Source organism: Meles meles, chromosome 6 (genome assembly GCF_922984935.1).
Source record: "Meles meles chromosome 6, mMelMel3.1 paternal haplotype, whole genome shotgun sequence".
Lineage (NCBI taxonomy): Eukaryota > Metazoa > Chordata > Mammalia > Carnivora > Mustelidae > Meles > Meles meles.
Genome location: NC_060071.1, coordinates 143,600,943 through 143,745,121, shown reverse-complemented (window position 1 = coordinate 143,745,121; position 144,179 = coordinate 143,600,943). Strand labels below are relative to the sequence as shown.

Below are 144,179 nucleotides of genomic sequence, written 5' to 3'. Positions count from 1 at the left end.
CCACTTTGGTCAGGCAAAGAGGAGCCTCACAAGAGGAGTCTACAGGGCAGATAAATGGATCAGGGGGGTCCCATGCTGTGGTGGCTGCTGGTGGACCTGCCTGGGCTGTTCTCTTTAATGCAAGTCGAAGAGTAGATATGGAGAAGATCGCCCCAGGGCCTGAGCAGGTAGCTAGTACTGGGGAGGCGCTTATCCACCCAGCACACATCTTCGGAGCCTTTGGTCTGTTCAGTGCCCAGTGCTCCTGTTTGGGGCACAGAGATTTAAAAAAAAAAAAATAGCCAGCCCCCTGCTAGGCACATTGTCACAATAGAAAGTGACAAGAAATTTAAGTACACATTTTTAGGAAGCATAGGACAGAATGATCAGCTCTTCCTGAATGCAGGGAGAGCTTTCTGGGGACATTCAGGCTGGGTTTTGAAGGATGAATCAGCATGACTGGAGCATGACGGCCTCATGCCAGGCGGGGGTTCAAGAGAACATTTCTGTGCACTATGTACAACATGTGAGTGACCTACTGTGAGCAACACATTCCCCCTTAATTCTGAGAGAGAGGGAGAGAGAACTGTCTTGGCAACTGCAATCATAGGAAAGGCAGCTTTCTCTGTCTCACATTTCTTTATGGTTAGACTACTCTAGCAGCCGCTGCCCAGCTGTCTCCCTGTCTTGACACCCTGCTTCTCTGCCTTTCCACCAGGCTAGAAATTCCTGAGAGCTGGGTCCGAAGTCACCAGCAATGATAGAGATGTAATGGAACCTAGGGCTGGTGATGGGTCAGTACCATGGACAGAGACATGGGGGACCCCACTCCAGCTCTTTCCTTGGCCCCTTGGGCTTCTGTGAATTGTCTTCCTTATCTGTGTCCACAGGATATTCAGATCCACTTTCCCCGTTTATGACATTTTGCATACAGTTAACAAACCAGGGTCTGAATTTTGCTGGAATTCATTTGAATTTACAGGTGTGCCATTGGAGACTTTCCTGGTGCCATTTTAGATCAAAACTGGCAGAAGCTTCACAGACGAAAGTTTCTCTAGCATCCTCGTGGGTGTGGGAGTGGAAGGTGGAGCCCACCAGCACTCTGAGCCTGGGGCCAGCAGGGGAGGAGAGGAAAGGGGCAGGTGTCTAATTGAAGGCAAGGATCTTGGGGCTCCCCTGGGCCTCCGTCCCAGGGTGACACAGCATATAATCTCCCCATTATAGGACGGAAGCCCAAGGGGCCTTTCTCCATCATCGCTGACTCTTTTCTGCCCCTGAGGAGCCGTTTCTCCCAAGACTGACTCTCAAGCCATGGCTGACATGGCTGCAGAGAAAGTCCTGAAGGAGGGCCACAAGCAAGCTGATTCCACGGAAGAATCCAAGTCCACTAGTGACAACTCAAAGTCAGCCTGAGGAAGGGAGATGAGCCGACACCCTGAAACACACAATCGATCTTGTCTGAGCCGGATACCTGGTTAGGTGTAGCCAACAGGAAACGGTGGAGTTCTGCACTGAAGCCAAGATTTCGCTGGGAGCCCTGGATTCCTGCTAATGAGCAGGGCCCCCTTCAAGAATCATCAGGCCGGGGGCGCCTGGGTGGCTCAGTGGTTTAGGCCTCTGCCTTCGGCTCAGGTCATGATCCCAGGGTCCTGGGATCGAGTCCCGCATCGGGCTCTCTGCTTGGCAGGGAGCCTGCTTCCTCCTCTCTCTCTCTCTGCCTGCCTCTCTGCCTACTTGTGATCTCTCTCTGTCAAAAAAATAAAATAAAATCTTTAAAAAAAAAAAAAATCTTTAAGAATCATCAGGCCGGAAGAGACAGCAAGAAAAGCCAGTCTGAGGCTGAGGGAATCCCTAAAATTCTACTGCTGTCAGGATGGAGCTCAAGGGATTGGGGGTCCAAAGTGGCTCAGCTGAGCCTTCCCAGGCACAGAGGCTAAGACCTCATGAAGCCACCACTGGCTGAAGAGTCGGAGGCCCTGGTGCTCATTCTATGGGTGCCACTTTCCTGGTAACCCATTGTCACCCCGTAAGACGCTCTGAGAACTTAATGCATTGGGCTCATGAGACCTGCCTTCCTTGCAGGGTGGTTAAACAGAATGTGAAACCTTACTGACCCTACACCCACACTTCCCTATCTCCTTGTGCCTGGTGAGAAAAAGGAGCCCATCATCCCCTCAAGACACTCCCTACATGACCACTTGTCTTCAATTTGGACACCGGAATAGCTTCCAGGAAATAGTATCTTAGTTATAACACCTGCTATGTGCCAGGCACTGCCCTAAACACTGAGGCTGTAGTGCCAGGACTCCCAGACAGTCATTCATCAAATGCTTACAATTTATCCCAAATATCTGATGACGCATCCACCTTACCCAGTAGACAGTGGCTTCTCGGTGTTCCAGCCCCACAGCATAGCATGACTAACACACCTTAGATGTTCCATCTTAGCTAAATGAAGACAATTAAATCTAGTTTGAAAGCACTCTAAAGTGGGGCACCTAGGTGGCTCAGTGGGCTTCAGTTCAGGTCATGACCTCATGGGTCATGGGACTGAGCCCTTCGTTGGGCTCCACTCTCAGCAGAGAGTCTTCTGGAGACTGTCCCTCCAGTCCTCTCCCACTGTATGCTCCCTCTCTCTCTCTTTCTCTCTCTAAAATGAATAAATAATTTTTTTAAAAAAAGGAAATGTTCTACGGCGCCTGGGTGGCTCAGTCGTTAAGTGTCTGCCTTCAGTTCAGGTCATGATCCCAGGGTCCTTGGATCGAGTCCCACATGGACATGCTTGTGATCTCTGTCAAATAAATAAATAAAATCTTAAAAAAAAAAAGTACTCTAAAGCACTATAAGAATGTAAGTCGTTATTAACAGAAATAACACAAAATGTCCTAGCCATTCAGCCAGAGGTGAAAACGAGAAAAAAACAACAGAACGGAAAGATGGGGGACTCCCGTATGTTTCGGTTAATGGAGTGAGAGGCATCCTGACAACAATGAAAAGTCTCATACAAGACTTTGAAGGGCTATGGGACTGGGGGGAGGAAGAGATTCTTTTTAGCTGGGTTAGTAGTGGAGGGGGTATTCCAGCTTGGAGATGGGGTGATGGACTGAGCCAGGTTAGTCAGTGGAGGGGGCATTTCAGCTCAGAGATGGGGTGATGGGCTGAGTGGTGGCAAAGGGAGCGTCAGGGGAACAGGGCTTGAGCTGCCCCGCTGGTCTTGGATCCACAACATGAGATCACACTGGTTCTTCTTAGCGAGCAGGCTCCCAGACCCCTCCAGAATCAGGACCCAGAGGGAGCAGGCTCGTGAATGTCTGGCCAATTCCCGCTCAGGTTTCGGCTGCAGAAGCAGACCTCTGGCGGGTTCGTAAAGAGAAGGGAGGGCAGGGGGGCAAAGACAGACCACGGCAGTCCTTGAATACTGGACTATATAGTCTGAAGGCATGAGGGAGCCACAGAAGGCTTTAGAGTGAAGGCAGCGTGCCACTGCGATGAATGCGGAGGAAGGCTGGGAAGGGGAACTGGAAACGGAAAGTCCTCCTGAGGACCTGCGGCGATAATCCAGGCACAAAGTTGTGACAGAACAGGCGGCAGTGATGCAAAGAAGGGAATTGAGAAGCAAGGAGTGGGGGCGCCTGGGTGGCTCAGTGGGTTAAGCCTCTGCCTTCGGCTCAGGTCACGATCCCAGGGTCCTGGGATCGAGCCCCGCATCGGGCTCTCTGCTCCGCGGGGAGCCTGCTTCCTCCTCTCTCTCTGCCTGCCTCTCTGCCTATTTGTGATTTCTCTCTGTCAAATAAATAAAATATTAAAAAAAAAAAAAGGAAGAAGCATGGAGTAGAGTCGACAGCACTTGGCCACCGATTGGATGAGGGGGAAATGAGAGGAGGTCTAAGGTGGCTTACTCCAGATGCCTTTCGTGCTTTTAATACAAAATAGAAAAAGAAACACACAAGATCTTATATTCCCTAATACTTATCTGATTTGAAGAAATAGCCCCCTATCTCTCAGCTCCTGAGACATGGCCTGAGACAATATTAATAATGATGTATTTTATAGTGTATGAACTCTGCCCTCTGTGGTGCGGGCATCAAGAAGTCAATATGAGTAAATTGACAAGCTTGTCAATGAATGAAATTAATTTTCTTTTTCTGTTGCATCACTGAACATAATTTCAGAATGTCATGTCCATTACCATGACCATGTGACTGAGCGACGGGCAAGTTAAAATGTGGCAAGAAATGGCGCTCTGGTAGTGTCTAATGCCCGGGGGCACACGTCTCCCAGCTGAAACAAGCATGTGTTCCGGTGGGCACACGGTCCCCCAGTATCTTCTCTCAGAGCGTGGCACATTTGCAGCTGGGAGGCCACTGCCGTTTGAGTGTGAGAAAATGGGTTTTAACACATTGTCCAGTTTAACATAAACCCAAGTGTTCTCTAAGCGGAACAGACGGTCAGGCCAACGAAGAGGTCATCGTGGATCAGAAAGTCCAGGCTCCTTGCTCAAAAACACTGGAAGAGAGAGTTTTATAGGAGATGCCACTCAGCCAGGCCAAGACTAGCTCCCAAGGCTTCCAATTCGCAATCCAGCCATAATGGTGGGCCCCGCAGGGGCAGAGGAGATGGGAGGAGGTCCTCAGAGCAGCAGCAGACACCATGCTGAGGGTGTCACCATTGTTCCGTGGAACAGCGGTCAAGAACTTGCAGGAAAGAGGCCGCTTCATTCATCCAGTCACCGGACAACTCATCACTGAGCACCGACCATGCCGAGCGCTGGTGTGAGCCTTGTGGATGCCGCAGAGAAGCAAGCGCACACGGCCTTGCCCTCACAGGGAGAAGCCACAGTACGCAGTGAGCAAATGAACAAGGACAGTAGCATTAGGTCATAAATCGGGTGATGGGGAGAGGACAGCTGGGGAGGGCGGCCTGGTGTGAATGAGGGGCCTCTCTCCAAGGAGGGGCTCCCAGTTTGGGGTCCCTCGAGCCATTCTTTCCAAATCAACAGAGAAGGAAGGACAGCCACCATTTTCAGGCTGCTTCTTGGGTTCCCTTTGCTGAAAGCTTGTTTAGAACTCACACATCTCCCCCACACACACACACAAAAGAAAAGAAGAAGAAGAAGAAGAAAGAACTCACACATCCCAACAGGGCAGGTCCTGCTACCCCAACTGTGCTCGGAGAAGACCTGTGACAGTCCAGGTGGGTCCAGGGCCCACAGCCAGCCAACCGGGTCCCAGAGCCTCTGTCCTGGCCCTGCCTCGCTCAACCAGCTTTGCTGATGAGTCCCCGTCCCTTTGGGGTGTGCTTTCCTCCTGGCCCTCAGCCTTCCAGAACACAGGCTTCCTGAAACAGAGCTCCCAAGCCTGCGTGGAGCCTCGGAATCAGTGGGGGGCGGGTGGGGTGCCTCAGCACCTGCAAAACCACCGCCACGGCCTCCTGATGTGAAGACCGAGGCTGGCAGGGACAAGTCTCGAGTGAACCCGTGGCCCTTACTGGGCCTCACTCCCTTCACCTCTGAGATGGGAATCCTGGGCCCTTGGGACAATGGAATGGATGGGAAAGTGTATCAAAGTGGCAGCTTTCCGTGAACCTTGTCACAGCATGTCCTCTCGGGGTGTGCATGAGCGGATTCACCTGTGTGCACTGAGTGCCAATAGGACACCAGCCACTAAAAGCATCCATGTCCCTGTTCTGAAGATGCGCATGTGGGGACCCAGAATGGCTAACAGACTTGCCTGGGCTACCGTCAAAGGTCAAAGCTCTACCTCCCCCAGGAGAAATACCCCCTTCCCTGGCCAAGGCAAGAACCCCCCGATGCCACCTCTGCCATAGACGGTGGGGGGAGTCAGCCTCCCCCAGGTGGTTCCGCGGGGCGCTGGGGCAGAACAAAAGCAGGAGCCCACATGCAAAATGCTTAGATGATGTGGCTTAGTCCACAACTGGGGTCCCACGACTTCCCACACTGCACCAAAAGGCACCCCGAGCTGGGGCACACCCAACGGACTTTTTCTCTTCCTCGTTGAGGGAAGAAATTGCCTCGTGAAAGCCGGTGGCTTTTTTGATTTTCTCTAAATCATTGGAAGGGGTTTTCTGCCTTCTGGTTGACACCGTGGATGACTAAGATGGATTTCCAGAGAAAATATTCGTGTTGTTTGTGACCGTGTTTGTGCAACAGGGAGCAGGCAGCTGGATAATGGAGCCCCTTTGGGAGAGGGGCTGAGAACCGTGTTTTTTGCACCTTGGTCCTTTTGGGCCATGCCACTAATTGGAACTTACTGTCCCATTAATGAGTTCTCTCTCCAGAGATTCATCTGGCCATTTTGACTCTCGAGTCCCTGCCTAATGGACTATTGAACGACAGAAAACCCGCACGGCTTTGTCTCAGAAGCTCTCCATTAAATACACAGCAGTCCCCAATTAACCCCAGGCTTAAAAAACAGAGTGGCAAAGCAACTCTCAGGCCAGCTCGGAAGGCTAAATTGGTATGATGTAATCGCTCTCCCTCCCTGGAAAAGGCCAGTGTGGCCACCATCTGAGCAGTGGACACCAGGTCCCTCAGCGGCCAAGAATCAATTTCCAGCCTCAAGATGCCACCTGTCCCTTCCAAGTCACTCGGGGCACTGTTGGTGACCCTGGAGGCCGAGGCTTACAGGACCGTGTCTTCAAACAGTCTGCTGGCTGGCTGGAAAGTGGGTCCATGGTAAGAGTGGGGCCAAGCCGAAAAGGAATCCCTAGGGATGCCCACGGGCAGTTGCAAAGAAATAAGCCCCTCCCAGTGGGGCTGGGATAAGGGTTACTTCTCCAAAACATCCCGGTTTCATCATGAGTGCAGTGCAACAGTTCCTGAGACCTCTCAGTCTAGCGTAACACACATCTGACGGCAGCCTTCCCTGCTCACAGTCCTTCGGTGGCTCCCTACTGCCCTTGGCATAACTCAAGCTCCTCTGGCAGTAATAGAGACCTCAGACTGCACGTCCGTTCTCAGCACCCCCACGTGCGTCCTCAGACTTGATCTGTCTGAGGTCGTGGTCCTCAAATCCCTTCCCCTTTCACAGACTCGACCACACCCTCTCTCATATCCTTCTGCTCCTTCCTCCCCAGTCCTGAAGTCTCACCCGCTTAAGGAAAGCTTCCCCCATTGAGCCCTCTGCTCCCCAAGTGCAGCCAGGCCAGGGTCTAAGTCCCCTTCGCTCTGTCCCCACAATAGCTCATATCGGCACCATGTCCGCTGCAGAGACCTGACCTCATTTGTTGTGGCGTCTCTCTAGTGGGAACAGAGTTTCTCCATCTTGACTCTACTGACATTTTGGGCTGCATGTTCATTTGTTTTGAGTGTGCTTCCCGGGCATTATGACAAGGAAAATGTCCCCGAGGGACAGAATGGCTCCTGAGCTAGCACTTCTGGGCTAGACTGTCAGCGTCTTGAGGGTGCTTTGAGCAAGGGCAGAAAACTATGGGGCCAGAGACATGAGGGTGAGATCCTCGCTGCCCTCCTTGCCAGCTGAGTGTGCCCCCCAAGGAAGGTGCTTCTCCTCCTGAGCCTCAGTTTCTTCACCTGTGAAATGGGACAATGGCACATAGCTCGCATAGCGGTTTGCTATGGTGGTTGATGTTGGCAACCAATACATATTGTTCTCCCATTTGACCGGACATCATATAAATATATAGAAGATTTAGGGTTAGAGTCAGGCTTCCCGACTAGCTCTGAGCCCTGCCATATACCGGGTTCTAGGCCATGCGTGCCCTCCCATTCAGCTCCCACCAGGATTATTGTCATTATTCTACAGATACAGCAACCGAGTGCTTAGTGTCAGCCGACCCACTCAGGATCAGTTACCTATTAGAGTTCAGGCTGGAAGGCTGTCTTCTGTCTCCAGGATTGTCAGGGGCCCTTTCCTCTCCGGAACCTGGTAGATGCTGTCCTCTCCACCTGCCGAGCTCCCATCCCACCCTGTCTTGTGGCCCCTATGTGTCCTGAGGCTTCAGTTTCATGTCAATTATGCTAGGATTTTGTGCCCACGGCATCTGCATTTCTTATTATGACACCATCGCACACCCCCACTAGGCTGTAGGCTCCAAGGAGGCTCAGTGAGTGCCTGAGTTCCAACCACTTTATCCAGTGCCTACCACAGCATTGGCACTTTCTATGTGATGAATGAAGGCATGAAGGAGTGATAAGTAAAAAATAGTTAAGAAAGGTAAGCTCATGGGACTGAACACCTAGGAACACGGCGGCCAGGAGACCAGGGAGAGCCTCTTAGCTCTTGAATGGTCTTTCTCCTTGCAGGTGTCTCCAGCTTCTTCCGTGAACATTGCTTCTTTATGATGAACCCAACACGCCACATAAAATGGGGACCATCATATACAGGTGACATCAGAGCCTGCATTTCTTAGACCTGTGGCTCAGGCCCCCTGACATATAGTCAAAGAGAGGTCAGTTCCATTGGCAAAGCCTCCCATAGCCTGTGAGGTCCGTCGATATGGGGGAGCTTCATCTGAATGCCTGGTGCCTCTTACCTCATCCAGTTCCTCCACGACCCCTGCGGATGCCTAGCACCCAGCCTGGACTTTTACTGTTCTGGCTTACCCCAAACACCACCAGGCACTTTCATACATCTGTGCTCTCCTACCTATGTTTGAAGTTTCCACCTAGATGCGGCTTCCTGGTAATGCCACCCTACCCTTCCACTCTGACTGGGCTCCCACAATGCCTTGCGCTTCCCTGACATCAACCTCCTTCATCTACAACACTCCAGATAACACCAACCGCACTCAGTTCTCAGCCCTTTCCTGCAGTGCCCCTAGCGCTCTGCTCGGCACAGGTGCTCACTAGACATTTGATGCCCGAGTAAACGCAATTTGCACAGGTGCATGCATTTGGGCTGTGGTGCTCTGTGCCACTGGACACTGAATTTCTGTATGTCCCTTGCTTGGTTCCATGATCACCAAACAGCCCTCTGATGATGTCTCTGCCTCTCCTGTGAAGTCTTCCTATGAGAAAGAACACCTTGGTGAGAACCCAAGAATTCTGACCCTCATCACTGTTTATAATACTTACTGTAAACTAGCAAATTGGATTCTGGCTTCATAAAACCAGAACCAAGTACAGAGGGACCCCCTTGCATGGCATTGTCTCCTTGTTTGCCTGCTATGACCCTCCCTCCCAGGACAAACACGGACGTCGTTCTCCCTTTGTCTCCTCCCATTCCCAAGAAGGGCAGGCAAGGTGGGAAGGGGAGAACATCTGCACCAACCTTCCATCTCGTTCTCATCTCTTTGCAAAAGGAAAGCAGTGTTCTAAAATAGTGTACAAAAGAATCTCTTCCCACAGGAAAGAAAATACAATCATCTCTTTCGGGGGGAAAAAAAAACGGTTCCTTAAAAACCCAACCATAGGGGGCACCTGGGTGGCTCAGTGGGTTAAGCCTCTGCCTTTCACTCGGGTCATGACCCCAGGGTCCTGGGATCGAGCCCCGCATCGGGCTCTCTGCTCAGCAGAGAGCCTGCTTCCCCCTCTCTCTCTATCTGCCTCTCTGCCTGCTTGTGATCCCTCTCTCTCTGTCAAATAAATAAAATCTTAAAAAAAAAAAAAACCCAACCATACCCTGCATATGTTCTGTTTAAATGCATTTTATTAAGTTTTATACCACTTAATGATGGCTTAAAGAAGCACTGCACAAACAATAGTATTTTAGTGTAAGAGGGTTGGAATATTTCTAATTCAAGCCAGTAAAACCTCGCTCCTCTGTGGTTTATAAGACTCGAGTACGTTGATGTGGTGGCACTCAATTAATGTCAGGCCGTATGGATTTCAATCTGGCTTGAAATATATTTAAACAAATGAAGTAGATACAAATGTTGGCTCTTTGGCCAGCCAGAGCTAAAAAATCCATTTTCTATCTCATTTATAATAAGAACTAATTTGAATGTAATTTATCTAAAGCACAATGTTTCCTAATTTTTACATGCAACCATTACTTATAGTTTAAGTAATAGTTATATCCATGGATCTTAGTGCACTTAATTGAAAATGCATGTTATTAAAACGCAGGACTTAATCCTTCAAAAATAAAAGCATTATCCTAAGGAATAATGGAATACTCAGACTCAGAGCAAGAGAGAAGAGGGGGCAAAAAGCTTTAAAAAAAAAACCCTCCCCTTTAAATACAGCACTTCTCTCTCTTTACGTGGTATTAGAATTATGTCAGAGTGAAATTAGCCACTCTCGACCCGTTATTTCAATTCAGATTACTACTGCCTCTCATCCGAGTGTCAGACTTGGCATCGGAGTCAAATCCGTCTGCTGAGGAGTGACATGTCAAGGGTGACAGTGACAAATTGTCACTAAGTGAGGAATAACACATGACAGGGCATGTGTCCGTAATGAGGCATATGCATGCCAGTAAGCCTCGGGACGCGCGAGGCTGAGGGCGGAATGCTGCGAGCACTCCTGATGCTGTGAGTTCTCATTAGGGCTCCTTGGATGGGGTTTTCCATCATTAAAATAAATAAATAATAAATAAGCTTAAAATAAAATAAGGCCTTCCTTTGTGACCTCTTCTTCCCCATTCACGATTTGTTTGTTTCTTTTTTAACTTCACTGAGATCAAGGAAACCCGCACTCCAGAATAAAATGATTCTGCCTCTGTGTGTTTGTACAAATATTTCTATGAGCACTTTGAGAGACGGTCCAATTTACCAAGAGGAGGCCATCACACAGACATTTCACAAGAGCACCAAAAGAGCAGATTTCATATTGGTCTCCAGAGCAAATGACTGTATTTTTACCCCAAGCAAAATGCAAACAGTTAGAGAGAGAGAGTGGGTACGAGGTATCATTATGAAAAATTAACTCAAGAGGCCACAAAAATAGGAAACATTAAGAAAGGGAGAGAGAATCCCTTATTGCTCTGTTTTGTTGTCTTTAATTTCACATACAGGATCTCCAGAATTGTTTGTCCAGATGAAGAGTGATGTTTTTATACCCCAAGTCAAGTGGATACATAAAGACATGCTATTGGATTTTATTGGATAGTTGGATAGATGGGGGAATGTGGATGGATAGGGTTAGGGGGGAATGGATGGATGAGGGGATGCGGGGTTGGATGGGGGGGTGGGAAGAAGGATGGATGGATAGGAGTTGAATGAATGGATAGGGGATGGATGTGTTGGGGGGTGGATGGATGGATGGATGGATGGATGGATGGATGGATGGGAGATGGATAAATGGGGGATGGATGAGGCATGGATGGGGATGGATGGATGAGGGGATGAAGGAGTGGACGGGGAGGTGGGTGCGGAGATGGATATATGGGGGATGGATGGATAGATGGATGGATGGATGGCTAGGGAATGGATAGGTGGGGAGTGGGGGGATGGGAGATGGATGGGTGGGGGAATGGATGGATGGATGGATGGATGGATGGATGGATGGATGGGGGATGGATGGATGTGTGATAGATGGGTGGGAGAATGGATGTATGGGTGGGGGATGGATGGATGGGGGATGGATGGGTGGGGATGGATGGATGGATGGGTGGAGGATAGGAATGTGGGGGGGTATGGATGGATGGATGGATGGATGGATGGATGGATGGATGGATAGAGAGAGGGATGGGTGAATGGATGGAGAGAGGGATGGGTGGGGAGATGGACAGATGGGGGATAGGTAGTTGGGTCAGGGGATGGATGGGGAGATAGACGGATGGGAGATGGATGGGTAGGGGATAGATGGATGGATGGAGGATGGATAGGGGATGGATGGGTGGATGGGGGATGGATGGAAAGTAGATGGATGGAGGATGGAGAGGTGGAAGATAGATGGATGGGTGGGGGAATGGATGGGTGAGGGATGGCTGGATGGAGGTGGATGGATAGCGGGATGTTGGGGGATAGATGGGTGGGCACAGAAGTAAGATAAGAAATGATGAGTCCACAGGTATGGCTGGGGCAGCTCAAATCCCTTGTAAGAGCTTGGAAGGTCCAAGGTGGTCAATAACTATTGGAAGGTTTCAAGCTGAGAGTGAGTGTGGTCAGGTCTGCACAGTAGCATCCGTGTGTGCAATCAATGGGGACAGATGAGAGTGGAGGCAGGCGACCAGGGAGGAGGCTGCTGCAGTCTTCCAGGCATGAAACAGTTAAGTAAGGCCAAGACAAGGTGCTGCAAATGATCCAGAGCAGGAACAAGTAGAAGGGACGTTAGAAAAAATAAGCAAAGAACTTGGTTAACTGTTATATTTATTAAACAGAGAGACCCTGGACGATTCCCAGGTGTCTGGTGGAATGGTGGCACCGAGGCAGCAGCACAGAGAAGAAGCAGGTGTGAGAAGGCAGTGATCAAGTGACCATTTGGCAGACGCTGAAACGTTAGCAAGGAGCCCAGGTGGGGAGCCCTCAGCACATTGGTGGGAATTGAAGCTGCAAGAGAGGAAGGAAACTGTAATCAAAGACTATATTCCAACAAAACTGGAGAGGACCCCAGGGGCAGGGTTCGCACATTCCTAGAGGACACATTTTCTACACGCAGATCTCTATTGGTAAGTGCGATTACACGTTAAGTACTAGTTTGTAATAAAAATATCATGAACCGGTTCTTTTATTTTTTTTCTTTGACCTCATTTTTAGTGGCTGTTTCAACTCATGTCATAAATTACTGACTATATTCTCTATTGTGGGCATTTAGGCTATTTCTGGATTTTCATGATCATATATGCCCTCCTGCGATGTTTGACTCTACTACAACTGATCTGGCAAGAGCCCAAGCTCCACTGTGATCAAAGAGAGGGAGAAGAAGAGGACAGGGATGCCCAACACCTAGCTCTGTCAGTAAGGCTGGGGACAAGAGGTCATTCAGGGACCATACTCCACCTGGGGTGACAGGGAGATGCAGATACCCAGAGCGGCTCTAAGAATTCCCGTCTGCACCCGCAACTCCACGGGTTCCAGGGAGCCCCTCCAGGGAACTTCTTGTAAACCATTTATTTAAAAGTCACTTATTAAATTCGATGTCACAAATACCTGTATATTGATCCTTGCTGTGACTGAGACAGGCCAAAGCAAACCACCTCAATGCCTAGTGACTGATTTTGCTCATGAAAACATCACCATCCTTGCTGTAGGTCTGCGGGAGACTCTGCTCCATAGGGTCCCTCAGGGGCCCAGGCTGACAGAGGCTCCACCCTCGTGTCATTTCACCATCTGGAACATTCGGCCTTTTCAGCCGCCATGATGGAGGGAAAGAGATTAGGGAATCTCACGTGGGCTTTCCAGGGCTCCTGCTCCCAGTCGTGCACGTGGCTCTACTCACAGCCCCTGGGACAGGACGGTCACATGACCACAGCCGGCTGCACGGGGAGCTGGGGCGGGGGTGGGGGAAACTCCCCGGATAGTCAGGTGAGCTTCCCTGGCCCTGCCACAGCTCACCCTGTAATGACAAAATAAAGTCACTCTTCTGCTCGCTGCCCGCTGTATCATGACAACAGACGAGAAACAACCGAAATGTTGCAACAGGAACAGATGAAGTCAACTGCCAGACTCACCAAGAGATTCTGTTTTAATCTGGAGGAAAGAGAGCGCACCAGCACGTCCACGTGAGGTCATCACAAAACAGAGGACGGAGAGAGGAAGGCCTGGAGCAGAAGGCGCAGGGCACGGCGCCAGGAAGGAGGGCGCACAGACAGCTGACTGCGTATTCACCACGTGTTCCTGACTCGGGAAGCTGGGGTCCCTGCTGGTCTGTAAGAGAGGCTGTGCGGCTGACAAGCAGGAGGGGGGCGGGGGGAGGGCCAACGCCACTGCCGCCCTTCACCTCTTGAATGTGGGCCCACCGGAAACACGTGACCTGTTCCAGAAAACACCTCTCAGTTATTTTGTAAAAACCTTCATTAGCGGGGCGCCTGGGTGGCTCAGTGGGTTAAAGCCTCTGCCTTCGGCTCAGGTCATGGTCCCAGGGATCAAGCCCCGCATCGGGCTCTCTGCTCAGTGGGGAGCCTGCTTCCTCCTCTCTCTCTGCCTGCCTCTCTGCCTACTTGTGATCTCTGTCTATCAAATAAATGAATAAAATCTTTAAAAAAAAAAAAAAACTTCATTAAAATAGACATTGGGCCGGCCCATACTCACTCAGGAACTTGTACACGCATGCGCGCGCACACACACACACACACACACACACACACACACACGCCACAAGCACCCCCCAGCATTTCTGACAAACTCTCAGCTGCTGTGTCATGCCTCTTTGGGGCCCACGGAAAGCCACCATGTCACAGCTGTGGCTGCCAGTAGCATCGAGGAGGTCACTTTCCTCCAGGCAGACTTTTTCCCCTGGTGGTCACTGCTCATAGTGCCCTCTGGTCTCGGGGATGGTCTCCTGTCTTGATTCCATCTGACACAGCTAATTCCACATTTTCGCCTCTTTCAAGGTGGCAGGAAAGCCCCAGGCGAAACAGAGATAACTGAAGATCTGCTATGAGCTGGTGGGACCTTGGTGCCACGGACCTTGCTGAGTGCAAGCCCTGGGGGCCGCCCGGCCCACACTGGGGGAGAGCACGCCACCCCTCGAAGTCCAGCCCCACCTCTCAGAAAGCCCAGAGAGAGCAAAGACCTCAATGGGCAGCACACCTCTCCAGCCCTCCTGTTCTCTCCAAAGGGGGCCTCTCTGCGGGATGTCTAACGGCGGGAACAGCCACTCCCACCAGGGACACAGCCCTGCCCTCTGGCCCCAGAAAGACAGGAGCCCAGAACCGCCCAACTGCTGTGCATTTGGCAGGTGCAGGCGTACAGGAGCCTTACGTGGGAGGAAGAGTGGCGAGGGGCAGGCAGAGACACGAGACAGACCAGGGCAATGCGAGGGATCCCGGGGCTCCTGCGGGAGGCTTGCCAAACTCAGCCCTGGCAGGGGTGAGACTCCAACTGAGAGGGGCTCGCAGAGGCTCTGGTCCACCTAATTAATTTCAAGTGTTTGGGGAAATCAGAGAAAATTTGCTGAAGACAAATCCCAGGCCTCCCATTGGACAACTGTTCCCTCTGCTCATTTCCCCCTCATGCCTAGTTCTCATGCAAATAGACCCCCAGCCAGCCCACCTCCTCCTGGGGTGGGGGGGGCACGCCATTTCCCCTCCCTGCCACCAGCCTGCCCCCGGAGGAGGCCTCCCCTGGCTGGCCTCAGCCATGAAAAGTACGGGGCCCCAGGCTGCCCGTTCTTCCCGCTCGGCAACAAGTGAGTTGACGTATTTCAGTCGTGTGCCCGGGTGTGGGACGGGATGTACTGGCTTGGAGCCTGAGAACCTGCAGGACACAGGGGCGCAGGGCTGTTCCTGGGCAACGGGTGCCAGTGGTAGCGGCGAGGGTGTGGGTTGTGGGCTGTGCCGGGGCCCCAGGGCAGACACTGGCTGCCTGAGGGGCAATGCTCCGGGCACTGGGGAAAGAGTAGTGGGCAGACAAAATGGTCCCTTGTCCTGGCGCTGGTGGAGGAGACACGCCTTGGCAAACAGGTAACAAGCGACATTAATCACAAGGATGCTGACAGAAGCCTGGAGTCACGGGGCGGGGTAGAGGGGGAGCTGCAGCCGAGGGTGAAGGGTTGTACAGAGGGAGTGGGCAGAGGTGAGCTCCCAGGAGGGGCAGATCCAGGGGAGGAGGGAGCCGGGGAGGAAGGTGGGGATGAAGAGGGGCGTGCTGTGCACGGGCCATAGATGAAAACGACCTGGGGCGTCCAGAAACCGAACAGCGTGCCCGGGGCACAGCGAGCATCGAGGAGGGAGGAGCCCTAGAGCTGGGAGAGCTGGGGAAGAGTCAGGGCGGAGGGCTTTAGCGCAGGCACGACCTGATCCTGGGGGCAAGCACGGGAAGAACGAGCTCACACTCCGTCGATGTTGACGTTGCCGGCTATCCAAACGCGAAAAGACAGGACAGCTTGGGAGACAGTATTTGCCCCGCGGATGACCAAAGGTGAGAATCAGAACATACATAAAGAACATCTACACATCAGTGAGGAAAAGACAGAAACGATCCAGGAAGGAAGACTTTGAACAGGCTTTCCCAGAAGAAACACCAAGAGGCCACACGCTTATAAAAAGATGTTCTGGGGCGCCTGGGTGGCTCAGTGGGTTAAGCCGCTGCCTTCAGCTCAGGTCATGATCTCGGGGTCCTGGGATCGAGTCCCGCATTGGGCTCTCTGCTGAGCAGAGCCTGCTTCCCTCTCTCTCTCTCTCTCTGCCTGCCTCTCTGCCTACTTGTGATCTCTCTCTGTCAAATAAATAAATAAAATCTTTAAAAAAAAAAAAAAAAAGATGTTCTGCTTCGCAAATCATGAGGAGATGCAAATTTGGCGCCCACGGGGCGTGGCACGTGGTGTGGGGCACGACAAGACACACAGTCCCAAAGGAGGTGTTTGTGGTTATTTAAGAATAAAATAAGAATATATATATTTTTAAAATTGACTTGTATTATTTCTTTCAGATGGTTACTAAGCCGTTAGGACACGAATATGTACAAATATGTACCAGGTCGTCTGGACCTAACACTTCATAAAGAGAACCATCGGGTTTCCCTTTTGGCAGAAGGGTTTGTGAGGGAGTCCTGAGGCATGGAGGGTGCCGGGAGTGGAGGCAGTCTGGGGACCTCAGGGTGAGAGAAGACTGGGCTGTCCTGGAACAAGTCTAAGAGGCCCCTGTGTGGTGGCCTGAATTGTGTCCCCAAAGGGATGTCTGAGTCTTAAGCCCCAAAACCCATGAGTGGGAACTTACTTAGAATTGGGGGTCTTCAGAGATGGAATTCGGTTGAGGCTGTCAACGTGAGGAGATCCTGAGTTTGGGAGTAGGGGCTAAATCCTCTACTAAATCTGTCCTCTACTAACTCTGAACTTAGGGAATTGTCTTAGCCCCTATGAGCCCTGGTGGCTTCTTCTGTAAAATGAGAATAAAATCTCGGTACTTGGCCCACGGAGTGTCCACGCCAAACAAAGGAGAGAAGCCTGTGAAGTGTGTGCGCGTGCCCTCAGCCAGCAGCGCGTCATGACTGTCCCAGGTCCCCACTGTCTGGCACATCGTGGACGTTTAACTCATGTGTGGGAGTAAGTGAGAGAATCAGAATATGTAGAAACGAACCAATCCATGAGCGTAATTTGGACAGGCTTAGGAAAAACTCCTAAGATTTCCCCTTTGGGAAGAAACCAAAGTGTCCAGCGAGTTGCAAAGACAGCCCATGTCCCCGCATGTCCCCAGCTGGGTGTCTTCCGTGGGAGAAGGCAGCTTCGCAGTTTCTCCCACTGTCGAGACTGGTAAATGTTTTATACTTATTTACAAGGCAGAGCAATTATGTATAATTATTCCATAATGCAAACACATTATGAATACTTACAGCACCATTTTCCCCCTCCTCCTAAGGAATCTGGCGGAACTGTGTGTTAAAGATATTTTGTGTAATTGAAATTTGGAACAGGTGTAGGAAGGAAAAAAAAGAGCCTTCCTGACAGAGGTGAGGGAAAGTAAGAAAGCCATTCCAGGAAGGACTGGGGAAGGGCTCTGCTGTGGGAGGTCCCTCAGATGAGAGCATCAAACTCCAGAGAAGAGGCCAGGTGCCAGCCCTCTCTCACCTCTGCTCACCTCCTTTCCCCCCATCGCACGCACAGCCTCCAACTGTCCTCCCCTGCTCACCTGTCCGTGGCCTGCCTCCGCCACAGAAGGGGAGAACTTGGGGTCTTGTGCACCAGTGAGGCACACAGTTGGCACTCAGTAAATTCCTCTTGAATAAGCAAGTGCAAACGTGAGGAAGTCAGTCCCAATGGGAAGGAATGGGAGGGAAAGGAATTAGAATTCGATGAGCACTTACTATCTGGGACAATCCCAGGACAGCACTTAGCCTTCAGGAGCTCACGGGGCTCGGAGCTTTACCCCCAAGGCCCAGATGGTGAGATCAGGCAGGGACAGAGCTGCTGGGATGACCTTCTCATTCGGGCCCCGCTCCCACCCCTCCAGGACAGACACCGTCTTCCACATCTAACACCAGCCCCTGATAAAAGGAGCATTTTGTATGGGCAGCCAGTTGATCATAAATCACCCAACAGAAGAGAGCTGCTGGGATCAAAAAGAAGCCATCAGACACAAAACTGTTTTTAAAAAGCAAAAGGGGAACCCGGGGGCCGGGAGGCTGGGGGACCCTTTATTAAGCAAGCTCATTTTTCCCGACAGCTGAATGGAAACTTGAACCACGGTCTCTCAACCTGAACTTCGACTTAGCCTAATTCCATATCAAGTGACAAGTTCGCCACCTGTCCTGGGTCTGGCCCGTGGAAGACCTCAAAGGGCAGCTCTCCCGTCACTTAGCCTTGACGTACAGATCCTATCTGTTCTTATTTAAGAAACAATAACAGCCTTTATGCCCCGTCCCCGCACAGATGGCTGGACAACCGCCTGCTCCCATGTCTGCCCCCCCATCCAGGAGGGTCGGCGGCGCCGGGGACAGCCACTTTAATGGGACGGTCGGGCTGACAAAACCACCTGCAGGCAGAGAAACCACTTTAATGGGGTAACAGACAAAACTCGCCCACCTTGGCCCTAAGTGTCAACCTGAGGACATGACGTGAATCCGGGAGTCAGACAGACTGTGGTCAGGACCCTAGTCCCTCACGTACTTGCTGTGTGACCTTGGGCAGGTCACTGAACTTTTCTGCTTGGCTGTCTACCATAAAAAGAATCCCTTTCCTGTGGAGTGACCATGACAGTTTAATTAAATGGGCAAACGTATGTAGATCACTGCAGGTCTGACACAAAACGAGCTTCTCAGACAGGAGGTGTCATTCTTAGATTACTGAGACTCTCAGCAAACGTCTCCTGAACCAACCAAGTCTCCAGCAACACGGCTGCAGATCTGGTTCCCTGTTGAACTCACTCCTTCCCAGAGCTCATCTGGAAATATCTGTGAGAGAACTTACACATCATTTGCTGTGCCCGTTTTACAGATAAGGACACTGAGTCCCCGAGAGGAGAAAAGAATTGGCCAAGGCCACCCAGGGAGGTGGTGGCCGAGCCAGGAACAGAACCCCAGATTGCCAAGTGTTTGCCCTTAGCTCCTCTTACTCCATGTGTTCTGTGTCGGTCAGTGTTGCCGTGTAACAAACACCCCAGAACGTAGCAGCCTAAAACAATGACAATCGCCTCCTTGTCTCTGTTGGTTTGCTCGGGCTGCTATAGCCCACCATAGCCTGAGAGCAGCTTAGCCAACAGAAATTGATTTCTCACAGTCCTGGAGGGTGGAAGTCCAAGATCAAGGTGTTGGCAAGGTTGGTTTTTCCCAAGTCCTCTCCTCGGCTTGCAGACGGCTGCCTTCTCTCTGTGATGGCCTTTCTCCTGGGCATCTGCATCCCTGGTGTCTCTCCGCTTCTTCCCAAGAAGCCAGCCAGATTGGGTTAGGGCCCACCCAGCCTTAGGATCTCATTTAACTTAATTTTCTCTTTAAAAGCCTTAACCCCAAAGATCACCACATTCTAAAGTATTGGGGGGAGGGGCACGTGGGTGGCTCAGTGGGTTAAGCCTCTGCCTTCGGCCCTGGTCATGATCCCGGGGTCCTGGGATCGAGCCTCACGTCGGGCTCTCTGCTTAGCAGGGAGCCTGCTTCCTCCTCTCTCTCTGCCTGCCTCTCTGCCTACTTGTGATCTCTAGCAAATAAATAAATAAAATATTTAAAAATAAAAAATAAAAAGAAATAAAGTACTGGGGGTCAGGGCTGCCACATACACATTTGGAGGAAGGGGCCAAATTCAACCCCTGACTCCATCTGCCACTGGTTCCACAGGCCGGGAATTTGGGAGTGCTCAGCTGACAGTCAGGCTAAGGGTCTCTCTTCCAGGGGCAGTCAGATGGTGGCGGCTGGACTTGGATTGGTGGGGGGCTGGAGCCTCTGGGGGCCAGCAGGGCATTTCTCTCTCTCTTCATAGTCTCAGGACTTCTCTGGGAAATCTGTCCACGTGGGTGGGTCTGGGCTGGTGCAGACATGGGGGCTGGTCCCAGGACAGCACGGAGCTCCAGCACGTGCGATCCAGCCAACATGTCAGCCACTGGGCAAGCAGGCAGAGCATCACTCCCACCACCTTCTTTGAGTCATAAGCTGTACCGGATGAAGAGGGTCCCCACAAAAGCCGGGTAGACCCAGAGCCTCAGAAGCTCACTTTATTTAGAAATAGGTTTGTTGCAGAATCAGTTAAATGAGGTCATGTGGGAGTAGGTTGGGCCCTCGGGCCAGTATGACTATATCTGTGAATGAGAAGGACAATCCGACCCAGGGACAGAGGAGACACAGTGGGAGAAGGACACGTAAACGTGGAGGCAGAGCCTGGAGCAAGGCAGCTATGCAGAAGGTCAAGGACTGGGGCAGCCACCAGAAGCTAGGGAGAGGTGAGGAAGGTTCCACCCTGAGCCACTCAGAGGAAGCACAGTCCTGCCAACCTTGAGCAGGAGAGAATTAACTTCTGTTGTTTAAAGTCCCCCAGTTCATGGTAATTTTGATGGTGGCTCTAGAAAACTAAGACATAAGCCCAGCCAGATTCAAGGGGAAGGGAATTAGACTTCATCTCTGGAATGAAGGTAGAAATGTTCTAAAAGAAGACAGAGACAGGAGAAACTGCAGTGACCACCTTTGAAAAAGGCAATCTGTCACCACCTCTGAGGTGAGAGAAGAGGGACCTGAAGTCACCGGCCTCCAGACCCTCCCAAGCTAATCCATGCCCTCTGGGGTTGACCACCTCAGCCTGGAGATCCCCTGAAGGGTTTAAGATGAGCCGGACCTATAGCAGGAATGGAGCTGGCTCAGATGGCCCGAGAAGCTGGGGAGGAGCGGCCCCTGCACCAGCCGGACACAAAGTAAGATCCCATCATCTTTGAAGCCTAAATAGGGATGCTTACGAGGCAATGCCAGGAAGCCATCGGAGCTTTAGGGAAGTGCTGTGTTTCCTGGGTTGACTGGGGCTTGAGGGCACAGTCTTTTTTTTTTTTTTTTTAAGATTTTACTTATTTATTTGTTTATGTGAGAGAAATAAAGAACAAGCAAGCATGCACACGATCGGGAGTGGGTGGGACAGAGGGAGAGGGAGCGAATCTCAAGCAGACTCCGAGCCACCTGGTGACCCGAGGGGACAGTCCTTCTGATTCTGGAGGCACTCTGACAGCTGCCCCTCCAGCTGCTCCAGGCCATCTGGCCTGAGCCTGCGGTCCTGCTCTCCCGTGGCCACACCCTTCACTGAGACCACAAAGACTTAACGTTTTGCTTTTCAAATACCAACCTCGAGTCAGAGTGTTAGGGTCGGGGTAGAGGGAGGGTGGTGGGAGACCTCTGGTTTTCCAGGACTGCTCGCTAAGATCACTCCCCAAGGGTCTTTTTTTTTTTTTTTTAAGATTTTATTTATTTATTTGACAGACAGAGATCACAAATAGGCAGAGAGGCAGGCAGAGAAAGAGAGAGGAGGAAGCAGGCTCTCTGTGGAGCAGACAGCCCGATGTGGGGCTCAATCCCAGGATCCTGGGATCATGACCTGAGCTGAAGGCAGAGGCTTTAACCCACTGATCCACCCAGGTGCCCCCACTCCCCAAGGGTCTTAATGGAAGATCCTAAAAATCCAATCACTTGGGATGCTAATGGTTGCATTAAACCAAAGCTCCACTTGAATGGCCTTGATCTCAAAGGTAAACTCCAGGAAAACTCTATTAGTTAAAGAAATCCTAGCAGCAAGCAAAAGCAAATTCACAAGTGACTCATGGATCTAAGTATAATAGAGGCTTATTGTTCACTCCTGTAAAGTCCACAGCAGGCTTCTGGCTGGCAGGTGTGATCCAGGGGGATCTTGGGGACCCAGGCTCCTTCCACACTGGGTTTATTCTGCCTTCCATGTGAGGCTTCTAATGTTTCCTTGTTCAACTGTGTCACATTTACAGAAAGGGGAATGTCTCAGATGGTGGGTATAGGTGAAGGGGCTGCTTACTTCTCATCTCCCCTACAAGGACATATGCAAATTCCATGAGGACAGAAATTTAGGAGGCATGAATCCCCAAATGTGGGATTCAGCACACTTGGTGAATTGGCTCTTGTTTTTAGAATTATTCTTCATGGTTGCAAAATGGCTGCCATAGCCCCAACCATTACATCTTCACACTGCAGAAGCCATAGCAAGAAGCCAAAAAGGAGACTCTAACAAAAGGAACCCCTCATATATACCTCTCTCTTCTTGTCAGACAGGAAAATCTTTCTCAGAAGCTTTCTTGTCCATCTCATAATCCCAAACTGGAACATAGAACTACTCCATTACATATAACACAAGGGAGTCTGGCAAAAGGCAATAACAGGGTTTTTGAGCCTCTAGCATGGAAGGTAAGCAAAGGTGAGGGAAGTGTAGAATAGGCTTTCCACATAGCCTTACTCAAAACCAGCCCTGCGGTGGGATATCCTGGAGGCTATATGATGGAGATGTCCAGGCCCACCTCAGAGGGGCGCCAGGCAAGCCCAGAAGGGACATGTGCAGCATGACGTTATAGAGAACTAGAAATGGGACCTGTGTCCCAGCCTCCCACACCACAAGATAGCACCTCTGGCTCAGCCACATGGGGAGTGGGCTGGAAGGTCCCAGGGCCAGCCCCAGAGGTCAGATTAGAGATGCTCCCCTCGCCATCAGAAGAAGCACGAGGACAGAGATGAAGCAGATGGCTGTGAATAAGAACCGTCCCTCTGGGTCAAACCCTGCATTTCTGCAGTGGCTTCTGTCTGAAATCAGCAGCACACTGACCCAGGCACAAGGCTCTGTCCACCCACCTGCCGTATCCCCGTCCTCTGGGAGCTGTTTTCCTCCTGTTTAATTTCCCCCTCTTTAGACCACTTGATAAAATACAGTACAATGTTTTCCCCTCAGAAAGGACAGCCTTTTTATCAGTATTACAAAGCACCTTCAATTTGAACTCAACTTGTAACCTCAGATGAAGACTATTTTGCTTTTAGTCACTATTATGTGGAATGTTATTCATTACTTTCTTTTTATTCCCAGGATTGTGTTTTCGATCACTGTGTATCTTTTGGAACTTTTTTTTTTTTTAACATGAATGAATTTTTCTCTACCACGGTATTACAGGAGGAGATGGCTTGCATGCTAAACTCCGGGGTGTCTGACTTCTCAGAAGGGAAAACTAGCATGGGATGGAGTTCTTTCTTTCTCCTGGGCTTGTGATCAGACCTGCCGAACCCCCGGTTCTCCTCTGCTCACATGTCTAAGGGGAACAGGTCCCTCAGGGGCCAGAGCGCAGGCTCAGTCTTTATAGTTATCCCAAGTGTTGGGTCTCGGGGTCTGTGCATTCTCAGGTTCAGGACAGACAGGATGTGGTGACCCTGAACCCTCAGCCCCCAATGAAGAGAAGGCCTGCTCAGGGGTTTGGTGACTCTGGACCTTGAGACCCATTGAAGAGAAGGCCTGCTCTGGCCAAGAGAGCAGGGGTCGCTCCAGCACCCCAGAGAGTCTGGGGGTGAGTGCAGAGAGTATATTTTCTGAGTGAGTGACCTTACGAAAGTCACTGATCTCAAGAGAGCCCCAGTGAGACTCAGCTCGATCTCTGCAGAGTCATCCCCGAGAGCTGGGTGTGGGCATCAGTCTCTCATTTCCTTGTGCTTGGCCACCTCTAAAGGGTAGGGCTTTCTCTACATGGGAGTCATGGCTGATCTTCAGAAGAAGCGGAACTGCCCAACATGGTCACTGACCTCAGGACATTACAGTTTGGGAAGGAAGAAAGTCAAGAAATGCCTCTGATCCTCTAGGCACCATCCCAATGCTGTCCCCTCCAGGAAGCCTTCCTGGTCTCCCAGCCCTGCTTTGTCCCCTGGGGGCAGGTGATGAGCAGCTTCTCTCACATTTTTCTTTATGGATCTGTAAGCCTGGGTCATGCCTGAGCTCCCCTTCCTCAGTCCCTGAAAGCCCAGAGCCTAATTTCTACTCGAAGATGCTCAGAAAATTGTGACTTGATTGAGACACCCAGGGGTGCAGACAGAGGTAATTGTGAAGTTAAGTGGCATTGGTCTCTGCAGCTGCAAGTGGGTCTCATGAGTATTCCCTCAAAACACAGCACCTGGTGGTGGGTGATGGGGAGGGCACGTTTTGCATGGAGCACTGGGTGTTGTGCAAAAAAGAATGAATACTGTTACGCTGAAAAAATTAATAAAAGGGGGAAAAAAAAAAAAAAAAAAAAAAAAAAAAAAAAAAAAAACACAGCACCTGGAAGAGCTGATTCAGAGGAAGGTGAGATGCACTGAAGGGCCAGGCCACGGCCAAGTGGTCATTCGGAAAGCTGAGTGTCATCATTTCCACACGACAGTGAGGACCTCTAATTGACCAGGCACACCACCATTTCCAAAGAGCTCCAGGGCACAGGGGGAAAACTATGTTCCTAAGTTCTGAGCCTGCAGTGGGTTAGCAGCTAGAACGTGCAAGAGGTTCCCACAGATCAAGCAGAAAAAGAGAGCAGCCCTGATAGAAAATCGGGCAAAAAGAAAGAACAGGCAACGTACAGAGGAAGAAAAGAAAAGGACCGACAAGTATGTGAAAAGATGTTGGAACATAGTAGTCATCTGAGAAGTGCTATTTAAAATAGCACATAGCACATACCGGACTGGTAAAAATTAGAACGCCGAGAACGCCAGGTGTTGGCGAAGATGGGGCTGTGGCAGATTATAAGCCCTGAAACACAAACACACCGTGTGAGGGCACCCGCCGTGGCCTTACAGTATTTTCCCGAAGCCAAGTGTCACGGTTCTCTGAGGAGCACCAGTCTTGGGTCTCTCTAAGAACAGGCAAGTGGCTGCCATTGATGACCAAATGCTTTCTTATTACTTAGGAATTTTATACTCATCGAAAGGGCTCTTTTTGATTTGTTTAGACACAGCTCTTTTTAAAAATCATTTTCTGCTCATAGGCTCACCGAAGAAAGAGAGGATTCGTGAAACAAACGGAGTGGAGTCTTTCTAGTTCTCCTTCCCACAGGGCCCAGCAATCACGCGCCAGGTTTTGGCGTTGGCAGGGCCCATCCTTTCCAAACCGCGTTGCTTTCACAGCAATAATCACGGGCGTCTCTTGAAAGAGCGCTTGGCCATCAGCTCCCGGCTTTCTCTCAGGCTAAAGTCGCCCACACAGGTGGTCCCAGCACCCCTGCTGTGACGTCCACAGCAGGCGGGCAGGGGCAACGTGTCACGGTGGCCAACAGCAGGCACAAGGGGCCAGTCAACTTCACGATGCTAGAATAAGTGAGAACATGCCTGTGAGCATCCCTCAGATGGTATTTGTGGACTGGGAGCCCATCTGGGAACTACGGGGAGAACGAGGCACAGGCACCACGGAGAGCCACGTGCCTGGAAACATCAGACAGGGCGTGCACACGCTCCTGCTTATGTAAATCAAGGCAGCATTCTTGTTACGTTGTGGGATGGTTGTCCACGTGGAGGGAAGGACAAAGGGAGTGGGGGAAAGTGGAGTAGCTCACTAAATACGTAACAATGTGAGCCAGAGTGGGAAAGCCAGCGGGGCCTCGAACACACTGAGACATCACCTGTTGAGCTCATTTTTTTTTTTAATATTTTATTTATTTGACAGAGACAAATCACAACTAGGCAGAGAGGCAGGCAGAGAGAGAGGAGGAAGCAGGCTCCCTGCGGAGCAGAGAGCCTGATGTGGGGCTTGATCCCAGGACCCTGGGATCATGACCTGAGCCGAAGGCAGAGGCTTTAACCCACTGAGCCATGCAGGCGCCCCTGTTGAGCTCATTTAGTCCTCGCAGCTCTGACCACTGCCAGGAGGCTCTGAGAAAGTGGGAAGGAGAATGGGGTCCAGAAGAGGGGGTACTCCCATTTATTTATAGTGTGCATCCGGCACTCACTCGACCTCATGACGACCTGCCAAGGCAGGCATGATTGCCCTTGCTTTGCAGATGCAAAAGCCGAGGCTCAGAGAGGGAGCTCTCTAGCTTGGGGAAACAGCTCAGGAGAACCAGGCTGAGACTCCAGAACTTAGTCTTTCCACAATTTGCCTATGTCTCCATGTGCCCCGAAAGTCTCAGGCGAAGAGAGGGAGGCAGAAGAAATTCTGAAGACTTGGAGCCCAAGGCCAAGCCAGCTCTGTACCTTGGCGAGGAGGGGGAGGGTGTGCACCTGCCAGGGAAGAGGCAAATTCCTTCTCACACCGCGAAGCTCTGGGCTGTCAGATGGCGACACTCGTCCCGGCTAGACAGGAACGGCCCCATGGGCAGGCTTCGTACCCAGACCGGCAAGAGAGTCTTTGCCACGTTCGTCCTCTGCCTGGACCTCCAGGCGAGGTTCCTAGCATCCATCCCTGAACTCTCATCCGTCCTTCCTTCCAGCCTCTTAGATCCGCATCTGTGCCCAGTCTAGGGAGAGAGATGGGGCAGAGTAACCCCTGTGGCAAAGGAGGTGTCCCGAAGGGACGCAGGCTGGGGGAACCGCAGACCTCCCTCTGGCTGGAACTTGGAGGGAGAAGCATGGAAGTGAGGCCATGGCCGGCAGGGGCTGTGTTCAAGGCTCTGATAAGGCCCCCTACCCAATCTCCCCTCCTGGCATCTCCCGCTCCACTCGCAGCCGGTGATGGGGTAAGGTTCGCACTCCCTCTGTGAAACTACGTGACAAGCAGACAGCTTCGCTGGTCCTTGGCATTTCTCTCCTTCCAACCTACTACTTGCTCCGCCCCAGCTAACTGTAACCTCCATGGGGGCGGGGGCTTTGCCTGCTTTATTCTCTCCTGCACCCCGGTACCCAGAACTGTGTTTGCATCCCGCAGACCCCGGTAAAAGCTTTGCTGGACGAATGAAATCAAGAACGTCTTCCATCCCACACCAAGGAGTGCAGGGGCTTCCTCTCTGAGGGGCTGGAGCGGCCGCTGGCGAGTCTGAGCAGGGCTGTGACGGGCTCCGGATCCACAGAGGAGCAGTGGCAGGCCGGCTGTGCAGTCCCGTGAGAGCCGCTTAACCTCGGCTCCCTCGTGCAGAAAACGGGGATGACCGTAGAACCTCCTTCGCAGGGTTCTGTGAGGATGAAAGCAGCTCATGCCTGCGGTGTTTAGAACAGTACCCGGAACAGAATATATGCTGTGTGTTAGCCCCGTACCAGTTAGTTTCCGCTGCGTAACAAAGCCACCACAATTAGGGACTTAAAGGGGCAGTCACTGGTCCAGCTGACGATTCTGTCCTTCGGCAGTTTGGGCTGACCCCCGCTACAGGGTCTTCTTCTGGTCGGGGCTGGCCTCACTCTTGTGCGTGCTGGTGGTCAGTGACCTCGCTCACGTGCCAGTTAGCTGGATGTAGCCGGGGTGACAGGGGAACCGGCACCATGTGTCCCCCTCCTCCCAGCAGGCCGGCTCAGATCTGTTTGCATTGGTGGCAGTTGCAGGGACCCCAAAAGCGAGAGTGAAAGCAATCCCCGACAAGGAAGCACGCACCAAGCTTCGGCCCGCATCCTTCTGCTCGTATCCTATTGGCCACAACTTGCCACGCTGCCAACCCCACTTCAAGTAGAGAGGTCGACTTCCCCTCTTGATGAGAGGGGAAGAATTTGTGGCCGTTTGCACAACCTACCGCGGCCCTGCAGTTTTCAGAAATGCTAAAGACATCGCACGGGAACTCAGAAAGCCTCTGGCGATGGCCAGATTTGCCGAAAGACTAGAAGCCCTCCTGCGGTGAGTAACAGAAAACCAGCCTGCCCCATCCGGTATTCCTGTTTCCAGCCCTCTCTGACAAAAACCAGTCATTTCGAGTAGGAAGTGAGCCGATGCCAGAAATTCCATCTCAAATGGTCCTTGAACTTTTGAGGATGAGGAGGGAGCCCCGGCTTCGGACGGACTTCTTCGGGAGGCGGGCAGAGCTCCCTCTGCCTGATGCAGCCTTCTGAGTGTGGCGTTCCCACCCCTCAGACTTCACAATCCTGGCGCTGAAAGCCTGGTCTCCCTGGCTGCCTTCTCAAACAATAATTTGAAATCAACGAATTCTGCTCCGACGTCCTCCTCCCCCATGATTACGGAGCTCTAGACATGGGGAAACAGACATTTCTCGACTGAGCCCTCGATCCGTGATTACCATTATTGCATAATTGGGGACATCAGAAGCAAGAGTGCCGCGAGCTGCCAGGCCCAAGCCCCCGCTCAAATGACACTCCAAGTTCAGCGGCTGGAAGACGGGGAAATGTAGCTAATTGAGACTAAAGACTGTTCTGCATAGCTTTCTAATTTTCCACGGTTAGTTCTTTTTTATTCCGCAGTGGTATCCTTTTGGTAATTGACTTTCAAATACTACTTGTTACATATCGCACTTAAATGGGACTATTTCTGGCAGGCTTGAGCTGCACGTCAGATCTCGAAGTGGATTTCATTAGGGGAACCAGCTCTGTAGATCCAGGGCACCCCCAACAGTGCCTGCCACACATCAGTGCTCAAGAAACACAAGCCCACGGGAGACACTCACACAAGTATCAGTGTAAAGCAACCACGGGGTCCCGTGCGCATGCACGCAGCAACCACGCCCATGATCACACAATTCCCACATCTTTTCTCTCATTCTACAAGACCCTGCGGGGTTAGAAGGACACGCGATAAACGAGGCAAAGGGTTCATCGAAGTTGGAGCGGTCATTCCGAAAGCATTTTATTGCATTTTATTGCACATCCGCTACAGGCACTGGAGATACAGGTGTTGAGTAAGGCCGCCCCCACGTGCCTTCAGATGTGCGCGGTCTGCGGGCGGCCATCCGGTTGACAAAAAGCAAACAAATTTTAACAATGCACTGGGAGCGTCTACAAAATGGAGATCTACACAAATGCGAAATGAGGAGGAGAGTGGACTCTGCGGGGATTGAGGAAGGGAAAGTCAAGTTGAGTCTTGAAGAACGTCTAGGAGCCAACCTGGTGGCCAGGGGCTTAAAAGCACCCGACTCAGAGCAGCAAACAGTGCCTGCTGCAGGGGAGGAAGAGATTCTCCAGGACCGTGTGCCAGGGGCATGGCAGAGTGTAGACTGACCGCAAGACCCTGGCCTTGAGTCAACATCCATCATTTCTGTGGTTGTGGGCTACCTAATCGCTTGGCAAATACATCCCCCTCTGTGCCTGCCTGGGACCTTTTAGGATGTTCCCTGGAGAAGCCACATACTGGTTTGATTGGAACTGTCACCGCTCCAACCTCATTTGGATTCTTATTTTGGAATTTCCACTGGAGCCCATTTGTAAACCATATAATGGCTTTGCTTTTATGGCCATCCATTGTTTTTGGTTCTCCAACGCTGAACTCCTCAGCGCCACTGCCCATTCCATTGCTAGATCTGCCTCCAGAGCATCTGAACCATCTCCAAATGTCAAATCTGGCCCCAAAGGCTGGGGATGGCCTCCGCACTGTGTTCAAAGAGACCCACTCTTGTAGATAAGATGTCTCTGTGTGTCACCCTCTTCACCCTTGCCTGGGGGTAGGAATCTCTGTCTGACCATCGGCTCCAGGACACGGGCTGGGCGACTCTAGTCAGGGGACCAGGAGCCCGGAGGCCAAGGACCCTGAGAACCCATGGGTAGCACCCTGTCCGCAAACCCACCATGGACCCTGAGATTTGGAATGTAGAAGGCTCCGCTGGGGCACCTGGGTGGCGTAGTTGGTTAACAGTCTGCCTTCAGATCAGGTCATGATCCCGGGGTCCTGGGATCAAGCCCTACGTCAGGCTCCCTGCTTGGTGGGGAGTCTCCTTCTCCTTCTCCTTCTCCTTCTCCCGCTGCCCCTCCCCTGCTCATGTGCTCACTCTCTCTCTCTCTCCCTCTCTTGCTCACTCTAATAAAATCTTTAAAATAAAAAAAAAGGCTCCGCTTGTTTTGAGAGACAACATACTCATTAAGATACAAACAATGTGGAATGTTTGTTTCAAAACTTCTGATGATTAATTAAAAGCCACACCTCGCAGGCAGTCAATGCTAGGAGGGTAGCAAAGCATTTTCCATTAGAAATGTCGGCAAAATCTTGTTCAGGGGAACATGACTCTGAACCCAGACTGATGATGGGAACGAAGAGCCCATTTCACAGACCAGAGTGCTAGTCACAGTGTTCTCCTTCGGGGCCCGTCCTCATGCGCAGGGCACCCCCTGCAGGCTGTGGTGGGGGTCCCCGGCCCGGATCCATCACCTCAAGGAGGACGCCGCGGTCCTACAACATCCACCTCGGCTCTCGGAATTACATGCTGTGAACTATTGAAAACAAAACCCCGGTGCTCACACAGGGCATCCGAGAGAAGGACTGGCATTTCTGGGCTGGGAATTACAGATGGAGGCGCCCTGGCGGGGTCTGTGGTTCCTGCTCCCGGAGGGCGACCAGGGTGGCTGGCTGCCCCGCTTTCCACGGGAGCTGGCGAGCGGTGTGACACCGTCACTCACCAAGAAAAGTTCACTTCCCAAAATAGCACCCGCTGCAGGTAAACGGGAGAAAGGTCAGAATGATGTAGGTGTGCATGTTATAAACCACCTCGTACATAAAAATTGCCTAATTACCGGAAGATATGGAAGAGCGTATACTGCTCTGAGCAGCCAACCCCCAGGGCTGTGCACGAGGGGGAGCACACCGCGGAGCTGTGTAGACCCGCCAGACGTCGGCGGGCTCCAGCTGCATAGCAAAGAGCAAAACCTTTAGCTCCCATCTCCACCGCATTATTACTTGTAACGCCACCTCCGTAAAAATAGCATGAAAACGTCATTTGTTTTAGAATCTTTTGTATTCCTTTCATACTTAAATCATGTGACTAATCATTGTTTTTTACTCTTTGTCTTTGCATTTCATTATGAAAATTCGGGAGGTGGAACGTTCACCCATTAGGCTTGGAAGCATACACAGTGTGTTATTTGAAGGAATTATATTTTGTTGACTTCTATTTCAGTCAGACATTGAAATAAGAGATGGGTGAACCTCACGCCCGCCTTCATGTCCTTCTGCGTTCCTTGGTATCCAGTCTCTCTGTGCCCCAAACTTTGCAAATAGGGGTTTTTATCATTCGAGGATCAAATGCCTTTGGAAGCAATACAACTACAATTCCCTTAAAATAACCGTAATTCATTTACCTCAGTAAAAATTATTTTGTTGGGTGTCCCTTATGTTCCAGACATTGTGCATTAAGGATCAAGTCAGCAGACAATTACTGCTTCAGTATTTCTGTAAGCTTTTTAGAAAAAGACAACCTATAGATATAAATATAAAAATAGCTGTTTAACAGAGAATGAACCAGCAGGATATTTAAGCCAGGTTGGTGGAATCTGGGAAGGCTTCCAGGAGGAAGCAGAACCGACTCTTAAAGGATTAATAGGAAGTAGTTAAAGGGGAAAGAGGAGAAAGGGCTTTTGGAGCAGAGGCAGTTCTGGTTGCAAAGACAGGGAGGCAGGACAGGGCAGCTCAGTGGAGGGCCTGCGCGGTGCTCCTTTACGATGCCGGCACCAACACAGACCCGGACGAGCAAGCCCTTCCTTTCGGCTTGGTTTTCCTCTACAACAAATAGGACACCTCCTCGGGTCTTCCATCTTTTTCCCTCGGTATGACCGTGAATCAGTGTCATAAGTCTCTACTTTTTTAGGAGAGAGCCAGTCGGAGAGAGAAATCCCTAAGCCAGGGTAACAGAGAATTCTGAAGAGATGGATGGGAGCGAGGGCAGTGAGGCTCTTGGACATTCCGGTGAAACGCGGATCCGCAGGCCGCAGAAAGCGCCTCTGATCGTCACAGGCAGAAATGGTAGACGTGAAGCTCACCTCTACAAAGGGCTCCATTCTGCCCTCCTGCCGCCCTGCAGGCATGCGCCTACGCACACAAAACCAGAGGCTGTCTGGGACGGCTCCCGGTCACTTATTCGGGTGTATGGAACCGGCAGCAGTGACTGAGAGGCCTGGGCGAGAAAACCCAGAAATAAAGGCAGACACTTGGTCAGAAAGGAGTGACCACAGAGCCAGAGTCGTCTGCGTCCCAGGAGTCACCAGTCACAGCCTCGAGAGACTCCTCCAGACCCACCATGTCCACTCAGGAGGGACAGGGTCTGTGGCTGTGGAGGGAGCAGACGACTTCAACCTCTTGCGGCCTTCCAGAAACGCTGCTTCTCTGCAGTCCCCCCCCCCCCCCCCCCCCCCCCCCCCCCCCGACACAACATACAATGCAATTATCCTCCGGGGCTTTTTCCATTCCCTGGAATTCTGTAACCCTGTAGGAACTTGGAGCTGTTTTCTTAACTTCTTCATTTCCCAATCTTTTTCCAAAGGGAAATATAAAACCAGAATGCTTCCAAAAAGTCAATTTGCCCAAGGGCAATTCCTGATCTGGTATACTGATTGCGCCAAGCCCCTGGTTCCCAGACTCACCCAGTCTCTCCTGAGAGTGAGTGCTAGCGAGGCAGGCTGCTCTGTGGCTCCCAGAAGCAGAGGCTCGGGTTAGTGCCAGGGGCTCAGTCTCCGGTGGCAGAACGAGATTTCGCACAAGAGTCAAGAGCACATAACAGAATCCAGCCCGGAGCCTGTGCTCAACAGATCTAGTCAGCGGACCTTTACTGAACATTCATTGGCTCACGCGTTCCCCCATCTATCGTCATCCAGTGCTTGCCAAGCACTAGCCACGTGTCCCAAAATGTTGGGGGGAACAGGGGAATCAGAAGCCAGGTATTTCTTGCCAACGAATGGTAAGAAGAGTCGGACATGACTGCTGCCCAGCCCTGGAACTCACGAGGGCCACAGGTGAGGCGCTATGGACTCCTCTTTGGAGCGCCGTGGGCAGCCCGAACCGAGTAGCAGGCTGATGTGGGAGAAGGACGGACAAAGGCACAGCCCTTCACCTGAGTGTGCGACTGCCCTGCAGGACGGTCCCAGCTTCCCTCCATGGTGCCTGAACCGCAGCGGAATGTCCCTTTTGCCCCATTGGTGTTCCTCTCTCCCCCGCAGGCAGCCAGGAGCCAATTCTGGGCCCCTCTTCCCAACTCGGGGGTCAGGGCAGCTTGATAATGAGGAATCAGCCACCGTAGAAGAACTGACACCATGGAAATTGACAAGACAGGACTCTTCCCCACCAGGAAATTGTTAGGAAACATTCACCAGCACACTGCTGCCCATGCGGCCGATCCCACGACACGCTTCAGTAAGCTTTCTGAACTCAAGACTCCTCCCCATCTCTGGGTCTGTTTCTTGGGGACCCAACTGAAGGTGCCAGTTGACCTCAGGTGGGGCCTCTCTTTAAACCAGCCCTGCCTCCACCACGGGGACTGGGGTATTTCACCTAATCTCACTGAGCCTTAGTTTCTGCATCTCAAGCTAGAGGCTTGGCCTACATGTGTACGTCCAGGCCGTGTCCCGTGGAGTGTGGGTGTGCAGGGTGTCGGTGAGGTCATGGAAAAAGTCTCTCACCCCGGCACGGTCAGAGATGTCAGCCCCTCCTCATCTGCGTGACGCAGATCATCTCAGGCTGTCACAAGGAACGAATGAGACCAGCCAACAAAAGTTTCCAAGCTGGCACCCAGCCTGACACAGTCTCTCTGCACATAAGCGGAGAGCTCCCGGACCATGCTCCCACGAAAGCAGGGTTCCTTACTCACCCGGGCCTGGTGGCTCAACAGTGTGTCCGGTGAGCACGCAGCCTGGACAGAAAGGCCAGCCAGCTACCCCACGCACCAAAGTCTCCTCGGATGCCGCCAGAAACAGAAGACAATTGAGAATTCTAGGAGCGGCTTGTAACAGGCAAGTAGTTAAATTAGACCTCGCGTTTAGAACCACTCTGTTGTGTCCCACCGTTAGGCTGCTGGCTGGTCCATCAGGAAGGTCTTGGGTTTTGGTGTCACACTCTGGCTTCGTAAAAGATTCGTTCTGCCCCCTCTACCTTCGTCCAGCTTCGGGGGAGGGCCGATCATCACCACGCATTTGCTACGGAGTTCCCTCCTTGCGGAGGGTCAGCAGGGGGATTTCCAGTAACCCAAGACGTAGACTCATGCCCTCTTGGAAGCAGTTGAAAGTCACTTGTCTTCAGCATTCTTTTTTTTTTTTTTTTTAAAGATTTTATTTATTTATTTGACAGAGAGATCACAAGTAGGCAGAGAGGCAGGCAGAGTGAGAGGAGGAAGCAGTCTCCCTGCAGAGCAGAGAGCCCGATGCGGGGCTCGATCCCAGGACCCTGAGATCATGACCTGAGCCGAAGGCAGCGGCTTAATCCACTGAGCCACCCAGGCGCCCGTCTCCAGCATTCTTTTGTGTGCTTTACCAATGCCCAAACCACGTGTACCGGGAATGAAGTCGGAGACACTGCTTCTGTGTAGCTCTTTGGCAACGTGCTTTCCTGCGCGGTCTCCGAGTATTTAAAAATTAGCGGCACTTGTGTTTCGGGTGGGGTTTAGCAAGCAGAAACACAGGACACCCAGTTACACTTGAATTTCAAATAATGAAAAACGATTTTAGGAAAAGCATACACCAGGCAGTATTTGGGACATATTTATAATACAAAATTATTTGTTTATGTGGAATTCAAATTTCGTTGGGCATCCTGTTTTACCTGGCAACCCAAATTTTAGGGAAATTTCAGAAATCAAAAAGAGTAAGAGAAATCTGTGAGCTTCAATGTAAAGCTGTGTCCACCCGTTTCCTTATTTTGTCACCAGAGATGGGCATCATCGTCGGCGGTCCCCCTGGCCCACCGGACCCCCTGTACACTGCGGCTGGCGGAGATCCGCCAGTAGGAGGAGATGGGGTATGGCAATATTCTAAACTCGAAATTGAACTTCCCAGCTCTGAATCATAAATTCTGGAGGAATCACTGAGCAGTGGGGAATAAGCAGAGGACAACGTCCCCCAAACTGCACCCATCGAACACAGCATGGGCCGTCTGGAATGTCCTCTGACCTCAGTTCCTGACCCAGGAGTAGTTAACTCCTGCCCCTACGTGCACCTTCTCCACGCCCTTCTGAGAATGGACGGGGCCTGAGTCAAGATGAGAACTTCTGTCCTTTCACAAGGCAGTTTATTTCTGGATTTGGTGCCTTCGTTTCCAAGCACAATCAGGACTATGCCACACCTGGGAAGGCGGGGCAGGGAGGGGAAGTGAGGGAGGGAGGCGGAGGGAAAGCAGAAACCCAGTGTAGTGCGGGACTTGCCCTCCGCTGCAGACGAAAAATGCCTTGATCCCTCCAGTGTTCTCAGACCAAACGGGAGGGGAAAGGCTGGGTGCAGAAGGGAGTTTGCACACCTCTGTAGACTATACGAGCCACCAACGCTTTCACAGCAGGCAGCTGCTGAAGGAAAGAGTCCCCACAGTCCATTTGTAAAGACAAAACCACAAGATCCCCTTCCAGGAGCCACATGTCAAGTCTCGTTACAGAACATTCATGACCTTTATGTCGTGCTCCGACACCAATCATTTGTTATTTTTAACTTCCTATTGGCCAACATGAGAACCTCTGTCGGTCACCAAGTATTTCCAGATCTCCTTTCCAGGGCAGCCTGGGTCCTAAAACACGGGAAAGGGCAAATCCCTGTGATTTTTAAGGCCCTGGGATTCCAGAATTGTTTGCTGCTGCAGGATGACCTCTGCCGCACTGACATAAGCAGGGCTGAAAATATTTGGGGGGCACAAGGCCAGGGTACAATGGCTGAGCATGGGTTATCAGGTCACTCACAGAGATGGTGGCCACCGGGGGCCGTAGCAGAAAGGGTGGCTCTGGACAAGGTTCGCCTCATACCCCATTGTACTAGTCCTACCTGTGACTCTGGGAGCCGCCTGACCTGAGCATCAAACTCCTGGAAAATGACAGCACCCTGTCATGGGCTCTTTAGGAAGATTACAGGGGACAATGCATGTACATAGAGCCCCGTGCCTAGACCACGGGAGACACTCAGTGAAAGTGAGCTGATGTATGTCTTCATATTTATTATTCCAAGACGGAGGGTCTAACAGTAACCACCCCCACGCACTACATGTAGCAGGCGTGACTGGAAGCGGCCAAGGGCTGCTGGTGCTGTTTGGACCGCGTCCCTCAGTCACCTCTCTGCCCGGGGCCAGCTCCATTTAACTTCCACCTCCTCAGGCCCTTGTTCTGCTTCTCTGGCGACTGAGTGAAGTCTTTTTCTTCTCTCACAGCACAGACTTTCACATGTTCGCACACGGACCTTCTCCTCCGCATCCAGTGGTCACTTCTGTTGTCTTCTCCAGAGTGAACAGTCCTGGCTTTTCCAGTGGTTCCTCATGGACCCTCTCTTGGAAGCCCCTTGATTTGTCCAGGGCCACGCAGGTCGGGGCACCAAGATGTGCTACTGCGTGCAGACTAGTGGGCCATAAAGGAGCCTCCCTGTGGCCATCCCCCTCTGCTGACCTCGCCCACGGGATGGTGATCAACCCCAACCCCCTGCCCTTCCCCCGGCATCTGTTACCGGGCCATGTCTCCTTCGTCCTGTTCTTAGGTAACGGGTATTTCCTCCCTTTAATACAAATGCCTGGTGGATTAATTTCACTTCCCGGTTTTCCTTGTCCTCCAACCACTCACTCATTCATTCAGCAAATATCAATCCCACATCAACCATGCGCCTAACATTGCACTCGGCACTGAGGCTACAATGACCAAGACGACAAGATGCTCACCGGCAGCTGCGGGAGACTCCTCAGCAATCAGCAATACTGCCCCGACTCTTTACACTCTTGGAATCGTCCAAAGTATAAACTACTAGTCCTAGTAAACTACTTCATCTGTAAATACAATAAGCAGATTTTTATGTCTTTATATAAAACAGAATTGAAATGTGGAGAGAAGGGCTGAGAATCACAGCAGGACGGGGGGGACTCTGGGTGAGCTCCGTCAGCCGGCTATGACTCCTTCTGACAGTGTAAGGCCCATCTTTCTGCACTTTTTCCAGGACATTCTCCCTTGCTAAAATAGAGCTTCCCTCTGTTTATTCCTCCTAAATGCTAGCAAAGTCAGTGTACAAGGAAGGAGGAGGGAACGAGGGACAGAAAGCAAACTTGCCTCAAAAAAGAAAAAGACAGGTTAGCATCAACAATTTGAATAACTAAATCCAAATTTGGAGACTCGCCCCTTCCAATTCTCTGACATTTTTCACTTTTTCCATTTCTCAAAAAATCACCAACACTGTTTCTGCCACCACACACTAGGACATCCTCACTGCCCACTGGGGGACAACAGGACAGTGGCGGGGATTCATCTGGAGTGTACGCCTCTCAAGTCTGTACTTCTCTTCAGCTTGGAGCATCCCTTAAGAAAAGTTCCCACCAGGAAAACTAACGAATTAACACACAAATAGTTCTGTTTGTCCTTTCATTGGAAAAGATAGTGGGTATGAAATAAGCATTTGTTAAGTAAGTGAAGTTTTTGAAGAGAGGATGAAAGGTGGTAACTGACCCAGCAGAGCAGAGGCTCCCCTGGTCAGCACAGGACCCCCATTCCCGGGAGCTGTGAGGAAAGGGGCAGGGCTGGAAACAAGGGTACTCACGGGGGACCCTGGCCTTCCCACTCAGCATGGCCTAACAGCTCCAAAAAAATTTAAAGACATCTCTCAACACGTTGAAGGCTAAAACAAATTTCTCAAAAAACAGAAAAAAATAAAATAAAACAGAGGTCTAGCAAAAGTAAGGGCTAAGAGGTTCAGAAACACAGAACAGAAATCAGGAGGGAGGAAACAAATCTATGATGCACAAGCATTTCTCGGAAGTGAGAAACAAAGTCCTCTGGTCCGAAAGGGCCAGTAGGCCGTGCCATGTGGAAATCCGAGACAGTCCACTCCTGTTCCTCTCCGGCCTGTCCTCCCAGAACAGCCGGGGTGTCTTGTAAATGGTAAAGTGGAGCCTATGGCCCTTCGCAAGGCTTCTCCCTGTAAATCGGACAGAATCCTTACTCCCTTCCACCATCCTGAACACGAGCTATGGCTTCTGCTCAACTCTGGGACTTCACTTTGCAACCCTGCTTCCTCTTTGCACACCTTCACAGCCACACTCCGCTCCCCGCTCTTCCTCAGAGGGCCTCTACGCTAGCTTGTGCCTCTGCCTGTTCTGATCTGTTCTGAACTGTTCCCCGGGGGGCTTCCTCCTCGCCCTCCAGTCCTCAGCACCAACATCACCTCTTCAGAGAGCCGCCCTGGGCCCCTAACGTAGCACCCACTATCCAACAGACATCCTCCAACACCACTTTTCTGTGTTGTAGTCTTCATTGTACTTGTCACTATCTGAAATTATTGAGTTATTTTCCCATTTCTTATCTTTACCCCCTGCTGGGTTATAAGCTCTACTCACTGCAGAAGTTCCAGGAACAGCAGCTGGGACAAATAGTCAATATTTGACAAACAACTGGGTTCCCAGTATAACAAATGACAAGAAGCCTCACCAAGGCAAGTATAACGAGAAGATCCTAAGAGTTTCAGAGAGCAAAGGGCACCAGAATGCCTTACACTTGCTCTCAGCAATCATCAAATGCTAGAGGATACTGGTCCAACACTAAAAAAATCTGAAAGGAAAGAATTTTCAACCCAGACTTCTATACCGAGCCAAACTTTCTCGCAGATGGGAAGGCAGACTAAAGATGACATTTTCAGACATGCAAGGATTAAAAAATTAAGAGCCTCCCATGCACGTTTTTAAGGAAGCTTCTGGAGGATATACTAGTGGGAAGCAAGAGAGGAAACAAAGAAAGAAGCTACAGAAATAAGGAACAGGAGACACAATACAGCCAAGGGGTAAAGAGGAGCCAGTGGTGCAGGGAAGGGAGCTCTGGGTGGAGAGCAGTGCGGGGAGCCCAGGCCTCACTGACATTCGACGGAGCAGGAAGGAAGCCTCCAATTTAAAAAAGGAAAATAAAGAAACTTGACGGATTTTCTGATATGATTGAGCATATAAAAGAAAAAGCCAGTGACAGATCTTATGATGGGTCGATGGAATAATTGTAAAGGATCGAAACTATGTAGGAAAGTTTGAAAATAACAAAAATTTAGAAAGATCCTTTTTAAGGCCAACAGAAACAAAAAGTTTTATAAAAGAAAGAGGAAATATCCCAGTACATTGAAATAAATAATACCTACCTAGTCAAAATAATATAAACACCAAGTACCAATTCATGTAAAAACACAACTGAGTTGAGAGGATGGAAGGGGGGAAAGAACGAAGAGCTCCTCTACCATAACAAGAACACAATACGAGAGTGTTAAATTTGACAGTGAGCTCTTCAATGTCACAAGATTCAAGATGAACACACAAAACTCAACTGTGTTTCTTTATACTCACCATAAACATGTGGAAACCAAAAGTAAATACACACCACCATTTACAACTGCTTCAAGGAAGGTTGGGAAAGACCCAGGTATACACTTAAAGAAATTAAGTAGAGGATCTGTATTCTAGATCTGATGAAAAAATCAAGACGTAAGTAAATGGAGAGACATATGGTGTTGACAGATCAGAAGACTCAACGTACCAGAGATAGCAATTCTCCCAAATTGGTCTATGGTTTTAATGCAATTTCTATCAAAATCTCAGCAAGTTATTTTTGAAGATACATGAGTTTATTCTGAAATTTACAGGGGTCCTGGCTGGTTCAGGCAGTTGAACATCCAATTCTTGGGTCTCGGCTCAGGTCATGATCCCATGGGTTGCGGGACTGAGACCCATAACAGGCTCCTTACTCCATGAGTGAAGAGTCTGCTTGAGGATTCTCTCCCTGTGCCCCTTCCCAACGTGCACGCAGTTGCTCTTGCTCTCTCTGATAAATAAATCTTTAATAAATAAATTTTTCACAGAAAGGCAAAAGTTCTATAATAACTAAAACAATCTTTGGAAAAAAAAGGTGGGGGGGGGGAGTGGAAGGAATCACTCTACCTTTGCTTCAGCGAAGGCAGACATACAGCTACAAGAATCCCAGCTGCAAAGGGATGGCCACACAGATCAACTGAACGGAAGATCCTGACAGAGAGGCACCTACAAATATGTCCAACTGATTTCTGACAAAAGTGCAAAAGCAATTTAATGGGAAAAGGGTGGCCTTTTCAAAAAATCGTCCTGGAACAAATGGACATCTATTGGCAAAAAAATTGAAACCTGACTTAAAAGTCAGACCTTACACAAAAATTAACAAAATGGATGACAGACGTACATTAAAAAAACACAAAACTATAAAACTTTTAGGAAAAATAGAAAATCTTTTCAATCTAGGACTGAGTTCTTAGACTTGAGGCCCATGGCACAATGCATTCAAGGCAAAAATGGATACACTGGATGTTAAGGGTGAATGTTTGTGTCCCCCCAGATTCATGTTGAACTCTGGCACACAAATCTCACAGGCCCTCTTAATTACCCCACTGAAATGTATCTCACAACACCCAGCGTGATAGTAATAGGAGGTGGGGCCTTTGGGAGGAAACGAGAGCGAGATGAAGTCAAGGGTAGAACCTTCATGAATGGGATTAGTGCCCTCGTAAGAGTTGTGAGTCAGCTTGCTTATTTCCCCTCTCTGCTCGCCACTATGGGAGGATACAAGTCAGCAGCCTACAACCCAGAACCCTCACCAGAACCTGACCATGCTGGCCTGCCGATCTCAGACTTCCAGCCTCCAGAACTATGGCAAGTACATTTGTGGTGTTTATAAGCCACTGAGGTCTATCAGATTTTTGTCACAGCAGCCTCAGGTAAGACAGTTGGGATCTCTTAACACTTCAACCTTCTGAGCAAGGGACAGGAAGAATTTTCTCCGGGGAACCTTGACCAGTCCAAGAGCAAAGACTAAGATAATCAGATGGCAGGGCACGGGGTTCCTCTTGTGTTGCTTCAAATCCTCTCATCCAGCCCAAGCTCCGGAACGGACTCTGCACAGGCTTCCAATGGCTCCTGGGGATAACCTGATAGCCCCTCTTGTTTCCTTCTCTGGAATTTGCAGGGAGCACCTGCCAGGAACAGTGGGCATTCCACATGTGCAACTGAGAATTGTGGGGCAGTTAGCACCCAAAGAAAGGCTGTGAGAAGCATTTCACTGCGTTATTTAGAAGGTCCTACCAGGTCTGAGTGCCAGCCACTCTGTGTTCACAGCCAACCTGATGATGCATCCCTGTACCTGAGCTCCCTTCCTGCCTATCCCTCACCTCTCCCAGGGACCACATTCACAATAAACCACCTGCACATAAGCCTTTCTCTTGGGATGGCTTTCTGAAGGTACCATGTTAAGAAACAGGGTTCTCCTAAAAACAACCCACGCTACAGGGAAGCCAAAAATAAATGACAGCTCCAAACCCTTCCCCATCACACAGACTCAGACTCCCAATAACCTTTTTAGCGGCTCTATATGAACAGACAACCAAGAAAACCAGACATTTGAGAAAACCATCTCAAACGAAAGACAAAGACCAAAACAAACAAACAAGACAGGGGAGTGGGAATGCAACTTGGGAGAACGAGACTAGGTAAGGACAAGAAAGCTTCCAGATCTTATAATTAGTGTCCTCAGAGACAGAAGATCCTGCATCTATGAACTAAGACCAGACATTTTAAAGAAAGTAGGATGACTAAGGAGTGCCTGGAAAAAATTTAAGAACTAGAAGAACAGATGAAAACATTGAAGAAACCTCCCAGGGAGTAGAGGAAAAAAGACAAAGCGACAGAGAGCAGGTGAGGGGGAGGGAGGGCAGGTGGAGAAGAAACAAGGGCTGAGATCAGCCCAGGATTCCCAACATCTGCCTAACAGAAATTCCAGAAAGGCAAGACAGACAGGTGCTCAACAGCAATCCTGGAACCCAGAAATCATCAGAATGATGCCTTCAACACACCAAAGGAAAATGATTTCCAATCCGTAATTCTGTGTGAGTCAAACTATCAGTCAAGAGGAAGGGGAGAACAAAGACATTTTTAGACCTGAAGATTTCAAAACAATTACCGCCCACACATCTTTTTCCTCAAGCAGCTAATGGAGGAAGTGCTCCACCAGCTACAAGTACACCCAGAAAGAGGAACACGCTGGACCAGGAAACAGGAGATCCCACACACGGGATGTGCAGAGGAAGCCCCAGGTGGGGGAGAAGGGGACCAGGAAGACTTGTGCAGACAGACGTGGTGGCTCTGTGAACCTCTGCCCACGGTCTGCGCTGGGCTCCAGAGCCAGACCCACTTCTCTCCAGTGCGAACAGGCCAAGCCGGTCACCTCTATTGACGGGTCATTAAGAGATCTTCAAAGGTAATGATGTAAAACTGAGACCAAATGATGAGACAATTATGTCCCCTAACATCACGAGTAGTTAACATTAAAATCTTGCATTTGGCCCCATACCCTGACTCAAGGCTTTATCCAATAAACCACAATACAGAAAATATAAGAACTTTTCATCTACCCCAACCCTACCTCTCTCCCTCCGTCTCAGTCTGTCTCTCTCTCACACACACACAGATATATGGACTGTGGCTTTGGAAAAGCTATCCAAGCCTGTAAGAGAGGGCAGCTGGTCCTAGGTGGAAGGAAAAGGTCTCAATTTTTCTGCCATAGATTCTTTCACAGTTTTGTTTTGGTTTTTTTTGTTGTTGTTGTTTTTTAGGAATATAGCCTTTTTATTGACTACTTTTAAGTAGAACAAACTAAATACATATTTAACAGTTTTGGTTCATTTATACAGTACATTAAATAAGTTATGCACAGAGTTAAGTAACAAAAATTCCTATCTGAGTAAAATGACAAAGCACAGAGAAACCAGACTACCGCATCCTGTGGGTGCTTTCACATTCATCATCCCCCCTTAAAACCATGCTCGGAGGCATAGTTTTCTATTTATTTACATTACTGGCTTTTTTTTTTAAAGATTTTTATTTATTTATTTGACAGAGAGAAATCACAAGTAGGCAGAGAGGCAGGCAGAGAGAAAGGGGGGAAGCAGGCTCCCCGCTGAGCAGAGAGCCCGATGCGGGGCTCGATCCCAGGCCCCTGGGATCATGACCTGAGCCGAAAGCAGAGGCTTTAACCCACTGAGCCACCCAGGCGCCCCCATTACTGGCTTTCTTTTACAGATGGAGCTTTTGTAGCTTCATCAGGAACTTGGAAAGCCATCTTTCACAGTTTTTAATGCAACAAATAAAACAGGATTATTCTCCATCCAGACCCCTTGGAGCTCCATGATCTTCAACTGAAGACTTTGCTCTCTCCCTACTGATTTCTGTATCATGGGCCACATACACGTACTACCTATTCAAAAAAATGGGAATTTCCTAATGATTAGTTTCAAATGATGTATGGGCAGGTGAGGTCTAACATACATTCCAGACATTCACTTAAAGCCCTCAAAGTTCACCCATAAATAGCAAGAGGGGTTCCTGAAAAGCCAGCAGCAGGGCTGGCCCTGCCCTCAGTCTTCCAAGCGAAAGGCCCTCTGGCCTTGACCTTTTAGAGGGTTTGTGATCTAATCTCCAGAGCCAGTTCCGTCTTTATTAAAGGCTAATTAGTCACATACACCTTTTGAACAGTGTGTTAATTTTCATTTTAACACATAATCTAACGCCGGATGAAATGGCCTCTCTTGCCCTCTTCCATCGGCTTCTGGCAGAGAACAAAAACCACCAGAGAGGCCCTCCGGCATTTCTGGCTTGTCCTTTGCTCAGACAAGTGAAGCTCTTCACCTTTGTCACTGAGGCCACACTTCCACTGAGGGCTCGTCGGCCACTCAGCCAAAGGCTGGAGAAGCAGGTCAGGACAAAAGCGGCTACGTGAGGCGGGCTACTGAGGCTTCTCACCGGGAAGCCCAAGTATGAGGAGCAGTTGGCCTTCGCTAGAATCTGCCTGCCAGGCGGCCTCCGGTGAGGACAGCTGCACCAGCCAAGCTGAAACCGGACAGCAGTCCTGAGGGCCACAGAGAGCCAAGGAGAATGGCCAGATGCTGCGAAATGGAAAGTTCTCAAACCCAGTCACTGCTTTAAAAAACTTAAAGCTAAACTACAACTCCCAATATCTTCTGAACGGCCGCTATTTGTGGAGTTGTTGGGTTTTTTTCTTAATACATGCTTTTGAAGCAGAAAAACTACCTGTTCATTTCAAACCAGGACACTGGCCGAACAGGCGGGGTGGGGATGGAGAAGCGCTTCTGGCGCACTTGGCTCAGTCAAGGTGACAGACTCAATTGCCTGCTGGTTTCTCCCCAGATCTTCGTTCCCGGGGTTCCAAGGATTCAGAGACGAAATGTCAACTGAACACGCCCCATACCAGTCTAATTCCTCTTGACAGCCTGCCTCACAAATTATACACATCTTTGAAACCAAGTATCTTTGAACACGGAACACAGACCCACCATCCCGATCTGGAAGGAGGAAGACTCCATGTAGAAACTAAAATCACCATAAACTGATCTGCAAAGGGCGGGGGTGTTAGTGTTAGAAACGGTCCTCTGAATTTAAAAATAATGACATTGGGGACTATCAATTAGGCAACGGGCGCTCGGAGCCTATGTGCTGGCTCGGCTACAGTTGTTTTTTTTTAATGTCTGGCAGAATGTTTTACAAACTAAACCCAGCAAGACTACAATTCCACCAGAAGGTGCCTCAGATGGTTTTGCTAATAATTTTGATCAGCTGAAATGGAGAAAAACACCATTTCAATTATTCACTTTCAAAAACTGTCAATTTTAAGTTGCAATACTAAATGCCCCCCTTTTCCCCCCTCTGTCGCCAGCCACTAAGCAAATAAAGCCCGACCCCAAAAGAACCCTCGCAACAAGGAACCGGGTATGCGCGGTGACATTTTTGAATATGTGAACGTAACAAATGTCGTCGACATCAATTTCTTGCCACTTGCAAGTTCAGTCCAGCTTGTGTGTAACTTTGCTCGAGGAGAATTCCTTCAGAGAAGGCGCGGGAGGCCGGCATTGCTGCAGCTGCAAAGATGGAAATGTGAACCACCATATATTGGCTTTTGCTTTAATAGCCTTTTAACCAACTTTGTTAATGGACTGAATGCAATTTAGATATGGAACTTGGCTAAAACGTAGCTTCAATTGGCTATTAAAATTTAAGAGCCAACTAAGATAGCTAATTACAAAAAAAAGCTCCAGTGATAATGCTAAGCAGAATTAGTAATAGCAAATGACAGTCTGTCTAGTCTTATTCCCATAGGGAAAGAAACTCTTAACTGAGAAGTCAACCAGACAATGTGCAGCAAACCGAATTGCATTACTGGTATTATGGCATACAAATCTGGCAGCTCCCTGGGACAAAACCGGGAGTAAAGTCTGTCAAACTTGAGTCGGAAAGCAACTGACCCTCTTTTACATCCCAGTTAGAGCAGATTCCGGGAAATTTTGTTTTATTCACACTTGATGGGTAAGTGCCGTTTCACTGAGGAAAGTTCTTGTATGGCCCCGGCAGGGACTGAGGACGGAGGATGGAAGGAAGAGGCCCTCCAAAAAGCACAGTTCGAAAGGAAAAGATCCTTCGCCTACTCAGAAGGACAGTCTCCCTGTAGATGGCTAGGTCTGAAAAAGGCAACAATAAATATGACTGCTAAAAAGTTGAGCTTAGGGGGAAAAAAAAAAAAACGTTCTACTTCTTTGCTTCATTACAGATACCCTCATTATGGCATCAGTTGAAGTGCAGACTAGCTCTCCTGTGAAGATTTATCATGTGTGGTGGCCACTTTGAATCGGAGGTACTGGAGTCTTTAACATTCCCTAGTCAAGTGTCTCCCTGCTGTGCCTGTAAATGTCAGTCCAGTTTTTTCACGGCTGTGCGCACAGATTAGAAACAGCGGGAGAGCTTGGGAGTATGACTACAATACCAGTAAGGACACTTGTCTTCGTGGCACTGCTCAAGTGATTCTTGGAATGTAGGACCCTGCTGTTTTCTAATATTTACACACAACTGGAGTCATCAAGAGCAGTAAATGCAGTCTAAAGGCAGCTTGCTTCTTTTGTTAGGGACTTTACATTCAAATAGGGATATCAACAATAACACCAAAAAAATTTTTTTAAAAAGCCACCATTTTAAAAAGTTTCATATTTCCCCCCAATTTTGCTGCTAAAAGACCAACCAGGTATTATGATGACTGTTCACTTAGCTCGACCCCTGCTTCCAAACATTTTCTATGTGCATCTCACAGTTCACTGGGAACAGCAGGGGTCTGGGATTCTTGACCTCGAATTGTGTTTCTGCAGGCTGTGCTTTCTCTGACCTCTACAGGAACAGACAGGGCCTTGAAACCATTTTCATGTAATTTCAGCCACCTTTGCTTTCTGAACACTTTGCATGGCAGAGCAGAAAGACTTATTTGGGGGCTGTAGCACCTGGAATACAGACAACTTCTTTCAAAAACCTGGTTAGGAACTTTTAAAAAAAGGGAAAAAGAAAAAAAAAATCCCACCACAACTATGTATGTATCTTAAGAAATGTCTAAATGATTCTTCTTTAAATTACAAATGGTAGGACAAATTACGTATCTTTGTCATAAGCTTTTCGATCTCTGCCAAGGATTTCTGAACTAGAAGCCTGAAGGGGCAGGGGCCGGGGGGACTAGATCACACAGCTTTGCAACTAGTGTTAAACCCATTGGGATGTGCACAATACTTCTCCAGCTCAATGGACTCATGCCTTAGCACCAACATGTTCTGTACAGCTAACAAAATAAGACAAAAGAACACAGCTTCCTTATCCCACTTTGGGGGGCGATGAGCTCTTCTTAGGGATCTTGGGCACATCTCTCTATCTAGGGAAGTGCAAGAACTCCTTCTCTCTTTCCTCTTCACTGGGCAATGGAACAGAATCAATAGCATCAACATGTACACCCAACTGTAACCTTCCCTGTGATCTACTGCCCTGGAGCGTCCCAGTGTCCAGTTAGCAGACCTTCAGTGGCCCCACTCGGATATTTAGACAGTGCTGTCCCATACTGGATTCATGAAGAAAGTTTGCGAGAGCATGTAGGGGCATCACTCCCATCTCAGAAGTATACCAAGAAGGATCAGCGTGAACTTCTGTACTAAGATTCTTGTCTCAAGTTCAGAAAGAATACTGAATGAGCAATTTTTCAGTTTTTAAACAAACTAGCCTGGGTGTTACAAAGTTTTCATGTATATGACTATGATCACTCCTCACTCACTTCTAAAAGGTACTAGCAGCAGAAAGACAACCTATAGAAAAGCAGAAACACCGTCCCCTCTCCTCCCCCTGCAAACTCTGGACTGGCCTTTAGAACTTCTTCCCATTGCCGAGTACCAGACACAGAAGTTACCTTACAGATAATCTCCAGTCACCCTTCTGACAATTCAGTCTTCTAACGAGCGTTGCACTTTACATCAAAGAGGAAAGAATTTTTCAAAGATCATTTATGGTGCCTTACTTAAATAAAACAAAATATGCTCAATGCAGAAAGATTATAGGTTAACTTGGGCCAAAATTACAAAAATTCAGGAATGCTACTCATAAATTATACAACACTATTGTCATAATAAGAGAAAACTGACCACTCTATGAATAACACACACTTAGTATAGTGGAAATGGTAAGCATTTTATTTGCAAGATCACACCCAAGGAATACAGAGTTGCCTAAACCGCCCGGTCAGCAGTACACCGCAAAGATCCCTGATCCAATGTGCGAGGCTGCGGCCTGTGTACCCAGAGCCCCTTCTCCAGTACTGAGTCTTCAGTGTGCCTTACCCTCATTACGCAAAGCTTGACGAATGAGGGGCATAGAATACCTGTGGAACTTTAAAATAAACCAAAGCTCACAAAACCTCATCTATTCAACTGTTGTAATTGTGAGAAATAAAAAGGCACGAAAGCAGGACTTAAAAGATACCATAGCCAAAGAACGAGAGTCTGATTTCTATAGTGCAGTAAGCTCATAAGTGAACTTTTTCTTTCATTCTGATTTCTGTTATGTGACCTGGGAAACAGTAAGAAGTAAAAAGTAAAATGGCATTAATTAAATCAGGGTGGTGCTGGCATAAGGACAGACAGACAGATCAATAAAATCAAACAGTGCAGAAACAGACTCTGGTAAAATAACTTAATATAGAATAAGGCAGGCATCATACACCAGGGTACAAGGGGCTGGGAAGAAGATTTATTTAGCAGTGGCACTAAAGCTACCGGTTAGCTATCTGGAAAAAATAAATCGTGATCCTCACCTCTTGGAATACATGTGCCAAAATTAATTCCATATGGATGAAAAATTTAGGAGCATTAAGACAAAAAGCCTAGAAAAAGCCATGGTAAATGTTTCTGATTTCACGATGGGGAATATTTTAAAACAGTGGTAGGAATTACAATGAAAAAGATCAAAAGATTAAAACCATAAATATTAAATTTCACAAAAATAAAAAACATTACCATCAAAAAAAAAATGAATGGGAAAAAGTCAGCAACAAACACAACCAAGGATTAAGATCATCACTACACAAATAATACAAACAAATGTACCAGGGAGAAAACAGAGCGATTAGTTTATAAATAAAAAACTGCTTAGGTTCACTAACAATTAAAAAAAAATTACCTTATCAAATGATAAAAATTAGTAATACTCAAGGATGACAAATCTAAGCTGCGCACTCTGATTTCCGGGCAAAGAGTTGGCTGGTGGATTTTTGCAAAGCAACTTGTTAATATGCATCAGTAATCTTCCATTTTCATAGTCTTTGCCCCAGTGGTTGCCTTCTGAAAATCTAAGGAAATATTCGCACATGTGGACCAAGATTCCTGCCTAGTTTAATCAAGAATATTACTTATAGGAGCTCCTGGCTGGCTCAGTTGGCGGAGCATGCAACTCTTGCTCATGGGGTCATGAGTTCAAGCCCTATGCTGGGTGTAGAGATTACCTGAATGAACTTAAAAAAAAAAAAAAAAAATTTTTTTTTAAATTATTTGTAATATCTCAATACCGAAGACAACTTAAATGTCCAAATGACCATTAGGGAGATAGTCAGGAAAGTGTCATAAAGCCACAAGATAAAATATTATAGAAACATAAGAATTATATCCATAAAGTATACTAACATGGAAAGTATTTAATTCTAGCTTTAAAAAGCAATATATGAAGTTTTATATAAAGTATAATAATTATTTTAAGATAAAAATGCATAGAAAAGCCTGGGAGAAAATGTATCAAAACATTCACAGTGGTTTCCTGTGAGTGGGAGTAATATGGCTAGTTTGTCTTTTCATACTTTTCTGTGTGTTGTAAATCTCCTACAGTGACCAGGTATTATGAACAAACTTTGGTAATCACAAGAATATAGTCAACAAAATAGCATTTTAAGGGATAATCAAGCACAGACTGCTCAACCACATATAAACACAACCACATATAAACACATAAATACATATAATTTATTTGTATTTCCACCACTAATTTACTGCTATGTAACGTGGGCCTTTATATGCACATTTAATTTAGTAATTAAAAAAAATAACTGGAGTTTTACAGCTCTGGTCTATTAGCATTTTATTTGTCTTATGAGATCACCACTGAAGACTACCTCTTTTACTTCGGGGCTCAGTTGGTTACCAATGATGTATCGGTTGCTTTCTAGAACATCTAAAGCACAGACTGCCCCATGGTGTGAAGGACAAGAGCCTGGCACAGGTGTCGATCCTCAAAAGACCAGACCATCTCAGCTCACTAACGACCGAGGAAAACGGCAGAGAAGGCAGGACTGTGTGGTGCCAGGAACACCTGTCAGAACGTGGACGCTGGGTTATGAAGGAACAGAGACTGGCAAAGTCCTCTGAAACACGGACTGGAAAGGAAACAGAAATGATGCAAGAGAAAAGTAATAAGTACAAAACTGAAAATGGCAAGGAAAAAAAAAAGCGTAACTCTGAATGACAAGGCCATTTGATCACTGGTTTCAAACAAAGGGAGCCAACGAAGCCTAGTGTAGGTAAGAAGGAGAAGAGCAGCGGAATTAGGAGATGCAGCCAATGAATCCAACTGGCTACTCTGGCTACTAGTTTTTAATTTCTGCAGCCCTGCCAACAGAGTAACATTCGCGAAGATGCCAGCACTTGTTAAAAACAATATGTGAGGAAATATTTGTTTTCTTAATATTTAACCAACAGGTTTTGCTATGTTTTTGTGTTCTAAAAAATAAAAAAGGCTAAGGCATATACACAAAAACACACCACACACATTTTATCCTATTTTAAGCATCAATGTGTTTGAAACAGAACTTGAGAGTTGAGTTAGGTGTTACAAATAAACTTGGGACCATAACACTGATGAGCACAGAAATCCAACACTCTACAGAAAACAGGAGGAGGCTCTGCCCAAAATCTAGTTCTCGCTTCTGCAAAGACACACAGCTCGAGAACTTCAGGAGGCTTTTAAAGGATGAACTTTCAAAGGAAAGTCTGCAGATCTGGTCTGCACTTTTCAGCATCTGACCACGGCAGTGACATGCGTTCCATGCATGTGGCACCTAAACACCCACACTTGGGGCCAAAGTTTTCAAGTCTCAGTGTTGGCTCAGAGCTGCTCAAACGTGGCACCACCTTGACCAATTTGGGGTATGTCGACATCCCGCCTGCACTATTACTTCCCATTTTCTTTAAATCAACACATTTTTTTAAAAACAAGAAATACCTACTTGAGGCTTGTCCTAAGCAACAGAGAAATCACTAGTTTCATGTACTACTTAGGTTCTGAATCCATGCTTAATGCTTAAATACTGAAATAAAAGAGCGTCTCTATACCATCTACAAACACGGAACATGCCATTAAGCGGTGAGATGTACGGCCCTTTAGGAAATCCAACCCAATTTCAATTTCTGCAACAAAGTACACCTTGAAATTGTTCATAAAGGTTTAAATCCCAAGCTTTTATTGTCAGGGCAACTATAAAAAGTCCAAAGCTGAAAATGTCTGATCATCAAAACTCTCGAGTACTTGGTTTACTGCACAGACATCATATGCCACAAAAAGCCGACACTTATATGAAAAATAACCTCTTGTGAATGAGCAGTGAGCTTGCTTTGTTTTACTCGCTTCACAGGACCTCCTTAAAAGAAGCCGGTCCGTAAACCCGCACTCACCCGGCCACCCGATGCTTGACCACCTGTTTTCATCTCGTGCCGCTTACATGCTTATGCGGTCCCCCTACAATCTAACTTGCAAGTACCTGTGCCTGCTCGCCCACAGACCTACTTACTACCCCGCTTTTGCCTTCTTAACCCTTTCCCTTCTTTGTTCCTCTTGCTTCATACAGCAGGTACGCAGTAAATGCTTGTGGAACTGAACAGAACCAATGCAATCCAAATCTTACGGCCACAACAAATGGTGTATTTGTATCACACAAGAAGAGACCTTTATTTTAAGGTTTGTATATCTGCTTAAAGGTGAGGAACTTGCCAAGCATTTCTAAACACGCGGGACAACGGACAGTGATTAGAAAGTAACACCATCGTGGTTTTTCTTGCAGCTCCTGCCCAGCTTCAGACACACACAGCTCAGGATAAGCTTAAAGAGTATGACCTAAAGATTTTCAATTTTATAAATTAGCCTTTAATAAACTGTACAAAGTATTTACTTAATAAAAAAAAGTTTATATTTTTCAAAGACATAGTTATTTCATGGTCAGCCCCATCCTCAAAGACTCACATGAAAATACAACAGTTAAAATAGAAAAAGAGGAGTAAGTCAAACGACAGGAAGAAAAGTCGATTTACAGCATTTGATTTACTTCTGGACTCTCTTTCTGGTTTTTGAACCTTGAAGAGAAAAAACAAAGAAATTCCAATCATTAACTTATAAAAACTAAAGAAGAGAAATATAAGCATTTCCATATATACTTATTTGTATTTAAAAATCTAATTGACTATGATGATTGGTGGAGATAAAATTCACACACAAAGGTAATGGTTAATAGCCTGAAAATCTTTGGAAATTGTGTTAATTTTTTAATATGTCAAAAAATATGCTAACATTACCTTTCAGTCTTAAGTCACAACAGAACTCTCCCAAAGGTAAAAAACACATCCAATTTACAAGGGCACTGAAATATTTCTCCCCCAAATTTTTATTTGCAATTTAAAACAGTAAGTCCGAAGGTAACCTATAGCAACAAGACAGGCATTCATTTCTGGGAAGGAAGCGATGAAGTAATGCTTATTTCTGAGAAGCAAAGAATAAAAGGTGTTGCTTTTTAAAGCCTTGTTACCTATACTCTTTAGGCAGGAGAGCGCTGGGCCATTCCAAAACATGAAGTCTTTTTCACTAGGAATTAAAGAGACCCCAACTGAGCAGCCTTCTAAAGAAACATCACACCTAATCCTGGTCTAAGTACTTTATGACAGTTTCTATCCAACTACTCCTGAGTTGGAATAAATCGGTGAGTCTTTACTGGGGGCAGAGTTCTTTATGGGAATTCCACCTCACCAAGGAGAGACTGTCCCCACCCAGCACCCCCACTCTACCTCCAAGGCAAGCACGGCAGTCGGAAGAGCATGTGTAAGCCCGATCACGGCTGCCTAGCGCTGGCAAACAAAGTGTGCCTTCCCACCGCCTCGTGCCTCCCTTGGCCAGGAAAAGAGCAACGGTACCAGGGTGAGGGGCAGCATGGTCACCCATAATCCATCAATGAATGCACTAAACAACAGATCAATACTTCTTTCCTGAAATGTACAAAACAGTCTTTGAATCTAGGACAAAATACTTACTGTACATCTAATAATACATTCTAAAGGTTTCCTGTTTACAGGCTTAGTTAGTTACTTTGTGGAAGATCAGTTTAAAAATTAGTGTTTATTTTTCCAAGTTCCAGTTTTTATTTAATTGCCATATACTTCAATTAAAGCAAACTTCAAATTTACATGGATATTTTTTTCCTGCCATTGATATGCATAGCCTATACTTTGGTTTAAACTTTTGAGCTTTTTCTTCAATTTTTGTGATAGATAAAAATATATCCCATGGGGGGCGCCTGGGTGGCTCAGTGGATTAAGCCGCTGCCTTGCCTTCGGCTCAGGTCATGATCTCAGGGTCCTGGGATCGAGCCCCGCATCGGGCTCTCTGCTCCACAGGGAGCCTGCTTCCTCCTCTCTCTCTGCCTCTCTCTCTGCCTGCTTGTGATCTCTCTCTCTCCGTCAAATAAATAAATAAAAATCTAAAAAAAAAAAAAAAAAAATATATATATCCCATGGTACATTTCTAATTTTTTATTTTAAGAATTTTGAAATTAATTTTGCACAGAAAACAAAAATGTTGTGATAGGCTAAGATGGGGTGTAACAGGGTATCACAAAATCCAGGTCAGTAATCAGGACTATAGTGCATCTTCCTTTCAATAAAATTTGGAATCTATCGTCATATTACAAAGAACACTTAACAATAGCTATCACTATGTTCAAGTAGTATTATTCTCATTAACATCCTAATTTGTCATTTACTCTTAAATACCACTGCTGCTTATCCCTTGCAATCTAGATTTAAAATTTTTCACTGCAACTAAAAACACTACCTGGAATTTATTATAGAATCAGGATTCTACAATGTGGAGTCTTTGCTGCAGGTATCAATTCAGTATTTTCTCTAATAATTCTAACTGTGGCAGAAAAAATATTTTTCCTCTTCTCGGCTCCTTAAAAAAATGTACCCATTTTCATAATATATTACTACTGGTAAAAGACTAGTGCGTAAAATTTAAAATCTGGAAAGGAAAAGTGTGAGTCTGGATACTCTTGTATAATTTTATTAATACGAAAATTTAAAACAAGTGGGAAGTGTCTTTGTAGTGTGCCCTTAAAAAGATCTCTTTTTCGACCGGATCATAGATATTCAAAAGGTAACTGTCAATTCTGCTTCGCTCAGATTTCTCAAGAATGGACCAAAATTCAAGACTGTTCAAATATAACATTAACAAGAGAAGGTTGTGGATTACTGTCCATTTTATGAACGGGAGGGACAAAGCAGCTAGCCATAAATATCATGGCTACATTAACTAATTTTTAGTACAATTCTGAAGTACTGGGACAGTTCTGAAATGCCAGAATATGCATGGTTTTTAAGGCTTATCATTTTGTGGGGGAAAAAAATTACTTGCAGCAAATAACCAAATTTTCTCAATTGGTAAAAATTATGCCTTGCATAAAAATAAAAGGATTAGAGGCCTCTGTTCTTCTTGAAAACCACCCCGTCACCCCCTCTCTTTCTTTGAGAAAACCTACACAATACACATTTTGAAAGCTTTCAGAATGTGTTCTTACACAATAGACCCCCAACTAGTCAAAATGAGTTTAGGTGTATCAAGAAAATTATACGCGTTTTTAAAATGGTCTAAATAGATATTAAAGGAAAGTTGCTCCCATTTTGCCAGGCACAGCATTCTGAAAGATCACACAGTGAGAAAAATCTCTTACCATATTGTAAACCATAAATTGTGTTTGAAAATAAAATTGTCAATGAAGAAACTGACATTTCTAAAGCTGCTGCTGTGAGAGGTGACCATTCCTGAAACACGCTATGACACAAAGTCTTAAAGCTCTAGAACACCGAAGTCACTGTATTACAGATTTCCTTAAAACAAAATTCAAACATAATAACGTGCCTCCTCCTTCAAGTTACTTTAAAATGATGAATACAAATATATATTTTCATGAACACTGGCCTTTTTTTTTTCAGAAGCAATAACATTTTACCATCTCAGGTAATATTTCTCTCATTTATGAATATTTAGACAGCAAAATACTTTAACTAGCCCTGAACTTTAGGAGAAAGGAAAAATTATAATAAGAAGAGAAATAGCATTTAAGTAAAGCAATTTGGAGTTTATATGAATAAGGGAGAATTCGACCATTCTCTATCTTCTTTTTGTTAAACTGAAACAAAAAAATCTGGATGGTTCTCCTTAAATATGCAACGGGGTCCACACTCTTCTTTTGTTATTAATAAATAAAATGAAAATACTAATATATTTTTCCCCGTAAAAACCAGCAAGGTAAGGACCTTAAATTAAAATTTTAGGTATAAAAAACATTTTTTCATAATTATAGTCCAATTTTAAAATCATTGATGTATCAAAACAAATAACTCTGATGCTCACTAAAGCAAAGTTCAGGTAACAAATGACCTTCAGGCAGTCAGAAGAAGCATGAGTCTTGTCCATGCACAGCTGTGAATTCACTCTGGTCTAAATGGGTATCAACCTTACTACCACGATGTCTCTTTGCTGAACTAAAACTGCCCCTTTTAAAATATAAGGGATTTTTTTAAAGTAAGAATATTGCTCTATCTTTACAAATGCTCCTTAATGTTGCTCCCACTCACTGTCATAGCTGCTGCTGCTAGCCTCTGGCTGAGACAGGCTCCCATGCACTGCTCCTCGGGACTCCTCACTTCTTAATAACAGAACGAACAAGAAGGGAGGCAGGGAGAACAGTAGGGCTCGGAAAATGGCTGCACGAGAGAAAAAGGAACTTCCTTCAAAACCTTTAGCCTCCAGGGTAAAGTTCTACCCTCCCTCTCTAGATACCCCCTGGATTCTCTGCGGTGAACTCGTGTAAACCTAAGGATGTTCTAGTCATACTATCCAAGAAAGACAACGCTAACAGAACTGAGTGCAGAAGATTCTCTGTGGAAGTCAAACGTTTGTCTTCCACAAACATGCGCGGGCGACACCATCAACGGAAAGGTAAAATACCTCCCTAGCCTGATTCAACAGGGCTCTTGGGCTTTAATGAAACTTTTACCAAAAATGAGCCTTCTCTATTACAAAGTGGGAAATGTTTCAGAACCAACGAAAGAATAAATAAATGAAAAGGCAGCGAGATAGAAGAGAAATTTGGAAAAAGAAAAACATGGTACTGCAGCCAGCACTGAACGTCTTCATTGCGTCAAGGAAATTATCTCCTATGAAACCTGGAAACTGTTTTCCCTTTTCTGAGCCACCCAAAGGTGTGCCTACACACCCCTCACTGGCCGTCTCCTAAGCGGGGCACACGGAAGGAAGCCCAGCCCCAGCCCCGCTGTGCCCTTCGCAGATGTGGCCCTGCTAATGCCCTGCTTCACCACCAGCTTACGAGCCATCTCAGAAATGACTTTATACTCTGCTTTTTGCTTCAAGAGCTTGGAAAAGTGATAACTGAGGCTTTAATTCCTTGAGTCCCAACTTGAGAGAAAAGAAGAGGTGGCAGACTCAGTGGGGAGCACGGGGTGGCTCAGGCCAGTAGAACTGGCAGCCACATAAGCCCAGATACTACTCGCCCGATCCGGACCTTCCCTCGGATCCCGTGACATGGATCAATGTGCAGAAATGGAGAGGCAGTAGCCTGAGAGGTTAAGAGTTCCGGCTCTGCCATTTAAGGGCTCCGTGTCTTGGACCCTCTAGATGCAAAATCAGAGTAGCTCCCGACCCCAACTTTGTGATTACTGTGAACAGTAAACAATACAATGTATGTACAAAGAACACTGTGATAATACTATTCAAATAGAAGAGCTTCTTGTAGGATATTTTATTACAAAATCAAAATGTTACGACTATAAGCTAACCTCTTACTTAGCGGAAGGAAATGAAATGTGTGTTTATATATGGAAAAAGCTAAAAGGCAAGATTGCTCAACTTACGGGTTTTTGTGGCTTCTTCTTTCTGTATATTGGAGCATTCCATATCTTCGACACTGGATTTGGTGCTCTCCTCAATTCCTTTCTTGCGCTTGTTACACAGAGATTTTTTAAAAGAGAGAGAAAGAGAGATTCGGTCTGATGGTCAAATAAGTAAATACACAAACTTGCCAGATACTAGTAGTATATATGCAAATCTATCCAGGTGTGGGTGTAACAAAACATACAGTAAGAAAACACACAACTACAGTGTGGTAGTTACCTAAGGGGAAGGGCCTGTGGATGGAGAAAATGGGATAAAGAGAATCTTCAACTGCACAATTAGTCTGAACATCAGCTCGTTTGCTACAACCACGTTGAACTTTTTACCCTTCTTATAGTTCATCACTGACAGCCTAACCAGAATTGATGATACAGAAACTCTCTTTGAAAAGCAAACATTTAACAAATTTGGTTTCACCACTCAGGCCAATGATACTTACTCTCCCCATTTTACAATGTGTGGGGGGTATGCGGGGGAGGGGGCGTGGTAATCTGCTTGATAATGGGAAAATATACACCTTGTCCATATAGTATATCACTGCTTACACCCTATCAATCAGTGGTAAAATCCTACTCATGAATCAATAAAGACAAACTTCCAATAAATGTCTTCTTTTGGTATACTTCTCATTAAAAGTTTAAGGGGGGACACCTTCCTGTAAAGGCAGAGTCTTAAAAGTACACAGCTCTCCTAAAAATCTCAAAAACAGGTTGAGTTTTCCCACCATCGCCTCAAGCTTTTCCAACTTTCTATTTATTTTTCTAGTTAAGGGTTACTTGGGAGTTAATGCTAAAAGTCTGTCACCAGCCAGCCTTCCCAAGTGTTCGTTCAGTTTCTTTTCATTATTTTCTACCACTACGACATTTTCTAACTAACTCAGTCCTGTGTGAAGTTTCTAAATTACTCAACACATCTACATGTAGGAATGACTACGGAAGAACTCAGTAATAACTTTACAACTTTGCATTTCTCCTATTATAGCTTTATCCCATGTAGTCTCAAATTTAAATGTGTTAAAATCCAAATGATAACTCAAAGCTTCCCTGGGTTGCCCAGATTTTATTTAGGAAATCCTCTCATCTGTCCCAAATTTCAGATTCACAATGCACCAGAAAGTCCTCGCTTCTATTTTCTAACAATTAATATTAAGTTGAACTTCATCTGAGAATTTCCCTTGCTTCAGGTCGTTCTGCACACTGCCTGCTGATGGCACGCCGCTCTCCGGCCTGATGGCAACCGCGGGTTCTGTTCCACAGAGAGCTGCATGGAAAAGCTCCACTCTACTCAAACCACATTACCTGAAAACCCCCAAATGGTCAGAACTGTTATTATCTACATATTACAAATAACCCCACTGTTTCGAAATATGCTTAAGGTGGCCGTGGAAAGATCAGAACTCCGAGATCCCCGCCATGCTCCTTAAGAAAATGCTTCACCCAGACAAAAATAACTTGACTAACCCTTAAGAAACCTTCAAAGGCATTCATTTAGCAGATCTGTATATGGAGGTATTGCCTCTCAAGAATAGCTGTTCAGAGTGGCTGTAACTTCATATAACTGATGAGAGAAGGGGAGAGTGCCTTACATCTTTCTCTTCCGAAGTGTCGCTTCATGATTACCATCTAGACCCTGCTGGGCTGAACAGATTGGTTCGATAATTACATACAATAACTGCAGTGGGCAGGTAACCCTCAGCTGGCACAGGGCAGCTCCCCTGTGAGAACTTCCATATGCAAACCGCACTGATGGAGTGCATTAGGTACATCTTTCCTGCCGGTGCACAGGCCTGATTAGCGCCAGCCAAGACTCCAAGGTTAGCATGTCAGCAGATTTGTGATGCATTAGGCAGGAATAAACACAGACACTTTTGTTCATTCGGACCAAAATTAAGGAGGAATATTTCACTACTATATTGCTTTCCATACAGGAAAGAATGCATTTTCCGATTTTAAGAAGGCAGATTTTTAAATGCTCATTATAAAGGGAGCTCTCCAATATATTCTACCCAAGAACCTCGTGCAGTCATCTTGTTCTCAAGCTTATTTAATAAAAAAAAAAGAGCTATCTTAATCTCCATGCAAGTAAATTACATAGGAAAGAAAATCAGCTAGTAGTCAACCAACAACAACAACAACAACAGCACACCTGTATTTTGAGCACCCATGCAATAGGTAAAGTACTGAATTTCATTAGGCCACACTCCAGCTGGGTATCTCCTGCCCAACTTTTCCAAGAATGTATTTAGTTTTGGCAAAAGGGGCCCATGTCTATAGGAAAAGACCAGTTAAAACAAAACAAAACAAAAACAAAAAAACCCTTCATGTTTAAAAGCATCTAACTGTGTTACTGATTCTACTAGGCAATGAGTAAAATTCCAAACAATTCACTGGCAGCTTCTTTCTCCTGATTATCTCCTAATGCTTCATTTTGTTATTTGTCAACATCGTGGGCTTCAGATCGTGCATATTTTGGTTCTTTCTGAACAGAAAACGGCTTCAGAAAGGGACTACGTGAATCTGATTCTGTCATGTTCCACACCAGGTCCCACAAAGTGCCTCTGCATTTATAAATGAAATCAAAATATTATATGACACACCAGAATGACTTATAAACTTAGAATAGAGTTTTCTTTTAATTCAGCACAGCTAAAATATCTGCAGAAAATTAGGTTTATTTCAAAGGGCATTAGCGTATGTATTACACATTGTATTTCTGAAGTGTTCAGATATGCTAGGCTAAAATTTAGTTAATTAGCAGCTTCTCACTTCCAGCTTAGAAACAGGAAGACAAATCAGCTAGATGCATTTGGACTGATAATTTACTAATAGTCTAAACACTGACTAGAGACCACTTAGAGACTTAAAGCTGTTTTAACAGGACAAAGAATAAAAATCTTGTGAGGCAAAAACCAAAAACCCGTTCATTCTTTGCTTCCCAGGTCACACATCAAAAGATCACCTCTAGATGCTTTTAACAGCCTCTAAGAAAAGCCAATCAGAGCCACGGCTATATCAAAGGTGAGTAGTATTTAGGACTGTTGTTGGTTTTTAACTATTTATTACAAAAATCACAAATGTTTATTATAGAAAATTTGAATATACAGCCTAACTAAAATTTCTAAATGTTTGGTACTGTACGTGTGTCAATGAAGAGAGAACTCTAAATACAATTATTCAGAGACTGACTGCACCAATCAGTTTGTCTTATTTATTTACTTATGGCCACCTGAAGTCACTGTGCAAATGGTACATACTTTATAAACTAATAGCATTATTTACTTAAGTTCCTACGTTCACTAATAGCAACCCAAAAAACATTATTTGTTACTTGACTGTAACTAAAACACCACAGAACACCCATCTTCTATGAAAGCAAAGCAGACACACGTGTTACACAGTACTAACAAAACCAGCGGGGTTGGCTAGAATTCACAGTGGAGGCAGAGAACACCGAGGCTGGAGACGGCAGGAGGCCAAGAGAACTAGCTCCGTGTTTCTCAGCTGGGGTGGGAGAGGCTGGAACTCAGAGCCCTTCGCTCCTGCTCCGGGGCCGTCTCAGACCGACGCCGCCTCCCTTACAGCTCCCGGCGGCTGTGCTCTCACGCTAGCGCCGCGCTTCTGAAACAGGGAGAGTCCAAGAGCAGAGCCTCGTCTGCACTCTTGCTTCTCCCTTCTGCGCGTGCTCCCAGACGGCAGGGACGACGGCTCCTCATCTGTGGAGCTCTGTGGGGCCTAGCATGGTATTTTACACAGAAATACCTACGGGGCCGCAGCTGCTGAGCAACCATTCAACTAGTGTAGTAATAATGAAGAGATGACTTCCTATTTCGCACCAAGCCTTCTACAGCCTGTGTGACGTTTAAGTGCACATTAAGTCATTACAGATACATTCTGAGAAAAAGCAGGAAAAGGTCGGACATAATCAGAAAAAGGAGAAATGAAAAGATGGGAAGCGGGTCAGGAAGTGAGTGACTTAAAAAGAGGAGCAGATTAATTTGGAGAATAATCTAAAAATATTCTGCGAAAATGCATTAAAGTGATTTATTATTTTAAATGCGTTCTAGTGATAAAGGCTGTAACCAGAATCAGGACTATTACAACTTCCTTCCGCAGTAACACGGGCCTTCACGTTGCCAGGGCAGAGAACCCACCACATATTTACTAAGCACCTACTGTGTGCCTGGCAAGGTCACAGACTGCATTCTCAAGCTGAAAAATACATGCTAAAAAAACAGATTCCAGCAAAAGAGTAATCTTAGTTTTTACCAAAACATTAAACTCATACATGTCAAGTTTCTATAACTGTTAAGTCCTGGAAGAAATCACTTCAGCCTTCTGCAAATCATCTTAAGGAAGCGTCCGAGGTAAGCCCACGTGCACGGACGCCATGTGGTGCGTATCAACGCACCGTAAATGGAGCCCGTGCGGGACTTCATTTTACCTGCAGTTGCTGTTGCGATTTGCTTACGTTCAGATGTCCTGTCAACACGTTTAGCTCACCTCCTCCGGAGGTAGGGAAAGCAAGTACAACTCGTGAACTCCGCTAATTGTTAACAGGTCTGGGGCAAAGGGTTTAGCCAAAGCAAATGTTTCCACATGTGACTAACAAAGTTTGGAATACTGTGTTCTTCACTAGTTCAAGTTCTCCACTCCTAAGATACCACGAGGAATGAAGAATTTACTGTTGTTATCCAATAATGACTTACTGCTATCACGTGTACAAAAGTGAACTGCCAGCGACTGTAATGTGGGAGACGGTCTATGAGGAGCTGTGAAGGTGACAATACAACACGTGTGGTCTTTTGTGGGGGAAGGGCATAGATTCCAGTGGCCCCGATATGGCACACCCACAAACAAGCTAAACTGTGTGTAAAAATAAGGGATGTCTGGGGGGTAGTATTTCAAACTCTGCCCCACCTAAACTCTGAAGAAATGAACACAAAATAACAAGTAATAGTTCAGCAGCAACAATGACAGAGCCTCTGACCATAACCATTGGGAACTGGTGGCCAAGAAGAGTCAGACACTGCTAGAAAGCAACATGGGGCTCCTACGCACCCCTCAACCATACTGGGGAAAAGAATATGAGCAAACACCATTCAGAAATTTTCAACACTAACCTTCAATTTATAAAATATAAATAGGAAGCTTGAAAAGAAAGACTGGAAGAGCCCCTGGAAAAGACCTTCCCTATTCCCACACAGTCCCTCAGCGAAATCAGAACATGTGATTCTGTTTCTTCCCTGAGAAGAAGCCTGGAGAAAGAGGGCCAAATAACCATAATCATTCAAGACTAATTATTTTCAGCAATAAACAATGATTTACCAAAACAGATTACAAAAGAGAAAATGAGTAAAACATAGCTAAGAGAAGAATCCCCAACAGGGTTTCTCTTAATTTGGGTTTAGATTTTACCAAATTTTGGCATCTTCTGGCCAGGAAGGGAATGGAGCAGGTACTGAGGAAAGACACGTAATCTGACCTGCAGTACCAGCTGAGCCATGGCTCTCCAGGTCCTCCCAGAGTATGAACTATAGGCAAGAAAAGTCCCTTAGCAATGCCAAACCCTCAAACCCAAACTCTGAGGAAAAGCAAAGCAGTTTCATCAAATGGGAAAGCCAAGGATTCACAAATACAATAATCTGTTAAGCCCACGTAAAACTATTCTATTCAATATTAATACGATCCAGAGAAGAAGCATGCCAACAAAGTTAGAATCCTTGGGAACAAAAAGAGAAGATGAAATAAATGGTCATAGCATGCAAAAGACAGCTGAAGATTCTACTCTGAAAGAAAACACAGTACTCCCAAAAGAAGAAAATCTTATAACATGCACTGGAGGCTTAAAAAAAAAAAAAGATTTTAAAAACTGAGTAAATGAGAAATGATAATTTAAAAAAGAAAATGAAGAGATTACAAGGAAACTGCACAGCCAATAAATAGAATAATAATCACTACAGAACTCATAAATATATTAGAAACATCAAAAAACAGCAGACAGAGCTGACAACCAAATGACATGAAGGGAAGTTCTGTGGTAATTACAGACAATACAAAAGAATTAAGCACTTACAAGAAAATAGCCATGGAAGATGCATATGATCTCTACACAGCCAGGGACAACTGCAAACATGACTGAGATACATGAAAGACCACCTAAATAAACACCTGGGTGTACCATATTCATGGACAGAAAAGAATATTATGAAGATGTCAATTCTTCCCAAATTGATAGAGTCAATACAATCTCAATCAAAATCCCAGAAGTATTTGTATAGAAATTAGTAGGCTGAGTCTGATATTTACATGTAAAGCTGAAGGGCCAAGAATAGCTAAGACAAAAAGAAGAACAAAGTTGGAGGACTTACGCCATCATCATGGTATCATTATGAAGCCAGGAGTTCAAACAGTACAGCTTGGCAAAAAAGATAAGTGGGCCAGTGACAGAGAACAGAGTTTCCAGAAGCAGACCCAAACACGTATGGTTACCTGAAAGTCTGCTACGTGTTGTGGGGACATTACAGACTTTTTAATAAATGGTTAAAATCAACTGGTTATCCATAGGAGGTAAATAAACATAGACTTATACCATGCACAAAATCAACTGCTGTGAAATTATAGACCTGAATACAAAAGTTAATATTTCTTGATAATAACAGCATATCTTCACGATCTTGGTAGACAAAATTTTCCCAAGATAGAATACAAAATACTAACCATAAACAAGACTGATAAATTAGGCTTCACTAAAATGAAGAACTTTCTGTTCATCAAGAGTTATTACCACATTAACAGAATGAAAAGATAAACTACCAACTGTAAAAAAAAATGTGTATAATACATAGATTGTATATATAGAAAGTAGTCAAGTCTGGCAAATCAAAAGAGAACTGACAACCTCCCCCTTTTTAATGAACAAAAGATTTGAAATGCACCTCATGGAAAAAGGGCAATGGAGACGGGGAGGCATATGAAAAGGTGTTCAAAATCAATATTATAAAGGAGATTAAATTAAAACCACAAAGAAACACAAGTACACAACTACCAAACTGGATAAAATTAAATATAATGCAACATCTAGTGTTGACAAGCAACTGAACCTCTCATAAGCTGGCGGTGAGAGTATCAACTAGGACAGCTGCTGGGAGAAACTGCTTGCAGCACCTACGAAAGCTAAACATAAGTAAACCCTCTACCCCAGTACTTCTGCCATGGATATAGCCCACTTGAAATAAATATATGCAGTTCCCAAAAGAAATTACAAGAATGTTCTTAACCAGCATTACTACAACTGCCAGAAACTGGAACCAGTATAAACATCCACCAACAGAAGAGATAAAGGAATTAGGACGGACTCACATAATGGAGTGCCACACTAAACAGTAACAAGACACAGAAAACTTCAGTTGTACACAACAGCACGGAAATTCAGACATATAACAAATAAAAACCAGACCCAATAAAAGTACACATTGTATGGTGCTATTACTATGAATTTTCTTTAAATGGCAAAATTAATTTACAGTGTTGTAAGTTTAAACACTAGTTATTCTCAATGAAGGGATAAGGCCAAGAGGGGGCCTGAGAGAGGTTTCTGAGGCTCTTGATCGGGGGGATGTTTAAATGTGTAGGCTCACTTTGTAAAGTTCAAATTGCACACTTACTTGTGCATTTTTCTGTACATATGTCATAATCTTACTTTAAAATATAGAGAAAAGGGACGCCTGGGTGGCTTGGTCAGATAAGCATCTGCCTTTGGCTCAGGTAATGATTATGGGGGCCTGGGGTCAAGTCCCACATCAAGCTTCTTGCTCAGCAGGGAGCCTGCTTCCCCCCTCTGCCTGCTGCTCCCCCTGCTTAAGCTTTCTCTCTCTCTCTGACAAATAAATAAAATCTTTAAAATATATATATATATATATATATATTATATATATATATATCTGACAAAGGGGAAAAGGCTATCTGACAAAATCCAGCCAAATAAAACAAGCTTTAAAATACAGAGCTCAAGCACCTAAGGAAAGAATCATTAGTAAACAATGAATCCCCTTGCATAGAAAACTAAGGCTAAATCCCCATCAGAAAACAGAAAGAAACGTCTGGACTTCAACCATCTAAATTAATCTAAGGAAAATACTGTTTCTATTATTCTAGCGTGCTAACCAAGTTAGACTTCCACCAAATTCAGAGGGTTTATCTGGGGCTATCTAAGTGAAACTACTGGCTGCATGGGGTGCAGGAAGCTGTCCACCAGAGCAGCTGCAGGACACCGGTTGGCAAGGGAAGGCCTTTACTCTTACTTGTCTCTTTGTACCATGTTCCAGGCTGAGTGCCAGCAGGGATTTATTTAATGGTTAATCATTTTTCAGAGAAACTCTAGGAAGGCCAACTAGCATAATATAACTTAAAAGAACTAAAAACCGTGGGAGTGGGGAGAAGGGTATGTGCGAGTCATCATAGGAAACAACAGTATATACTGTCTGAAAATAAAAAATGCAAATCGCAGGGCCACACTCCAAACCTATTCAATGAATCTCCAGGGATGAGACTCGAGAAATTCCAATAAACAGCTCTTTTTGTTGGCTTGGGCAAGTAACTTAATGAAAACCTTACAAGAAAATAGCTAATGGAGGTATTAATGTCCTTTTAACTTGCTGAGTTCTTTCCAGTAAATTAAGCTGTTCTTAACCCAGATGGGACAGGGAGGAATTCTTTAAGGATGGAACTACATGCTATTGATCTTTATAGCCCCAGGGACCTAGCCTAGACCAGGTACATAAATTAGACCTTTATATTGTTGAATGTTGGTTGAAGAGCACACACTGAATCCAATAACTGCTGGAACTAGACTGCCCAATTCTAATGCAAGTGTTCAGTTCTAATCAACAATGAAAATCTTTGGCTGTGTACTTCCTAAGGGTAGATTGATACTTAGTTTTTTTCTACTTCAGCCTTATGTCATCCCAATATCCTGTGCTTTAAATAAAACTCTTGGGCTACCGAGGCTGAAAACATTTTCAAGTCGTAAATTCATAGTTCACTCTAGTTTCCAAATTTACTGTACCATAATCAAGCATGGCTATTTGTTTCATTCCACTGCTAATCAATTCTCATAGGTTTTTCCCATAATGGACAACACTCAGAAACATAAAGAGAAATAATTATTGAATTGATTAAAACTATCTCTCCTTTCTGAAAGAGATTTGAGTGTCATAAATACAAAGAACATATACTTAGAAAGTTTTAAGAAATCATGACAAAAGGAAAGGAGAATGTATTTTAATTATAAGGATTAATACAATTTCTGATTAAGCATCATAATGAACTCTGAGCTTCCTAGCAACCAGAGCAAAAAACGACATCTTGATTATATTCCCCTTGTTTAAAAAAAAAAAAAGAGGGAATACTAACTTATCAAAGGAAAAGCTTTTCATTGCAGAGAGCCCCTGACTTCTCAGTTGGTGGAGTCCTACTTTTACCTGCTTTAAATGTGGGGTATTTACAATTTATTTGAAGAAAATGTTCTGTGGCTTTTGAAAAAAAAAGAAAGAAAGAAACAAACAAACTAACTAACTAACTCTTAGAAAACTGGCCTGGTCCAACTCTCACATTAAAATGCAAGACAAAAGGTCAGCAAATTACCAACTCACCTCCAGTTACATAACCATCAAGCAGCTTCATGATCTTACCTAATCTTAACTTTTATCAACTTCGTTTTAATACAAAGAATAGCCCTGTGTCAGCTATGGCCGGGAAGGCGGGACGGGGGGGGGGGGGGGGGGGGGCAGTAAACTAATAAAGGAAATTTAATAGTTCACTTGTTATTTATTTTTCCCCCTCTAAATAAAGCTCTATACACGTAGGGGATGATCCAGCAGGAAATTTCCAGCCTTCTGAACTCCCCAAGGACACAGGAGAATTGTAAGGTCACAGATGTTAGCTCTGCAGCAGACTGACCTATTCAGCTATAAAGTCGGCCAAGCTGCAGAAACCAAATTTCCTCTAGCCTGTAAGTCCAAATAACAGTGATCGGCAAAGTAAGGGGGTATGGCACTGGACAAGTTCTCACGGCAACAGGATCTTCACGGCTCAATCAGCAAAATTTTAGAGGAAAACACCACAAAACTATCTATAAATATCAATGCACAGAAATCTGTCCTGAGCACGAAGATCCATGCTGTATGTTTATATACATGCAAACTCTAAGTCCACTACCTTACTGAAAAGCTCCACTCGGGCTGCCATTTTATCCTCTTCATTTCAGAGTTGGATGTGGCTCTCAGCACACTTGTTGACCACAAAAATGAAGCGATGCAATTAAGACAAAACTTACAAAAGAGAAAAAAAATGTATATGTAGATGTACGTGTCTAATTCAGATTTTGGAGCGAAACTACAAAAAGACCTATTATTTGCCAAAAAGTAAAATTCAAAATACAATTTCAAAATTCCCATCTCCTTTATAAGTTAAAAAGAATTACAGAAACCTTTTAATAATGCTGCTTCTTATTTTAAAGACAGAAAATTTGTTTTTAAACCCTTTTTCTCATAGTTCAGAATACAAGATTTCCAAAGGAATCTACTGGAATTTACAAAGTCAATGACAGTAAAAATAGTCAATATTGTAGAAAAAATATTTTTCTGGGGCACTTGGGTGGCTCAGTTGGTCTGCCTTCAGCTCATACCATGATCTCAGGATCCTGGGACTGAGCCCCGCATCAGCAGGGAGCCTGTTTCTCCCTCTCCCTCTGCAGTTCCCCCTGCTTGTGCTCTGTCTCTCTCTCACTGCCACTCTCAAATAAATAAATGAAATCTTTAAAATACATATATATTTTTTCTTCTAAAAGTAGCTCTTTTCCATTTAAAAGCAGCTAGCACGTTTTATTCAGTAATTTCAGACTAACAAGGAAATCTCTGAGTTAATCAATAATTTAACTATTAATAATAACCAATAAGTTAATGCATACCTATAAAATCTAAATTTTAAAGGATACCAGGAGTTATTTACATCCTGCACCATAATTTGCCCATAAAGGTCACTGTTAACCTAACTCTCCGATAAATTAACCTCTTTATATGGAGATACATAGTTTTATGTAATATTTCTATAAAGAGCAAAATAACGTTCAAATGGTAAACACCACCACACAAGGAAACCTTTGAATGTCAATTTTCACACAGTAACTTTCAAACGCCAATTTTCACATGATAAACACTCTGAGCCCACCAACAAAGGAGGAAGAGCTAAGAGACGAGACCATCCCTTCTAGGTAGCCTGGGAGGAAAAAATACCCACGCTACGAATCGAGTGCCCCATCCAAATCGCCCTGCCAGATGTCAGTATGCCAAGTTAGACTCCTCCAGGAATTTACGAACTTGCTACCGGACAAAAGAAAAGATATCTATTTATTCTTCTACAACCGTCTACATCTTTCATGTCTCATAAAGAATGCTCCTTTACCTAATGGTGACAGATATGTAACTGCCAAGCAATCTGCCACACTTTTCTTTACTGATTTACTTCCCTAAAATTAGTGTTTGCTGCAATTACCATCACAGGAAGCCAAAGGGTAACTGAGGGACAAAATTCACCTTCGTTACTGACTTTGTTCTCAAGCCTCCATTCTCCACGAGGTTGAGGTCCAGCTTGCCATCATCCTTGCTTCCTATAGCTCTCAGTCCTTGCAGAAGAGTGTCTCGCAAGTTCTGATAAAGAGGTTTCTCGGCATAGTCCAGTAATTTCACTGTTTCCATGTATTTAGCAATCTCATCTAAAAGAGTAACACAATTATTCTATAATTTTTTAATTACAAATACAACAAATTTATCTCTTTGAAGAAAATAACTCACGGTTATAGCAACATCAGAATGCAAATGTGTATCCTGTTAGACCATGTTTTTTACATAAATCACTTCTTCAATGGAAAGTATGCTTTTGAAGTCAGGAATTGTCAGGTAAGTGAAATAAGAAACTTATTTTGAGATATAATGTAAAAGGGACAAAAGATAAGATATGATAAGATATGAGATATTATGTAAAAGGGACAAAAGATAAGAGACATACTAGAATTTAAACATGCACGAAATAACGTTGTACTTTTAAGGGTACAAAAACAAAGCAGGAAAGGACCTCAAATAGATTATAAAATGAAAGGTACTAAAGTACAAGGAATATCACAGTCCATTTTTTGTTTGGTTTTTTTTTGCCATGAAAGCCATTAGTTCTATAGAAAACAGCTGCATTTTTTGTATAAATGGGAAATAAAACATACCAAAACCAGGTTGAAAAAGGAAGAAAGAAGCAAGACCTAGTTTTCCCATAAAAGAGAAAAATCAGCTTCTGAATGATGAAAGGCCCACTGTACACTGAGGCAGGACCACTCCCCTAAAAAGAAATCTTACTAGTCGAGATCGATACTCCTCAACACCAGAAATCCATGTTTAGGCTAACAACTCCTACTGTCCCCAGCCTCACCCTTCCACCAGCCTCCAGGAACTTGTGCGCCCACGGCCTCATACACTGACTCCTGGATCTCTAACTGTCCTCTGGAATCCCAACAGATGCAAATCCAAACTCCTGACCTACCCCTAAACCTGCTCCCCTGTGGTTTCCCCTACCCCAGTTACTGAGAATTCCATTCTTCCAGCTCCTCAAACCAGAAATCTCCTCCCACACCCCACATGCAATAAACCAAGAGATCGTGTCAGTGCTACACACACACACATACACACACACACACACACACACACACACACACACACCCTTCCATTCATTCACTGATTAGCACTTACTCAGCGGCAGGCACAACTCTAGGTACTTGAGAAAGATGAGAAAAAAGAAATGAGAATCCCTCCCTTCAACTTTCTTAACCTGATAAGGGGGATCTACGGAAAACCTAAAGCAAACATCACCTTACATGGTCTCATATGGAAAAGTCTCCTTCTGAGAGGGGAAAATGTCAAGCATGTCCACGTTCACCACTTCCATTCAGTGTACTAGTCAGTACAGTAAGCCAAGAAAAGAAACAGAAGGCATAAAGAGTGGAATGGTGTATTCAAAAACACAGCAATGTATGCAGACAATCCTAAGGAATCCATAAAAAACTAGAGGAACTAACAGGTAAATTTACCAGGGTCACAGGATACAAAGTAAATGTTAAAAAACTGTTTTCTAGATACTAGCAACAAGCAATTGGAAAATAAAATTTAAAAAAAATTCCGGGGCACCTGAGTGGCACAATCAATTAAACCTCCGACTCTTGGTTCAGCTGGGGTCATGACCTCGGTGTCATGAGATCCAGCCCCACAGTGGGCTCCACACTCAGCAGGGAGTCTGCTTCCCCTCCCCCTCTGCCCCACCTTTCACTCGTGTGCATGCACTCTCTAATAAAAAAAAATCTCAGAATGAAACAGCAGATCATTTACAATGGCATGAAAAACCATCAAATACCTGGCAACTAATACAACGAAGACGGGCAAGAATTTTTTGCGGACAAAATTACAAAATGCAGTGAAGGAAGTGAAGGGGAGAATATGCCCCATTAGTGAATCGGAAGACTCAACAGCGTAAGGACGCCAGTCGATCTAGAGTCAGTGCAACCCCACTCAAACTTCCAGCCACCCGGAAAGGGAGGGGATGTGCGTGGAGCTGACAGGTGGCTCTAAAATGTACACAGACACTCAAAGGGTCAAGAATTGCAAAAGAGCAAAGTCAGGTTAAGAGAACAAGAGTACTGGAGGACTTGCGCTACCGGAGGTCAAGCCTCACCATGAAGCTAGAGCCATTCTGACACTGCGGCCCAAGAAGGGGCAAAAATAAGAACAGAAAGAAAGGAGTCCCGAAACCAATCCACAGATCCACAGCTGATTTAAGACAAAGGTAGCCCCATATGGAAAGAGCAGGTTTTTGTTTTTGTTTCTTTCAAGAAAAGCTACTGGGTCAACTGTTTATAAATAATGGAACTGTTTATAAACAACTGTTTATAAATATGGGGATGGGGAAGAAATCTGGCCCCTCTTCATGTAAGGCGTGACAATCAGTTATGGGGGGACTATACACCTATATGTGTAACTGGTGGTCTGTGATTGCCAAAAACTGGAAACAGCCAAAAGCAGAATAGATAATAGGATATAAATACAATAGAATACTATTAGAAATGAGAATGAACACATCACTGTTAAACGTGCAACAACAGGGTCCCATGAGGATCAAGTGCACAGCATGGGCACTACAGCTAATAATTTGGTACTGCAGACTGGAGAGTGGCTGAGAACAGATCCTGAGCATTCTTACCACACACACACACACACACACACACACACACACACACAGCTAACTGTAAGATAACAGAAGTGCTAATTATCTTGATCTTGTTACTCATTCTACGATATAAATGTAAGTCAAATCACATTGTACACTTTAAATGTATACAATTATATTCATCAATAAAGCTAAAAAATAAATAAATAGAAATATTAAAAAAAAAAAAAAGCCATGCAACAATAGAAATGAATTTCACAAATACAATACCAAGTAAAAGAAACAGGACTCTAACAGAGCTAGAAGTTAATGTCACGAGGACAGGGATTTTTTTCTATGTTGTTCACTCTATGATTCCATTTTTACATAGCTCAAAAACAAATCTTTGGGGTTGGGAATTAGGCTAGTTATTTATTAAGCCAGCGGGAAAGGCTTGTGATTGGTAGAAGGCACAAGGGGGGACTCTGAGAAGCCTATACGGTTCCATTTCTCATGTGGGTGGCAGGACTGTAATCTTAAACAGCATGAGGTCAGGGTGGACTTCCCTGAAAAGGAGACAAATGAGCAAAGGCTTAAAAACACTTCAAATATATGTCAAGTGACCACTTCTTGAGACCCCCACTGCTACTCCCCTTGCCTGGATTGCTCGGGGGGCCTCCAAGCCTGCTCCTGCTCATACCTGCCTTCCTCCCTTGGCAGTCTATGCTCAGGACAGGAGACTGAGATTTTGCTTAAAGGCAGACATTGATGTCACTCTTCTATTCCAAACCTTATACTCCTACTCAAAGTAAAAACCAAAGCTCTTCTGATGGATGCCCTAAAAGAACGCTCCCCGCAAGCACTCCAGGAACTTCTACGCCTTCTGCCTCCAGCACTGTTCCCCGGACTTCCACACACCTCGCTCTCGATCTCCAACTGCTCAAATGTCACCCCCTCAGTAAGGCCATCCTGGCCACTGTATTTAAAACTCCAACTCCCTTCCACTCTATTCCTCACTTCATCCCCACACCCACTAATCCTAACCCCTGCTTTCTTTTTTTTCCGTAGTACTAACCACATAATAGGCTGTACAATTCACTCACATGTTTACTGTCTCTTGCTCCCGACTAGAGCACAAGCTTCAGAAAGACAGGAATTTTGCTTTATTTTGCTCACTGGTCTATCTCTAGTGCCTAGAATGCTCCCTGGCACACAATCAAGCCTCAACAAAAAAAATCGTTGAATGAATGAATGAAATTTGTTTTCTCTCCTGAAAGCTGAATAATAATTTAAGGAAGTTCAAGGACCCCTTTAGCCCACCTCTGGAAAGGGAACTGCTGTGGTGATGAGAACAGGCCCCACTACAATGATCACACTTGAAAATACCTAAGCTTTCCCATTACAGGAAATGCCACAGACATCATGATTTCTAGTCTCTTTTTCATAGAAAATGAGACCCGTATGCGCACTTAAGAAGTCCTACCTGGCTTGTTTCTCTCGGGAAAACATTTGTCCATCAAATCTGCAATATTTTCTCTGTATCTGTTAAAAATTAAAGAATGAGTCACTGTTTGAAGGTCTACTCCATGGAAATTTATTAATATTTAGTCACAGTAAATAGCACAATAAGCGGCACTGTGTTACAGCCTAAATCCGCTTACAGACTTTCTTCTAAAACAAACTGAACAGGAGACCAAGGACTCTTCCTATGTAGCAAGTACTTTCTTATTTCTACATTAGGAGCAGTTAAAACCATCATCTCCGTCAAGAAATTCTGACTTAAATACATGTACCTTATCAAGATTTTGCCCAAAATAATTTATTACAAGTTTTCCTTTACCTAATTTTGGAATCTCTAACATAGTTAGGATTTTTCAAATTATCCTCCCAAGGAAGATGGCCAGTAAGCCACTGGATCATGCAATAACCAAGGATTTCCAAATCACCACGTCTTGACGGGGCTATGAATATAAAAGAAACAGAAACAGGTTAAGCACCAAAATCACTTTGAGGTATAGTTTCAAATATATATAAACCAATAAGGTAAAACAGTCAATCTCACAGTCCTGTTTTTCATCAAAACTTATCATTGTATTTAATAAAAGTAGTGAATAAATATTGGGCAATATGAAAGAAATAATTTACATCCAAATAAGGACTTACTTTAAAATCCAACTAGCAAACTCCAGAGTTGCAAACTAAGGCTATTGGTCTAGGAAATAAATTATAAAACAGACATATTTAATACTGTCCTTGGAAAGCTCAAAGACACTAACATGCTATAAGCTATGGAGAAGCCCAGAGAGCTGGGGGTCTCGGCTCCTCCCCAGTGCTGGGCACAGAAAAGCAAAGCACCTGCTAAAGGAACAGCCTGACTTCAGAGGTGATAAAGTCAGTTTGTCTGCTACAAAACTGTGGGCTGCGTAAGAAACTGACAGACTTTTAAGTGGAAAAAAAAAAAACACCCTCCATTTGACTAAGCCAAACAGAATCAAAAAGAAATCCTCAGTGAGCTGACCGAACCACCTTTCCTGCTAAAAGCGAGGACAGAAGACCACCAGGGAAAGACCCTGTTGGCCCTATTCCGCAACTGTAGGAGTCCAGCCTCCTCCCCCGACCCTTTCCCCACCCTACCCTGCCTCTGCAATTCTGATTTATCTGCTTGTTTGTTTGTACAAAATTAAGAACCATGTAGGACTTCAACTGAAATGTTAGCAGCATATTTCTTGGTCAGGCACTGTTGACATACCGACACCATTGTGTGCATCGATGCTGGTGAATTCAATCGTGCCATCGTGACATCTTTTGGGGTCTTCTTTGTATTCTTTATGAATTCCTTCTGGGCAATACCGGTAAGCAAGGCCGTAATCTACCAAGTACACCTATAAATGTCCAAGCACCAAGAAAAATCAAAGCCAAAATGATTGCACATATACTCCTTTATGGCCCAGAGACAAAATACCGTCATTTGAGGGTGGATTCATCTGCAAGGCTACAACACTGTACCCCGAACAAGTGAAATCCAATATGCTAAAAATAGCAAATACTTAATCCTGAAAGACTTTTTTTTTTTTTAAGATTTATTTTTTTATTTTTAGAGTGAGAGAGAGTGGGTACGTGAGTATACAGGCAGGGAGAGGCGCAGGGAGATAGAGTCTTAACCAGACTCCATGCTGAGTGCAGAGCCCAATGCAGGGCTGATCTCAGGACCCTGAGATCACGACCTGAGCCAAAACCAAGATCAGACAATTAACTGACTTTGCCACCCACATGCCCCGATTCTGAGAGACCTTTTATTTCAAGAAAAATGCTGAATGCCTATGTCACTGTAGTCCAGATAATATCACCTGACTCTGTATACTTCTTTAGGTAAATATGTTATGCTTGTAATTAATCCTATTTCCTCAACTTGAGCAAAGACTATAAATCTTACATTTTTTTCTTCAGAGTCCAAAACACAATTGAACACAGAGGAAATCAATACTTGTTGCAAAACAATAGCCCCACACCAAGTATAAGACTACTGACTTAGATGACACATGATACATTAATTATTTTCTATTCCTCTGCTCCTCCACTTATGAAATAATCAATTTATCAATTCATTTCACAAAAATATCTCAGATAACAATAAAGATCTGAATACCTTTAGCTAAGGCTCTTATCTCCATTTAAATATTATATATTAAAGTCAAGTTTCGGGTGCCTGGGTGGCTCAGTGGGTTAAAGCCTCTGCCTTCGGCTTGGGTCATGATACCAGGGTCCTGGGATCAAGCCCTGTGTCGGGTTCTCTGCTCAGTGGGGAGCCTGCTTCCCCCCAACTCTCTCTGCCTGCTGCTCTGCCTACTTGTGATTGCTCTCTGTCAAATAAATAAATAAATTTTTTTTTAAGTCAAGTTTCACAATTGAAACTAAACTTTAATATTACAAAGCACATATCTGTAGGCATGTTCGTGTGGGTCTGATGAGCATACAAAGCCAGTAAATTTGGCCTTCTTCTATTCCATAGTCACATACCACATCTCCAATTCTGGGTAACTGTCTCACAAATGTATGCATGTGATCACAAGAGGAAACTGAAGTAAAAATATGGGGACGGATCTAGCATACACATCTAACACCAGAAAAATAATCCCATCCAAAGCATATGCCCGAAGGATAACAGAGCTGCAAAAATATTTTCCTATAAACAAGAGGCAGCATATTTTAGCTAACTGCAAACTGAACTGTATTTTATTTATTACATTGTATACGTCCAGTTCATTTCAATTAATGGAATCCTTATGATTCAGGTTCTCAGTGCGTCCTGATTGTCTGCTCGCTTGCTTTTAAAATTTTAAAAACATCTAACACAAGATATCTGGGAGTCCTGTGAGTGCCTGTAAGATTTCCCCCTGAGCATGCTAGACTTAAGCAACTTTCCTCTGTTGTACAGGGAGATCCCTGACCACCAGCATGACAGAGACGGGGAATGGGGACAATACCTGAGAGGGTAGAAAATAAAGGGAAGGTGAAGGAAAAAGGGAAAACTAGGCAAGACAAAGTTAAAGACCGGTTTGAGGGAAAAAATAAAATGGAATGTCAACATAAACACACCTAAAATATGTAGACAACCCTTTCTCATACAGCATCAATAAGACGCAAGAACACACATGGGACCGATTCCATGCAGTGGCCTGACCAGGAGTGCCAACCAAACCTTACTTTAACCAAAATTATGGAAACAGCTTCAAGAAAATATAAACCCCTCTATTCCAACTAAACTGATCTGAATAAAGGTATAATAACATTAGCTTTTCTCTTTTCCTTAAAAAGTAAAAATTACAAAGTGAATGCAATAAAAAAAATGCACATTTGAATTCTAAACACTAAGGGTATACAAATTTAGACAGCTAAGATATTTCTGTAAACCAATTGATTTGAATAATCAACATGTTAAAGACCAAATTTTCCAAGTAACAGAACACTTATATTTGATGGATTTCTTGAACAAAGGAAATAAAAAAATGACAAAGCAGACAGGCAAACATAATTCATCGGTGCACTATATAATTTTAAGCTTCCACCCCCAAATAGCTATTTGAAATTCATTTTGTATCACAAGCACTTCTTCTGAATATTATTTAGGGCAAAATAGCCAACTTGATAAAGTGCCAACAAATCGCATCAAAAGTGTAGAATGTTAACTAGATAAAAGTGTCAAGAAGAAATATTATTATTACCATATCTACTCCAAAAAGTTAAACTTCTGCACAAGTTCAAAAGTTCAAAGCAACCATATTTGTTTTCAAACAACAGCTTTTAAATAGTAGAAATTAAAGTTAATAAAACTACCTGGTCAGGATTCTTGTAGCTCAAAAGAAGATTTGAGGCCTTGATATCTCCATGTACATACTCGTGCTCGTGAATATATTCCAGAATATCCAGCTATGAAAGCATCATAGAGAATAAATTAATGCAGTACCTAACACCAGCCAGCAGAGGACCGAACTTCAACACAACTCGCCTCTACCAGATTAAAACAAGAGGAGTGTAGCTCACATACAATTCTCAAGCTTAGCTGCAAGACAGTTTTCCGAGAAAACCTTCTGGCATTTGCTTCATATATTTTCTGAAGGTCACTCCCAAAGCGATCCATTATCATAAACCTGTAACTAAAGACAAACAAGAAAAGTCAATGAACTAAACGGAACTCGGAAAAACCTACTTTGCCGTGACTAGCCTCCCTTGACAGTAATTTTTCCAAGGCCACGTTTAGTGAGAAAGAATGAAAGGGGAAGAAAGGAGAGAGAAGGAAAGAAAGACAAATGTTTGAAACCCTTTCTTCCGACTAGAAATCTCAAGAGTTGGGAGCGTTTCCCTGTTCCGCCTTGAGTGCCTCCTCCTGGTGGCAGCCAGGGAGCTTCCTGAGACACTAGTCAACATAAGGCGATCAGTCCACAGACAAGACGCTGGCAAATTCATTCACAGGAAAGATAAAACAATCCGTGTAAGACTGGTATCACGGATTTTCCTCAAACCGAAGTTAATTTTTGTTTCTGTATTTAGCTTGTTGTCTGTGACTGTTTTTCTTCACTTTTAGGGTACATTTTAGTAGTATTAACATTTTACTAAAATTGAGACTATAAAGAGATGCTGTCACAATAACTAAATTCCATAAAACAATGTAAATGGTATAAAGGGGCTGTATGTTAAATACTCAAAGGACAAAAGCTAGCGAAGAACAAATATCCTGGGGAAACGTGCAGATGTCTGTTTTTGCCACAAACCCACTGTGTCCCCTTGGCCGAGTCACATTACTTCTGTAAGCCCCAATTCCCACAGGTACTGAATGGGAGCATGGGGCCCCATGCGTGCTGAGGTCTTTTCTGGCACTCAAATTCTAACATTCAACAACCGTAAGTGACATTTCTATGTGTACCCGAAAAGCAATACCTCATTCCAGTAACACAGTTCACTGTATGCTCTGAGGATCACTTGTATCTTTATCCAGTTTTTCAGATTCTGACTCGTCTGGTTAAATCACCCCATAAATCAGTAAAAACTAAGACCACATTCACAATGTCCCTTCCAGCTGGGCTAAGATGAGTGATGACCATCATAACAACAGTGAGCATGGACTGAAGCCTTCTGAACACGGCACTATTCTAATTACTTTGGATGTAGAACCCCTGCTATATGTGTAATTATTCCCGGTTCTATCCTACTTCTCCAGAAATTTTCACAAAAACTATAGAGACTTGTCCCAGCAAAACCGTATGTAAAAAAACGCTGTCATTTCAGTAAATTCATCATATTTCCTAAGAGACACAGACACACGATAAGAACTTCCAAACATAAAACAGCGCGGGCTGCCCACCCAGCAACTACCTCTCCTCTCCACCCTTTCCAACGGAGCACCGACTGCGTTCAAGCAGTCCATCCTCTTCCACATGGCCGCGTGCTTCACCATGCCAATCACTGGATCGCTCATCCCCTATCAGTGACTGGTTTAACAATGAGCACCGATAAAACCCAGACCAAGAAACATGCCTTGGGAAGGGAGGTTCCTTTGCCAGCAAAGTAAAACCCACAACAAGCAATACCTCCCACTGCCATGGGCTGCTGTGCCCGTCTGCACGTGATGCCTAGAAATGGGGCAGCCACCTGAGGCCACACAGTGGAGAATTAATACAGCACAAAGCCAAGAGGAGGAGGGCAAAAGGGCAAGATAAAGGAATCTAGGCCCCTGAGAGTCACATCAGAGAGCAGAGTCAAAGTTTTCCTTTACTTACAGCGGAAAGCACCCTAACCAATACACCCCCAGGGCCGAACTAAATCTACTCCTCGGACGGCTGCCAGCCTTACTCCAGCAAGTTCCATTCATTCATGCAAGTATTTTTAAAAATGTCAATCATGCACCAGAGCACGGGAGGTTTTCTCCAACTCGGCAGTGCCAGCAATGTTCTCTCTCCAATCTCAGAACTCCCAAGACATGAACAAATCAGAGTCACAGAGTTTTTAGTAGCACCTCGTGGCTGTAATTGTCTCAGACCTGTTTGTTTTCTCTCACCAGCCACACTGAAAACGTCATAAGGAGGACGCTGCTGCGGGCAGATCGTGTATCTAATACAAAAGGCCAAACTGAAGCCTGAAGGGCTCCCTTTCCCACAAATGACATGGAGTTCTTGTCTGCTTGCTTGCTTATTTGCAAGAGGAGAAAATGCAGGGTGCATCTGCTCTGTTCCTGCTCGTCAGCTGGGCTCCAGGCAGGTGCTAGTGCTCCACACAAGTCCTCCGGACTAGGGCTCATGTCCTGTTCGACTCTGCCAAGTGCATGCCCCGCAGCCCAGAGGGAGACCCAGCAGAAACGCAGGTGCTCAGTAAACCGTGGACAGTGAGTACTCAAAAGATGGAGAAGAAACACAAAGCATGCAAATTTTACCTCTTTCCATTTTTATCATGTAGGCCAGACCCCCAATACTTAGGAACACCCAGGTACTTCAGTTTATGGGTACGAATCCATTTCTGAACTACAAGATAAACACATGCTTGTGATTTCACTTTTCTTCTACATGATTTTTTTAAACCCTTAAGAGCAGAATGTACTTATACATGTAATAAGATTTCATCTTTTTTTCATAAAAAAGTGAACAATCATTATAATAACAAATAACAAGTACCCTTCAATCAAAGCATTTTTATTAACATATAAAATTTTACCCTGCTCTAAACATTATCTTTAAAATGAAAAATCTCCAAAAGGCATTAAAAAAAAGAAAATCCAACCACAGTATGCCAGTTGTCATTACTAGCTCTAATGATGTAAATGGTTACTCACTTCTCCAGAAAGACTTACTTTTTACCTAACCTAGAAGTTGTTTACCTCATTTCTAAAGGTCATTAACCAGGAAATGACGCTCAAGGGGTGGCAGGAGCTTGCAGAGGTCCTGCTCTCTTCCCTGCAGTGGTTCTAATTCATCAATTACAGCATCCCCCCTCCACCCAGGTTATGTTCTCCAAAGTTTAGAAAAAATTCTCAAAAAGACTGGGAGTCCCATGCATGAATTAGGACTACTTCTCAGTTTTTTATGATATTTCCTAAATCCTGTATCCTCTAACTTTATTCTATATATCAATATAGATGAAATCTTATCATATCCAACCCAGGAAGAGATCAAAATTCTTTCATACAAATCTCATTAAAATGAAATTTACTTAAAAAGTAAAAAATAAATATAACAAAGCATCATAATATCAGATCCAGTGCTCTGGTCTTGACTTCACACAACAGCGGCGGTCACTTTAACAAGGTAGACATGTGTGCTGTGTTCCTTACTTTGCTCTGGTTTGGCAGCTCGCTGGTAGAACTTCAGTTCAGTAAAGAGAGGTCCGTTGTCACTGGGCTCCTTAAAACAGAAGAGGTTACTGGTGCTAGCAGTCATTAACATTACGGAGTCATTTTCAATGAAACGTCAAAGAACACTAACATCAGTGTTTCTTTCCAATGTAATCGTGATACTTAAGTTTGTAACTATATTTATGGCATACACTCTTTCAAAATGTTTTAGATATTCTCAGAAGAGTCCACGAATCTTGTATTTTTCTCAAAGTCCATTTCTGTAAGTGATAAAATGCTCAAAATCAGATAAACAGCTCCGTCTTCGCAGAAGTTTAAGAAAAATCTTTAAACTCGTTTTCATCTTTGTTAAGCTTTCTCTTAACCAATGATTGGCAACCATGTGAACCAAGGGGCTACCAGATGTTTCTGAGATCCAAAAAAATTCCAATACCTGACTTACCCAATTAGCGGCAAAATCCAACTCTTTTCCCTGTCTCTCAGTACAGTTGTATCTAGTTGATCAGGACTGGCAGACACCAACCTTGTCACAAAGGAAATCTTCTGGAACTCCAGAGCCCCAAGCAAGCACTGTCCACTTAGTGGCATCCCCTCCTTGCTAACACTCATTCCTGCCTTTTTCAAACTAAGGAACCCCACGATTACCTTCCCACGTGAGAATTCAAAGTCAAGAGGAAACCAGGGCTCGGTAATAACTGTTTTCCACCAACTTTACCGGACTACATTCATTTTACATTTTAAAGGCTACTAACAGTAAAATGATTTGTAAAGAATTATAGATGTACAAAAAGGCATGGACAAACAAGAAATATCAGCCTGTTGGGAGTTTTGCGCCTTGTTAAGTAGACACAGAAAGATAAAAAAGATATTAGAATTTTGTGGACTTCTTAAATAGTAAATTGTATCTGAATCAAAAGTGGTTTGTGGGCACCTCGGTGGCTCAGTGGGTTAAAGCCTCTGCCTTCGGCTCAGGTCGTGATCCCAGGGTCCTGCTGAGAGCCTATTTCCCTTCCTCTCTCTCTGCCTGCCTCTCTGCCTACCTATGATCTCTGTCTGTCAAATAAATAAATAAAATCTTTAAAAAAAAAAAAGTGGTGTGTATGTCATGTTGATCATTTCTGTTGGTATTATCTTGTTTATCAAGAACCCGAGAAAAATTCTGAAAAGCAGTGAAAACTTTGAATGAGGAAGCTAACATTTCCAAACTAATTATATGGTTGCTTTTCCTTTAGGAAATACAGGAAGAAAGTTATCTTGGACAGAACATCCGTGTAGCTGGAGTTGCAAGGTCAGCAGAGCATTAGAAGAAATGACCGTGAGGCCCAATAGCTTCAGGAATCCCCAGTTAAAGCGCGTATAGAGGGGCACCTGGGTGGCTCGGTGGGTTTAAAGCCTCTGTCTTCGGCTCAGGTCATGATCTCGGGGTCCTGGGATCGGGCCCCACATCCGGCTCTCTGCTCAGCAGGGAGCCTGCTTCCTCCCTCTCTCTCTGCCTGCCTCCCTGCCCCTCTGCCTACTTGTGATCTCTATCTGTCAAATAAATAAATAAAATCTTTAAAGAAAAAAAAAAGCGCGTATAGGAAGACGGGTCAGCCAATTTGCAAGGAATCGGGCAGCATCTAGCTAAGAACAAGCCGTCAACAGCAAACAGGCAACATGATAACTAGCACGTGGACCAGAACCTGAAAATAAACGTGCCTTGTTGCAGGTGAGTATACTTGTCAACCCAGCCTTGAAACAGAATGATCCACGGCGCTTGGCACCTCATCACCTCTTAAGAAATAGAAACTAACCAACACATAAGGTATGAATGCAAGTCCCTAACCTTTGGACTCAGTACCTCAAGCTTCACCATAACCTGTGGCTCATTCCTTGGTATCGATGCTCTCTGGACAGACACCTGTTCCTGTTCAGGGCCCACAGCAAGCCTTCAGCAGGAGCAGCAGTCTCAGTGAAAGAAATGAAGAAAGTAGTGGAAATTCAAGAGAAGACGTTTTGGTGAAGTTACTCTCCAAAGGCTAACTTTCAGAATAGCTTATTAATATAATTCAGGTTTGAAAGGGGTTTTCCTAAGACAAATCCCGGCTTATTACCATCAGTATAAAATTCTGATTCATTCCGTTTCAACCTATGTCATATCAACTTTAATTTCCAAGCTTCCCTTTGGGCAATAATTTATTAAACTTATAATAATAAGAATCAACCTATATAAATCAGACTATTATAATGAAAGCCCCACTACAATGAAGGTTCTTTGAGCTCATTTCATACTTTTTTCTAATCCAATAAGGTTCCATTATAACAAAATAAAAGAGCTACTTCCTTGGCATTGCACTCTGGCCAAAGCTCGCTATTTCTGAGGAAGAAAATACCTTAACTCATAACTAAAATTTTATTAACATATTTCAAATCTAAAATACTTTGCCAACTCTATAATAGCCAAGATTTAGAAAAGAAATTGGGACTGACATTTTAACTAGAATATCACTAAACGTTTCTTTAAGACTTCTAAGTGTCAAAATGAAGATGACAACAGAAAAAAAATTAAAATGTGATATATTTCAATGGCACCCTCTAAAAGCAACTGGCTGCCATTTAAAAATGAAGCTGTATAAAGTTTCCCCTTCCTACCAAAAAATTATGATATATGAATTGAAAATTCAGGTCACTTCTCATAAAGTCAGTGAAAGAAATTAAACATCAGTCTGCAAACTTCTTGCCATGGAACTTTGAAATAAAGACTTTATGTCCGTTCAAAGTGACCATGATATAAAGAACTGTTAGGGTACAAGACCCAAAAGTCCGCCCTCCCCCTCCATTCTGCTCTGAGCTCACTGACGTGACTGCAAAAGGGGAGTATAACTAAAAACTAATTTGTTATCAAGGTTTTTAACAAGAAAACACAAAAGAGTATTTTTTTCTTCTTGCATTATCCAACTTATTGCCAATTTCCCATTTCTCGAGGCACATCATCTTTCCTGAGATAAAATACAGACAGGGTGTCTCAGTTATCTAAAGGCAAAGAATACAAGTTTACCACCTCTGGTGACCTCAGCACCATGACTCCGAGGCTGCTCCCTAAGTCAATACAGAGTAAGGCCCTAAGCAAAACCGGAGCGGTCATTTGGTAGGAGAAAAAAAATACTTAGTATGTACCTAAACATCTATCTTGAATATGTCTGTCTTCACTTCATTTCCAGACCAAATGTAAGAAATCTGCGGGTTAACCATACGAGGCTCTTTCATCGAGCAGGGACGCATATTAGCAGCAGCCACGTCTTCTGACTAATCTTCCACCTGAAGGGGAAGCCCTAACAGAAGCACAGGGTACCTGCCACCTCCACTGAATGAAAGGATCCCCAAACGTACACAGGAGCATGCATGATTCCACGGAAAATAATTAAGGTGCTCTGTGCACCACACTCTACCAGCGGTTCTCAACCTTGAGGCACAAAAGAATCCCCTGGGGAGCTTTACTAAAAATACCAATAACCAGGCTCTGCATTCGGAGATTCTGATTATAGCGCACTACCACTGCGGTATAGTCACTCTGCTTCTCAGTAGAGAACCACTGTTTGATTTGATATGCCACTGCATTATTAAGTCTAATTTCACGTTAAAAATCAACTTGCCTTTGACTATTTTTTAAGATTTATTTATTTGACAGAGAGAGAGAGAGAGAGAGAGAGAGAAAACACGTGCACCAAAGGAGAGGGAGAAGCAGACTCCCAGCTGAGCAGGAAGGCCTATGGGGGCTCCATCCCAGGACCCCAAGATCATGACCCGAGCTGAAGGCAGACACTTAACCAACTGAGCCACCCAGGTGCCCCAGTCTTCCATTATCTTTTAAATAACATTTGCTAAGGTGATTTTTCTCCAAAGATAATATATGTGCTTATGTTAGAAAATTTGGAAATATTTTGACATATTTTCTTCACATATATGGCTATTTTATAAGATTACCTCCATACTCCATACCTAAAACCATACATATAGTTTTATATTTTGCTTTTTTTTTAGTAATTACTTATGAAATGTCCCCAAAGTTCTTTGGAATCAAAGAATCATGTTCTTTGAAAACATGATTTTTAATAGACCGAATGTTTTAAATGGCAAATGTTCATAAGCAGTTGATTTTCATACTGGAAAGAGCTGATACTCATTTTACAGGTTTGTGTTTGATGAACCATTTCCACCTTTAATATTATAAAGCTCTGAGAGCAAAGACTTACAGAGTAGTTGTGGACAGAGCCACGTCACAGCACACCACAAGTGAAGGCAAATGGTGCTACTTGAAAAGACAACAGATCAGAAGAAAGTGGGTGGCCCCAAGAAATCAAAAGGTGCTGGGAAATTATGGTTACACAGTTTTCAGAATAAAGCAGGCATTTATAAACATCATAAAGAAAACAAGTTTACAACAAGAACAACAAAACAAGTTTACAACAAAACAACTTGAAATCCAGCTAAGGAAAAAAACACTTACAAGATTAAAAGCAACTGTGGCCTGGGAAGGATATTAGCATCTGAAATGGTAAAATAAATGTAAACAGAATGAATGTTACTAGAGTTTCAAGGAGTTCAGAGAGGATGAGGATCCGGAAAGGAATCAGCAATAGCAGCTACTGGGCTCTCCCTGAGAGAGAAAAGGGAACGTCAGTAACACTGATTTGTTTATGGCATCCTTCCAGGATCACAGACAAACTACCACACTGAAAATGTTACTGAGATATTAAATGCAAAAGAGAAATCGACTGAATATTTATCATTGTCCTCATTACAAAGAGAAGGAGTAATACCAGCCAATGGAAACAGAACTAAATTAGGAGACAGGAGAGATGCAGAGCGCTAAACTAGGTTTGATAACAAAAGGCTTTAAAATTAGAAATAGAGAGTAATTTACTACCTTATTAAGCAGTTAGGAAATACTTGCTCCTACCCATTTCTTTCATAACTCTGTAAGTAAAACAGGTCATATAAGTGACATTACATTAAATAACAATTAAAAGATTTAGAATGACCCATAATAAGGAAGAGCATCATCATTCTAAACTAAAGAATAGCTGGGAGAACCTCGGGCTCTCCAGAAGAAAGACAGTGCCCCACCAGCCCCACCCATAAGGTGCCGCCCTGGCGCTGTCCTACCAACACACGGGGAGGGCAGTGCAGGTTAAAGTTAGCCAGCTGCAAGGTGGTCAGAGCCAACCACATTTTTTGAACCTCGAGATTATGAGAAGTCATAGATATGTAAGTGGGCTTGTTCTCTTCTCACAATGGAAACTTTTTAAAGATCCTAAGAAGAAAGCAGTCTTGCCCTTAGATTTTAATTTTAATCTGTCATATCAAAGGCAGATGCAGATAACATTCTGCGTTTCCATATAAACAACCCAATTTAATAATCAGAATTTTCCTTCCTCTGATACAGCAGCAAGTGAATATTTCAAAAGAAATATTAGTCCATAAAGAGAGAGAAAAATCCAAAATGAAAGGGCTTAAAGAAAAGCAAAATGCCAGGACACTCCCATCAGGGTATCAACTTTACTTACAGGCCTGACAGAGTAACTGAGAGCCAATTAGTCCCCTGCTGTAAACAAATGTAAAAATTGGGCAAAACAGATGGAATCACTCCTTTCAGACATCAGACAGAACAGGCAGTAGAGACTGTGACTTCTAAAAATTGGGAAACAAATCAGGGCATGTGGGTGGCCCAGATAGTTGAGCGGCTGACTCTTAGGTTTCAGCTCAGGTCGCAATCTCAGGGTCCTGAGACTGGGCCCGGAGTCAGGTTCTGCGCTCAGCAGGGAGTCTGCTTGAGACTCTCTCCCTCTGCCCCTGCACACACACTCTCTCTCGCTTTAGTAAATAAATAAATAACATCTTAAAAAGGCGGGGGCGGGCGGGACAAACACAGTGAGCCCCAGGCCAGCCTCCGCTTTCCTCACAGAGGCACAAGGAGTAAAAAGAGGCGATTCAGGGTTCTGCAGGGCAAAAAGGAGACCAGGCGCCAATAAACCTGATGCCAAAACCAAACGAGATTGGACATTTTTTAAATTTAGAAATATTAGAAAAAACAAAGACCAATATCCCTCACGAAAGAAAATGGAAAATTTCTTAACAAAATACTGGCAAATCAATGCCAGCGTAACATATAAAGTATAATACATCAGAACTCAGTGGTGTGTATGTTAAGAATACAAGTGTTAGGGGTGCCTGGGTGGCTCAGTGGGTTAAGCCGCTGCCTTCGGCTCAGGTCATGATCTCAGGGTCCTGGGATCGAGTCCTGCATCAGGCTCTCTGCTCAGCGGGGAGTCTGCTTCCCTCTCTCTCTCTCTCTCTCTCTGCCTGCCTCTCTATCTACTTGTGATCTCTCTCTGTCAAATAAATAAATAAAATCTTTAAAAAAAAAAAAAGAATACAAGTGTTACACTCAAATTACCAGTCGATATTACTGCCACATTAACGGAATAAAGGAGAGAAATCCTATGATCCACCTCAAAAGGTGCACAAAAAGCATTCAACCAACAAACAGGCAAATGACAAACGGGGAGAACGCATTCACGATGCACACATCTGGAATAGGACTCGCATCCAGAACAACTCTCTTACTACGCAATTATAACAAGTAAAACTACCTAGGTCTTTCAAGCAAACACACAAAAACTGAAGAGGCACTTCACAAAGGAAAATACATGAATGGCCGATAAGCACAATTACTTGGAAAAACTAATCAAAGTGAGCCATCAGGTAAAACTCTGAGACCTTACTACAAACGCAACATCATGGCAGCAAAATATTCCAACCCACCCGACAACCACACACTCCGGAGAATCTGGACCAACCAGAACTCTCCTCCATCACTGGCGGATGTACAAAATGGCACAACCACTTGGGAAATCCGTCTGGTACTTTCTTACAGATTTAAATATACACCTTCCCCATAAACCAGCAATTCTTCTTCCAGGTATTCATCCAGAAACATAAAAACCCTGTACAAAAACTTTCATAAAAGCTTTATTTATAATAGCCAAAAACTGAGAATCAACCGGAAACGGAAAAAAAGACTATGTCTATATAATATTCTGACGAGTAAGACTGAATGAGTGACTGATATACCAACGATACGAATGAGCCTATTAAACATTCTGCAGAGCATGAGAAGTCAGAAACAAAACAGTATACCCTGTATAATACCATTTATATGATGTTCTAGACAAGAATAACTAATCCACAGCACCAAAACAAACAAACAAACAAAAAAACCTCAAAGGGTCCCTGAAGTAGGGGTCTGACCAAAAAAGGATATAAGAAATCTTTCTGGGGTGACAGAAATGCTGTATATTTTGATACAGGTAGAAGCCGTACAGGTATATGCACTTGTCAAAAGTATTCAAATTATTTAATATCTATCATGGTTTTCCTTGTAAAAACTATGCCTGAGTAAAAAAGTATTAAAAACAATCACTAAAAAAATTCAGGTCCAAAAGAGTTAATTCACAAAGGATCAAATATATTCCTCATTTAAAAGAACGTGAAATAAAACAAACCAACACACAAAACTTCACGATAATTCTGACTTCTGTAGCCCTTAGAAAAAAAGGACAAATGGGGAACTTATGATAGTAATTTGCCCCAATAACAGACCTGTTACCTCTCCTATTATTTAACAAAAACATATTCTTCACACAAGTAAAGAACTTTGAGAGAAGAGTTAGAAATGGAAATTTGTAAGCAGAAAGATGCATAATATATTCTTAACAAAAAACAGTAGTTAAAATGCCTTTCAGTGCACCAGTGTATAAGCTGTATAAGTGTATAAGTATGCTCAAATCAGATGGGATGCTGTTAACCTTTACTCATTACAAACCAATTTCAACATTAGCCAAGCAAAAAGAAGGTTCAAAGTGATCACAATTAAATATATAATTTACTAAAATGGATGTGGAAGGGAAGAAAACTGGGAATAAAATGAAAAAAGATTGACCAATTTTGGTGGAAGTTCAGAAGCAAATGCTAGATAAAATACAGTAAGTTTCATTAAAGTAGTATGGTCTTATGGGATATAAATAAGAAAGTATCTCATCTATTGTAAATACAGCTGAAATAATAAGCATGAACTGAATATTTTTATTCTACATTTGTACACCTCCATACTTTCATTCATTTTTTTTCCCCAAATACTAGGATCACTCTAATTTAAAAGAGAGGAAATGGACTTTTTGAATTCAAATTATTTAAAACTATAAAGATACTTTTGTGTCTTATTAAACACTGTTAAAAATGTAGTACCTTATGGTTTAATTAATTCTAGTTATCAAAAAGGATATAAAATATGCTTTATCCTTATAAAATAAACACTACACCCATTCACCAAAAAAGAAAATCAGCTAAAATATTTTCTTACCACTTTTACAACACAAGGTGCATCGCTGCCCACCGATTCTGAAGAATTCGTAGCAGCTGTTTGAAAGAGTGACATATGTAATATCAGAACAAGAAGTAGCATTATTTTAATTAGTCTGCTACTAACCCTTCGCTAATCTTTACGTATGTATATCTACGACTCCTTGATAGAATAAATTTCAGTTCCCAAGCATGTCTCTCAGCATATCATCACAGTATATTTCATCAATCTGAAGACTTTTTTTTTTCATGATTTAACATGTCTGAAATTGGAATGCATTTTTATAATTGCTGGTATCTTCAATACGATCATCAATTAAGTATGGAAAACTCTGAGTTAAAGATTTCCTTAATTTAAACGTACTCATGGCTTTTGATATGCTAACGCGGGTTGTGAAGTCCAAAGAGGATGATAACTGATGACATTTCTTAAATTTCACAAACTGGGGAACCTTCCTAAGAGGGAGGAGGTAAAAGGGAGCTAAAGTCCCAGAAGCACTAATTTGGGGGAGGAAATTTACCTGTATCGATAGTTCAGGACGTTGGCATTAGAACCCTGAACTGCCAACCATAATTGTCCCATGGCTGTCATTTTACTTCATGCAAATAAAGCACAGGAGCCCTGAATCCGTATTCCAGTCAGGAACATAAGGCTGCCCACATTCACGAGACACTTATTTTTACCAAGTACCTATGATATGCCAGTTTCTAGGAAACTGACTTAGTAAGGAGCAGGAAGATAAAATCGCTACTCTTAGGAAGCTAACATTTCAGTGGTAGGACACAGACCACAATTAAAATATAAAGAATGCTTGATGGTGTAGTAAGTGCTACAGCAGGAACACAAGGCAGGAAGATGTGCTGCAAGCTCCTAAGAGAAACGTGACGGGGTGTCCCTGGGGCTGACACCCTGTGACAGTGAGGTAACGATGAGGGAATAAGCCACATAAATACCTGAGAAGAATATTCCAGACAAACCAGCACAAATGCCCGGACATGGAAGCTTCTGCAAGTCTGAGGAAAGCAAGGAGGCCAAAGCAGCTGGAGAAAAGTAGGTGAGGTGGAAAGTAACAAGGGACAGATCAGAAAAGCAGAAGGGACCAAATACCAGCATGACAGGTGACATAAGGCTGTCACTATGACTGAGCGGGAGAGCCACGGGAAGATTCTAAGAAGAGCACTGGCAAGATCAGACTTTGATTTTTTAAATATTCCTCAGGCTTCATAGTGGAGAACGGAGTGCAGAGGGCAAGGGCAGAAGCAGGGAGGTCAGCTAGGCTATGACGAGACATGGTAGCAGTCAAGGTGCTGTTAAGTGGTCACACTGTGGACATATGTTCAAAGAAGAGCCAATAGAATTTGCTGATAAACTGGATAGGAGGGCAAAAGGTAGAAAAGGATATAAGGAGGGCTCCAGGTTTACAGCCTAAGCAACTGGAAAGAGGAAGTTGCTACTTACTAAGATGGAGGAAGCTGCAGGAAGGGCTGGTGCTTTGGCGAGCCTTATGTCTGAGATGCTTCGTAAACATCCAAGTTCACATGCTAAACAGGCAGTTGATATACAAGTACTGAGTTCGGAAGAATGGCCCAAGTTGGAGAAATAAGTTTGAGAGTCACTGACATCGAAACACTAGTCATTTAAAGCCACGACTCTGGAAGAGCCCCTAGGGCGTGAGTGTACCAGAGAAAAGAAGAAACGCTAGGCCCGAGTCCTAAGGCATTCTCACAGGAGATGTGAAGAGGCGGAGAACGGCAAAGGAAAACGAGAAACCAACTGGGAATAGAAGGATTCTGAAGAAATGGCAGCTACAGTAGTTCAGAGGGAAGAAGGAACACCGAGTCCAAAAAACAGCTACCATGGGCAGACGGAAAGGTGTGAGCTCCAAGACACATCGTTCAGAGGCTGATTAGTAGTAAAGCAAGATTAGAACTTTTTAAATAAGCATTTAGTGTACAAAATAAGGAGAGTATCCCAATAATACTGCACAGTTCAAATGAGGAAAGGGGGAAAAGGAAGCTTGATAATTCATTCAAACATCATGTGTTATAAAATACGCCAAGCACTAGAAACACAGTAAGAAGAGATGCCCTATTGCTGAGACAGAAAAGTAATTTCAACACAGCGTGGAAAGGACTGTGAAAGGGCTGACACAAAGGGCCTATAAGTACCTGGCCTAACCTGATCTTGGGAAAAATGAAACCAGAGAAGTATCAAGTATAGAGATCAAGAGGCAAAGGGCAGCAGGACCGCCAAAGCCCAGACCCTGAGGGAATGTGAGGGATGAAGATTAAAGCTACGGAGGGACCAAGGAGAGGGAGGGTCTCTATGCCGTTCTCCTGTGTCTGCCACTTTATCCCCAGGGCCGGCAGGAGCCATTCCAGAAATTCAACTAGGCTAGGTTACTCAAGCCACAGCATGGACGACAGGATGCAAAGGGACAAGACCCAGCAGAGAAGAGTCACTGCCGCAGTGAGGATCCAAACGAGCCTGAAAATGAGCGGCACCAGGGCAGGTTTACACAATATCTTTATTATCTAAAGCACAGTACTGCAGATATATCACCTTCTTTTCTACTGTGACTAAATCAACTATGTTTTTTTCCACTCCTGTGTCATTGATACATTTTTGCCAAATCATACAGTACTAAGTTGAATGGAGGTAATTAGGAACGTCTCCCACTGAGAAACTATTTTGATAAGAGGCGCGTACATCTTTGGGCTGGTTACACTTACCAAGATATATACAACCGAAGCCGCCCTGGCCAATGGGAGAGCCTAGCTTCCACTCCTTCTTCGTCATGTCAGTGATTACCTCCCCAGCTGCAAAGTTTTCCGCAAGTCGTCTCTTTCCAGGGCCCTGTCTTCCAGCTTGAGCAGCTTTTACACGAGGCATTTTCACTATAAAATGAAAGAAAGCAACACTCAGAATTACAATCCTCAAAGTGCTGAAAACATTTTCCACTAAGGACAGTTCTGTGCTACGAAGGTGCTTCTCAAACACGGAAGAGGACTTACGACATGAGAGGAGCTATTTTATACACAGCCCCCGACCCATCCTCACTTCTCCGTGAAGAAGATTATCAGCCCACTTTACAGATGAGGAAACAAAGACTCGGCAAAGCTTAGCAAGCTGTCCAAGGCTATGCACCTAGAAGGTGGCAAAGCAACAGAAATCTGCTCTGAGGACTAACCTGGCTCCACAGTCTCAACGCCATGGGCCACCATTTACAAGTCACCACAGTGGAGGAGAGGATGTTCCAGAACAGCGACAAAGGAATGGTGGCTGTCTGGTCACTTGGCTTCACAGAAAAGGCAAAGCTGGCGACACCCAGCGCTCCATGCTTCCCTTCTCACCCCTATGCTTTTGGCAGTGAATCTGGATTCACCTTTCTCACTCACAGCCAAGTTGAACGTAACATTGAGAGAAAGCAGTGTGTTTTAGTGAAAACCGCCATCAAAAGCCCCAAATTCCGGTGCAGCTATGATACTCGTTAATCTGGTGACCGTAACCAAGTCACTTCTCTCTGGGCTTTAAATGCCCTGAGATGTAGCTTACCTCACTGAGAGAAAGCACTGGGGGGGTGGGCGTGGGGGGGGGGGGCTAAAATTCTCAGCTCTACAACTACTAATTGAAAAAGATTTAAAACAAGCACTCTCGAGGACACCTGGGTGGCTCAGACGATTAAGCACCTGCCTTCAGCACAGGTCATAATCCCAGGGTCCTGGGATTGAGGCCCGCAGTTGTCTGGCTCTCTGCTCAGGAGGGAGCCTGCTTCTCTCTGTGCCTCTGCCCCTTCCCCCTCTCGCGCTGTCTCTCACTCTCTCTTTCTCTCTCAAATAAATAAATAAATAAATAATTTGAAACAAATACTTTCTCAGAGGCTATAGTCTGCAACACCTGAAATGGCTCTTCAGGTGAAAGACAGGTTTGTTAAGACTGTTCAACTTAACAATACATAAGGTGGTTTGCTTTGGAGCCTGGATACCCTAAGTACATACACACAATACTAGATGCCGAGTTTTGTTAGCAAATATCCACCCACTATCACACCGCATACATAAACTCCATATATGCAAATGCTCTTTATTAACTTATTGGGGATTTTTTAATTTAATTTTTCCTACAGAATACCAATCCTCCTTCATTGTCTAAATCTTCTCTAACAAATAATAAATAATAAATCTTCAAAATAAATGAGTGTGGCTATTATTTCTTCCTATCAAACAGTTCTCTTAATGTGTATTTTTAATCACTGTAAAATCTTCCTTAATGGAGTTTCAGTGTAAACCACAACAGACAAGGTGAGTTTTATAGCTATGGTTGTAGACTGAGTGCAAGAAATGACCAAGACCAAAAAAAGAAGGAAAAAAAAAAAAGAACAAACCAAGGCAGTGCACTTCTAAATACAAAAACGGATGCCTTCTGAATTTACCCCACTGTAACAAATCATCAGAGTAATCTCCTATTTGATGATTTCCTCATAGCAGTCAAGACAATTTAAAATGAGTTAAAAAAATTTAAAAAAAAAACTTTCCTCTTTCTGTAACTCAAGATAGTAATCATACTATCTTTTGTGCTTTACTGGAATTTCTTTCCCAAAGTGACCATATTTCAAGAAATACGCTAGCTCACCTTCCACTCAATATAAATTGTAGTCAACAAAAAGTGTGTTTTTCCTCCAAATTAAGCGGTTAGCTTCTACTCTGAGTTTTATTCCTACAGCCTACTTGTAACAATTAATGCAGTCTGGAATAACTTTCTCTCCTTCCTGAAAGCAGTCCCACAGAGTCAGCCATCACTGTGAGTCTGCCAAATCCCTGAACACACCACTGCGTCCAAAGTCTCGCTGCCACTGAAGACGGTGGGGCCGGCTGTGTACATGTCTAATCTCCCTGATTTCCCCCGTAAAGCCAAACAGGACAACTGGAGAGCAGGATTCAAACCCAATGGACAGCAACCACAACAAAACTAGGCGACGGTATTCCATACAAAACCGCAAAATGGGAGTGGGTGAAGAGGTCGTAGAGAGCAAGATGACCTACGTGCTACCGGCGGCTGTGAGGGAAGCAGCAGAAGCGAGGGTGGTGTCTCTGGTGAATCTGAGAATCCCCAAGTGACCCCAAGTCACTTCTCAGAAGCACAGAGAACAGTAGCCGAAGCCGGGAAGGGCCGTGCGCACTCCAGCCGTGAATTCTCCAGCAGTGAGCTTGCTGGCCTCCACAGCTCGCAGGACCAACCAGTGGAAAAGTTCTTAGGTCAAAGCCTCCCTGGTGGATGAGAAAGGGCTGGGAACGGAATCCAAAATGAGCATCACAAAGAATACAAAGAAAGGAAAAAGAAGTTTGAAATACAATGGTAGATCTGTCAAGTTAGCCTCCACGTTTTGGAACACTACATCAAAACAAAACAGAACAGGGGCGCCTGGGTGGCTCAGTGGTTTAAGCCTCTGCCTTCAGCTCAGGTCATGATCTCAGGGTCCTGGGATCAAGCCCCGCATCGGGCTCTCTGCTCAGTGGGGAGCCTGTTTCTCCCTCTCTCTCTCTGCCTGCCTCTCTGCCTACTTGTGACCTCTCTCTCTGTCAAATAAATAAATAAAATATTAAAAAAAAAAAAACAGAACAAAAGAGAAGAGGAGGCTCTAGAAAATGACATAAAGTCAACTTGAACTATACCATCTAGAACTAATCGCACATAAAAGAAAAATAACCGCTTAAAGAACTCAGCAACAGAAAAGGAACAAAACCTAGTCCCGTGCAAACTGAATTTTTTTAAAAGTTCCTGCAGAAAAATACATAAAACATGCTTGCCAAAAAGTTGAGAGCACTGAACCAATATTTCAATACAAGCTTTAAATTTTTTTATATAGAAAGATTAACAGATCAGAATTAGAAAAACTCAGGGACTAAGTGATAGAAGGAAATAACTGAAGTCACAATCATTTAAGAGATGAAAACTAAACTAGAAGGAACATCAGACTGAAGGCAATTGAAACACAGTGATTTAATAGAAATAGAAAGTGAAAAGGAAAAAATTCTAAAAATCAAAAAGGATGAAAAAGATAAACATTTCAAGAGAAAATCATAGATTCAGAAAGCAGAACAAGAAAAGCCAGTGAACATATAACAAAGAAAATCAAAGCAAGAGAACAAAATACTAAAAATACTAAAAATGCTTTAATCTAAGAAGACTTTCCTAAACTTAAAAAACAAAATAAAAAAGTAAAACTACAAAATGAAAGCTCACATCTCGCACCGTACACAGAGAAATCAGCCCAGGACAACCCACGCTCTGACACCACCTAGTAAAATTACAGAACTCCACAGAAAAGAAGTTCTTTGAGCATCCAGGCCAAAAACAGATCTTTTATAAGGAAAATAAATCAGACTCATCACTCTGACAGCGACACTTATGCCAGAAAAGAAAGGGGAAGTAACATAGTTAAGACAAAGAAAACAAGAACCGAAGATTTTGTACACAGTCAAATTTCAAGTATAAAGACCAGAGCGTTCTCAACATAGAAAAAGGGAATTAAGAATCCATCAGAGAACAAGCCTCAGATATCCGAAATGCCTAAAGAAACGTCACTGTAAGAACTGATAGTGAGCAATAAGCAGACACTGATTTGTAGAAGTGAGACTCAACAAGGACTGTAAGAAGAGGACAGAACACATAATGGGTATATGCTCTGACGAAGTAGATACGGTACAACTGTAAAAATGGGAGAACATATGCCAAAAAAAACCCAGCTCTCCAATAATCACACTGTAAGTGATACTTGGTTTTGCAAACTAAGGTTACTGTACACATATTTGTGCAATAATGCAAGTGAATAATTCTGTGATATTTTAATTCAGTCACCCCCTTGTATCCTTAGAAATCGAGATTCAAATACAAAAGGAAGGGGATAGAAATGAAAGACAGAAGAGTTAAAGCTAAAAATGCTTTATTTGGAAATATTTTTAATTCAGAAGTTATTTTATCTTTTAAAAAAGCACACAAGCACGCCGCGCGCACACACACACACACACACACACACACACACACACCGCTTTCCATTTCCTAGCCCTAGCCACAAAAAAAGCTTAGCAACAAATAACCAACCTAGTAGTAATGGGTACCTCTAATATACAAACTGTATTCTTAAAACTACAGTTTCTTGTAAAAGAAACCGGATTCCTTGAAGAGAGGACTGATTCCAGATGTGAAGCCAGAAACGTTCAAGACAGACTTGGAACATCGTGTCATTTCTAGGTGTCAAAGAAGCTATCAAAAACTACTAGAGTGATGTCAGATATGTCTAAGAAGCCAAGTTAGGTGTTTCTACTGACCAAAGATGGGCCAATTTGAGTCAATAAAGATAATAACCACTATGGATTAAAACACATAAAATGGAAGTAAATCCAAGAGTTTATAATAGCCAGAAAACATAAGCGGTCACCACTAGAGAATAATAGGAAACCACTCAACTTTGAAAGCTGCTTTAAAAAAAAGAAAAAAGGAAGGAGGGTAAAGAATCAAGCACTTACCCTCTTTCTTACAGGAATTGTACCACTGGGTAACCAAATACTAAATGAAGAGAAAAATCTCCTTATGGAAAAATTTCAGCTAATAAATGAATAAGCATGGTTTTAGGTTAACACATTTCCACCTCCTAATGAATTAATGGATCCAGACACTGAGCACTGATAGCTACTAACATCAAAATATGAGAGATGTCCGGACATTATATGTCTCCTGATAAAAGACCACGCCATTACCTATGAAGTAATCTTGCCAAAAAAGAAAAATAAAAAATTAATAGAATCCGAATCTGATCATGCCTGGTCCTGATTCACAGGATATGAAAAGAACAGAAGAACATGATAAACTATAGCACAGGAATGCAGTCAGCAAATTCCCAAGGGTGAGAAACCCTAGAGTACATATAATCCCATTTCTTCACCAGATAAAGGTAAAAAAAAAAAAAAAAAGAAGAGATGTGGGAAAAGAGAGCCAGATGCAGAAAGACTTGAAAGAACACAGACAAAACAAAACAAAATCAGGCAAATCTGTACCACGGTGTTTCGGGATGCACATTTGCGTGGTAAACTGATAAAGAAAAGGAAGCGATTGCCATAAAAGACAGAAGTTACTTTCAGGAAGTGTAAGAAGTTGTGATGAGGACAGGTCAGTGGTTCTACTTCGTGACATGGGTGGTGGTTCTAATAGTACCTTGTAATTCATCAAGTCTGTATCTGCTTAATAAGGTCTTCTGTATTGTGAAATATTTTATGGTTTTAAGCATTAAAAAACTGCTGTTCCTATAATTAACAATCATCAAGGGACCAAAACTGAGAGTCTTTTCATATTTTATGAGCTTGTCCAATCAGACAGACACACACACCCACGCAGTCCTAAGTAAAATCTGTACCTCATTTTCTAAGAACTATCGGTTGCCTTTTGCTTTTTTATTTATAGGCACTTCTTATATATTCTCTAGTTAAGAAATTGACTCTTGATATTGCAAATAGTCTTCCCTGTTTATCTTTGATATTGTTTATTTTTAGCTTTTGGATTTTATGTCATTCTTGGAAAGTCCCCACCCAAATTATTCTTTGCAAATATCACCCATGTCTTCTTTTAGTTATTTTACGTTTATTATGGTTTAGTTATTTTATGGTTTATTTCATATCTTGCTGGTAAAATTTTGATTTGTTTACATTTATACCGGTATAAGATAATCAGAGGTAGGAATCCTAGATTTTCCAAAGGGTTATCCAGTTTCTTTTCTTTTCCTCAGTCATGCATGCACATTAGGGAGATCCATGGGGTTCGAGGAACTTAAAAATACCATACAGCCTAAGTAAACTAAGGACAAAAAAAAGCTCATACACAGTTATTATTTTTTTCTTTCTTTCTCTTTTTTTCACATTTAGTTGTTCTGCCAACCCCATTTCCTGTTCTTCTAAACAAAGGCTTACTGGTTGTGCCTCAACCGGTTGTGTTCCACTCGCTCTGAAGAACACCCCTCTGCCGCCAGCTTGGTCCGAGATCTGGGTCTCAGCCCCAAACACGCCCCCTTTCCACATCCTGCCACACCCCCATTTGACTGGCACAGCATTCGGCCACCCCTCTGATTTTCTGGTTCAGGGTCACAGAAGTCTCCTAGTTTCAGAGAATGTGACAGCTGTGTTTCTCAAACTCCTTGTTCCTTTTCAGGTGATTTCTGAAAAGAAAAAAGTTTTAAGTATTAAAACCAGACGCCCCTGCTCAAAAACTATTAAGTTTTACAACCATAAGCATGTGCCTCAGTTCCTCGGTGACTTTCCTAAAGAACTTACAACACTAATTTGAATTCTACAATCACCTCAATCCATTACAGGTTCCTTCTAATGATGCAGCCCATACCTACATTAGGTTTCTATTAGACAATACGCTGGAGGGCACAAACCTCAACCAGATTAACCCTTCGGCATCACTTCTGCCCACTCAGAACAAAGCAAATCCACCATCATGGTAGCTTACAGGAGGTTTCAAAGAAAAGGAAAACTTCACTGTCACAAAATCCATTACATAATCTGACCATTTCTCTTCCCAGTGATATTAATGAAATGCAGATGCAAGTGCAAAGCACATCAAGATGCAAATGAGCACTGCCCTTTGCTGAAATCACTCACTGCCACATTCTGTATTAGCATATTCACCAAAATTTAATTGTAAACAGAGTAATTATGGTACTAAAGTTATTAAATACACAAAGCAAGCTTGGAACTATACATATTCAAATAGAATTTCAGTGGCAGATCAACTTTTATATCTGAAACAATACCCTAATTAATAGTCAGCTCTGATAATAAAATGGTCCTGTTTCTCAGATAACATTCCCAAAAAAGTTCTGCTGTGAATATTAAAATAAAGTTTTGTGAAGAGAATTTTTTTTTAATTTCAATAGCTATATTTATCACAATATGGTACTGTATTTAGACAACTGACATTTTTCAAGTCCTGGATTCCAATCTGGAATTTTCAAGACAGAAAAAAAGCTTGAATGGATCGAAAAGTACCACTTACACTTGATGAGCTCTACAAATTCATCCAATCCAAACTGGGAATTTACAGTGCAGCAACACAGCCTGTCATATATGGAAGACTAGTCATACGCTCCCTTACAACAGATACGCACAGAAGCTCCCCTAGGGCGGGCAGGGCGGGGGGGCGTCACACACTTTTATGCAATCTTCTTTAAATCCTAAGTTTCTCTGATATTTTTTTTTTAAGATTTTATTTATTCATTTGACAGACAGAGATCACAAGTAGGTAGAGAGGCAGGCAGAGAGAGAGAGAGAGGAAAGCAGGTTCCCTCTCGAGCAGAAAGCCTGATGTGGGGCTCGATCCCAGGACCCCGAGATGATGACCTGAGCTGAAGGCAGAGGCTTAACCCACTGAGCCACCCAGGCGCCCCTGATATGTTTTTAAACTGCATGGAGACACACTGACTCAGGGATAATTCTGAACAAACTGGACTATTCACTATTCCATCCATTAACATGGTACCTAAGGACTCTTCTCTCCACTCAGCGGTATAAAGCTTTTTCTCAACCTCCCCCATCGACACTGACTCAAGTCTTTTCCAAACCCAAAGAGCTTTCTCTTCTTCAATCAGATCTGATCTCTGAAGTTTCAGGACTGTTCTCACCTCTTCTTTTTTGTAATAAATGTTCTGTAAGTTTCTAAGCTCCCTGGGTACAAGAACTATCTTCCAACACATGCAGTAGGTAGGAATTCAATAAATGCGTCAAATTAAACAGCAAAAAGGGTTTTTCTTCTCAAGTATCTGATGTCTAACTTTATGCTTACTGCACTTCCCTCAACTGCAATGGACACTGCCCTCCTTCTACAAGCCTGGCAGCAGACATCTCTTCCCACTCCCTACAATGACTGTGCCAACACCGCTTATGTTCCTCATAACCACCTTTCCCTTTCTTAACTCACAAATTTCAACAGAGGACCTCATCTCCCAGTTCAGAGAGAAAACTGAAGCTTTAAGTGGGAATTCTTTTATCCTCTAAGACCAAAGCCTGCACCCACATCAAGCCCACCTGGGCATCCCTCTTATCTGCCGTCCCCCCATCACGATTCAGGGAAGCTCTGCTCCTCCACCAAACATCAGGCCCTTCGCCTCTGTCTTGTACCCCATCCCCTCCAACCTTCTTAGGGCTTACACTATCAGTTAGTCTCTCCACATTATCATCCTAACTTTCCTCTTCCTCTCATGCAAATGTCTCAGTGATCATGTGGCCCTACTACCTACTACCGTCTCTGTTCTCCTCCCTGGGGCCAAACGAGGATCCCTGCCAACTTTGTCTTCAGGATCTGCTCCTACTGCTCTTGCTAAGGGCACTGAGTGCAAATGACACGACACCCTCCCATCTGCCTGCTCAGGAGGTGTGACACTATTGTTCATTCTTTCCTTCTGGAAACATTCTCTTCCTTTGCTTCACAACACAATACTATCCTAGGTAATTTGGGTAACACAACAATGAGTAACAGCCTGTTTTTTTCAGGGAGTTTGCCCTGCTTTTTGATACACAGTCTTCCAGGAGGAATCGTGTTAAAAAAGCAGACCACCTACACTTCCCTAGCTTACACCGAAGTACACATTTTATAATGTGAAAGTAAATTACATAAAAGAAAAAATACGCTACTCAATAAACTGAAGGTCTCAGAAATAAAATTAAGGCTTTGAAATTAAGATGGAGGCATATACAAAAACAGAACTGGTTGATACGCCTTTCCTATAAGCTAACAGATCTCAAGAAAACACTTTATAGTCTCAAAGAGAGAGTCGCACACCCATGTTCACAGCAGCACTACTGACAAGAGCTAAAAGGTGGAAGCGACCCAAGTGTCCGTGGGCAGGTGAATAAACAAGATGTGGTGTATACATACAATGCGGTATTATTCAGCCTTAAAAAGGAAGGACATTCTGACACCTGCTACAGTAAGGGTGAAATCTTGAAGACATTATGTTGAATGAAATAAGCCCGTCCCCAAAAGACAAATATTGTAGGATTCCACTAATACGAGGTATCTTCAGAAGTCAAATGTATAGACACAGAAAATAGAGTGGTTGCCAGGGCTGAGGGGAGGGGGAAGAAGGGAGCTACTGTTTAATGGGTACAGTTTCAAATTTGCAAGATAAAGAGACTTCAGGAGACTGGTTACACAAGAGTGCGAACACACCTAACACTACTGAACTGTACACTAAAAAACAGGATGGTAAATTTTGTGATTCTATGTTGTTATTTTCCTCCGACAATTGAAAAAAAGAATGAAGAGTTTATAGACACAAAAGGTAAAACAGACATAGTACAACCCCAATATATTCTTGGAGACTATGAAATCACCCTTCCCCTGCATGTGCACACTCAGAACTGGAAAAGCATTGCAGGTGGTGTTATTTCAAAGGTTGTCCTTACAGATGCTAATTACAGGCCTATCACCCCTTATTGCACTTTGCTTTATTATACTTCAGGGATATTGTGTTTTTTTACAAATTGAAGGTTTGTGGCAACCTTCGGCAGAGCAAGTCTATTTGCACAGTTTTTCCCAACAGCATTTCCTCACTTCATGTCTCTTGTGTAACCTTGGAATTTTCGCAGTATTTCAAACTTTTTCATTATTATTTCACTTATTATCTGTGATCAGTGATTACAACTTACTGAAAGTTCAGATGATAGCATTTTTTAGCAATAAGATTTTTTAATTAAAGTATATAATTATTTTTTATTCCTAATGCTATTGCACACTTAAAACACTACAGAACAGTGTAAATGTAACATTCATATTTGCACTAAGAAACCAAGATATTCATTTGACTTGCTTTACCACAATACTCACTTGATTGTGGTGGTCTAGAACCGAACCTACAGTAGTTCCAAGGTATGCCTGTAGTGAAATCTACTAGTTACCACAATAGTAAATAAAGGTTAACTGTGAATTATATGAATTTGTTATATGAATTGCATTAATTCATTCATTCACTTAATGAATATTTATTGAATATATGCCATGTGTCAAGCACTGTTCTCGATGCTTACTTGACCTCAAGGAACAAAACAAAGGTCCTGCTCTTTTTTTTTTTCTTTTTTCTTTTTTTTTTTTTTAATTTATTTGACACAGACAGAGATCACAAGTAGGCAGAGAGGCAGGCAGAGAGAGAGGGGGAAGCAGGCTCCCCGCCGAGCAGAGAGCCTGATGCAGGGCTCGATCCCAGGACCCTGGGATCATGACCTGAGCCAAAGGCAGAGGCTTTAACCCACTGAGCCACCCAGGCGCCCCAGAGGTCCTGTTCTTTTGACACATATTCTAGCAGAAGGACAGACAGACAGACAGAAAGGGAAAGGGAAAGGAAGGAAAGGAAGACAGACAGACATAATGGGTAAACTAAATAATATTTTATGAAATGTAGGTGCTGTGCTTTAGAGAAAAAAAAAAAGGAAAGTAACAGAGATCAGGAGGGTAGAGGACAGGGAGAGCGGGGTGGCAGGGGGCACATGAGCCTCACCGAGAAGGTGGGTGAGATCTGAGCAGACCCACAGGTGGTATAACTGGGAGGATATTGTGGGCAGAGGGGCAAGCAGTGCAAAGATCTTAGGTAAAAGCACACCACACGAAGGAGGATTGTGGTGTGGCTTTCGCGGGAACAGGAGAGGTGGTGGGAGGGGACAGCCAGGTAACATGGGAGCAACGCTTCCACCGGAGCCCTGCAGTCCGCTTCAGGACTCTGACTTTAACAAAAGGGGAAACATACTTGTTCAAGATTTGGGGACATGTATTATGTTTGCATTTTAATTCACAATACTTCAATCAAAATAAAAATCATATTCCGAACACAAGTCAAGAATTCTCCCATTGACCTATTTCTCACCAACGTTTTCCTATGTTTGATAGTTTTTGCTAATGTATGTTATTCCATTCTCCAAATCCACTCTGTTCACAGGCTAAGCTATGTAAGCCTGATATAAATTCAAACTCTTCGTGCCCTTGTCGCTAATGTCACCTCAAGGTCGGAACGGGTTTATAATGGATCAGCTTCCATTTCTAAAAAGTAGAGCCTAGAAAAGCCCTAGTTTCCCCTTAACGTTAACATTAAGCAACTTACTAGTGCTATTAGAGTAAATGGTTTGTAACTTTTTGACAGGATATATAAAATTTTTACCATGCTACACCCCCTAATTTCAAATAAAAATAATACTGAGTTCCATGCAATTCTGTATTATTCTAATGCATAGTGCCTGCTTCATTAATTCATCTGGCTGACAAATACTTATGTTGAGCATACTCTGTGCCAGGAACTGTTCTAGAACACAAGGATAAAGCAGTGAACAAAACAGATGAAAATTCCTGCCCTCGGGGTGCCTGGGTGGCTCAGAGGGTAAGCCACTGCCTTCCGCTCAGGTCATGATCTCGGCGTCCTGGAATGGAGCCCCGCATCGGGCTCTCTGCTCAGCGGGGAGCCTGCTTCCCCCTCTCTCTCTGCCTGCCTCTCTGCCTACTTGTGATCTCTGTCAAATAAGAAAATAAAATCTTTTTAAAAAATCCAGCCCTCATTAAGCTTTTTAAAATTTAAGATAACTTGTTAAAAATTAAAACATGCTCAGTGTCCAGTGGTAATAAGTGCTAAGGGAAAAAATAAAGTAAGGAGAGGGGATGAGGGAGGGTTGGAATTTAAAAGATGATCTGGTAAACCCTTAGGAGAAAATGACACTTGGGCAAAGACCGGCAACTCAGTGAGGGAGGCTGGCCATGCAGCGGTCTAGAGGAAGAGCACCCCACACAGAGGGAGCAGCAAGTGTAAAGGCCCTAAGGCAAAAGTATGACCAGCTTGTTCTGGAAGCCAAAGTAGCAGGGTGGTGGGGGCAGCTGCAGAAGAATCCGCCAGGGGAGAGCACTAGCTGATGTCACAGATATACGAGGGCACAGGGTAGGTGGTCACACCCAACACACAGGCCATCCCTGTAACGACACCCACTTTAGAAATCCAGAAGTGGTATGCTCTGGTGAATCCATCAAACAGATCGGGAGGGGGCAAAGCAGAAACAGCTACCACTTATTACAATGGTGTTGCTACGGGAAAAACCAATGACTGCATTAATCCTTCCTGTATATTAAGGATGTCAATTTTTTAAACACTGCACTGACTTGGGTAAAGAATAACCTAGGACTTTTTTTAGATTTTTTTAAACTTTACACCAGCTACCACCCCCCAACCCCCAAACAAGTCTTCAGTGCCAAGTAGAAACAATTGAATATTAGTGACAGATGGTCTAGGAAACATGCTAATCATCTCTTACTCTAGATTTTCTAAGCTCGATCTTTACAACAAAGTAGTTCACCAGAATATCAAATATCTGAACTCCTTTATTCCAAAGGCATTTATAAAACACCTCCAAAACTGATGTGTGGAGCTGGAAATGCACATGGATAAAATGCAACCTTTTGCCTCAAGAAGCTGCACTTAGTTTCATGTAGAAACACCTTCATACAGTTAGGATTTTTATATCGTCAGCTTCAAACAAGGATCAATAAAAAGCCCTCCAGGTAAAGAATGTTTCTGAATCCTCTGATAAAACTATTTATTAGAGACAGTAAGCAGTTGTAGACATGTACAGAACCAAACTCTGTTGGTTTCAGGGCAGGGAGAAAGTACCTCTTCCAGTAGGGTACAAGTTTTTAAGACAGCAAGAGCTCTGAAACCTGTTTTCTCATTTTTTCAACTAGTGCCAGCAAGTTCAGGGTAAAATTATAAACTCAAATTACATTAAGTATCACGATCTGAGGGAGGAGCTCTCAGTCCTGGCTACGCATGGTAGTTACCAGCAGAACTCTGAAACCAGAAAGGCCCTCTTCCTCAAGAACCCTGGTGCATCCGTGAGTTGAAATGCCACACAGAGGAGGTTATGCACAGACTGGACCGCCGATCTAGATATGCCGGCACATGATCCTTTCTTCACTCAGTCACTCACTTTCAACATCCTAGCTCTGTTACACACAACTCTACCGTATTAGAGGATGCCAATAAAGGCTCCCTCTAGTTCATGTCAGAAGTTGGAAAAAAAAAATACAAATTAGTGAATGAAGGACTCAAGAAGAGCTCCCCAAAAGACCACCCTTTTCCCATCCCATTGCATCCCAAATCAAAGATCATTCATTTACACTTCAAACTTAGTTGGGATTAAAGAGTAATTACATGTTTGGGTATAAAGGGCTTCCCGCCAAACTACAGTAAGTCAGAGAATAAAAGCAAACAAGAGATAATCGGTCAACAGAGAACTTCATCACCTCTTTTGCTAAATTACTTCAGGAACGATTTCAAAGCAATATATTTAAAGACAATTCTCTTACAAATGAGCCAGCTAATCACAAGTTGATTAACACATTTGATTACCATGAAGAAATCATCTAAGAACTAAAATACAGCATCTTGAGCTTATAGAGCCCCTTCCCAATCATACCAACGGTCTTCATATACTTACTTTTTTTATTCCCACAAATCTGAACTGTAAGGATATCCATGGAGTAAAATTATACTTATTACCAATACCATTTAACATAAAAACCTGTGACAAAGAAAAGCTCACTGTTGAGTTCCTATTGGGGACACCCAATCAATCGGTCCCCTGGTCTCCCTCTGAGAACTAGGCACATCAACTTAAGTTGCAAAAGGATTCATGGCTGTATGGTATCTCTAAGGACATTAACAAAACAAGAGTCAACTACAGCACAACAATCCATGAGCATACAGAAGCGAACCTCCAGAGATAATGATCCTATAAATTCAGAGACTTGTTCCTGAAAAACATTAAGCTAAACTCAAACTGTGACACCATCTTTGGAAGCAATTGTCACACTAGTCAGGTTTTCACACCTACACTGGAAAGAACTAGGTGAAGACTCACGCTTCTAATTCTGAGAAAGAAAGTGGGTATTTTCAGAGAAGAAAAACTTCTTCCTAGTCAGAGTGTTCTCTACTTGTATTAAGAAACTGATTTACATTACACTATAACATTTTTTGGTATAGCAAATGTTTAAAATACAGTGCATCAAGTGTACTTCCTCAACTTTTATTTCCTTTAAAATGATTTCTAAAAGTTCTAAAAGAGGAGCGCTAACTGCAGAATTAATTTTCAAGCGAGAGTACGCAGGATGGTCCAATTTCAAGCGCAAGCTCAGGAAGCCTTGCTGTCAACACTTGCCCGGAAAAGTAAAGGACCTGGTGAGGTCCCGCTGGGCACCTTCTCGTTCTGACTTTAGATGTGCTGGTTAGAGGAGCCATCCCTGGAGTCCTAACAGGTCTCCAGAAACCAACCATGAAGAAGACTTTACAGTAACATTCGTTCATCCTACAGAGAGCAGATGCCGGGAACGTCCTGCTCTGCCCATAATAAAGCATGGCACCTAAGAGGGGGCAAGTGTGAAGATGCTGACGTCAAAGGTAGGTGACCCACAGGCCCTATGAAAGGAACCAAAAGGAACGCTTCCATATGTTAAGCAAACACTGAAACTGTTCTAAAATTGGAAAGGTTGAACTATACTGTTTATGTTTTTACAGCACTTAGCATTTTCGGGAGTTTTGTAAATGATAGATTTCCCATTAGTTCTCTGATCTGGGGACAAAATTAACAACCAAGCTTTGTTTAGAGTTAATTCACTGGATGTTCACATTTAAATCCACACAGGATAGCAACTGCACAACATTTTTCCTTATATATTCTTGCAACAGGGCTTAAGGGGAGAATAGCTCTAAATACTCAGAAAGGAAATTAGGATGACCAAATAGTACAAGCATATCAGAAGTGTAGTCTAGTAATTAAAAAAGTCTTCATGAAAACATAAAAGAAAAACTTCAAAGACTCCCAGAGACAAGAAGGTTTTCTGAGACAACAAAATAAAACAGTCAAGCCATAAAGAAAATTTATATATTTGACAAAATAAAAATACTCCACAGGTTAAAAATAGCATAAACAAATCTGAAAAATCTGAAAGACATATGAAATCTGTAAAACATGAAAAAAGGCTAACTTTCTTAGTATTTAAAGATTCCTTCCTAAGGAAAAAATAAAGACAAAAATCCAAGAGAAAAATGGAGAAGTGAGGTGCAGACAGAAATTCACAGAAAAAGAAATAAAAAAGGCTTCTAGAAACTCCTTACTATGAGAATTTTTTTTTAAAGATTTTATTTATTTATTTGACAGGCAGCGATCATAAGGAGGCAGAGAGGCAGGCAGAGAGAGAGGAGGAAGCAGGCTCCCTACTGAGCAGAGAGCCTGATGCGGGACTCGATCCCAGGACTCTAGGATCATGACCTGAGCCAAAGGCAGAGGCTTTAACCCACTGAGCCACCCAGGTGCCCCAAGAAGTGTCTTCTTGTAGCTGAGTTTTCACTTGCCACATCCGGCAAACGAGTCTTTCCATCTCTTCAATGAACGAACGCCACCTCGCTCTTTTAGTTTTTTCTCCTTCCCTTGTCATTTGTTTTGTAAAATTTCCCCCTTTGTGAATTTTGCTAACTAGGTCCCTCTCCTGTCACTGAATGTGTTCCCCTCTATCCTTTGTTACTGTCTTTGCACAAACTGTTCTGCCGTCTATGTGATGTCAGAGCCCCTCGGTAAACGAACACCAGGAACACACCTAGAGTGAAACAAGGTGGGAGAACACATTCCACAGGGAACACCAGCATGGCTCAGTAAGATTATGTTATAAAGAAACCTTCGATCATAGGGGAAGAGAGGAAAAAATGAAACAAGATAAAACCAGAAAGGGAGACAAACTGTAAGAGACTGAATCTCAGGAAACAAACTGAAGGTTGCTGTAGTAGAGCGGGGTGGGAGGGATGGAGTGATTGGGTGATGGACACGGGGGAGGGTATGTGTTGTGCTGGGCACTGTGTATTATGTAAGACTGATGAATTATAGACCTGTACCCCTACAACAAATAACATATTATATGTTAATAATTTTTTTAAAAGAATCTATTATAGGATTCAGGCTTTGGTTGGGCAATTTGGGGGAGGATATGAGGAAGCAGGAGTTTCCCTAAATTAGATGTCAGAAAGTGGGGTAATTCTATGAATGGGTATCTCCGTAAATCCTATGTCAGGGAGGGGATACTAGAATGAAGATACGGCTGTAAGTGGTAAAGAAGTAGCCATCACTCATTTGGGTCAAGAATTTTGTGGATGACGCAGAGACCTTGGCTTTGTGCCTGGTTTCATTTTATCATAACGTGAGTGAAACCCTGTCTGAGGTATTCTGTGAGACTGCTTACATTTAACCCAAGGATAGCATGGCCTGTCTGTGAATGTCGGGCAGCTTCAGCGGCCAGGGCTGCTCTTTCCTTTTTGCACTGAACAACAGAAGCCCTTTGGGCTGGCCACTGTATCCTTTGATTCAACCCCAACAATCCTGGCTATTTTCCTCGCTTTCTATAATAAGATGTTCCAGGTTCCTCATGCACATTTTCTTGTCCCAAACCTAAAATCAATCACTTCTACAAAAAGCCTGTCTCCTTTTAGTGGAAAATGGATTAGAGACCAAAATCTGGGCCCTACCATATTCATTGGTCCCAGATTGTTATTATTTCTAGATCTTTTTAGTGGACAAAGCTAGAATAATTCTTTTCAGGTGAGAAAACACATCACAAATTTATATTGATATATTCTATTCAAATTTAAGATTAAAGCATTTTTGCTTAACTTCTTTGCCTTTCTGTCTCTATTCTCATGTGTTAAAATTCTTCGTTCCAAACATTAACCTGAATACTTAACTGATACATATTGCCTTTCAAATTTTTGTCATTTTATAAAACATTTACATTTCCAAAACTAAAACAACACAAGGTGTGTTCAGAAGTCTAGCTTCCATTCCCCAGCCTTCCTGTCCTTTCCCTCCATGTAACTGTTTTTATTAGTTTTTAGTTTATCCTTCGTTTTTTTCTTTTTAAGCAGCAAGTAAATACATTTATCTGTATCACTTGTGTCTTAGGTTAACAGGCAAAATATTATATATCTTGTCTGTCACCATGATTTCTTTTACTAACACTATATCCTAAAGATCAATAGCAAATAGGTTCAGCTTCATTCATTAATAAAATGCAAAATTAAATTATAGTAAGACTTAATTTAGCACTAAAATCACATTGTTAAGCTATCAGATTAGCCAAATTCAAAGAGTTAGAAAATACACTGGGTTGACAAGAGCATGAAGCCCATCACTTTAGCATTAGCTACCAAAATGTTACGAACACAGCCCTATGGCTCAACCCACTTCTTCTAACAATTTGTCCTATAGGTACACTCACATCCTGTCAAACATATGTGAAAATTAGTGAAGGGAAATCTCACTAAAGTGGAGTCAGGGGGCTAGAAGGGGAGCCATACCACTCAACATCAATTACTAGAAGAATTGTCCCTGACAGACCCAGCAAAAGAATGGTCAACAGAAAAAACCATCAATTACAGGCCCCACAGGAATAGACGTACATTACATCTCCCACAGGAAATAGTCACCAGCCCAGCTCAGCCAATGAGAAACCTCAGCACCCAGAATCTTGCTTCTCTCCAGTGGACTTTCACTCGGAACAACCTCTCCCAGCTTCCTCTTTCTTCTCCGTAAAATAATGTTCCTCTCCTTTGTGGAACTAGCCTCTGGTTTTGCCATAGTTTGCTTGCCCTGAATTACAGTTATTTCTGAATGAATCCATTTCTGCTAGTAAAATAAATGTTATTTTAAGGTTAACATGTACATGGATATTCACTGCAGCATAATACAACAAAAGACTAGAAACATCTTTAATTTACATCCGAAGGGAACTTATTAAGTGAATGATGTCATATCCACAGAATGAACATGCAACTTAAAAAATGAGGTAAACCTACACGCATCAGTATGGAACAGCCTCCAAGATACAGTTGAGGGAAAATGTACGCTGCATATGCTTGACTATCTATGACCGCACTCCCAGGACTTGTGCAACAGCGCACCGTGCGTAGAGACAGCATGTTACTGGCACCCTATATAATCAATTGGGAAAAGATGCCTTCATGGTAAGTTTAGTTTCCATTCTTTATGCTCCTATGTTGTCTAAATTTCTCATTCTGTGCATTTATTTTTCAATTAAAATATTTTTAAAGCGTTCTTCATGAATAACGAAAGAACTTGTATTACATAAAATACCAAGTAGCTCTCTCTAATGTTGCTACTTTGGAATCTGCCTGTACTCAGATCTGCCTAAGTCAGCCCAGCCACCGCTTCAAATTAAAAACAGAGCAATCGATTATACAGAGAAACAACTCTCAGTGCCTACATTAGCAGACAAGACCATACCTTTATGGTTTTGAGGTAAAGCCTAAGTCAGTCTTTAAAGAGCAACACAATCTGAAAGACTACTGACTGAAAGTGAATACTGACATGAAGTTCTTACATTAATATGATCATTTACTTTTGCCCAAGTAATCTTAAATGAGTAAAAACATAGGTGACTGAATCTATACGAGAAAGAATTAACCATTAGTTACAGTTCTTACATATGAATGAACTAACATATAACAACAGTCATATAACATATAACATATAATAACATATAACATATAACAACATATAACCCTCACTATTAAGCACCTATATGGCAGGCTCTATGTTGGCTAATTTAAATGCATGATCTGACTCTTAAAATAACCACAAAACACAGGTGGCATTATCTTGACTGCATATAACGAAACTTGGAATAAGAGAAGTTAAATAACTTGTCCATGGCTTTTACAACCAACAAGTTAGGAGGGCCAACCGAGATTCAAAACACGTGTATGAAAAATAAAATTTTGCAAAAATGCCTTTTGGTTACTTAACACAAGCATTAAAAGAGAGCACATTACCACGGAATAAATCATTTGCAAAACAAGAAGTCTTAAGGTGGTAAAATATTTGCTTTAATATTACAACCGAATACTATTACAAACACCATCAAAACAATATAAAAAATAAAAGCGAAATACATTCACATGTTGCTATAAATACCCAGCCCAACTCTGAATAAAAAGAATGACTTCCAAAGATCAAAAGAACAAAAGTAGTAATGAAATAAATCACTGATGTACAGATCTTCAAAAAGAAGTTTTTAGTTGTTGTTTTCAACATAAAATATTGACATAAACTCAGGGAAAAAATAATGTAATAAACCACTACAGAGTATTTGAAAAAAACAGTTAATAGTATACGTATAGAAACACTGTACCTGATGAGACTGTCTTCAGGTTCCAGTGTAAAACCCAAAATACCCTAAAGTCCGTTTCTCCCGCAAACTCAGCATCTGAATGATGGCACTCTTGTTACCATTCTTTACTAGGTGGCCCAGACAAAATCAACTACTCAAAAATCTAATTTTGCCTACATGCAAAGGAAAGTAAAATGCAAATTTCAGCACTGAGTGGTGTTAAGAGCACTAGACTCTACAACCCTGTCCACATTTCACAGCACTATGACACTATATTACCATTAATTGCATAATATGTCACACTCCTTTGACATTTTTTGTGAGAATCTGGAAGTTAAGGACCCTGTCTAACCCTGGTATCCCAAGTCTAACATGAAGTTGTCACTTTGTGAGAAACCACCAGATTTTTCTTTTTTTTTAAAGATTTTATTTATTTATTTGACAGATAGAGATCACAAGTAGGGAGAGAGGCAGGCAGAGAGAGAGAGGAGGAAGCAGGCTCCCTGCCAAGCAGAGAGCTCGATGCGGGGCTCGATCCCAGAACCCTGGGATCATGACCTGAGTGAAAGGCAGAGGCTTTAACCCACTGAGCCACCCAGGCGCCCCCACCAGATTTTTCTTAAGAATGGACTGAATTAAAGCTATACTCCAGGTCTATCTACTGTGAAACCTAGAACCAACTTCTCCAGGTCTTTTTTCCTCACCTGTAAAATTACTTCGATTAAAGTCTAAGCCAGGAGTTTTACCCACTGATTTGTAGAGAAAGAAGCATGGTTCATTTTAGAACCAGTATGAACTATAAAGGATCTATTCCAATAATCAGGAGATGTACATTTTCCAGTCTAAGGTATTCCACAATTCTGTAGGTTGCCAAGGGAAGCTGTTGCCAAGAGAATGCAAAAGGCCTGAAAACTTTCTTAACCCTCTCTCTTACTACAGAAAGAATGAATGATCCCTTAAGAAAATGAAAAAAAAAAACAAAGGAAAGAAAACCAAGGCAAAGGAATATTTCTAGTGGCAAATAAATCAAACTGAACGTTAAAAGGCTAACAAACTCAATAATAATAAAACAACTCAATTTAAAAATGGGCAAAGGAGGGCGCCTGGGTGGCTCAGTGGGTTAAGCCGCTGCCTTAGGCTCAGGTCATGATCTCAGGGTCCTGGGATTGAGCCCTGCATCGGGCTCTCTGCTCAGCAGGGAGCCTGCTTCCCTCTCTCTCTCTCTCTCTGCTGCCTCTCTATCTACTTGTGATCTCTCTCTGTCAAATGATTAAATAAAATCTTTAAAAAAAAAAAAAAAAACGGGCAAAGGATTTAAACAGACATTTCTCCAGAACAGATGTACAAATGGCCAACAGCACACAAAAAGGGGCTGGACAATGGTAGTTATTAGGGAAATGAAAACCAAAACTACAGTGAGATACCACTTCACACTCACAAAGATTCTAACCAAAAGAGACAATACAACAAGCACTGGTGAGGATATGGAGATATCTGAACCCACCTACAGTGCTACTGGAAGGGTATAATGGTGCAGCTGACTTTGGATAACAATCCGGCAGTTCTTTCAAAGATGTTAAACATAGAGTTATCTCATGACACGGCATGTCTACTGGTAGGCACATCACTTAAAGGAAATAAAAACATACATCCACAAAAAACTGTACATAAATGTTCATAACAGTATTATTCATAATAGTCAAAACCCGGGTACAACTCCGATGCCCTTGGGCGGATGAATGAATAAACCAACGTGCTCTACCCATACAATGGGCTATTGCCCAGCAATAAAAAATGAAGCACTGACACCTGCTACAACACGGATGCGCCGCGAAAACACTACACGAAGTGAAAGAAGCCAGTTACAAAAGACCCTATATTTTACAACTCCAATTATGCAAGATTTCCAAAATAGGCATTACAGAGACAAAAGCAGACTAATAGTTTCCTAGGGCTGTGGGGGGTGAGGAGAGAATGGAGTGACTGCTAATGGGTAGGAGGTTTCTTTTAAGGTTGATGAAAATATTGTACAATTAGATTATGACGATAGTTGCAGTCCTGGGGAGATGCTAAGAACCACTGAACAATACTCCTTAAATGAGTGAATCGTAGGTTATGTGAACTAATCTCAATAAAGGTGTTTAAAGAAGTTAATGAGAAGAACAATGCAGTATCAAGGATAACAAAGGAAGGAACAAGATATCTATACTGGAGTTACACTGTTTTGTAGAAACAAAACTTTACCTTCTGAAAGAGGGGTAGAAGTTACCCCAAAGCAGGCCCCTAAGAACACAAAGGAACCAGCAAATGATAGATTTCCTGTTCTGTCATCCAGGTGGTTCCTGACTACTCTACTTAGGACACAATTATAGTGTATAAACCTGACATTCAAAGGCACTCCACTTTCCAGAAGCACATATACAAGATGCTCCGGAAGGGAGACTGTTGAGATTAAAACTCACCAGTCACAAATGACTTCTGATGATTCATGAAACTCTACACCATATCTGTGACTCTTAGAAGTTCAAGTAGAAACCGAAATAAGGGACAAGCATAAGGAATAGTATATGCAAAAGACTTCCAAAAATTGAACTTGTGTCCTGAACCATGGCTTACTAAAACAGAATAATGAGTTCCTGGCAGGAGACAAAAAAATACCAAGAAGATCAGAAGACCATGTCTGGGCAGTGACTTGCCAACATGATCAAAAAGCTGTGTTTCATCAGTAGCTTAGATGATGATCTAAATGGCATACTCATCACTACTGGCAATAGCAGAAAGCTGGGAGTTACCAGGAACACATCAGATAGAATTCAGATCTAAGAAGAGTCTAACAAGCCTAAATAAAACTGTAGAACTACACAGAATGATCTAATAAACCAGAGTCAGAACATGTTTCTTTCAAATCCTTCCTTTTACAGATGAAGCTAAGGCTAGAAGGGTTTAATAATAAGCCAGAGTTCAGAAGGTGCATGAAAGGTAGGTTAAGGCTAGAAATATAGGAACCCTAATTCCCAGCTGTGTCCACCTGACCCAATGCTACCGGCTACTACTTGTATGGTTAAATACACAGGGGGAGGAAGGTAGAGAGGATCCTGACCTCCCTAACTCATAACACGCAAAAATCAATTCCTGGAGACTCAGACCTAAATATGAAAGGTAAAATAATAAAGCCAGGAGAAGATAACATTAAAAAAAATCTTCGGAGCCCCGGTGTGGCTTGGTCGTTAAGCCTCTGCCTTTGGCTAAGGTGATGATCCTGGGGTCCTGGGATCGAGGCCCACATCAGGCCCCCTGCTCGGCAGAAAGCCTGCTTCTCCCTCTCCCATTCCCCCTGCTTGTGTACCCTCTCTCACTGTGTCTCTCTCTGTCAAATAAATAAATAAAATCTTATTAAAAAAAATTTTCATGACTGTTGGGTAGCAAAAGTAAACAGGTCACAAAAAGCACTAACCACAAAGAAAAGACTGGTAAGATGGAACTGATTAAAATTTAGAATTTTAGTTCATCAAAAGACACATTACAAGAGTGACACGGCATGCCACAGGATGGGAAGAGATTTTTTACAATTCATGGATTCGACACAGAATTTATATCCAGAACATACGCAAACTCCAATAGTTCAATAAGAAAATGATAACCCAACTTATCTAAAATGGGCAAAAGACTTGAACAGTCACTCTGCAGCACAGAATAACCAAAAGAGTAACAAGTATATGAAAAGGTGCTCAAAACGCCTATCAAGGAAATGCCAATTAAAATCACACTGATTTTAAAACCAAGGAATGGTTTAAAAAAGTTCTAAATGTTTAAATGACAGTACCAGGTAGAGGCAAGATGCGCAGCAACTAGATCCCACATACATTACCAGCAGGAGTATAAACTGGTAAAACCGCTTCGGAAAACTGTCAGCAGTATATATTCATCAAAGCTGAAGATACATACACACTCTGGTCAATAACTCACTCTCACATACCCAACTAAAATGAATATATATGTGAACCAAAAGATAAGAGTAAGAATTATTAAGACAGCATTATCCATAACTGCTCCAAAGTAGTCATTACTCAAATTCATCTGCAAAACGGTGGATAAACTGTAGTATATAATTTGTGATGACTTTTAGAAATGGCCACAATTTCGGACACCTCTCCCAGAAAGACAGGAGGTCTATGTTCCCTCCTCTTGAATCCAGGCAGGCTTGTATCTCTTTCAACCAATAGTACAGCAGAGTGACATTCTATGACTTTCAAGGATAAGTCACTTTCAGGAAGCTTCCTCTGGGAACCCAGCCGACATGCTGTGAAAACCCAAGGCCTAGTGGAGAATTCTATGTGCAGCTGTTGTGGTCAACAATCCCACATGACCCTTGTCTTTGAGACTCCCCAGCCAAGATACCATGCATGTCAGTGAAGGAGCCTCTAACCAATTCTAGACCGCAACTACCGCAGAGCATGGACAAGCTATGCCCACCAAATTCCTAGCCCACAGAATCCGTGAGCCAACACAACGGCTGCTGTTTCACCCCGCTAAGTTTGGAGTGGTACGTTATGCAGTAATCAAAAACCAAAACTAATGACTGTGCAGTAAAAGATAACCAGAACAGCAGAGCTATAAAACAACAAACTACACACAGCAAAGATGAACCTCAGACACGGCGCTGCATGAAAGAAGCTTGGTAAAAATGACTATATACAGTAAGATTTCACATAGCGGGCAAAACTGAGCTATAGTTATAGAAGTCAGACTATCAGTTACCTTGGGAGGGAGCAATTACTGGAAAGAGGCACAACAGGGGCATGTGGAGTGCTAGAGGAGTGAGCGTCTTGCTCCGGGCGGCGGTGATTTTAGTATGTTCACTTTGTTTAAAAAAAAAAAAAGTCACTGAGCTAGGTCCTTAATATTTGTGCTTTTTCCAGTATGCATATTATACTCCAGGGGGAAAAAACTTCTTTTTAATCAGTGGAACTTGGTAACTCAAATAGATGCAAGAGTGTGAAGAAGAAATGAAGAATGATCTAATTTTCCAGGTATGACTGACCAGGTAAAGCCGGTAACTGAACAGTTAAATGATAGGGCAAATACCAATGGGCAGAGAAAGCAGACCGCATCCTATTCATTTTGTATTCAAGTATCTATCACTGTACTTCACACAGTCAGTCCAGCCTCCAAGACACTCCTCTCATTTTCATCCTACCTTCTGCCCACCTCTCCCCTTGGTAGCCTCTTTTCCTTCCTTTCTCCCAGGTGCCTCTTAATATCAGGATCCCCAGGCTTCCATCTTAATCCCCTTTTCCATCTCCATGCGCAAATGCACACACATGCAAACACAAAGGCCCTGCTCCTGTATTTTCAATCTCAGTTGATGGCATCATCACCTACTTCCTTTAAAAAAAAAACTTCCAAGTCAACCAAGAATTAATACTGTAGTTAGCTAAATCCACTTAAAAAAAAAAAATTTAACAGGATACACATAAGCTCCAGTGTTGGAACCCAAAACTAATGCCTGAGAATAGGCTGAAGATACGACTTAGATATATCTACTCAACATCATCCAAGCTCAATGTATGATGTGGTCATCAAAGCTATTATATAGCTGATAATAAGAACACAGCACGTAGAAGAAAGGTATTATTCTTCCCTACGCTAATACAAATTTAGAGAAATGCTATGTCCAAAACAAGAGATGCGACTCTATTTTTACTATCAAACCAGCTCCAGAGTACTGCATTCAATCCTAAGCACTCAGTCTAAAAATGGAATTAATCAAAGGAAAGCCACCAATGGGGTGAAATGACACAAAAACATGCTTTGTAAGGAACAGCTAATGAACTAGAGATGTCTCAGCTCAAGAAGACTGAGAAAACCTGATGACCATCTTCAAGTATTTGAAAAGACATTACGCAGAACAGAGACGCCACTTGTTCTAAGTGTCTCCAAAAGACAGAATTGGGTAGCAGAAATCAGAAAGAAGACTTCCACTCAATATAAGAAAAAGCTTGCTAACTTGATTAAAAACAGGATAGTATGGGACACCTGGGTGGTTCAGTCAGTTGGGCGTATGCCTTCAGCTCAGGTCATGATCCAGGAGTCGCGGGATCCGGTTCTGTGTTGGCTTCTCCCCCTCGGGGGGAGTCTTCTTCTCCCTCTGACCCTTTCCCCCTCTTGTACTTTCTCCCTCTCTCTCGCTCTCTCTCAAATAAATAAATAAAACCTTCAAAAAACAAAACAAAAAATAGGATAGGCTGTCTCTAGAGCAGGGATTCTCAACCTGGGATGATTCTGTCCCCATGGCAAGGGGATACTGCTAAACAGCCCACAGTTCAGAGAACCCCTTGCCCCAACTAGGAATGACCCGCCTAAAATGTCACTAGTGCCATGGGAGAAAAACCTGCTCTAGAGGTAGTGAGTTCCCTGTCATTGGAAGCGTTCCATTATAGACCAATCTACTAATATCCAATACATGACTTTCAAAAATGGTGGGAGATAAGCTGAAAAAAAGATTTCCTGTTTCCAAGAATTCTCCAGAGAAAAATTCCCTCAGGTATGTTAAAGCAACGATGCGGCAGTGATGATGAACGCTGAACACACACTGTGGGCCGGACGCTACACCAGGTAATTCACATACACGTCTCACAGTTCATGATCACAGCCAGGCTGAAGCAGGTATTATTTTACCTTGATTTGATGGTAAAATCAGGTGGCCCTGATGTCATACAGGGGTTAACATTCGAGCCCAGATCTACCTGACTTCAATCATATACCTTGCTGTCCAAAGCACAAATATTAAATGACATTCAAAGCTTTTGTTCTCTAGAAAATGAATGAACAGCACATATTCTAGAAGTATAGGGACTGAACAGGTTTGTACTCACTGCAAACCTAGCTGGCCAGAAGAAAGAGAAAGGATTATTTGTAGTAGTCCTGTGATGAAGGAGAGAACAATTATCCTGATTGTCCCCAATTGCCTACTTCCGTAAGAGCCAAGAAGCTCTTATAGACCCATGGAATCTCAGTCAGAAGCTGAAATTAATGATGACATCCCTTTATCCATAGGCGTGAAAGCTCAGGATGGACAGACGTTTGAATATCCCCGACTGGGAATCCTGCCCTTAACAAATACACTAGACGCGGATACATGGTTTCTTGGCTGCCTCTACGCCCGCCCATCTGTCAGGATGGCAGTGTGCCTGCTCACATGTTGGTCAAACTGTCACTAGGGCATAGGTGCCAAGCAATGATAGTTTTAAATGGGCAGCTTGCGTAGCACTGTAAGAGCTTGCTCTTCTGCAGAAAAGGAAAAAAAGAAAAAAATTTCCGTGACAATACTGAAGGGCTGCAATCACAAATGAAATATTCTTGGTCAATTTCAACATTTCAATGGGAAAAAGATCTAGACTGGTAGAAAAGAATCAGACTAAAGAAATTAAATCAAACAGGAAAGGTGCCCTGAAGACAAGCGGTTGCACCAAAGCTTTTCACACTGCCAATCTTTCATTAACACACGTCACAGTGATCTCTTAGGCAGTAAATTCTTGCTCAAGAAGTCATCATTGTTTTAGAAAATGGGATGACATGCTTTTCCATGTTCTAAGTAAAAAAAGCAGAAATGCACTGATATTTGGCAGTCTGCCTGAGATTAAGTTCTATTTGTTGGGTGATTATTTTTTAAATGACAGAAGTCCAATCAATATCCAAGATAATCTTTTAAATGCAAGAAAGAAAGCAGAAACCAAAAGAGATTCCCACAGATGAATGGCGGGGGGGAGTATAATTTGTTTAGAGAAAGAAATCAAGAAAGGAAACGGGTGCTAAGAACAAAAACTGAGTAATCTAGGTCACAAATTAACAAATGAGGACTCATGGCCTGTCCCTGTCACATCCTCCTGACTAAAGGAAAACGTTCCCGAAGTACAGGGAGGCTCCTATTCTGACCTTAAGGATCTGTCAGGTTGCTTTTATGAAGTATCTAATGTTTTTATCATCTGGAAATTCTTCCAGATTCTGACCTAAAACTCATCCTGATGCTGCAATTTGAAACACGTGTCCTTGTTTAGCCTTCAGTAATTTAGAAGGACTGCCGGCCCTCATTCTCTGTAGAGCTCTTCATATACAAGCGGCCGGACACACTGACCAAATAACCCAAGTCTCCTCTCTGCCTGATGAAATAAAGGCAGTGCCATTAGCTCTCCTCATCGGACCAACTTTTTAACTCTTTGTTTTCACCATTTCAGTTGCTCACCTTGAGGACTCTCAGGTTGATAAGAAATGTCAACCATGTCAACAATGAGTCAATAGAAACTACTCTTCCTCCCACGTGTACTGAAATGTACTGAAAGTAGCACTAATTTGAAAGTCTGGAAGTGCAGCAGAGTTCTGTTTGCCAAAGACAGTGGCAAAAGTCTGAAATCTACGAGGATTCTTTCAGAAAATACTAGGGACTTCATACTCTGACATTACACCACTTTTCGAGCTTTCCAGTAGACAGCTGTGACACAAAGCACTAAGCCAAGGGCCATGGTTATACCTTGTTCTTCCTTGTGAACCTGTTATCGCCACATAGGGTCTACAATAACCTCTATGCATGCCATTTCCGCTGTACGGTTTTCCTCTCAAGAACCTCTCAAGAACCCGCAGGATCAAATGAAACCAGTTAGCAACACTATAATCTAGCCAACAGTTACATTCCTGAACAACTATCCATTTCCCTCCTCCCCTTTACTTGCCTGCTCCATAAAACAGTCAGTTCCTATTTTTTCTAGGACTTGTCTTTGCTCATGCTATTCTCTAGAACGTTTTCCCACTCCTCTCAAATCTGTACATACTTATTTAAGACTCAAGCCATGCCATACGTACAAAAATCTGTATTCATTCTCATACTTCACTGCACACTCACTCCCTATCTTCACTTTGGTATGAAGTTTACTGTGCATGGCCAATTGATTTTTTTTCATAAAGGTAAAATATGATTCAATGGGGCAAGGGTAGTCTTTTCAACTAATGGTTTTGAAACAGTTGGACATCCACAGACAAAAGGAAAAGAAAAAGACTAAAGACCTAAACTTCATATCCTGTGCAAAAATTAACCCAAAATGGATTACAGATCTAAATGTAAGACATCAAATTCCAAGTATCTTTCTGACCTAGGATTAGATAAAAGAGTTCTGACACAAGCATGATGCCAAAAACACAATTCATATATCGATAAGTTGGACTTCACCAATTAAAATCTTTTGGACTACAAAAGACAGTATTAATAGAGGAAAATACAAGCCACAGACTGAGAGAATATATTTACAAATCATTTATCTAGCAAAGCACTCGTATTCAGAATATACAATATACAAAGGACACTCTAAAATCAACAATAAGGGGCGCCTGGGTGGCTCAATGGGTTAAGCCTCTGCCTTCAGCTCAGGTCATGATCTCAGGATGGGGTCCCACATCAGGCTCTCTGCTCAGCAGGGAGCCTGCTTCCTCCTCTCTCTCTGCCTGCCTCTCTGCCTACTATCTCTCTCGGTGTGTCAAATAAATAAAATCTTTTTTAAATAAATAAATAAATAAAATCAACAGTAAGAAAACAAACAATCTAATCACAAAATGGGCAAAATATACGAACAGACGAGTCACCAAAAAAGACAGACATACCAAAAAAGATAGATGTTCAACATCATTAGCCACTAGGAAATGCAAATTAAAGCCTCGATGCGATACTACTGCACACCTATCATCGTGGCTAACATAAAAAATACTGCCAACCCCAAATGCTGGCGAGAATGTGACAAAACTGCATCTCTCATAGAGTGATGATAGGACTGTAAAATGGTACAGCTATAGTGGAGACGTTTGGCAGTTTCTTAAGTTAAACACTCACTTACCCCACAACCCAACATTCGTACTCCCAGGCATTTATCCTAGAAGAATAAAAACTTACATTCACACTAAAACCTGTACATGAATACACACTTCCAATTATGGAATGAGTGAGTCCCGGGAAGGCACAATGTAAGGAATATAGTTAATAATGTAACAGCGATGCATCCTGACAGATGGTAGCTATACAGGTGGTGCAGGCAGCGGAATCCATAATGTGTCCAGTAACTTTTGTACACCTGAAACTAATGTAACGTTCTGTCAATTATACTCCAATAAATCAGGGGGGTGGGGAACAAACCCTGAACTTGAGTGTTCATAGCAGCTTTATCTGTAATTGCCAAAAACCAGAAACAATCCACAGCTCCTTCAGTGGGTTAACAGTTAAATGAAATGTGATTGAGCCATACACTGGACACACACAGTACTATTAGCAAAACCAGAAAACTGACATTGATACAGTATTAGTAATTAAACTACTTACTCGAATTTCAGGGTTTTTTTTGTTTTTTTTTGTTTTTTTTAAAGATTTTATTTATTTATTTGACAGAGAGATCACAAGTAGGCAGAGAGGCAGGTAGAGAGAGAGGAGGAAGCAGGCTCTCCGCAGAGCAGAGAGCCCGATGCGGGGCTCAATCCCAGGACCCTGAGATCATGACCTGAGCCAAAGGCAGTGGCTTAATCCACTAAGCCACCCAGGCGCCCCCAAATTTCAGTTTTTACATTCTTTTTCTGAGTGTATGTATAGTCCTAGGACAGTTCATCATGTGTAAAGACTTTTGTAACCATCACAACAATCAGAATACAGAACTGTTACTACGTAGAAACTCCTCGGTGCTACCTCTTCAGAGTTAAAACACCACCCCGCCAGCCTCAACCCCACAGACAATGATTTGTTCTCCATTTCTACAATTTTATCACTTCAAGAATACTATATAAACAGGGGCGCCCGGGTGGCTCATGGGTTAAGCCTCTGCCTTTGGCTCAGGTCATGATCTCAGGGTCCTGGGATCAAGCCCCGCATCAGGCTCTCTGCTCAGTGGGGAGTCTGCTTCCCCCTCTCTCTGCCTGCCTCTCTGCCTACTTGTGATCTGTCTGTCAAATAAATAAATAAAATCCTTAGCAAACTCAACACCCAAAGAACAAACAATCCAATCAAGAAATGGGCAGAGGACATGAACAGACATTTCTGCAAAGAAGACATCCAGATGGCCAACAGACACATGAAAAAGTGCTCCACGTCACTCGGCATCAGGAAAATACACATCAAAACCACAATGAGATATCACCTCACACCAGTCAGAATGGCTAAAATTAACAAGTCAGGAAATGACAGATGCTGGAGAGGATGCGGAGAAAGGGGAACCCTCCTCCACTGTTGGTGGGAATGCAAGCTGGTGCAACCACTCTGGAAAACAGCATGGAGGTTCCTCAAAATGTTGAAAATAGAACTACCCTATGACCCAGCAATTGCACTACTGGGTATTTACCCTAAAGATACAAACATAGTCATCCGAAGGGGCACGTGTACCCGAATGTTTATAGCAGCAATGTCTACAATAGCCAGACTATGGAAAGAACCTAGATGTCCATCAACAGATGAATGGATCAAGAAGATGTGGTATATATACACAATGGAATACTATGCAGCCATCAAAAGAAATGAAATCTTGCCATTTGCGACGACGTGGATGGAACTAGAGCGTATCATGCTTAGTGAAATAAGCCAATCGGAGAAAGACAACTATCATATGATCTCCCTGATATGAGGACATGGAGAAGCAACATGGGGGGGTAGGGGGATAGGAGAAGAATAAATGAAACAAGATGGGATTGGGAGGGAGACAAACCATAAATGACTCTTAATCTCACAAAACAAACTGGGGGTTGCTGGGGGGAGGTGGGATTGGGAGAGGGGGAGGGGGCTATGGACATTGGGGAGGGGAGGCGAACCATAAGAGACTATGGACTCTGAAAAACAACCTGAGGGTTTTGAAGGGTCAGGGGTGGGAGGTTGGGGGAACAGGTGGTGGGTAATAGGGAGGGCACGTTTTGCATGGAGCACTGGGTGTTGTGCAAAAACAATGAATACTGTTATGCTGAAAAAAATAAATAAAATGGGAAAAAATAAATAAATAAAGGGATAGAACGCCTGTGTGGCTCAGTGGGTTAAAGCCTCTGCCTTCAGCTTAGGTCATGAGCCCAGGGTCCTGGAATAGAGCCACGCGTCGGGCTCTCTCCTCAGCAAGGAACCTGCTTCCTCCTCTCTCTCTCCGCCTGCCTCTCTGACTACTTGTAATCTCTATTAAATAAATAAATAAAATCTTTTTAAAAATAAATAAATAAAGGGAAAAAAAATAAAAAAAATAAAATCTTTTTAAAAAAATTTTTTTAAAAAGAATACTATATAAACAAAATGATACAGTCACACACCTTTCTGAGATTGGCTTTTGTCACTCGGTAGTACAATGCCTGTTAAGCTCCACCCAAACTGTTACATGTCGACAATATTGTTCCTTTTTTTATTATGAGTGGGTGTTCCATTATATGGCTAGACCACATTTTATTTAACCATTTATCCACTGAAGGACAAGTGGAGTTGTTTTTGAGTTCTGGCTATTATTTGAAAAGCTGCTATGAACATTCATGTACAGGTCTTCATGTGAAAAAGTTTTCATTTTTCTAGGATAATACTCAAGAATGCAATTGTTAAGTGTAGGTTTAGCTTCTTAAGAAACTGCCAAACTCATTTCCAGAGCAGCTATACCATTTTACATTCCTACCAGCAGCATGAAAGGTAATGTAAATTTGCAAAGTCACAGTTTCTAAAATACTTTCTAAAGGCCTGAAAAACCAGGAAGACTAAGCCTCTAAAGTGTCATAACCTGAGCTTAGTTTGTAAAAAATGAATTTTGAAAACTTTTATCTTGATTCCCAAATAACAGACTTTTCCTTACTACCTCTCACCAAAAAATTTATACTTAGATATAATCCCTTTGTTGCTAGCTAGCTCTGTCGCCATATTATACAGTAAACTGCAATAAGAAGTGAAAAAAAGGCAATATTGCCAATAGAAACAGTACAAGTTTGCTTCTATGTCTTCCAGACATAGCTTTTGAAGACTGAAGGTTTAACAGCACTTTCCAACTCTTAGTATTGTGAAATGTGTTCACAATGCATTTATACATAGTATCATCAAACAATGGCACTTGTTCAGCTGTTACTTGGTTAAGACACTTGGAGAAAAAGCAATTAATCTGAAATAAAGCTATAGTTATCTTAGCTGTAAAATTTCCAACTTCATGATTTTTTCAAATTTTAAATATAATTGACAAAGATGGATAATGGAATCTCTTTTGGGTTCTTAAAACGAGGAGCTAGCTGCGGAGCAGACATCCACGTGCAAACGGCAGCAAGACAGCCAGCCTGCAAAGAGATGAGATAAATGCACAGAAAGAACTCTAACTTCCCCTGAAAGAGTGGGAGATTGGGGGGGAGGGTGCTGCTGTCCTTATTCCTAATGACTTTCTGGTTCTTCAGTCCTTTGTGGGACCAACTAGATAGTGGGGTCCTAAGACAAATGTGCCTTTCCAATAAAATATATTATCTCTTTAAAAGGTAGAGGTTGGAACACTCATAAATCTCCCAATTAAGAACCCTGCAATTTAATTATATGACTCCACCTACTACATCATCCCACTGGTAAATATCTTGGTATGTGCGTATGTTTAATATTCCTCCTAAATATCAGCCAGTGTGAACAGTGTCGATCTTACTTTAATCCTAGAGTACTGGTTCCCATCCAATGCGCCAGAAACCCATGGAGAGACAGGAATTATTGCAAAGAATCATCAAAATCCATGTATCTACATGAAGACTAAAGAAACGATATGATTCACACTGTATTTTCCCAAGTTGACAAAGAGGCTGATGGAGAATGCTACTGTAAGTAGTTTTTCTGTCATTAGTATTTACTGATGAATATTAAAAATCTGACTTACTGGGAGGGAAGCACACATCTCATCCCTCTCTAGGCTCTCTAGAGAGCGTTCCTTTTTGAAGGAAGGGTAGTAGAGGCGCCTGGGTGGCTCAGTCATTAAGCATCTGCCTTTGGCTCAGGTCATGATTCCCGGGTCCTTAGATGAGTCCCGCATGGAGTCCCATAACAAGCGAGCGCCGCACTGGACTCCCTGCTTGACGGGAAGCCTGCTTCTCCCTCTCCCACTCCCTCTGCTTGTGTTTCCTCTCTCACTGGTCCCCCTGTCAAGTAAATAAATAAATAATCTTTAAAAAAGAAAAAAAAAGAATAGTAGTAGACTATGCTTGGTTTGAGTGCAGAGATGAAAGACGACACTGGGAGAGGTGGGGCAGAAGGAACTGGGAAAGTGAATGAAAGTACTTAAAAACAGCAACCTCAGTGCTAGGTAAACAGCATTCAGGAACCAAGCTGGGAAAAAATTAAAGGGCCTGGCCTTTTTCTCATATTTACAGTGCCAAGTAAGAACATATTCACAGGCGTTTCAGTCAAGGGGCCAAACGTATTCTAGATTACAAACACATCCTAGCTAAGTGCTTTGTCAAGATTGTCGGTTTTCTAAACTAATATTATATCCTTATTAAAAATTCCATATTTTCTAAATTTATTAATAAGAATGTAGTTTTTAAAATGTGTCCTAAACATATAACTTCTTGCGTGCTATACTAGACAACTGAAATGAAAAAATGACCTCTATTAGCTTAAAACAAACAACAATAAAGTGTTTAAACACAGCTCTCCAACAGCAAGAAGAGACTCTTCCTAGCCCAGTTCCCAACATACAGTAAGCAGGCATGGGATGTCTGGTGAATCAATGAGTCCATTTCCGCTCACTCTGAAAAATAACCTTGGCAAGCATGGAAAATATCCTACAACTCCAAAAACTACCCTCCAGTCCTATTCAGTTATCAATCCATTCTCATAACCCAAGAAGACCAATTTGCATGAAAGCCTCACCCACACACACAGAGGCAGCCCTTAACTCCCATTAGGTTCACTGCCTGATACATAGTGTTATCAGCATTTGCACATTTGCATAAATTCAGGACTCACCCTTCATTTGATATAAGGTAAATTTTAAAGCTTCCAGTAAGTTTTACTTTTAAAATCAAAAATCCTTTCAAAATTGTATTTTTCAATTCAAAATTCTATTCATAGTACCCTGTTATCTTATTACGGATGACTTTAAGGCAAACATACACAGTTGTCAAAATAAAAATCGTATTTTTTTCTTTTGTAGACATTTAGGCATTCATTTATATATTCATTATTTCACATTAGTTCTCAAATACCAAAAAAAAAAAAAAAAGTGGCCTATTTAAGAAATTTTAGGGTCTGTCAACATTTGGAATGTACTGCTGGTTTTATTTATACACTTGCTTCCTGGAATAGAATTTAGCCTAAGCTTTCCATAGAACCATTTCCTGGGCACTTAGTAACTTATTCTATGCCAGGTTCTATGCTTGACACATTACTCCATTATCCCATTTGTTTAACAAATACCCTCTCATAATTTTTGCAGTACTAAACAAGAAGCCACTACACTATAAACCTGCTATCTGTACCAGATACTAGCACTAAATTTACAGTGATACTTCACACAAGTTTTTTGTTATTAAATTCAAGTTGTTCTACTGTATTAAAACAGAATCGGATCAGCCATGTTTGAGATGCACAGAGAATAACCATCTGTGATCGCTTCAGCAGAGAAAGCTATTATTAGGTGACTACTTAAGTTACATTCCTTCTATGGGTAGATGAGCATAACCTTATCTATCCAGAAATTTAATTCCGATTACTACACGCCACTTTGAACAGCATAATCTAAATAAAATGATTACATAAAGAAGCCTAGCTTTCCTCTGAAACTGCTTTAAAATTGTAGATTAAATTCTCCCCAAAGAGATGTTCGGCATATGGTAAAAAGGTGTCTTGATTCTGAACTCCGAAAAATAAATCATGACATTGTTTTCCCCTCTTGTGAGTTCAGACTCAACAGACAAGCAATTCGGGGAGGGAGGGAGGGGAGGAGGGAGGAGGGAGGGAAGGAAGGAGGGGGGAGTCGGGGAGAGAGGATGGATGGGTGGATTAATGAGGCTCTTCAACAGTTCCCTAAAACCGCCTCTCCAACAGCAAAACTGCTATTTCCAAGTTGTGGCAAGAAAAGGAGCTGGGGGAAGGAAAGGAAGAGTCGATACAAAGAAAAACGAAAATGAGTGACTTGACAAAAAAGAAGTCCAAAAAAATGGAAGGCCTCAAGAGGAACCTAGTGACTGCCTCTCTCTCTACCTCTCAGCCCAACGACTCTGGTACTGTCCGTGGAATTTAACTACACCTAAGCACTCTGAGTCTAGAACCAAAAACTTACTCCGGCGGTAGGAAAAACTATGTGATGCCCTCGGAGGCTGCCCCGTGTCAGCCAGGGCAGGAGAAGGCGTACGAAGTCCCTTAGAATGTAAACGACCCCGGGAGCTCCACGCCGGCACCATGCCCTCCAGGCAAGCTCTTACCCGGCCTCCCCGGACGTTGACAGGGTGCTAAGGAGACAGTCTCCCACCGTAAGGGTCCCGGGCCTGGAACGCTATCCTCAGGGGAACAGGCTCCTTCTCCCCTCTCAGTTCTCAGGTCAAACCTCACCTCCTCTGTGATGCCCTTCCTCACCCCCATCCCTCTGGCCTCCAACCGCCTGTCCTGGTTTCAAAGGAGATTTCAGGATCTGCAAACCGTAGCGTTTGCTTCTATTCGGTGCTTCCCCTCCCGAATGTGAACTTCATGATGCCAGAGGGACCTCCTCGGTCCTTGCTGGGCCCTGGTCCCCGGCCCTGAGACTGGGCCCCGAGTGCCCAGGACTCGAGGCAGGTCTCAGAGCGCGAGAGCGAGCAAACAGGCGGGGAGGAGTTGGGGGGGGGGGGGGGCCTGGCAGGTGCAGGAAGCCGGGGCCGCCGCTGGGCCTGAGGGAAGCGGCAGGAAGGGACGCCCGCGCGGCGCCGCCCGAGGTCACGGACGCCCGGACGCCCCGCGCCGGCCCAGCCCCCGGCCGCCGCTCCGCGGCCCCCGCTCGGCGCCCGCGCTCTCGAAACCCGCCGCCCGCGGCCTCCCTACCCCGAGCCGGAGATGCGTCGCCTTCTGCACTGTACGAACTTCCCGCCGCTTTCGCCGACTTGCAATTCCACTGCGGCGTCGGCCCCGTCACACCCTGCAGTATGGAGCCTTCCCATTGGCTGAGGGCGAGCGGGAGAGGCGGGGCAGCCGCGGAGGGGGGCGGAGCCCGCGCCAGCCCGTGCCGCCTCCGCATGCAGGCCGGGAGTTGTGGGCCGGCGCTCCCACTGTATGCTGGGAAATGGAGTCTTTCCCAGGCTCAAGGTGATCCTGGTCCCTCCGCCCGCCTGGGCTTTCGGGAAGTGTGGTTTACTGCTTGTCAGTCAGTCCTGATCAGATACTCTACCCTCCAATGCTGTTGGAACCGATATAAGTATTGCAAGTGTTCGCAGTTGCTTGATTTGTTCAGTAAGTGTATTTGCAAAGGGGTGGATGTAAAAAAAGCCCTATAGTCCTGTGGACTAAGGGTCTCCTCTGCCTACTTGCGCTCGCGTTTTCCCACCTTCTGCTCCAGCACCCTGGAAGGCTCGTCCCCCCACCATCTCCCCAGCTTGGTTCAGTGCACCAGGGCCTGGATCTGGAAGAGAACAGCCCGCAATGCAAATCCTAGCTCTTTCACTTTGTAGCTTTGTGACCTAAGGCAAGTTACTTAACCCCTGTAATTCTTGCTTTCCTGTTTGTCAGGATTAAATTAGATGATCTATAGACAGTATTCTGCACATAGTAGGTGCTCAATGTCTACCTAACCTTCTGTATCATCTCATCTATAATTATGTTATGCCATGGTTTCCTTTATATTTACAATAAATTGTCTAAACCTCCATCAGTCATGCGGCTGTAAGCTCACTGTGGACTGGAACAAAGTTCTAGCTCAAAATCACCAAAGCCATAGGCAGAAGGATATTGGTGAGGAGGTTTGTTAAGGAGTATGGGTATTCCCCCTGGATCCTTGTTGGCAAGACACCTCCAGTTGGCTGGGTCCCTCAGCTGAAGGTCACTGATCCCCGGCCCTCCCCTCCAGCTTACAATGACAGCTCCCTCCCTCTGTGCCTCAGATCTGCAGACAAGCACCACAACTATTCTGAGCCACAAGTTACTGTCCCACCCCTGTGGTTCCCACACCCACACTTTTGTTAATAGTCTCCTTGCAAATAAACCCTCCTCAGATCATCTTATCTCAAACGTGTCCTCTGCTTTCCGTTGAGACCCCAAAGGAAACACATGTACGAGGTGAGCACTCCAATATTTGTCACCAAAGAGGTCTCAAGATCACACATCTCATGAGTGTGGAATTCCCCAGCAAGACAATATGTTCAGAATCCATTGAGAAAATTACACCCTACACACACATGCACACTCACGCACGTGCACTCCTATGCTAAGACTTGGAACAGGATTTATTTGTCACACTGTGACCATGTTCCCCTAACTTCAACACACACACGCAGAAGAACTGTCCCCGCTTCCATGCTGGGTTCACAACTGGCTGGCCTTAAAGCACAGTTAGGCCAGCAACAGTGCCTGGAGTGTTCCAAGGTGAGAACGGAATGTACTTATTCTGGAGCTCATAGTTACGTCACCCGAAGTTGGATGGCTTACTGTTAAATGCTACTCTAGTGCAGCTATGTTCCAAGGCAGTTCCCAACACCTCCAACACCACCCACACATGCTGAGATGTCCTTCCAGTGCAGAGCGTGGCAGGGGAGCAGTCCAAGACGCCGTCATGGAGACAGTGTGTCTGAAATGCTGTAGATGGGGATACACCCCTGGGACATAGGTATCCCAGGGATACACTCCTGGGATATACCTCTATAGATGGGGATACACCCCTGGGACATGCCTGAATTTTTGAGGAGTTGGTAGCTTGGTAACAAGATCAGGATTGCGCAGAAAGTTGACCCATGTGAACTTGCTGTGGCTGGGTTTTAGAACTTCAGAATTGAACTAGACAGGACAGATTCATGAATATAACCCTGCCAGCTATGCAAAAATCATCTACAGTCCAAACAGATGCTTACTGAGCTCTTACTCTGAGCCAGGGTATGAGCTAACCTCTGGGGACTCTAGGGATTCTGTTTTAACTAATGTTTAAGGTGGGATGCCTGGGTGGCTCAGTGGGTTAAGCCTCTGCCTTCAGCTCAGGTCATGATCTTAGGGTCCTCAGATCAAGTCCCGCATCAGGCTCTCTGCTCATCAGGGAGCCTGCTTCCCCCTCTTCTCTCTCTCTGCCTGCTTCTTTGCCTACTTGATATCTCTCTCTGTCCGTGAATAAATAAAAATATTTTTTTAAAAAAACTAATGTTTAAGGAGCCTCTACCACTTGTTAGACACTGTGCTTTTTCACATCCATTATTTCAGTTCTTAAAGAGGGAAAAATATCTCCAAGACTAAATTATTCCAGGTCCCCTGAATCTACTAAGTATTGTTTTCACTGCCTCCTTAGGCACAGCCCCAGTATATATTAGGAAACTTCTAAGAAAGAAATATTTTCAATACAGGAATAGAGATTTGTACAAAAAGCTGTCATAGTCAGTTAATAGGATTCCTGGCTCACAGATCATCATAGATAAAACAGGGTGACCTGTAAGTGGGCTCAGCTCAATGAATAAAAATTTTCCAGCTTCCTAGCAAAGGGAGACCAGCCAAAAATCTATACATGGGATCTTTATTGATTTGCCAGGTAGCCAGGCCCCAGATTGCCCTTTTTTTTATTTCCAGGAGACCTGCCAGCTCTTGTAACCCTGGTACAAAGGCACAGAAAGGTAACAATAGAGCAGGGCACTTTGACGACGAGAGAGAGTGTTGGTATTGGCTAGACCATGGTGGAAAAGGTCTGCAAAGTTTAAACAAATATAGTCACCAAGAGGCAACATTGCCCTGGCGGGCTGCCCAGCAGTCGCTGGTTCTGCTCATGAGTCAGTTCATGAGTCCTGGTCCTTGTTGCTTTCATCCGTAGGATGGGAATAATCACCCTGGGTCAACCAGTTCTCTGCCTTCCCCAGGACTTTGAGAGGGCTTTGATCTACTTGGAACAAACTTGCTGGGGTGTCATTAGTCAGTGTAGGCAACCTAACAACAACCCCAGGGAATATTACCTCCTGGGAGGAGGGGAAAGGGAGAAAAGGGAAGGGTAGAATTTGTATGAGGGTCTTCTGAGTCCCCTGACCCTGGTTTCAATGTCTCCTTTCCTCCCAGGTGCCCAGAGCCATTATTTCCATTTTAGCAAGGACTTTTGAGCATCTACCATGTGCCAGGCACAAGTTTCCTTAAAAAACTTATAATCTAGTGGGAAAGCCAGACATGTCTACAAATTCTAGGAGCCATGAATCTTTATGAGCATGTATTATGTGTGGGAAAACTACCCCCGATAACCCTGAGAGGTGCTTAATATGATCCCCAGTGTCCAGGTGAGGAGACAAAGCCCCAGAGAAATGAACTGATTTGTTCAAGGTCACTGCTGCTGACCAATAGAGCTGTCTGACTCCATCCTGATACCAGTTACAGCTGCTGATACTGGAAAAGGTAATGATGTAAGGACTAACTACTGGTAGCACACAGACTCTGCAGAGAGAACACAGAAAGAAGACAAGTCATCTGCCAAGCTCCATAAACAAGGTGACAGACACTGACCTAGTTACTCTACTGAACTAATCTGGTGAATACCACAGTAGAAACAGGTCCTTTTGGATTTAATGACACAATAATTGATGATTATAGATTATCCCAATGTCAGAAGTGGACAAGGGGGGTTTTAAAGGCCTGGGAAATTGCTTCCTCCTCCTCCTTGTCTTTATCCTGATGATGATGATGATGATGACGACGACGATGGAGGTGGTGGTGATGATGACCGTTTCCATTCATTGTTTTAAGCATTTTCCAGGAATTGTGCTAATACTTTCCCAACCAAATTTCAAGAAATCTTCACGATTGCCCTTGGAGGTTGGTATTACCCCTCCCTCCCCCACTGCTCAGAGAAGGTAAGCAACTGGCTCACGCTCACAGAGCTAGTGAGTGATGCAGTAGACTTTAAGCCAAGGTTTCAACCAACTCAGAAGACTGAATGTTTAACCACCTCCCCTGCAGCACACCAACCGTGCATTATTTCATGGGCTTCTATCTCCTCAGCCAGTTTTCAAGACACCATAGTTATTTGTCTTCCCCAAGTTTTGAGAGATTAATGATACAGGAAAATTTAATGTGTGCACTTCCAAGAACGACTGTGCTGCTTCTCAGTGTCCTGGCTCACCAGCTCTCAGTGGAGGATGCTGGTAGATGCGTTGCTCTCTGCCTACTCGGGAGGAGTGACAAATAGTGTCACTGACATTCAGCATACACTTCTACCATCATCTTCTGCCCCTTCCTACTACAGAGGCTGCAAAGCTAAAACCTGCATTGCCCAGCCCCTTAAGTGTTCAGGACTCGAAATGTGTATTAGGCTCCACCAGGCGAAACTCCTCAAGGTTTGGAGGGCAAAAGTAAGGCATCAACCCAGTCATGGAGTCTTGGGATTTTATGCCACCATGTTCCAATCCCACGTGTCTTATTTCGCAAGTGTCAGAAAGCGGTTGCTCTGGAGGCAGGAGCAGCTTCCTGATCCCAGGATGGCAGCTACAGTTGTGAGTATGTGTAGTAAAGAATTTAACCTTGCTCAAAAGAGCTCTGACCTTCATCCCAGCTTCTGGCAGGTGATCTCAAAGACCTTGAAATGCCACGTTTGATAGGAGTGTCTCTGTTTGCCTGGGAGCCTTGGGTCACCAGATGGTCCAACAATATGATTTAGGGTAGGGCCATGTTGGAAGTACCAACAACACAATTTATGGCAGGTGCCTTGGGTCACACAATATCAGTCAACCTCCAGAGGCTTTAGAGACTGAGATCAGTCATGTGGGCCATCGATCATACTTTGGGGCCGAGCCCCAATAAGAACTCTGGACATTGAGACTTGGGTGTCTGGTGGGCAAAAATATCATCCCATATTGATGCTGGGAAGTCATGCTTTCCTAACCCCACAGGAAGAGGACAACTGATGCTCTACACTTGGAATCCTGGGCCCTGCTCATTCCCTTGGCAATTTTAATCTGTATCCTACCCATGAGTATACCATGAATTGGCTAGAACTCTCACAACTTTATCTAAACTTGCAAGTCCCAATGGCATCCTCCTCGTCCTTCCCCTCTTCAACTGGCAAGGCAGTTCTGCAGAGTTCCAGCTAGTTCTGCTATACCACCCCTTCTGCAATCTTATAAAGCACTGACCTCTTGTATTAAATCCATTTGAGCTGGGACACCTGGGTGGCTCAGTTGGCTAAGCGACTGCCTTCGGCTCAGGTCATGATCTTGGAGTCCCAGGATCGAGTCCAACGTTGGGCTCCCTGCTCAGTGGAGAATCTGCTTCTCCCTCTGACCCCCTTCTCATGCTCTCTCTCTCAAATAAATAAATAAAATCTTTTTTAAAAACCATTTTGTGCTTAAAATACCTTGGATGGTTATTTTGTCCTGTGTTAAACTTTAAGACAGGACAGGAGCTGGCCTTGGTAAAGAGCCTATCGTATCAATTCTAATATGAAGGCTTTTCACTATTTAACATCTCTGAAACCAGGATATGTCTCGCGATCAACGCCAATTGTAATTGGCAGTGATTTCATCTTTTCTTTATCAGTAGCATATAAAATAACGGGGCATGTTATGATTGGCAGGTTTGAATAAATTCCAGGGTATCTGGTGCTTGTTTCATTAGAACGTCTCTCTAGATCATCTCTCCTGTTCACTCCACTTCCCACATTGCACACTGGATTTGACCCTTTCAAACACTCAGGGGCATGAGCTTTCCTCCTTTCTCCCACTCCACACCTTCTGAAAGTGATGACAAATGTCCTTAGAGAAGCAGGGTGGTAATATGATTGCAGCATGGGTTTTGTGATTGAGACAGACCTGAGTCTGGAACCTCCTTCCGCCATTTAATTGCTGTGTGACCTTGTAGATATTATTAACCTCACTGAGCCTCTCTCTTCTCCTAGAACTGCTTGTAGTTGTCAGGATTAAATGAGACAGTGCGAGCCAAATTCATGCCTCCTTGGCCACTCAGTAAAAGTTGCTTTCCTTCTCCTGTTCATCCCTCTCTTACTTCTCTCCTTCTAAACATCCGAAGGTCCACCTCCAGGAACCCCTGCCAGAGGCTGTCATCATTGATTGTAGGAGACTAGCCACAGACTCAAGTCCAGTACCGTACATGTTCCTATCAGCTGCCAGGTTGCAAACTAGGAAAGGAAGGAGTGCTCTTCCAAAACAAAAGTGAATTGTTGCTTTTCTTTTCAACCATCCAATTCTTATTATGTTTTGATTTCAGGGCTGCTCCAAGATTCCGGAACAAAAGACACTATTTGTGAGCATTGTTATGAGACTCAAAGGGGCCCTGAGCAAAACAAAATCATTTTATCACAAAAGAATTGGAGAGACTTGTTTCCCAATGTAGTCGTTGCCCGGAAAATGCATTTTTTCCCATTTTCCGCACATCATCACCGTCGCCACCACCTTGCTTTAACTAAACCCATAGCCTGTCAATTACTCTACAGGCAAATATTTTTCAATAACAGTAAGTGAAAGATGGGGTCCCTGGGAGGCTCAATCAATTGAGAAACCAACTCTTGATTTCGGCTCAGGTCATGATCTCGGGGTCCTGGGATCGAGCCCCGCATGGGGCTCTGTGCTCAGCGGGGAGGCTGCTTGAGATTCTCTCTCTCCTTCTCCCTCTGCTCCTCCCCCACCTGCACACATGCACACACACATGTGCTCGCTCGCTCTCTCTAAAATAAAATAAATAAATCCTTAAAAAAATAACTGAAAGATTTTAGCAGTTACCCTGTGCCAGGCATGGTCCTAAGTACACGATATATACACATCTCATCTGGTCTTGCCAGGAGCTCTGTGAGGTAAGTACCATTATTAACTCATTTTGCAGGCAAGGAAATTGAGTCTTGGAGAAAGAAGTCGGGCCACTTGCCCCAAGTCATATAGCTAGTAAGTGATGGAGGCAGATTTGAACTCAGCTGTACAATGTCAGTGACTATACTTTTCCTGTATGTCAAAGGGAATGTGGGAATCTCACGGTGTAGACTGGCACAGGGCCCCTGACCTTCAGAAATATGGGATCTGGTCATTGAGGTAAATGTCAAGGTCAGCCGCAGGAGAAATCTGAGCGAGCCAGGGCTCTTTGAGAAGACCGAGTACGGTGGACTGGATTTTGTTCATATGAATTCCTTTACTCCTCTTCCCTCCCCCCATTCATCTCTCTGTACCCTGTACCTCAGGTGCAGAAAGTCACAAGGAAGAGAGCCAGAGAACAGAGGCAGCAATTCTCAGCTTTTTAATTTTAAAATTTTAACTTTTGAAACTCATGGCCGAAGCAATATAATTCAGAAAAGATTTGTGAGTTTCAAAAGGTTGGGGTTTTTTTTTTTTAAGATTTTATTTATTCATTTGACAGACAGAGATCACAAGCAGGCAGAGAGGCAGGCAGAGAAAGAGGGGGGAAGCAGGCTCCCTGAGGAGCAGAGAGCCCGATGCGGGGCTCGATCCCAGGACCCTGGGATCATGACCTGAGCCGAAAGCAGAGGCTTTAACCCACTGAGCCACCCAGGTGTCCCAAAAGGTTGGGTTTTTAAGTGTCAAAGGTCAAGGTCTCAGAGATAAGGCCAGAGCACAGGAGAGGTTTCAGCAGACCAACACTGAGGGTGGAGGAGACAGAGAAGGACGAGGGAGGCGCAAGGATGAGGTGCCCAGGCGTCCCTGAGCAGGGCCCTGTGTGTGTCCTGCCCCTTCCCAAGAACAGCCCCAGACAGTGAGTGTGCTAGAACCCCATGTGGGACAAATGTGATGTGCCTCAAGGCATGGGGGCTCACCTTGTCTCCCAAACCCTGGGCTGCTTGTTGGGTCTCGGACACTGCTTCCATGGTGTTCTGGGCTGATTTGGGGGTCCCCCCCAAAAGTTTATATTTGGAAATCCTAACACCTGGCATCTCAGAATATGCCTTTATTTATAGACAGGGTCTTTAAGAGGTGATTAAGTTAAAATAAGGTCATATGGGTGAGCCCTGACCCAGTATGACTGGTGTCCCCTTTTTTCTTAAAGATTTTATTTATTTGAGAGAGAGAGAGCAAGAGCATACACAAGCTGGGGAAACAGCAGAGGGAGGGAGACCTAAACTCCCCGCTTAGCATGGAGCCCAGCATAGGGTTCAATCCCAGGACCCTGGGATCGTGACCTGAGCCAAAGGCAGATGCTTCACCAGCTGAGCCACCCAGGTGCCGCGATTGGTATCATAAGAAGAGGAGGTTAGGACACAGACAAGCAGGGAAGGACAACCACGTGAGGCCACAGGGAGAAGGGGGCCACCTACAAGCCAGGGAAACAGGCGTCAGAAGAAAGCAGTCCTGCCATCACTTAATCTTGGACTTGCAGTGAAAATACATTTCTTCTGTTGATGCCAGTCTGCAGTGCTTTGCTCCAGCAGCTCAAGCAAATGAATACGCTCTGTAACCAAGCCCTCGAGCTGCAGAGCTGGGCGGCCAATCCCGCAGCACCGGGGTACTTCTCCTGCCCGTTCCTGAGGTTCCAGGACCCGGCTCTGGGCTTAGCGCCCTGTCTCTCCTGGGCACCAGCAGGTGCAGCAACCCAGCTGACCCAAGCGCCCATGCTTCTCCTGTTACTCTGTTTAGAAGGAAACTTCTATGAGGCCGAAGGTGTGAACGGAGGGAGAGATGATGGCCCAAGTGTGCTTTCAGATGTAAGCTAGACAAATAGAATTTCGGGAAAATAGCAGAAGGGCTCAGGAATGGAAATGTGTCGTATGTCTGTTAAGGGAGACTTTGAGAGGGTGTTGACCTCTTGAATCCTTACTACTATCCACCCTGAAAGGCAGGTGTGATTATCATGACCTTGCACACGACGCACAGACCTGTTGACTGTGGCTGAAGCTAGTCAGTGACCGAATGGGGCTTTATACTCAGGACGGTCTGACTCCAGAACTATGGTAACTCCACACCGCCCACTGAAATGAGGTAAGTAGACTTTTTTCTTCTCTTTTTCTGGCTAATGCCTTGAGAGAGATGGAGAATCAGCAGGTTGATGGATTATACTCACTTCAAGCAAACAAGCCAATCGTTTTGTGCCAGCAGGTGTGGCTTGATTGCAGACCATTAGTGACCATTAATAAAAGAAGCTCGGGCTGCAATCCACCAGTATGTTTGAATTTCCCTGGATTTGCATTTCACACCAGGGAGCTGAGCTCAGCCAATATTTTCATAAGCTAACACCTGCAACAGAAGCATGAGGCATGACTTAACTGTGGTAGCATTTATCTCTGGGAATGAAATACAAGCCAAAGGATAATTTGTGAACGTGATCCTTCTTCCCCCGGACTGTCATTGGTCTTAGGTGAGCGCAGTGATAAGGACTCAGGTGTTTTAAAAATTTGTCAAGCAGCTTTAAGAGGACTCAGGACATTTGGCATCCATTTGCAGCATACCTTTGATGCAACTGCCTGCTTAACATTATACAGGCATTGTTGAACAAAGGTTTACTGAGCACCTACTATGCCCTAGGCACCGTGTTGGTTCTCAGGATGGGGAGGAACAAAACGAGATTGCTGTCCCCAAGAGGCCACGCTCTGCTGGGGCAGATGGACACAAAGTGACTGTTACAGGACAGTGATGGCTGCATTAGGAAATGGGATTGCTATTCCTTCCCTCAAATTCCCATGAGGACAATTCCATCCCACATCCCAGGAAAAGCAGCAATAGGAAGGAATTTCAGCCCTCTCCCCTACTGACTCCTCGCAAATAAGACGGGACCCATCAGATGGGTAGACTGTGAGAAGTCACTAAGCATGGGCATGGGCCTTGGGGCCTTTCTCACTGATCTGCCTGCTCCTGCCACCAAGGAGGGAGAAGGTTCAGGTCCTAGCTGGCCTTGCCTTCTTGACGCAGGGCTGGAAGCACGAACCTCTCTGTTGAGTCTAACAGGTGTGGGCCAGAGACCACCGCGCCATGGCATCTGGCTCTCTGCAGCTCAGCGAGCTCAAGCTAAGGTTTAGATTGGGGACCAAAGTCTCAAGGAAGCTCACAAGTCCCCAGGTGAAACTGCATTCTCCAGGGAAGCTTTACCAATCGTAAAGGTGGCATCCTGCTCTTCAGCTGTTTAATCCCAAGTCTATATTTAAATTTATTTCAGAAGAAAAGAGATGGGGCATTAGTTCACTAGATTCTTGAACTCCAGTAGTTGTGACCAGGGGTAAGCACGAGGAGCTGAAGGAGGATAAAAATGAATGAATAAATGATGAATGAAGAGCAATATCTAACCAAGCAGGGGGGAGTAGGACAGTAGCCAAAGCTGGATCCTTGAATGAAGTCTTGAAGGAGGTATGGATATGAATCAAGCAGACAGTGCTGGGAAGGGCAATTCCTGGCAGGGGGAAGGACATATGCAAAGGCATGGGAGTATGAGGCCTGGTGCTTTTGAGAAACTGTAAAAAAGCTACTCTTGTCTTACGATGCTTCATGGACTACACCTTCCTTACCTGTGGCCCTCTCTCTACATCTATGTCTTTGCTCCTTCATCTCCTTTTTGACCCGCTCTCTGACCCCTCCAGCATGCCCTCTGCCTCCTTCATGCCACCAAAACCATTCTTATGATGGTCACAATGACCCCACTTTACTAATCATGGTGACCATTGCTTAGGTCACTGAGCTTCCTCACAGCAGACCCCCCACACACACACCTTCCACGCTCCTCTTCTTGAGGTACTTTCTCCTCTTGGTGTCTAGAATACACTTCGGCCCTGGTTTCTGTTTCCTTTTCTGAAAACTTCTTTTCTGTGCCTTTTGCTAGCATTTCTTTGGCTCCAATTTCTGAGTCTTCAAGGAGATTCCGTTCAAATCCACACCGATTTCAGAGGGTGGAGATAAAAACTTGGAGGTCGTCAGCACATAGTTGGCTCGTTAGAAATGAGGGTGGGTTTTTATGAGGATGGGGGAACTAACCTAAGGAGCCAGTATAGACTGAAGGAAGAAATCAGACAGTTCTGCTGGCAATGGGGAGGAGCTTATTTCATACTAACCTCCCATGGGATGGCAGCCGAAAGTACGCAGAAACTGAAGGGGACGTGATCCTGGAAAGAAGGGGAAGATCCGTGTTTATTTTCTGGCCTTCCCACTGAGGACATTCCCCGGTCTACACACCACGAGGTGGCTAGAACTCAAAAGGAAAGTTGCAATCTCACTAGCCCGAGGAGTCGGAGGATGGGATCTGAACGCTGGAGCAATCGGAAATGGGGAAGGATGGCAGAATAGAGCCACAGGGGCAGCCCGAAGACCCCCATACAAAGACCCCTGAAATCTTTGGCCGATTAATGAATCCCATCTGCAGGAGCAAGACTCCAAGAAGCCCAAGGGGGGCACAATCGGCAGGCTGGAAGTACAGGCAGAGATCTCAGCCGCTGCCCACCACAGGGGAGACTGAGTCAGGGGTTCCAGTCTTACCAAGCTGGCAGTGTTTGATCAACATGTCAGACTGCCCACTCACTGAAATTCACAAAAGACCATGACTTGAGAAGAAAGGCTAGGCTCAAGGACTGGAGAACTAAGAAACAGAGGCCCCACCGTGTCATTAGCTTGTCCAGGCAGGGCTGGGATTCAAACCCAGGGGCGCCAGCTCCAGAACTCAAGCCCTCAACCACAACCACGCGCTCAGCCCTCAACCCAAGCAGCCCACATCCTTCCTCTAAAGCACTCGTCACCAAATTCAACACCCGATAACACTGCACCGGGAGCCAAGAGTCCTTCGCACTGAACCGAAGCTCCATACAAGCAGAGGGCTGGCAGGGCGCCTGACACACTGTCCAATACGTACCTACTGAACGCATAAGTGACTCACCAAAGCCTGCATGTGTATAATGCATTAATATATTTGTTCTTAGTGAAGACATATGATTAAAAAATGCCTGCCTGCCATATAACTTCACAAACCCCCTTATGATCCTGGAGTGAATTAAATCACCAATAAAGAGTCTGGTTTGTAGCTGGGCTTATTTGTACATATCTGCTACCAACTATTTTTAAGCACGATCAGGAATTTCTAAGCGTAATAGGAATGACTCAGTATTTTGATTAATCAGCTCAGTAGGGAAAATTTCCAAGGGTAATCAGACTGAACATAAAGATAGGGCATGCTGAGACTGAGTGGGGGGGAGAAAGACAGAGATAAGGTTTGGGGGGGGCAGTCAGAAAGGCAGTTTGACTCAGTGCTACAGAACTTCTGAAGTTCCTGTTTGATCATAAACAGGTTGCGGCTACCATGTGCATGACCACAAACTTGGTGACCTAAGAGACATTTATTCTTACACGGTCCTGAAGGCTGAAAGTCCACAATCAAAGTGTGGGCAGGGTTGTGCTTCCGTCTGGAGGCTCCAGGGGAGAATCCTTCCTTGTCTCTAGCAGCTCCCAGTGCCCCAGGCATTTCCTGGCTTGCTGCTGCAGAGTCCCCACGTCTGCGTCTGTCTTCATGGCCGCCTTCTCTCTGTGTCTGCGAAATCTATCTCTCCTTCCTCTTTTAAGGACACCAGTCATCAGACCTAGGGCCACCCTAAATCCAGAACGATCTCATTTTGAAATCTTTACCTTGGTTACACCTACAAAAAGACCCTATGTCCAAACAAGGTCACAATCCCAGAAGGGGGTTGGGACTTGGACATATCTTTGGGGCGAACCCTGTTGAACCCACTACAACAGCCATGGCCAAGGTTGCTGCCATCAATCCCTTTAGTGGAATCAAGACAGGAGCCTGCTCTGACAATGGCCCACTGAGCCCAGGTGCTGTGGGTATGTTGGGCTGCAACGCATCCTCCCCAAATTGGAGTGACTCATGTACCTCCACTCTGCAAGGTCCCCACTCTCCAGAGAAGGAAACAGAGGCCAAATAGGTTAAATCAGCTGCTCAAGGTCACACACATGCCTAAGTCAAGGTCTGACCTTAGGTATGTCCTCCCCAAAGCCAGCGAGATCCCATCCCACTGCCTGAAACACTCCCATTATTAGAGAGTCGCCCGATTCTTTTTTCTTTTTAAGATTTTATTTATTTATTTGAGAGAGAGAGAGAGACAGACAGACAGCATGAGCAGTGGGGAGGGGCATGGGGAGAAGGAGAAGCAGACTCCCCGCTGAGCAGGGAGCCCCAAGGCGGGATTTAATTGCAGGACCCTGCGATCCTGACCTGAGCTGCAGACTTTAACCCACGGAGCCAGCCAGGCACCCTGAGAGTCACCATATTCTTTAAATACCTTTGCTAAAATGCAAACACTTCCTGAGAGAGGTTACACAGGCCTTTATAGAACCCCGGATTGTAGAGATGTGTATTTCACCTTTTTAAGAACACAAGAGATCCCAGAGTGTGTATGTGGGGAGAGAGGTATTAAGGAGGAGGGTAAATTTGCAAATCGAGAGACCGATGCATAGAGAGGTTAAGTGACTTGAGCAAGAGTGCACAGCACATCAGCAGTCTAACCGGAAACCATAGCCAGGAGTCCTGATTCTGCACAAGAAAACCTGCAAGCATCAGCCAGTTTGGCATATCCTGTGTTGGCTGTCCAAAGGTTTGCTGTTGGTGGAAGGAAATGGAAATAGTGAGGTCCTCGCCAGACTCGGCCAAAAGGCTCCCTTGGGCTGACCCTTCCCAGGAAGCCTCCCTCCCTGCATAGTTCAGAGAGGAGAAGTAAAGAGCAGGGAGCTGAGCGTTAGAGACCTGAGTCTTAGGGACAGGCCTGCTACCAAAAAAATCAAGTGACCCTGAGCAGGTCATGTCTTCCCTCAGTCTCCTCAAGTTGAAACAAAAATGTTGAATTTAATCATCTCAAAATTGCCTTGTTGTTCGCTTCTAGAATGTGTGCAAGCCTCCGGGCCAAATAGAACTGGTTCAATCCCCCATTGGCTGTCTGGTGTTGGGTCTGCCTGTCATCCTTTCACTCTTCCACTGAGAGCGGCCCCTCTCTATTCCGAGGGGAACTGCCTTCTGTAACTTTGACTTTACGGTGGGGAGGGACTGACCCCATTCCTGCTTCTGCCCCCGAGTGGGCCTGTGACCTAGGTCTGACCTCTCAGGGCAGTTTGCACCCTGAAAACGGGGAGTGGTTCAGGGACAGGAGTGTGGTTCCATCAGAGTCAGTGAGATCCAATCCCAGGGCTTTTATTGAAAATACTGAGAGAAAGAAGTTCTCCTTCTGCTGGTGCTGCCACGCGTGAGAATGTGAGCCTGGAGCGACGGGAGGGCAGCACGACGTTGTGTGTCTGAGGAGCTGAGATGTCAAGAGAGGGAGGGAAACCAAGTCCTGGGGAGCCTGTTGGAGCACCTGACACACTTTTGCCTGAACCCGCAACACCTCCGAGGTTCATGGTTACAAGAGCTGCTTAGTCCCCATGTGGTGTCTGAAGCCACTTTAAGCTGTCATTGCAACTAAGTGTCCTGATTGATACAAAAGCCTTCATTTTAAGGATGAGGAATGGAAGCTGGGAGTGGAAAGTGGCTTTTCCTTGTAATCTGACAGCAGGAAGCACCTCAGGACCCATCAAGTCCAATTCCACTCTTTACAGATAAAGAAAATGGTATCCAGAATGAGACGTGTCTTCTTATGTGTACACAACACACAGGCACACACACGTGCACGCGCGCGCGCACACACACACACACACACACACACTCTGCTGTGTGAGTCGTCTTATTACAATGCTGAGAAACTCTGTTTATCATCAAACATTTCATACATCCTATTACACGTGAGAGAAGTATTATCTAGCCCAGTGCCGTGAAATGCTTTTTCCCATAATGGAATTTTACTCTGGAAGTGTATTTTGGTATTAAAAGGCTCCACTTTATAATGTCGATGGTTCAATCTGTGATCTAAAAGGCACTTAAACGCTTTGAACAAGAGGCATAAAGAGCTTTTATTGCAAATGCCTTGCTGGATCCACCAATTTTGCCATTGATCCTTCTCCCCAGAAGACCGTTCTGGAAGCAGCCCACGCGGTAGCATGGCGGGGCTGGACCTCCAGCTAGGCAGTGAGACACACTCGCCGTGCGCCCGTTTGCAGATATTGCAGCCATTCCGGCTGGACCGTAACGAGCTTCTTCACGCACACTGCTCAAGCTAAACAACACCCAGCCATGCGGAATGCCCCGAGTTCCAGTTCTCAGTCCCCTTCACTCCCAGTGTGTTCACTGGGTCACTTCATCTACAAAGTAAGTTTAGTAGGACCAACTCCCAGTGTCCCCGTGAGGGGTCAGTTGAGTACAGTTGCTAAGAAGCCTGGTACAGATAGGTGCTCTGTGAATGTGGGGTCCCTGTCCCGGTGGGTGTGATTCTTCAATAACTGAGGCTTTCTTCAATATCTAACCCTAACCCTAACCCTAGTCCCCCCAGGAGCCGTGGTGTAGTGGAAAGAACCCCACACTTGGAGCCCAGAGACCACCGATCTCACAGCTTTACCCTGGGCAGGCCATTCCCTTCTCTAAGCCCCCAATTCCTTGTTGTAAAGGGACAGTTGAATATGTCACAGAATTGTGACGGTCACTCATGCTGTGCATGGGCCAATATGGCCACTTGCAACCATGATTCCATGAGAGCCTCCAGCTCGGTCACCTGCCACGGAAAAGAGGAATATGACTAGCACTTCTTGGCCACTGACCCACCCTTTGCTAATAGCTGAGCACCAGGGACATTTGGCTCACTCCCTGGTTGTCAGGGGCTAAAGGCAGGGGTATCCCCGAGAGGAGCTGTGATCAGAGAGCAGCGAGAAGTCAGAGCAACTGAACAACATTTCCCAGAGAATGTAGCACGGACCAGTGGCCCTTCCAGGGTTCCAGGGTGAAATCAGTTTGGGAAGCATGGCATGCCATACTTTCTGTGAGATCTCCAATTAGCTTTTATAGTCAAAGGGAAAAAATTCATTTTGTTTAATTTGGAGCTTCCCAAACTCCACCGTGGAACATCTGCCACCAATCCATAGCACTCACGGAGGGCAGAGCACACTTGGGGAACAAGGCTCCAAGATTTCAGGAGCAGAAATGGAATTTTCCTGCTATTTCTTAGTTGTGCTATCCCTGCCAATACTTCAAATGCTTTCATTTAGGTATTTCGCTACGAAGCCATTCCTTGGGCCACACCATCCATCCATTCCCAAAGCATTCTTTCATGCATGTATTCCATATTTACAGAGCATTCTCGGCTTCCCACGTGTCTCCGAGGCAAAGAGAACACCCTCCGAATTCAGCTCCTGGCTGCAAGGAACTCATTGTCTAAAAGGGAAGACAGACACCTGAACAGATAATTATATGCAAAGTGACAAGACCCATAGGATAAATGTGCACCTTGTGGGGTGCGATAGGGCACGGGGCGGATGTCAGGAAGGCGTTGTTTGAACGAGTTGCTGCCCAAAGAAACAGTCAGAGGAGGCAGGAATACTGCAGAGACAGCATGTGCAAGGGCCCAGGAGGAAGACAAAGGGATTTCTGGAATTACAAGTAATAAAATTAAGATGAGGGAAAAGGAGTACAAAAGTAAGGAGGGGCCAGACCATGAAGAATTTACTGAGCATGTGTGCCAGGGAGCGTGGGAATCCTTCAGAGGAAGTAAAGAGCTGCATGTTTATGAGTGTGTGTGCTCGTGTGTGTGTGTGGGGGGGGGAGGGGAACAACATCATTAGATCTGTGATTAAGAACGATAGTTCTGAAACCCCATGGAGAAGGGCTTGGGGAGACAACTAGAGCATTGGACAATGGCTAATAGGCAGGGTGTGCTTGGATGGTTAAAGACAGCTGCAAATTCACTGTCCATCCTCTCA

The 144,179-nt window shown here is 44.2% G+C and overlaps 1 protein-coding gene across 4 annotated transcripts; it reads right to left on the bottom strand.

Moving 5' to 3' along the window:
- Positions 1 to 47,479: 47,479 nt before the first annotated feature.
- Positions 47,480 to 127,403, bottom strand: VRK1 (VRK serine/threonine kinase 1). Of its 4 annotated transcripts, XM_046009290.1 has the most exons (14): positions 127,300 to 127,403; positions 93,080 to 93,322; positions 90,770 to 90,934; positions 88,038 to 88,093; positions 79,616 to 79,685; positions 78,722 to 78,809; positions 76,343 to 76,451; positions 76,132 to 76,224; positions 73,547 to 73,679; positions 72,638 to 72,758; positions 72,281 to 72,339; positions 68,164 to 68,329; positions 56,521 to 56,608; positions 47,480 to 51,672 (listed from the first exon to the last, which is right to left on the bottom strand). In XM_046009290.1, the coding sequence occupies exons 3-14, from the start codon at positions 90,927 to 90,929 to the stop codon at positions 51,559 to 51,561; spliced, it is 1,257 nt and encodes a 418-aa protein (XP_045865246.1). In that variant the 5' UTR covers positions 90,930 to 90,934; positions 93,080 to 93,322; positions 127,300 to 127,403; the 3' UTR covers positions 47,480 to 51,558. The 4 variants fall into 4 exon arrangements, with proteins under 4 accessions (XP_045865246.1, XP_045865248.1, XP_045865244.1 ...); XM_046009292.1 differs by lacking the exon at positions 93,080 to 93,322 and having other exon boundaries at positions 68,151 to 68,329; positions 127,300 to 127,377; XM_046009288.1 differs by lacking the exon at positions 93,080 to 93,322 and having other exon boundaries at positions 127,300 to 127,377.
- Between the last annotated feature and the right edge of the window lie 16,776 nt (positions 127,404 to 144,179).

Bases quoted from the DNA above. Each gene is read 5' to 3' on its own strand.
- VRK1 (XM_046009290.1), bottom strand. From the start codon at position 90,929: ATGCCTCGTGTAAAAGCTGCTCAAGCTGGAAGACAGGGCCCTGGAAAG. The intron at 79,686-88,037 runs GTAAGAAAATAT...TTCTGTTTTAAG, and splicing joins CACCTTGTGTTGTAAAAGTG to GAGCCCAGTGACAACGGACC. The intron at 76,452-78,721 runs GTAAAATTTGCA...GTTTGTCTTTAG, and splicing joins CATGATAAAAATGGAAAGAG to TTACAGGTTTATGATAATGG.